This window comes from Arvicola amphibius, chromosome 12, assembly GCF_903992535.2.
Source record: "Arvicola amphibius chromosome 12, mArvAmp1.2, whole genome shotgun sequence".
In the NCBI taxonomy this organism is placed as follows: domain Eukaryota; kingdom Metazoa; phylum Chordata; class Mammalia; order Rodentia; family Cricetidae; genus Arvicola; species Arvicola amphibius.
Window position 1 is genome coordinate 165,686,637 of NC_052058.2, and position 109,669 is coordinate 165,796,305.

Consider the following 109,669-nt stretch of genomic DNA (forward strand, 5'->3'; position numbering starts at 1 on the left):
AAACTGTCACTCCAGTTTATAGGATAGGGTAGGGCTTCCCACTTTAATCCAATGGAGAGATCCCTCACAGACGTGCCCCCAGAGGCTTGTGTCCCAGGTGATTGTGGATCTAGTCAGGTTGACAATATTAACCATTACCGGTACCCAACTCTCATGATCTCCCTGTGGTGATGCTGTTGCCCCAGTCAGCTAAGTGGGCAGTCGTGTTCGCAGAGAACTCGACACACAGATCCATGTAGATAGCCCTGGACCAAGACGGTGTCACTGTCCCAGCCTGGGTGTCTAATATGTGGCATATAATTTGGTCTAGTTTAGGAAACACTGGGGAGTAGAGTGAGAAAATAAGACACACTATCTCAGGGCAGCGGGGGAATATCATGTTCCATCCCTTGTCCTTAGAAGCTCAGAATCGGGTAGAGAAACTGACTCACCACCAGCCCTAATCCATGGGCATGCATTTCAAGAGAGGGGCAAGAGCCGGGCGGTGGTGGCGCACGCCTTTAATCCCAGCACTCGGGAGGCAGAGGCAGGCGGATCTCTGTGAGTCCGAGGCCAGCCTGGTCTACAAGAGCTAGTTCCAGGACAGGCTCTAAAAAAGCTACAGAGAAACCCTGTCTCGAAAAAAAAAAAAAGAGAGAGAGAGAGAGAGAGAGAGGGGCAAGAGCCTTCACAGAGACAGTCCCCAGAGTAAGAGAGTGCTGTCCACTGGAAGAACTGGGGAGACGTTAGAGAGACCAGCCTGTACGCTGTTTTAAGCGATAGAACATTCATTCCCTTGTTGGGAAGGGGACACACACAGGGACGATGGGAACTGGAGACCAAGGTGGGAAACTCTCAAGAACCTACATGTGCAGTGTGCTCAGCTGAGAACACTGGCCCCGCTGAAGAGAGAGAGCTGCATGAAGGTAAGGTCACCCCTTCCTGCTGAGCCTCGGCCCTCCTGCTGCCACCGAGCACTGTGCCCGCTCATCACGCACAGAGGATATGTCGTGGAGAAGCATTATAAAACAAGGTGGCCTATTTAGAAAAGAATTTAAAGTGACTGATAACTGTCGGCCTGCGAGCACAGTGTCCATCTGGGATGAGAACACAGAGTGCCCGAATCATGTACACTGCAGAGCTCCTGCGAGTCTCTCCGGCTAGAAGCACAAGGTCCTCAGGAGCAATGGGACTCACAGAAGGCTACTGTTTCCTGCCAGCCTCCGGGCGTGGGTTCCAAGCTGGTCCATGGACTGACATCCTCCCAGACAAGCCATTACCAATCATACCACTGTCACTTTGTGGCTTCCCTAGCCACAAAAGGCCAGAGTGCCCCAGAGCAGAAGACTCGTCTCCTTCAGAGGGGCAGCCAGGGGGCAGATGTGGGTGTTTGAGACCTCAGTGCTGGTTACACCGCTCGGTGACCTTGAGAGGGCCTCTGGAGTCACCCAGGGAGGCTGTGTTCTGAAAGGCTTTTTTCTTTCTGACATTCTGTGTCTGACCCCCCTGGAGGCTGCTCCAACAGGGGCAGCCAGACAGCTCTACTCTGAGGACCTCATTCATTCATTTCTTTATGTGGAGGTCTCTTAAGGGCCACCAGACATCAGAGGGGCCATGTGGGCGGGGCCGTACATCCACAGAGTAGCTCCCAGCTATGAGGGGTGGGGGGACTGAGGCAAGGACATGCCTAAAGAATCTTCCAGGCAAGTGAACCAGACCAAAGACTGCCTTGGAGTTCAGGCAGGCATCTCAGAGAGGGTGACATTTGTTACTTAATTATTGTGTGACGGGCTAGACTCCGAGACACAGTAGCAAAGACTGAACTCTCACCTTCATCCTACAGGAAAGCCGGAATAAACCCAAGGTGGGGTGCATGATACCCCAGGAGGACCATAAGAACAACCGCTTGGAGGAACTGTTTGGAGACAGTACATCTCGCTTGTTCTTCAGTCTGAGAGAGGTGTGATATAGAGGCAGAGAAAGGAGACAGAAAGACGGGGCAGTTGGCACAGGTGGAAACAGAAGGGCTACAATAGCGGGCTAGGAGCGCAGGGCTTGATGGTGCTGCCAGCTCAAACCTGAAGAAGGTTCCTGGCACAACCGGAAGGTATAAGGCATCCTGGCACCAATATCACCAAGTTCAATACAGGCATCTTTAGTCTTCAGGCCGGCCCTGTGACACTCATCTCTTGGGCTATGTGTTCTAAGGACACTTGTTTTCCTATAGAACTCCATCATGATACGATCCCTCGTGATTGTGTCAAAAGCAGACTGGAAACTTCTCGTGGCTCTCCTTACACAAAACCCATTCCAGGCTCCCCTGGCTTAACCTTCAGTGTCATCTGGCTGCACACTGGACTCAGGAGGAGCCAAAGAAATATTTGGTTCTTTGGCTAAATCTGAATTTTCCATTAGCTGCCTCTCTGGAGTCTCCCACATTGACTCTTCCTCCTGTCTTCAGGATTCCCCCAGGAGCACACATTCCTATTAACCTTGCTAACTCCTTTTGACTTTGGCATGCCTGTCACCTGCTGGGGGAAGCCTAACTAATACAAGGCCAGAGATCCTCCCCCCCCCAAAGGTGTCCTTTCTATCAGGAATTCCCTCTCCTCCATCTCCTAAGCCCATGGCCCTTCTGGTTCCTCGCTCACTTCCCTGTCAAGCTGCAGCATCTTTGGCTTATTTATCAGTTATTATAATGATTTGTGAGACAGAGTCTCATTGAGCCCACACTGGTTTTGAATTCTCTAAGTAGCTGAGGATGACCTTGAACTGAATGAGCGTCACCACTGGAGGCTAAAGTCGCCTTTCAAAGCAGGTCTAGCCCAGGAATGTCACACAGAGACAGATGACGGGTAGACTCATAGACCAGCAACGGGAATCTGGGGAACATCACGTGGTCTCTTCAATCTTGGTACGCAGCAGTGACTTGGGACTCCATGCATAAGATTGGTGTGAGGCTTACAGACGAAGCTGTGATGTGCTGCCTCATGCTTCGGCTCCCCAGGCCAATTAGTGACATAGGCCCCGCCCGCGCGCACTCGTAAGATTCATTCATGTATCAAACCCCTTCCCGCCTGCTCAGTGCCCAGCACAGGACACTGAAGCCTCAAAGACAGGGTCGGGGCGGGGAAGCTGGTGAATTGTCCTCACACACCTACGCTTTTATTTTTGAAACTAATAACTACGCTCCTCCCTGAGTCGCCGGACGATGAGAATGGGGAAGTGTGGGAAACGGATCTGTTCTTTATTTTTAAAAACTTCTTTTGCACCGCTTCCTAAAATCTGAACCTTTCACTGCTCTCAAACTCAGCTCCGTGCAAGGAGCCCTAGCGGCTAGGGGGAGCCAGAGACCGGCAGTATCACGCCAAGCCCCGGGCTCTACCACCCAGGGACATCCCAGCTCCAACCTCGCCTCCTCCGTGCCTTGCTCTCCCGGGTCGCCGTCAACCCAGGCCCCTGCGCTTCTCCCTCCATCCTTGTCCCCCAGGCGGCCCGCTCCCAAGCTGCCCACCGCATTCATTGTCCTCCTCCAGCCGCACCAGTCCACGCTCAGCAGAGTTCCGCCCTCTTTCCAGGCTCCCATTGGCTCGCGCTGCCCATACGTCCCGCCTTTGCCCGCGGCCCAGCTAGGGGCGGGGGCTCTTCTGGCCCCACCCTCTGAGGGCGGAGCCAGGCTCGCGGGCGCTCGGGCGCTGTCTCGGCGGGGCTCGGCTCGGCTCGGCTCGGCTCGGTCTGCAGCTCGGGTGGGGGTGGGCGGCTAGTGTGACAGCGGCGGTGGCAGAGGCTGCGGCGCGGGGCTGAGCAAGCGGCGAGCGCGGAGCGGGTAAGAGGAGGAAGTGGAGCAGCGGCACGGAGCTCCAGAGTCCGCTGCCGGGCTAGGTCCGCCCAGATTTGCAGAGCGAGCCGTGTCGGGACCTGGGCAGACTTTGCCGTGCTCCGGCCGCTGGCGCCTCGCCTGCCCTGCCCTGCCCTGCCGGTCCGAGCTCGGCGGTCCGCGCCTGGATTTTGCCAGCTCGGTGGTCTGCAGCTGCTTGATCCGGAGCTCCGAGGCGGGACGCGCCCGACCCCATCATACCGACCCTTCTCCGACCCGTGTTCCCTCCGCCCCTGGGTCGGCTCAGGGTGGCCCGCTCCCGGACCTGAGTATAGAGGAGCCGGGACGCCCACCGGTCTCTGGTTCCGCGAGAACACAGACCTTCAGCTGCCTTGGACCGGACTGCCGGACTTGAAATTACACTGGCGCCGCCCGGGTCCAGCGCACCGTGAGGGGTCCCAAGCTGGCAGGACAGTCAGACTGAACCCCTGGTCTGGTGCTGCGAGCCGAAACTGCCACCTTCCTCCGCCCTGGGCTAAGGACTTGGGGGTGCCTGCACCAAAGAGAACACAGGGGCTTCTTTTGCTCCAATCTCCAGCGAGCCGAGGTTGCAGGTGAGAGCCCCGGATGCGCGGCGGGAGCGGTCCCGGGAGCCTAGAGGCAGGGCCCGGGTCAGTGGAGGGCGTGGGGACACCCGCAGAGAGTCAACTATTTACGAGAGGGCGCGCAGAAGATAGCAAAGTGAAACCTGCACTTATTGAGTGCCCATTGTGTGCAGGTCCGAGCCCCGCCCTTGCACAAATCGTTCCTTAGCGAAAGCTCTGTGCGACCCCTCCTTGAGATAAAAGCTATTGTGATTGCTATGGGCGCGGACGGAGGGGGAAACTGAGGCGTGACAGGGACTTTCGGTGCGGAGGATTAGGCTGGGGAGAACAGAGAAGATAAAGAGAGCTTAAAGAGCAAAGAGGGTGGAGAGAAGAAAGGAAATAGGTAGCTTGCAAGCCAGAGATTGTTAAGGTTGGGGCTACAGGGACATCTAAAATCCTAGCACTGATCTCGAAACTGAAGAGGTACTTCTCCTTACCAGCGACTCTTGGATTATAGACATGCCACTTCCCAGGGAAAGTGACCCAGCGTTGAGGGCGGAGGTGGGAAGCTTCCCAGTTCTGAAAGGTCTCTTCCGGGGATGCAGGTTGGAGGATCAACCGGCCTCCCAGAGTCAGGGTCTCCAAGTTACTGATCTTTTAGAGACTCCCCATGTTGGTTGCCAAGCCACAGCCATGTGGAAGTTGGAGTTGTAGGTCCCTCAGAACTCACCCGCCTTCCCTTCTTGACATTATTAATGGGGACACTGAAGACTTGGGGAGGGGGAAGCAGGGTTGCCCCAGGCCCTGAAGCCAGTGAGTGGTTGAACCAGAAGATGACCTGAAAAAGATTTCCAAACATCCATCAAGGGTCCTCTCTTCTTCCCAGCTCAGACCTTTGGGGTTTGTGGCTGGGTTTCCTCACCCCTGCTATGAGGTTGGGGTGACCGTGTATGAGGCTGCAGTGAGCGTGTGATTGGACTGAGGCTCAGATCAAGGCTTGGCCTCAGTCTCTGTTGCTACAGATGAACCTGCAAGGCCCTTCCCGCCCAGGAAAAACTTCTCCAGGTCTTATGGTTAGGACTGCCAGGTCTGGGGCCACAGCCCAGGTGTCTCGATTCCCAGGCAGAAGTTCCTCTCACTGCCTCTGGATCTGTGTAGGAGGGGGCTGTTGTGATAGAATATTTGGTACAGACTCTGTGGGCCCTGTTTTGGGTGGGGAGGGGGAGGCATATGGCCTTGGTCTGGGACTGTTTAACCTTTGTTGTGTTGGGCTCCCTGGAGTCTGGGGAAATTACCTTGGAAAGCCCCTGGGAGATGGAGCAGGGTCTTAAAGCCTGTTCCTGGGATTGGAGGGGTTCGGGGGGCCCAGAAGGCGAAGAAGGGGTTTGGGATTCCCCCTCCCCCACCTCTGCCTGAGGATCCAAATCCTCAGAATAATCCTTGCCATCTAAAGAGAGCTTCTCCTTTGATGAACTAATTTCACACCTGTGATCTCATCTCACCATGTGCTGTAAGGAACATGGTGCTGGGAATATCGGGTGAGGCGGAGCAGGGGTTTGCGGGGAGCCTCCTGATGTGGCACCCATGAAGTCTAAACACTGTTACCTTCCCGGATAAGGGGAGGATCCCGCAGACAAACTGTTGAGTGCTAAGGCATTTGTGGAACGTGCCCAGTATGGGCTTGTCATTTGGGGCTACCCTTGTGTGGGAAACTGAGGCCCAGAGAGGTAAAATCTTTGGCCAAGGCCTGGTGAGTTTGCTGCAGGAACTATTTGAGCATCAATTGTCTGCCAAGCGGGTGTAGAAATCACTTAGACTAAGTGGCAGACTGGAGGCTAAGTGACAGGTGGCCAGTCCTGACCATGGGGCAGTCTTGTCACCTCTGAGCCCTGTTTTTCTGTGAGAGTGGAATGGCTCTTCCACCAAGATTAACTGAGCAACTAAGCTGCAGATACACACAGCAAACCATCCGTTTCCTTCCCTGTGGAGAAAGGAAACTGGAGTTTTGACCAGGAAGTCTGGAAAATTCTCAAACTTGATGGTAGAACACAGGTGGCTGTTGCAGGCCAGGAGACTTTGATTGGCTTTGCCGGGCACTGGGCAAGGCCAGACTCCCTTTGCCACCTTTCCTGAGTTACAAGACCTAGAATCTGGATTCTAACAGTCCTCACACCCACTTCCTGTGGCTTCCTGTGGGGCAGGAGCTGGTGTCCATTCCCTTTGGCCCATTGTCTGGCCTCCCTAAGCGCAGGGCACAGTGAATAATTTATCATTCCCCTCACTGGGAGGCAGGCTAGGGAAATAGCTTTGCCGGGTTTCCGCCCCACCAGAGGCCAGAGGCTCCAGATTGCCTCAGTCTGGGTTATGCTGAGCATGCACGTGCAAGTGTGAGTGTGTGTGTGTGCATGCACACACACACATGTGCAGGAGGAAGAATGAGCAGGACGAAGCCAGAAGGACCTATCACCCTCCCAGCGCTCTGCTGCTGGGAGGAGCGCAGGTACCTATAGGTAACAGTCAGGATTAAGGTCGCTGAGCTAAGATCAAGCAGTAGAGCTAAGATTCCAGAGATGTGGGGGACGGATAGGAGAGAGTGGCCAGGGAGGTCCTCAGGGAACCCTGCTCGAGCCACCTGTTCAAGGTGAGACTGGAGGCCAAGGCATCTGACCATACACGGCCACTCTTTCTCCCCTCTGCAAAATTATCATAGTGAGACTCGCTTCTCAAGTTCATTATGGCCAACTGTAGGGTCACATGAGTAAAACAGGGGGCAGCAATGGTAGTCAGTGAAGAAGTGTTTCACTGTGAACACACAGAGCAGCCCCTAGGTGTCAGGGAATGCAATGGCACAGCAGGTGGAGGGGTGAGGAGAATTCTGGAGCGGTAATAACAGGTTAGTGATTCAGAACCAGTGCTGAGCAATCTGGTGGGAGAGGAGTGGAGGCCCTGCTTAGAGCCCCTCTGTGAAGTGGGGACCAGGCCTTGGGTGTGGCTTTGCTAGCCGTAGTGGCTAATGGGGCCTCAGGTTCCTTGCTCATCATTGTTTAACACACCACACGTGACCACCAAGCTACCCTTTTTCTTGTGGGATAGTCTGGGCCACATGCCTGCCCCTCTCTGCTCACTTCTATCTGCTTCAACCCAATTTGGGTCACAAACCCCACCCCCAGATGTTCCTGCACCATCCAACCCTCTGGGGTGCCGCCTGTAAGTGTTTAACATGTCATAGCATAATGATAAAAGTAATAATATTCTATAGTTTAGGAAACACATGCACATATAATTCTACCATGGCGATGTTAGTAATAGTAATACCCTTCACTACTTAGGATGGGCTGCACACTCTAGACACACACTTTATACAATATCCATCATGGTCACCCTGCAGAATGTCTGTTTTTTGCCCAGAGACTGGTGCTCAGAGAAGCGCTCTGTCTTGTCAAAATTCTCTCAGTGAAACATCAGGGAACAGGGAGTCAGGCCTGCATCTATTTCTATGGGAAATCTTTGATTCTCTCTGTCACTGCACGGAGACTTAGCCAACTTTTAGGAGCCGTTCTATGCCCTCAGCTCCATCCAGTACCTCGAAAGCGATCTTTGTATGTGATGAGCCTGCACTTAAGCCTTCTCTGCTAGGCCAGTGTCTGGCAGTGCTGGGCTGAACCCTGGTCCTGGGCTCTGTCCTGGCTGGTCGGGTATATTGCCAGCAGCGAGTCAGCCCCTCTGTGTCTTGCTTAGTGTCCCAGTACCCATGGTCTCCAGTCCTCTGCAGTGTCCTTCGTGACCCTGGCAGAAGGAAGAGGTCACAGTACAGGGCTCAAGGATGTGGGAGGACAGGCAGCTGTGATTTTAGCCTAGCTGATCTCTGGGCCAGGAGCACTATGGTCACTTGAAGGAGGGTGGTGGCCTGGGCTGCAGGCAGCATGGTCATTAGCCGTGATTGAGAGCTGGCGGGGTTAGGCCAGGTTGGCAGGACTAGAGGCCAGCTGGCCCGGCCACTGTGGGGTCATTGGCAGGGCAGCCGGCTTCTCCTTGCTTTGCTGCCTGTAGGGTGCCAGAGTTTTGTGGGCCATGGTTTGCCTACTGTTCTGTTGTGGTTAGGGGAGGATTGGTAGAGTCCTTCCAGGCCTGGAGATGCCTCTACCCAGAAGTCCTCGAGACTCCTCTCAAGCAGGTAGAGCCCAGCCTTCCCATGGCCCCCATTCACCCCACTAGCCTGGGGACAGGATAGATCTGTCTGCTGGCCAGCCTGCAGAACCCTCCCCTGAGTGCCCTGCAGGGTGTCTGTCACATGGTAGCTGTCCTAGGATAGGGGAGGCAAGTGGCCCCTGACACAAATCTTTCAGTTCTGGCATCTGTTTTCCTACCTATGAGCTGTTAGTGGTATGTGTGGGGCCTAGTGAGACGCAGACAGAGTACCTGGTGAGGTTTAGCACACAGGCAGGTCCTCCCGTGAATCCCCTTGCCTTGCTCTCTTTGCCCTCATGAATGAATGACGCCTTAAGAAGTTAACTAAGAGTCCAGGAACCGAATCCAGGGCACGGCAGGGAGGACATCCTGGAGGAGGCTTTTTGGGTGAGTTTGGATGGGAAATGCTGCTTCATGTGTGAGCATGAGCAGACAGTTGTTGGCCTGGGGGGGTGGTTCCTTGGACTGAGATTGGGGCAGGGAGTAAGACTGAGCTCTCTGGGGACCTGACATCTCAAACCCTGTGCAGCAGCAATGGTTCAGCTGAGACAAGCCTTTTGGGATCCCGCCAGCAGATACAGAACAAGTATAAATCTTTTTTTTTTTTTTAAACAGGGAGGTAGCATTACCCCACCCTTCGTCCACCCACAGGTGACACCAGTGGAGACTGTGGGCTGTGGGGAAAACACACTGACCACAGGTAAACACATGGATGCCAGAAGTCCAAGCTGAGAAGTGATTTCTTGAGGCTGGGCCAGTCCCACTCACATGGCTGAGGCAGGTCACCTCATCTGTAAAATGGGGCTCATTACATCACCTCCTTCCCAGGGCTGTTGTGAGGATGACATAGAACCTACACATAAATTGTTCAAAAGGCCCTGCACAGCCTGGGGTTTGGCTGAGAGGTGGAGCACTTTCTGAATATGTTCAAGGCCCTGGGTTCAGTCCCTGGCATCCTGCACACACACACACACACGCGCACACACGCACACACGCACACCCACACACACATGCACGCACGTACACACACACACACACACCACACACACACACACACAGCCCCAGATGTAGCAAGGACTCCGTGAATGGTAAACTGTTGTTATTCATGTCACCAGTGCCAAGCAGGTTGCCGAGAGGGAACAGGTGCTCAGGAAGGGTGTTGGAATGGATCCCAGGCAAAGGGCAGTTGCTCTGCGGTGTGAATGAACAGGCTGGTGAGGAGAAGAGGACACAGGAACAAGGACAGTACAGAATGACTAGGGAGATCAGGGCCAGGATGCCTAGCGGAGCATCAGGGAAGGCTTCCTGGAAGCGGTGCTTACGAGCTGGGCTCATGTCTTTCTTCCTAAGGGTGGCCAGGACCTCTAGCCTCCTTCCCTCCCTTGCCACCTCTCCATCCACAGTAGGAGGGCCAGAAGGCAGATGGGGAAGAAGTATAGGCAGCTCGCCCGCCCGCCCGCCCGCCTGAAAGGCCTGACCTTTCCCAGGCTGGGGGCCAAATGCACAGATCTGCTCAGAGCTCTTTTATCTTCTGGCTCACAAAGTCGCCAGTCACAGTGGGGTCCCTGGCTTTCCCTCTGTAGCTGTCCAGCTTGTGAATGAGTGGACTCTGCAAAAAGTGCTCTACCTGGGCATGGTGGCCCACATCTCTAATCCCAGCATGCAGAAGGCAAAGGCATGCAGATCCCTATGAGTTCAAGGCCAATCTGGTCTACACAGTCAGTTCTAGCACAGCTGGGGCTCTGGAGAGAGACCCTGTCTCAAGAAAGAAAAGAAGAAAGAAATAAGAAATAGTGCCCCCCACCCCCCATTTCACTGTCTCAGTCAAGAGACTCAGAGAAAGTTCTTTCCTACATAAAGGGAGTCAGGACCCCTTCCCTCCAAGAATCCTTAAAAAAATCTCACCCAGAGGCACCCTGGGGTCAGGGTGGGCACCCTTGTGCTTGTCTTCGCTAGGGTTGGCTGTGAAGGCTGAGTCCATGGGATTAGAGTATCAAATCCCTTTGTTCCCTAAAGAGGTTCCTGGGGTAGCTGTGGCTGCAGTAGCTCCTGGCCTTCTTCAACTCTGGGAAAGCCTGGGCTACTCCCGAGACAAGGGCTGGGCTCAGTTATCAGAGTTTCATAATGTTTCAGTACGGGGCATCTGAGACCTGCCTGTGGCTTCCAAGTGCAGCCCGAAGCATCCCACAGCCCTGCCCATTGGAGGAGCAGCTCCTGGCTACACTGCTGACCGGGGACTTCTCTGAGCAGAGACATGACAGGCGGGAAGAGCCTCGGTCTGACCGGCTTCACTCCTCTGGTGTCTGTTTCCAGCCTTGCTTTCCTCGTTCGGAGAATGGGGGTAGCAATAATCTCTGTCTAAGATGAGACCATGCATGGAATGTGCGTGCCTGACATGTCATGTGACCAGTGCATGGTGAAAGGTCGCAGGGAAAGCAACAGAGGCCTCACTGAACTCAGTCCTTGGATCCAACTGTCCCAGCCACCTGCTTGTACCAGGTTTCTGGGGTCGGGCTGGGTGGGGGAAGGGTGAGCCCTTAGACTTGGGGTTCTTCCCATTGTTTTTTTTTTTTTTTAAAGAAAAGTAACTTGTATTTATTTATCTCATGTGTATGGGTGTTTTGTCTGCTTTGTATGTCTGTGCATCAGAGGCCAAAGAGGGTGTCAGGTTCCCCTGGAACCGGAATTGCAGACAGTTGTGAGCTGCCACGTGGTTGCTGGGAATTGAACCCAGGTCCTCTAGAAGAGCAGGCAGTGCTCTTAACCACCGAGCCATCTCTGCAGCCCTCTTATTGCCCCTCTTTCCCGTAAGTGATAGTCAGCACTTCTTTTGCTTGGTTTTGTTTTAATGGTCAAAGCGTCAGACTCCCTGTAACAATGGAGCCTTGTGTGAATCTGCTTGTTTTCCAACCCGGATACCCGGCAGCCCCGCCCACAAGGCCCTGGTCCCACCTGGGAGAACTGGAGAATGTCAGAGGGGTGTTTTGTTTTCCAGTGAGGGGAGGGTGTCTGGGGGACATCGGAGGCCTCTGCAAGCCCCTCACCAGCAGTTGGCCCCGCTGAAGTCACCCCCTGTATTGCCAGCCAATTCAGTCCATGATATAGTGTAGGGTCCATATATATTGGGAGGGTGGAGCCGGTGGGGTTAGAGGCACAGACACTTGCACTTGGAGTCTCAGCTTTGTCACGTCCTGCAAGGTGACAACCGACAAGTCATTTCATCGTTGAGCAGAGTTTTCCTGTGTGAATGAGGCTGTTGGGGAGTCACGCTCAGCCTGCTAGTGTAGCAAGCTGGGGGGGAGGGGGGTGTCCCCATGCCAAAACACATGGGCTGATATAATCCTCTCAAAAACACGGTTCTGGGGCTACCTCCTCTCCACCTCTGCCTCCCCCAGCAAGTCAGGATGAACGTAGCCTCCGATGAGGAGGCCTTACCTTATCTCCCAGTGGGCAAAGTTCATGAAGACACTACTGGTAGGTGCATAGGGCCCGCTGCAAGCCAGCTCAAAGCCAGCCCTGTGGTGGCTGTGTTCAATGTTTCCTAGAGATGACAGCTGCCACCACTTGTCTCTGATGCTTTCTCAGGCCTTGCTACCCTGAGCTCAGGTCTCCTGAAGGCCAGTAAGGGGATACGGAACCCACAAGCTATGGTAGAAAGTCGTCATTGGTAATGGGGGATGTGGGGAGCATGTGGGACTACGTCTAAGCAGGGAACAGGCGGCATGGTGTGAAGGACAGATTCTGAACTTGGGAGGTGCCTGGCAAAGGGACAGTACAGGAGACGGGACTGAGCACTTGGCATGGAGATGCTAGGGGGTCCCAAAAGATGCTGATGGTGTCTGCAGAACATAACTGCACAGGCCTAGGACACAGAACCCTTGCAGTTAGCCCCTAAGGGCCCCCTGCTGCTGCTTCCCTCACAGCTCACACCTGGGCATCAGTGACAGGGGCAGTGTCTCAATGCTCAGAGCAGAGTCCTGTGGAGAGAGAGAACCTCCGCATGCCACCTGTAACATCCCACAGTCTGTCCTCATTTCAGTCGCTAAGCTTGTCTGAGCCTTAGCTGCACACCCGTGAGCCTGGCGACACTTACTGTCCACACTGTTCAAAGATACAATGACGTAATGGGTAAGACAGCATCTTACGTTTCACAGGACGTTCTGCAGCCACCCTCACCCTGCTCCTCTGTGCCATCCTTACTGCCTCTCCAGGAAGTTCTTTCCGGCTTCTCACTGAAGTCCGTTGTTCCATAGCTGGAATCCCTTTCATCTTCCCTGGGGACTGTGCAGGGGCGGACTGAGCCCCTCCTCCACCCTAAAGCTCCCAGCAGCGAGGTGGGGAACAGAGCAAAGGGGCAGCCAGTGTTCATCCTAGAGTGCAGCGTCCCAGCTGTCGCTAGCAGAGCCTTCTGCCCAGGGTAGAGGGTAGGTAGGTATGTGAACTGTCCTAAATACTCACACCCCAAACTGTGTGGTTCTAGGGCAGAGGAGAGAGCCCTGGCCTGAGCCAGAAGCCTGCATGCTGGTGGCCTGCTGTCCTGCCGTGGGGCTTAAGGCTACTAAACCTCTTTCACCCACAGGGTTCTAGAGGATTTCTGCATTCGGAGCCCAGGTCTCTCTAGCAAAGATGTGCAGTTAGCTTCATGGTCTTTTTCTTATTGTTGGGCCCCAGACAACCCGAGAGTGGAGTAGGCAAGGGCTCCGCTGGTGGCTTGTGATGGAGGATCTGAATAATTCATCATTCAGGCTGAGGCTCCCAGAGGTGGTGAGCTTACGGTCAGTTGGCGATCTGATGGGTGGAGTGATGTCTCCCTCCTCGGACCAGACAATGGTCTCTCCTACCTACCCAGATAACTGCTCGGGCGACTCTGACTTGCTTGAGCACTTTCCCCTCGGTAGAACCAACCACCCTACCATCTCTTCAGTTGCTGCAAGTGGGAAGCCAGAGAGAGGTTCAGCGAGGTTAGTAGAGATCCCACAACCTGTTAGGGGCTGGGTAGGGACCGTGGAGACTCCCCTCTGTCACCCAGACCAAGCAGGACCCTCCAGATGATGGACAGGGGCGGAAGGCAGGATAGGCAGGGCAAAGCCGACCCCATCTGGGAGAGCTGGCATCAGGCGGAACTCTGCTCTGTGGGCAATGGGCAAGGAGAGTAAGCTTCGGGAGTATGGATTACTCCCCCTGGGCGTTCTGGACCCTGCCGGTTCTGCAAGCCTTGGGAACTTACGCATTTTGGTATCACAGGGTACTCAAGATTCCTTCCTGTTGCCTTGGACACACACCAGTGTAGCCTTGCAAAGCATTACTATTGCAATGTCTCCGAGTTCCCCACAGTCTGCGAGGAATGTTTGTTAGGAAGGCAATGAGGGTAGGTTCTGGAAGCAGGCCTGCCCGGGACTCCCACCTTCTGGTGGATCTTCTCTCACACACAGCTAGAGACCCCGTGCTGGCTCTACGAGTTGAATGAGGGAGTGCTCAGCCTGTGCCTGATGCAATTTTGTGGTTTTTACCATCAGCCTCACTTTACAGATGAGAGGACGGAGAGTCGAAGCAAGGTGACCGTCTGAGGTCACTCCGTGATGTGGTTTGTTTATCCAGGCTTCCAGTCTGTGTGTATGTGGTGAGTGTGTGTGTGGGGGGGGTGGGTATTTGTTTTTCCAATGAAACCTCGCTTTTACCCTCAAGTGAACTGCTGCATCATTTACTCAGACACTTTCGTGTGTAGCGCTGGTGCCTGCGGTGGCCTCTTGTCCACAGTGCCAAGCAGCACTTGCCTGGAACGTAGTAGATATTTTTAAAATGCCTCGTGCATTGAGTATGCCAAATGGTTAGGTGCAGGAAGCTGTCTTCCAGGCAGTGGAGGAATGTGTCATGTGTCATGCCCAACGGCTTCCTCTCCTCATCATACCTGAAAAACCATTTGCATTGTTTGGGGCGGGAGCCTGGAGTGGGGAGATGCCAAAATCTTGGTGGAGACCTCCAATTGCCGATATCTCTGTGGGAGGTGGGAACCTCCAATTGCCGTGCACCGTGCACCCGTGTCTGCATTCGGTGCGCTGGCACCCAGTTCGCAAGCTTCAGGCAAGGGGCTGGAGGTCAAAATACACAAACACATACAGACAGAGACACGGGTCATCCTTGAATTCCCCAAGAATGCCCCCTTTATTGTGTTCAGGGGCAGATTATATAGAGATAGCCACGCCCCAGCCAAACCCACCAGAAACCACTCTCCTGCCATCAGGAACTCCTGAAGGTCTCGTGCTCAGAGCAGCTGTAGGCACTCAGATCAGGGAATTACAAGAAATTCAGGATCTGGGGTCTCACTGCTCCCAACAGGGAGATGGTTCTTTTCCTGCATGGATGGGCTTTACAGAACTTGCCTGCTTTGCTGAGTGCCTGCTCTGGCTATGCCTGCAGCCCTGACTATGTTCTGGCCCCAGTCTCCCCATCCCTCCATCCTGCTGTCCACAAACATCTTCCTGCATCCCAGCCCCCTTCCTTCTCCTCCAGTACTTGCCTGAGTGTCTTTTCTAATTGGCTGGTCTTATTTGCCTTCCTTCATTCCTATCCAGCCAGCTGCTGGTGCCCTGGGCCTGGCTGAGGACTCCATCCATCCTGGTGAAAGATTTCTGTAGTGGCTGTACTTGGCTAGCATGACCACACCCTTCTGGCAGAAGACAGGGAAGTCATGGTGCATAGAGTGAATGCTGGCACTGGATTTCTGCCTCTGCCTGCCTCACCACCCTGAATCTCCACGATAGTCTAGGGAGGAATCTGGACACCTCCTCTGCGGACAGTGCATACCTGGTACATCTCCAGGCCGCCCTTGACTGTCCCCTTCCTCTGTTCTGTTTGCAGGTTCTGTGGTCTCACCTTCTTTTCTGTCTGTCACCAAGAATTGGTGGTAGGGGCAGAGGTTGGACTATCTGCCTCTATTAAATGGTGAATCCACTGTGGCCTTTCCTGGAGACCAAACACACACACCACACACACACACACACACACACACACCACACAGACACACACACACACACCATACACACACATGCACAAACACACACACCACACACACACGCACAAACACACACACACCACATACACACCACACACACACCACACACACACCACACACACACACACACACACACACACACTGTCCTGCAAGGGACTTGAATTGATTCCCAACTGTGCTCTGGAGAGCCATAGCCCCTCATATATAACTTGGAACCTTCTAAGGGCTTTCCCTATGTTACAAGCAGGTAGCAGTGCACAGTTAGCCTTTCTCAAACTTGTGACATTTGTGTTGTGTTTTGTTTTTGAGACAGGGTCTCATTTAATCAGGGCGGCCTTGAACTCCAGGCTGTCCGTCCGTCCGTCCGTCCATCTGTCCGTCCTGTGTGCCCCTTCTAAGTGTGATTTTAGATGCGCCTTATCATGCCAGGCTCCCAAGTTTGTCTGGAGGCCTGGAACCTGGGACAAGCTGCCAGGCGAGTTGTCACCAGGCTGCCTTGCCCAGGAAGAAGTTCGTTTCTCAGCTTAGGACTGTTTATATTCCAGAGATATCTTGAGGACACCGGTGCAAGACAGGCTTGGCTATAATAGTAGAGCTTCAAGCTGTAGGACATGTGGAAGGTAGAGATGTGTTGATTCTTCGTGCACCAATCAGACCTGTCTCAGGCACCGACTGCAGGCCAGGCACACAGCCAGCCCTAGAAAATGCCAAGACACGTCTGACTAAGAATCTTCCATTTCATTTCCCAGCCCACTAGGGGTTTTTAAAGAAAGACACATATAAGCCTTAAAAGGAAAAAGCAAGTTTTTAATTGTTCCAGGTCGTGGCGGTGGGTGGGCGGGTGACACATTTATTCTGTGTGGCGGAGCTGCACCTAGACCCTGCTTGGCATCAGTTATGAGCTCCTGAGGACCAATCACCCTAGGCGGAGATTCTCAGCTGCTGTAGGAGTCAAATGGAGCGTGTGGGGCCTAAAAGAGGAGGGAGGGCGGAGAGCACAGGACGCTGCCTCCTGACCCGTTGGCCTGGACTTGGCATTGTAGTGAGATGCCACACGGGAGGTGGGGTGGGGCAGGGGTGGGGTTCAGCAGTCTCAGAGAAGAAAGAACTGGATCAGACGTCTACGTAGAGGTAGCAGTGTATGGGGATGCTTGCTCCTTGGACAATGGGAGCAGAGGAAACCACTGGAGAGGTTGCTGGGTAGATAAGGAATGTCAAAATACCAGCTGAGTGGACGCTTAGCTGACCAGGAGTGCCCTGGGGGCCGGGGCCAAGTTGTAGTCGTCCCAGTGTCCCCAGCGCTTGGCTAGTGCCCAGTTGGCATGGGTGGACCGGCTGGATTTTTAAGCAGGTTCTTCTCTGTGCGCCTCAGGTCCTCTTATTGTGGTTAGGCAAGGCTAAGAGGAGTTCTGGGCATGCCTGCTTTTCCTCTGGTCTTGAGGGCCTCCTGGTTACCCCAGCTGGGAGGAATCAGAGGCCCCTGGGTTGGGTTGGCCACCTTTTGCCAGTGAACTGCTCTTCTCTTTTTACCTTGCCTCAGCGGTCGGTAGCCCTGGTCACCTCACTGATGGCTCTGCTATGACCCCAGATCTCAAAGCAGAGCAGGGTGGAGCTGGAGAGGTGAGTTGAGCCAGGCTGAAATGAGGGTTGGTGCATGCAGCTGACAGTGTAGGAACTCTGGAAGACTCCACAGTCTGCCATCTTTAGTTCCGTCCTCTGCCAGATGAGGCTAATAGTAACTCCCATACAAGGCATTTGTGCTGATCTAGGGAGATAGCATGGATACATATTATAAACCGAATTAGAGGGACTGGGGGGGTATGGCTCAGTGGGTAGAGTGCTTGCCGAGAAATCCCTGGGCTCCATCCCCAACAGTGTATATAACCAGGTATGCTGGCACATGCCACTCTAACACCCACTCCCTTTCCCTACTGGTTTTAAGGAGGTATCATTAGGGCAACGGATATCATTTCATCAGAGCCCAGGGCATCCATTCCAGGCACCAGCAGCCTGGCACCGTAGGGTGCTTGGTCAGAGCAACTCTGGCCAGGGTGGGGTCTCAAGGGCTGGCTCTAGAAAGCATTCCCATCCTCCTCAATCCTGAGGGTCCCTCCTCTTGCCTTTATGCCTACAGCTCCCAGATGGTGTCCTGGCCCCATCAGAGCAGAATGGAGAACAGACAGCTGGCAAGGCTGCCCCAGAGACAGTCCAGATGTTTTCTACGCTTCGGTTGGTGGGTGGGAGAGGCCTAGGGGTGGCAGCAGCTGAAAGGATGTAATAGCGTAGCAATGTAACTTAAGCTGGTTACAGAGAAAAGACAGTCCCCGGCGCTCTCTCTCTCTCTCTCTCTCTCTCTCTCTCTCTCTCTCTCTCTCTCTCTCTCTCTCTCTCTCTCTCTCCTGTGTATAGAATCAGGGGCTTATGCATTCAAGACCTTGTGCATACTAGAATAGCACGCTAGCACTGAGTCACCCCACCACCACCTCCACTCTCTAACCCACCTCCTGTCTTTCAGAACAGGTGAGTAGCGGACTCAGTCTGGGGTTCCACACTTAGAACAGGTGATAGAGGACTCGGTCTGGGGTTCCACACTTGTGCCTGTGCCCCCTTGGATTTGCAGCTGACCTTTCTGACCTTGATTATAAAGGGTTGCTGAAGCGGCTTGACCTCACAGGCCGGGCCGAGGTCAAAGCAAGCAGGGTGCACTGGGAAGGAAGAGCCAATTCCAGGCCTCAGCAAAGAAAGAGAGAACTTTAGATACTTGATCCGTGGTCTCCCTCAGCGAAAAAAGAGACCATTTCCACAGGGCCCAGGAAGGAGCAGCAGCGGAAGTGTGCTAGCACCTGTCACTCCAAATCACCCAGCGCCTGGCACTTTCAGGGGAGCCAGGCAAACCTTCGGGCTCAGGTGACCTAAGGAGTGCATGCTGCATTGAAGGAAAAGCAGAAGCTACTTCTGAACTGGGAGGCCCTGGGGACACAGCCCCAAGTACAGCCCAGGGGCTCCAGCAGCTCAGACTGGCTTCCTGGTTCTGGTGACAGCCAGACCATGGAAGATGGGTGGTGTGAGCCTCGTTTGCGTCCTTTGATGGAGCATCTGGCTAATTAGCTGCTGCGTGTGCCTGACAAGTGTCCCCTACATGTTTCAGGGTCAGTCCTCAACAGACCACATGTGTGTTCAGCCAGGCTTGGGCATGAGGCTGTGGTCCTACTTACTGTCCCACCCCCGCTTCTCAGCTTGTCCCTCAGATGACCTTATGGTACAGTGTTGGGGACTCAGGGAACAGAAGACAGCCGTGTCCCGGGAGCCCCAGTTTGGGGTAGATGGAAAGGAAGGGCTCAGAGAAGGGTCAGTGGTGGGCAGCAGCCCGAAGGTGTGTCCACTGGCGACCCCTAACCCAGGGAGGATTCTGCTGGCCCTATGTGACCTTAGGTAGCCAATCTTCCTCTTTCTGCCCCCGTTTTTCCATCCAAAACAGAGTGTTTGAAGAGCTGGTACCAGAAGTTTTCAGCAAAAGCGAAGCAATGTGGAGAAACTATGGTCACTAAAGGCAGAGGATCCCTAAAGGCTCTCACCCGGTTTCTCCACTTTGAGGCTGTGACAGGTCACTGCTGGTGGTGATTGGGCTGTACTAGCTTAACAGGGGCGGGACAGTCACAGTGACCCTGTCCAGCAGTGTCTAGTGCTGGAGGGTGAAGGGACATCTAGGGCTCATGGACAGGTTGGGTGACTGGAGGGAGTGGCATCTATCAGCTATGCTGTAGTGCTTGAGGACTCAGAATCAGGGAGGTACCGACAGCCTCTGCTTTCGTGGCTGGGTGGGGAAAGGGCAGGTATGGCAGGAGGGCCTGTCTTTAGAGCCATCTGAGACCCTTGATCTTCTACAACCATAGATTTCTCCATCCCCGGATCTTGAAAATACTGACTTGACTCATGGGACCTTAGAGCCTTGGTTTGACGAAATCTTTACTTGGTACTGGCCTTAGCGGGTCATAGAATCCAAGCTACAACCAGCCAAGGTAGTCCGTCCCTCCTTGGGGTCCTGGGCCATCTTGAGGCCCTCCAGTGGCCTGGCTCAACTCAGGCTTCAGGGCTGCAGTGAGTGGCCATGTGGGCTTGCCAGGTTCTTCTGGGCAGTGCGGGCCAGGCACCGACCGGGTTCTGTTTAGCTAATAGAAGGCTCTGAGCATCAGCCTCCCGCCAGGCACCAGGGAGCTTATTAAGTAGCATCTGGGGCCCCCCGGGCTCTCCTGGGTGGATAGGCAGCTGACAAGAGTTTCCCAGCTTGGTCCCAGAGGATGACATTTTTTTTTCTTTTTCTGTGGAGTATGGCTTCTCCCAACTCCTCTCCCCTGGGCATCCAGTCTCATAGTGTCCCCGGGGGGATGTCTTCTGGGACCATTCAAATACACAAACAAACCAGCCTTTGGGTGGAACAAACTGATCAATAAGATGGCTCTTTGTCTGAAAGCAGAGAGCTGAGGGTAGTGGCTGTTACTGAGTGCCTACTGTGTGTGTGCCAGCGCCAGTGCCTACTGTGTGCCAGCGCCAGCCCTGGCCTCAGCATCGGGTGCCTGGCTTCATCTAACCTACCTGGTGGCCATAGCAAGGATGCTTGGTGTGGGTCCTGATGTGGCTTAGCAGAGTCATGGCTGGGAACCAGTGTCTTACCCACCCTGTGCTGCTGGAGGACAGGGTTGCTGAGAGTCAGGGAAGGAGCCAGAGGCAGTGTCTTCTAGACAGCTCCAGGGAGGGAAGAGCTTATTTATCCTTATGATTATAGGAAATCACGCTTTGCTATATGGTTGAGTCTTTCCTACTTTTGGCATCCTGTGTGGAACCGGAGAAACGCTGTCCTGGAGTTGGGGATTGTGGCCCTGTCATGCACATAGCAAGCAGGTCCGCACATGTAGGCCAGCTGAGTCTGAATTAAGTGAAACCCTTTTGGTTCTCAGAGTCTCTTCCACAAACCAGGCAGAGGCTGCTTGGGGCAGGGCCATGAGACCAAAGCACCAGCTCCTTGTTCTCCCCTCCAGCCTGGTCTACCTAATAAGTTTGGGACTAACCAGGACTATTACCATTAGACCCTGTCTCCAAACAAACAGACTTTATACCTGGTTGAGCCCTCCCAAAGCGTGATGGTACATACGCAGCCTAAGCACCTACAGAGTGATTCAGAGTTCCTGCTGGAGCACGCTCACGTGTTCCCTTAGAAGACACGGCCTCGGGGAGTTCCGAGTGTCCCCTCAGCCAACTTCCAGGCTCTCCCACCGTCGAACATAGATATACGGAATCTCAGTTCTGCACGGGAAGGCGAGAGTAACACCAAAGGGGATCGCTGGGGGATGGGCAGTGCTGCCGCAGATGTCTCTGGTAATCCAATCTGCCCCTGTCTGTGAGGGCTACGTGAGTCAAAACAGGAAATGCCTCGAACAATGCCTAGGCATCGCGTATAAGCTGGAGGAGCTATATATAGCCGAGCGTGATTGTGACCATATGCAATTTACTCATGATGCGCTGGCTGCAGGACCTGGCTGCCACTACTGAAGCCAGCCCTAGGGACAGAGGCGCACTGTCTGTGTGGCTGTTGAGGGATCTATAGGAGTTTGTCAAGTAGAGACTATAGACACGGGTTCGGCACGAGGGGAATCCGGAGCTATGTGGACACAGCTCCAGGTGGTGGGGCCTGGCTGGGAAAAGCATTGCACACGACATTTGTCCTTGATCTGTAGGTGCAGAGTAAGGTGTGAGGGCCTGCACTGCCACCGTGGGGAGGCTAGTGGTGTACTCTGGAGAATTTGGGAGGTGCTGGGGTTGCAGGGGGCAGGCAGCTGCTGCTCAAGCCGTGTTTCTTCCCGTCATCTACATCAGCTTTGAGTGTGACTTGTGTACCTGGGCTCTCTCCTCCTTCCAGTAGATCAGACCCCATGGCTTACTCTGTTCAGTTTGGCTCCACGGTAGGGGATGAGTCCTGCTTTAGCAGAAGGCCTGGTGGGGCCAAAGTCACCTGGTAGCCTGCTCTGTCCCCTGCATCCCTTGCCTTCCTTCTTCACTCTTTGGGGTTCAGGCAGATCAGGTGGCCCACCAGGACTGGCCGGATCCACTGCACCCCTGAACTGGTGGCTTCAGGGCAACCACGATCCAGGTTCCATTCTGTCCCCAGGATGTTCATGTCCCGTAGGCTTGTCTCTGTGTTCCAGGAGCCTATGTGCTGGTGCCAGTGTTTCTCCTGGGTGTGTGCATTCACACACATGCCTGCCTTGTGCATTTTTGCCTGTATGTGTGTGTTTGCGTGTGGCAGTGCATGCATATTAAGGGGCACACTCCATGTTCTCTGAGCACTTGCGAAAGCTCTAGAAAGCAGCAATAAAGTGAGGTGACTCATAAAGAGCTCCTGGAGGAGCAGAGGACGGCTTACGCCCTTGCCCTGGGGACCGTGGGTCAGTGCAGACACAGCTGACTGCCTTCAGAGCCAGCCTGAGTCTTTGACATGGTGCTTCATTTGGGTGATGCTGGAAACAGCTGAAGGCATCCTGAAGCAGTCTGTGGGGCAACCAGAGCTTCCTGCAGGAGGAACTGAGCCATGACTCTAAAGAACACAGCTGGGAAGGGGTGGGAACAGAGGTGCAGGGCCTTCTGCATTACAGGTTAAGGGATCCAAGGCAGAGGGAGTGGGAGGGTGAATCTCATCTCACTGAGAGTCAGGAGCTGGAGGCCCTTGAGAGGAGAGATGAGGGGGGCAGGCCCAAGGGAGAGGGATGGGCTCCTACTTGGCCACTGTGGTGCACAGTCGGGGAGGGGGTGGGGGTGCAAGACAGATGACCTGGGCAGGCTACTCAGATCCTAAGATAAGTCCTGGTGTGTTAAGGTCCCGGTGGCCGAGCTCACTGAGCAGCCATGCTGCACAGGGGAGAGAAATAAGGGCTGGGAGCAAGCGGTTCCTTCCGGGAAGCCTTTCCAGGAGGGCCAGGCCACTGTTAGCCAAGGACAAAGAGGTGTCCTGCCAGGAGGCTGCTGGTGAACTCGATGGGACAGAGGGAGGAAGTGGTAACAGGAGCGTGGACGACTCTTCCAGAAGTTTCTGGAAGGAGAAAGACGAGCAGGCTGGTTTTGGATGTGATTGCCTGGGACACTCAGGCCTGTGTATTCCTGGCTAGAAGGAGCCTGTCTGCAGGGGGTTCAGGTACCCTAAGGACTTGTTGTGTCTTCAGGAACAGGGTTGAGGGTGCCTGAGGAGACGCTCTTTCCATACGGGCAACCGTGGGACTTAGAAACCTATGAGGGATTGTAGGGGCAGCCTGTCCAAAGTGCTGCCCACCTCCCGGCCCCACTTGCCTTCCCGTCTATAGAACAGCACCCAGCAGGAGTCTCCTGGAGCAGGCACGGGTCAGGCATGGAGCTTGGGAATGTGTGAGTGTGGCCTGCTCAGTGCTTGAGGGATTGCCTCACGGACAGTTCAGGCAAGAAGGTCCTGGAGGGTCAGAATGCTGTTTTGCCTGTTTGCAAAGAGACCACGCCCAGACCCAGCCCTGATCCCAGGTCTCAATTACTGGGAAGTTCTTCCTTTGAGTCTAGCCTATGTCTTTCCTGCTGTGGGTTCCCTCCTGATGAACTTGTTCAACCCTGACCAAGCCTATCATCCGACCGACCGAGCAAGCGAGCGCTTTGAGGGGTGGCCAGTGTTTTTACAACTTGTTTTCATGGAGTTAGTTTGAAGTCTCCCTGCATTCCCAGAATGTCAGACCCGCCCTGGTTCACAAGGATTGACCAAAAAAAAAAAAAAAACCAGGGTCAGAGCCAGCTAGGAGTCTGAGGACTGAGTCATTTTCCCGGGACCGTCCACAGAGCCTTCCCTTTTCCTTCTAGTGGTAAGAACAAGGAAGGGTGAGCCCAGAGGACCAGGAGGCAACAGCTACGGCATGTGGGGACATCCAGATGATGGAAGCAGTGGGCCATTCGGGAAGACCTCCAATAGAGTTTGTGGTTTATTGCCTGGCCGATGGGGGTCTCTGTGCGTTCAGTTCCCCCATACCGGCAATGACACGGACCTCTGGGTGTCTGAGGTCACACGGCCCAGACGCAGGAGCCATGTGAGAATGGTTTTCAGGAATTAAACTGTTAAGGAAGAGAGGTGAGAGATGACCTCAGCCAACCCCGTGCAGGGGCTCCGGCTCGGTCCAGCAGGCTGTTGGGAGACGATGGCAGCTGTGCCCCAGTGGTCACACTCCAGGAGCAAAGATAGAGTTGGCAGAGGGCTGTCCATCTTGGAGAATGATGGTGCCCTGGGGTCCAGGAATTCTAGCAGTCCCAGGGAATTTGGGATCCCAAAGTCAGGTGCTTGCCATTTGGAGGATGTAGGGTTCCTGGAAGGTGGCGGAGCCTGGCAGTGGCTTTAGATTCGACAGGATTAGGAGATAAGGCCTAAGGAGTGCTGACTGCCCAGAACCCAGCGTGCGCGCGCGCACACACACACACACACACACACACACACACACACACACGCTCCGTGAGCGACAGCTTGTAGGCAGGGTGCAGAAAGAGATCCCAGGGACCACACAGTCAGCAGAGACATCACCACACCTGGTGTTCCTCCAGCCCGAGTGTCCTTGAACTCAGCTTCTAGGTGCCCCTGTGACCCCAGAGGACTGGCAACAGCATGTCTGCCGCTTGCCAGGCTGTGGCACTTCCTTCCGGCCCAGAGGGCATCAGTGAACGGAAGGACACTGGCGTAGGTCAGGGCCATGGAGGGAGGACCTTGGCTGGTCCATCTTCCATTGCACTTGGCTTTTCCTCCCTAGGGAATTCACGGCTCAGTCCGTCCACGCTGTTCTGACTGAGCTGGGTCTGGCTAGCTCTGGTTGGTCAGTGGTGTCCACCCTGACTCTCCTATCTTCTGACAGCACAGGCATTTTCACCACAGTTTTGGCTCCTGACTCAGGTCTCTGGGAGTCTAGTCCTGAAGACTTGGGCTTGGGTTCTGGTCCAGCCAGATTCTGTTGCCTGCTGTGTGACGTTGGCTATGTTCTCTTCCTTCTCTGAACTTCAATGCCTCAGGTTCCTAACCAAACTTGGACGGATGTTCCTCTAAAGTCCGCTGATTTTAGTATGGTACCCAGTAAATCACTGTTGGTCAGGGTGATGCCCGGAGACACGAGGTGACTGGCTTGTGATTACACAGCAGAAGGGTAGAGGTGGGAGGGCCAAGGCCTTCTTCTAGGTCTATGGCCAGTTCACTGCACTTCCTCAGCTCTGCTCCAGCCCAGTCATGGCCCCTCTTTGCTTGGGAAGTAAGGACAGATGGAACCGTGTGATCCCCTTGCTCTCACGCTCCCCAACACACGCGTGCATGCGCACGTGCGCACACATACACACACACACACACACACACACTCTGTCCCTGTCAGCTTAGGACCTGCTGTGTTAGAGACTTTATGGTCATCTGGGTCTGGTCCTGCTGTCTGTCACCCTGCCACTGAACTTCCTGTTCATTTTGAGGCAAAGCTGAGACCCGCGCTGAATCTTGGAAAACCCTCAGGCCCCAAGGGGATCAAGGTAGGACCTAGGGTGGTGGCCTAGACTCCTGGAAACAGTGTGAGGAGCTGAGCTGGGGCGGTGCGGTGTGGCCAGAAGTCTACTGATACCCGCACGGATTCGGCCCCATGCTAGGGACTGGGGGACAGCTTTGACACCCCCCCCGCCCCCCCCGCAGGAAGACGTCTCCCTCCCTGCCCTCAGCCTTCTCCACACAAAATCCATCTCCATTGTAATTGGAGCTCCTCTAGTCCGTGCTCTCGGTCCACGGGGCACCCAAGAAAGCTCTGGAAATGGGTGGTGGATCCCTTTTGCAGCGGAGCGAAACGGTGTGTGCCGGCATCTTGGCCTGTCTCTGGGGTATTAAACAGTCAGCTTGGCCTTTCCACCGTGGCGAGCCTGTCTTCCTTGTAGGAACGGAACTAACTACACATGAAAAGAGGCCGTTTCATTACTTAAAGTGACAAAATATTGAGTGTCTGTATTCCTTTATTTTCTCTCTCTCTCTCTCTGTGTGTGTGTGTGTGTGTGTGTGTGTATGTGTGTGTCTAGGTTGGAGGACAACCTTGGGGCTCGGCCCTCACCTTCCATCTTGCTTGAGACACAGTCTCTTTGTCGTTCAGTGTTGTACACACCAGCCTAGCTGGCCTGTGAGCCTCGGGGATTCTCGCCTCCACCCCCCACCTCCCCGCAGGAGTGTCGTGATTACAGGTACACGCTGCCGCTGCCGACGCCATGCCTGGCTTTATGCAGGTTCTGGGGATTCAAACTCAGGTCCTCACGATTGCCCAGCAAGCGCTTTACCCCCTGAGCCATCTCTCCGTCAGTGAGAGTGTTTACGCGTCGCTAACGCCTCTGTGTGTTGGGCGTTTTTGTTGAGGGCCTAGTGAGATTTACATTTCGTTTTCATTTGTCTCATAAAACATATTAGTTTTCACTTCAGCAAGATCTTCATAATATTTGTGTTCTGTTGGCAGCGGTGATCTAAAGGATTAAAAACAAGATGCAATTATCTCGCGAAGGGCGCGGGGGGGGGGGGGGGGTGTTGAGCCCTGGGGGTGTGGCTCAATGGCCTAGCGCTGGCCCTGCGTGCAGTGTGAAGGCTTTGTCGCTCTCCGCCCCCAGGGCCACATTCCCCGTGCACACTGTGTAAAGTTTGAATTTATTTCTGTCAAAAACGTAAACTAGAAATACAAGAAAATTTATTCTATCCTTGCAGACGTTGTCTTTATAAATTTATTAAAATTAAACAATATATATCCTAATTAGTATTGGTTTTTAAATTAAGATACTTAACCTGGCCAAGCCATGCAGGCTCAATGCCATGAGAGACTGAAGCACTAAGATCACATGGTCAATGAATGCCTGGGTGATCTAGCAAGCCCCTGCCTCAAAGTATAAAGGAAAAAATGATAAGGGATGGACGAGGGTATGTCTCAGTGGGAGATTGCTTGCCTAGCAAGCCCAAGACGCTAGGCTTAATGTCTAGCACCCCAGAAACTAATAAATAGACCAAGCATGGTGGTGCATACCTGTAACCCCTGGGACTCACATGTGGGAGACAGGAATTGACGCCCACAAGTGGTCCTCTGAGTGCTGCATTTACGCTGTCACACGCACAAAAGAAAATAAATATGCAAAGTAAATAAATATAGTTTTTTAAAAGCGCGAGGATCTCATTTCCTGTTGCATGAGCACAACAGGAATTGTTAACTATTGTAAGGGGTTCCTTGGGTACCGTTTGCATTTCCTGTGAACCCCACTAATAAAATGCAAAAGGAAGAAAACACCACACACACACACACACACACACACACACATGCCAGCAACACGTATTCCTCTCAGCAGATGTCGGGCAGGCATCTGGATAGGCACACCTTTTGTTCTTCAGGAACAGGAGACAGGTTTGCCCTGGGCCGGAGTGGTGTTGGCTAGGGCAGTAGAAGTGAAATCTCAGCAGGTGCTGGTGTTCCAGCAACTTCCTTTAGGCCATCAGCGTCTCCCCCTTCTTCGATCTTGCAGGAGGTTTCAGACTGAAGAGCCACTTCCTGTTTGGGGCCCAGACCTTCCTTCTAGTGACTCACTGACTCTCGCTATCCCTTGCTGTGAAGGCTGGTGGGACTGATGGTACCAGGCCTGGACCCCCACTAGGGGACGGGAGACTAAGCTAACAACTCAGCCAGAGACAGGAAATGAAGTCTCTTGGTTCACTTCAGGTGTGAGACTATTTGTTGTATCTTGGCTTGCCTGGTGGGCACAAGACCCAGTGGGAAGAGAAGAGATGGGGGTAGCCTCTGCATCTTCTTTTCTGGTAGCTGCTAGCCCAGGTGAGGTACCTCAGTGTGGGTCTGTCACACTTCCTCTTCCCCGTAGAACCGAGAGGCATGGTGGAAAGAGCTCCAGGCTGGGGCATGGACTTAGATAATAACAACTTTCGGGGACTGCATGGGTTCCCTGCCCCATCTCTGTGCCTCCATACCAAGTGTGGCCAATGTCTCCTGCCAACAGTGATGTTTGTGCAGCTCTGTATTGCAAAGTTTGTTTCAAAAAATCATGGGTTGTGGGGCTGGGGCTCAGTTGGTAGAGTGCTCATCTAGCATGTACGACGTCCTGAGTTCGACCCTCAGTACCACATAAACTGTGAGTGGTGGCACCCCTCTGTACCCCAGCACTGGGTGGCACCCCTCTGTCGCCCCAGCACTGGGTGGCACACCTCTGTACCCCAGCACTGGGTGGCACCCCTCTGTCATCTGAGCACTGAGTGGCACACCTCTGTACCCCAGCACTGGGTGGCACACCTCTGTGTAGAAGGGAGCGGTGGACTGTGTCCCGCCACCCTGCTAACTTTACCCAAAATAATTACATGGAAACTGTATTCTTTTAAAACACTGCCTGGCCCATTATCCGTAGCATCTTATTGGTTAATTCTCACATCTTCCTTTAACCCATATTTAGTAATCCGTGTAGCACCACGAGGTGTGGCTTACCAGGAGAGATCTTAACCTGCGTCCATCTCAGAGAGGAGAATCATGGTGACTGCATATCGCTACTGCCTGAAGCGGCTCCCCACTGCCTGCTACCCAGCATTCTGTTCTGTCTACTCCGCCTACCTAATTTTCTGTTCTCTTAAAGGGCCAAGGCAGTATCTTTATTAAAAAAATGAAAGTAACACATAGACACTCCTCCATCACCTCTGTACCCCAGCACTGGGTGGCACCCCCTCTGTACCCCAGCACTGGGGAGATGGAGGAGGATCAGAAGCACAAGGTAGTCTTGAGCTACACAGGGAGCTTGAGTTTAGCCTGGGTTTTTGTGAGACCCTGTCTCCGAACAATAAAATACAGTGGATCGCAAACAGTGCTAAGGGCTTTTGGCAGGTGGCTCGGGGGGGTACAGTGATTGTGTGTACAGATGTGAGGCTCCAGTGTGGATCCCCGTGTGAACCTATGGGCACAGAGGCCTGCCTGTGATTCTAGGGTTTAGAAAGCGGAGATGGCGGACACCTGGAGCAAGCTAGCCATCCAGGCTGGCCTACTGGCAAGTTCTAAGAGACTGTGCCTTAGAATGTGAATGAGGTTGGGGGTAACGGAAGAAGATTCACAGAGTCAACCTTAGGCCTCCATATGCACACATGTGCACATCACACGCCTGCACACATGTGTGCCCGTATACATGAACACCCATAAACACACATATGCTACATGTACCCATTTACATGAGAAAAAAAATTTAAAACTACACAATGGAAAAAGAATATTAAAAGAAAATGAAAAGGATATCTTCGTGATCCTTCACGATAATCCTAACCCCTCGAGAGACTAAGGCAGAAAGATTGCTTTAAGTGTGAGAACAGTCTGGGCCTCGGAGTTTAAAATTAAATCTTGACTCAGTAGAGTAAAAAAGAGGTTGCGGGGAGGTTTGGTGTTTAATTTAAACTCTGCCATTTTGCTGGACGTGCCCGTTTCCTAGGGCCCTCTGCTTTATTTTTTTTTAGAGATTTTTATTTCTAACGTGTGTGTGTGTGTGTGTGTGTGAGAGAGAGAGAGAGAGCGAGAGAGAGAGAGAGAGAGAAGGTAGGAGACAACTGAGAGAGTCAGTTCTCTCCTTTTACTTGGCAATAGGTGCCTTTACCCACCGAGCCATCTTTCCAGACCCCTAGACCCCTAGAGCCTCAGTGTCCAATCTAGTAAGACTCACGTGAGTACTTGACACGTGTGAGCTGATTACTTCCGCACATACACAGGCTAGTGAGCATCATCATTACGGCTTTATTCAGAAGCAGATTAAGTAAGAGAGTCAAGATCACAGTACACAAGCCGAGATTCCACGCTGGGCAGCTTACCCCAGTGCTGTATTCTCCTTGAGGTCCTCGTGACTGGTGATCCTTGGCTCGTTGGCGTGGGAATGCAGAACCCCAGACCCAAACTGGAGTCACTGAAGCCAACTGCAGCTCACGAGATTCCAGGATGGTTCCTGGCACTCTCAAATCTGAGTTGTCCTGCCCTGTTTATAATCCTCTATCTTAAGCCTGAGGATCCATGTGTGTGTGTGGGCTTGGACCCAGGGTCTTGTGTGCTATATCCCCAGCCTTCTTTTACCTTTTAAAATATTTGAGACATCTCACTAAGTTGTCCAGGCTGGCCTTGAGTCACTCTGTGAGCCCACAAGCCCTTGACCTCTTTTTGCCCTCTACCTTGGTCTCCTGACTCCTTTACAGGCCTGCACTAGCCTGTGTCAATAAGTGTGCTTTGTAAACTATAAAGTCTATCACATCCCAGGGATTGTGAGGAACCTCAGAAGAGCTACGGAGGCAGGGCTGGGGCAGGTAGGCAGGGATGGGGCCGAGGGTAGTGGAGGGAGGGTGGATGCTCCCAGGTCTGTTGAAGCTGCTTCTGGGCCCAACTCTGTCTGCCCACTCTGAAGTTGGTTGACTGTGTGCTGCTTCATGCTGGCTCTAAGATCTGACTGGGCTGGGGAGAGCTGTCAAATTGACAGAGGCTCACGCCTGAGCTATTCTGCCCTGTGTGATACAGCAGGCCCTGGCCCTACCAGGCTTGGTGTCTCTGAATAGGCAAGGTGACGATGTCCTCTGAAGTATGAAGTGCTGATTCAAGGCCCCTTCCTCTACCCTTCTCTTCTACAGCCCAGTCTCCTATGTCTCTTCATAGATCCTGGGGGGGGGGGGGGGACACTGTCCTCCTGGCCGTGGGAGCTGGTGGGGAGGCAATGCATGAGTCAGAATACAGGCACATAATTGTGGTGCCAGATCCACCTCCTGCCCACCGGCCCTCCCCTTCTTCCCCTGGCTTCCTTGGAAGAACAGCTGGTCTCACAGCTCCTTGAGGAAGCAGGTTCCCTGGCAGCAGAAAGGTCTCTCTGCCCCAGGATGACCGTACCTGGGGCCTGTTCTCATGGGCCCTGACTAGGGGCATAGGTGTTCATGGAGCAGACTCTCTGGGTTTGTCCTACAGGAATGGCAGTGGACCGTGTGTCCCAGGATCTGCCACCAACTTCTTAGCTTTTTTCTTAGGGACTAGGGGCTTCCTGGGGGCTACCCATCAGTGGGCCCACTTCTGGGCCAGAGTGGGCAGCTTCAGGGTGGGAAGCAGCTGACTCATTGAAGCTGGGTGTGGACGAAAGATGCTGAGTGGGAGATGAAGGCTCTCAGCGAGTTTGTCCCTTGTTTCCTCAGCTCTCTGATTGAAGTGACATCACCATCTTTGTGAACAGGACACCCCTGGAGCACAGCCAACAGCCACTGAACCTTCTTCCAGGTAAAGAAAGAGGAAAGGAAGTGGGGAGGGGGGGAGGAAGTAGAAACAGGCTGCAGAGAACAGCCCCCTGGTACCTGAAACAATGCCTGCTTCTCCCTTGGGAAAGAACTCCGCAGTCTGTGAAGAAAATCAGGAGGGACAGGGACAATTGTCCCATCTATGGGGAAGGAAAGCGCAGTACCAAGAAGAGGGACCTCTGTCTGCACGCCGGGTCTCATCTGATGTAGTAGCTCACTTAATCCTTGTAGCAGCCCATGAGGATGATGGTTTATAAGTCAGTTATAAATGTTATAATATCAGGAAACTGAAGCATAGTGACAGGAAGTCCCTGGCCCAGTTAACTAAATAGGAAACCTGGGTTTTGAATGTAAGCAATATAGGCTGTCTCCAGCCCCTGTGTATTTCTCTTAGCTCATAGTAGTTATTTCTTTGAACTCCACTTTGGGGCTTTTAATGGGCTTACAGCTTCAGGGAGGATTCATCTGAACAGAGAGCCGTGGTTTTTGGTCAAAGGAACAAATGGCACATGGCAGGACTGGAGGCCTGCACAACGGAACTGCCCCCAGCCCTGAGAGGGGTCTCAGCTCCCAGGGCTTTCTTCCTCAGCCGTCAATCAAGGCTCTAATCACCAGAAAGAACGCTGGACTTTTGAAGGAGGTGAAGACAGGTTTAGGCCTCATGTTCTGAGACACGCCCAGGCAGAGAGACTGCTTCTCTTTGCAGAATGCTGCGGGGTCTAGACAGCCGGTAATGATGGGTGAGAGGACGGAGGTGGAGGTGGGGTCCTGCGCACAGCCTCAGGTCACCTTCACCAGACCTGGGGCGGAAGCTGCAAACCTGTATCAGAGCCTAAAGAAAGAAGCTGCAAACCTGTATCAGAGCCTAAAGAAAGAAGCTGCAAACCTGTATCAGAGCCTAAAGAAAAGAAAGTTGTAGAAGTGTGCCTAATTGAGGCTTTTTTAAAAAAAGCAACTTAATTTTTCCCTATAAGTTGGGAAACAACTAATTATTATTCAAAGGCAGAATTCAGCTTGGACTTTGGGGTCCTGTAACTGTGTGGTTTGTTTATTTAGAGACAGGACCTTGTGGTGTAGCCCTGGCCGTATCTGGTTTTAAAAGCCCTGTTTGGTTCTTTCTCCCCTTGCTTTGCACATCTAACCAGTTTTTCTCACTGGCAAATCCGTGGGCATCCCCTTGGTGCCTAACCCAGTGCGTGATACCCAGGTTTCCCGATACAGCCACTCCTTGGCAGGGAGGGGTCTGGGTCTGTGGTGTCTTGTGTCTCTATCACTGGGTACAAAGTGGCAAATATTTGGGGCTTCAGACAAGGCTGGGACAGGATTCTGGATAGAAGTAGATGATACCCAGGTACTGAGCTCAGTGATGTCTCTCAAGGGCTCGGCTAGTCCATGTGAGCCCAAAGAGCAGAGTCAGTGGCTTGGGGACAGGATGACTCAGCCCAGGGCTTGCACAAGTCCCTGTGTTAATATGAATGGGAGTTGTGGGGGGAGGAGCAGGGTACAGGTATTGAAGCTGTCAGCCTTTGGAGCCTGGTGCAGGATGAAGGAAACAGGAGAAGTGTCCTTAGATATGAGGGGCTTGCTTCTCTTCATACTGGGCCTGATTGGAGAAGCTGTTTGGATAAGAACTCTGCTGGTTTACCTAAGTAAATAAATCATCACTCCCCTTTCCCTTACGGGACAAAAACTGGGCAGAGAGAGTTTGCAAGGCGTCAAGTCTCTGCCAGACCCAGCTTCCTTCTTCCCCATGCCACCTCAAGCGAATAGACCCCTTTCTCAGGGCCCTAGAGGGCATGAGAAAGCCTGCTGAGCCCTTTGGCTGAATAACTGGGCTGTTAGGCAGAGCCCTGGACATACACCTGAGAGTAGATGAGAAGGCGGTGAATCAGCCCCATGCTAGGCCCCCTGCTGGCCCTCTAGACTCAGCCAAAGGTCTTTGGGATCCTCACAGGTTCTAATTGTTCCAGGGAGAACCAGGCAGTGCTCGTGAGTGAGAGGAGCCATGACAGGGGCAGGAACTCCTCCCAGGACAGCCTTCCTGCAGTCCTGATGACTTGGAAGGGTTGCCCAAGCTTCCAGAGTGGTAGGATTGTCATTGGAGCTGGTCTAAGTAGCTGAGCAGAGCAGCTAGTTGCTGCACAGGGCCATCTGCATGGAGGAGAGGTCAGAGAGAGTGTCCTGAGGATCTATCTTTTGTGACTTCCTAGTCCTGAAATCTTAGAAGCTTGCTCTAAAATTCTATAGTTATGGTCATCTTGAGGGAAATGATTTTTATTAAAGACATGTATTTTTTCATTCATTTATTTTAAGATGGGTATTGCTTTGCAGTAAAGGGTAGCTTTGAACTCATGTTCCTCCTGTCCCAGCCTACTGAGTGCTAGGGATATGCTCAGCTGGGAGAGCCGATGTTGACATTGGCTTGGGGCATATGGGGCCTGAAGTCTATGGTTTTGTGAAGCAAAGCTCTGCTCCCTGGCAGGACTAGCCAGCCTTTGTTGACAGGATCTCCCTTGGTAGCCCTGGCTGGCCTGGAACTTGCTATGTAGACAAACTTGCTATGTAGTTCAGGTTAGCTACGAACTCACAGAGATCTACCTGTCTCTTTGGTGGCCTCCCAAGTGCTGGGATTAAAGGCATGTGCCACTGTACCTGGTGAGTGATTCTTTTTGAATTTGAGGTGATTCTTCTGTCCTGTGCTTGTAGCTTTGGCTTAGGACTGTGGTTTTCAACCTTCTTAATGCTGCAACCCTTTAATACAGTTCCTCATGTTGTAGTGACCCCCAACCATAAACTTATTTTTGTTGCTACTTCATAACTGTGATTTTGCTACTGTTATGATTGTAGTGTAAATATTTTCAGAGACAGAAGTTTGGTAAAGGGGTCTCAACCCACTGGTTGGGAACCACTGACCTAGATGGAGGGGGTCCCTATGGGTTTTGGGTCCCAAGAGAACCCAAGGCTTCTAGGCAGGTACTTGAACCTGTCAAAACCATGGCATTGAATGTACCCTAGACATGCAGGTTTATTGCCCAAGCCCCTGTCTGAGGGAGAAGGCACTGCAGACACATGGGCCTCCACCCAGTGCCAAGGCAAGGCTCAGAATCTGTCATTCTGAGTGTCTGAGGCCCTGGGCAGCTTCCTACTCCTCCTCTCATTGATGAAGTCTCTGAAATGAGGATCTTGGTAATTACCTGGGAAGTTGGCGTGACACCCCACCAGGATGACGTGTGCGTAACTTCTTTGTAAACTGTAAAGCACTGTGCCTGCATTTGTGATGGAGGTTGCCTTTGCTACATCGAGGTCATCTTCTTGAGGGAAAGGAAGGGCTGGCTGTACTGCTTCCAGATGAATCTCCCACTCAGTCACACCTAACCCCAGTAGAAGCTTCTAAAATATCAGTACAGAGCTCAAAGCCTGAGGGCAGGACAGGCTGAGGTAGGAGAAAGCTGACCTTATCCAGGTCAGGGGTAGGAGAGAACACCCCAGGAGCTGGGAAAACTGAATCACCTGGGGGAGCACACTCTGAGAAGACCAGGCCTTCCTGGGCCTGGAGGCAGCACAACTACAGGAAGACCTGAGCTTCCCTGGGCTCCAGTTCTTTCCCAGAAGAGCCAGCAATCTCCTGTGCCTGAAGAGTTGGGTAAACAAGAGAGCCTGGCATTACCATGCAGAAGATTCATAATGGCCCTAATTATGGCATGATTAATTCTTTGAGGGCTCTGGCTCGAAGCCTTCCCCCACTGAGTTGCTCTTTCCCCAAACAGAGAGCAGGTATGGTGGGGCGGGGCCTACTTGGGAGGCCTCCTTGTGCTTCCTTCTGCCAGCAGGTCTCTTCTCAGTCTCTTCTACCTCCACTGCCCAGGGACTTAGATTTCCTGCCTGCCCTAGGTCTACCTCTTTCCTCTTGATTCACCGAGCCTAGGGCTTTCTCTAAGATCCAAAGAGGTGACGCACATCACCCAAGAACGCAAGTAAGATGGTGACAGCCTGCTGCTGTCCATGCAAGTCATCTGGAGAAGTCTTGGGGACCTAGGGCCTCTGAGAGGCTCCGCCGACCGGGCCAAGAGCAGGGCAGGTAGGGATTGGCTAGCCTCGTGCTTCTCTGGTTGGGCTTTCCACAAGCCCGTGGGAGTGAGAACTTCCAGGGTCAGGTGATTCTTCATGGTTTGCCCAAGGAGCAGAGGGCCTCCTCTGCCATCATCAGCACTGTGGGATATCCTGCCCGCCCTGAGCCGCCACCTCTCTGCTTTGCCCTGGAGATGAAGAAAGAGCTGGTGGCGGAAGGGTGTCAGGAGTTGAGTGCTGAGGAAGTCCCTAGAGAGTGTCTGAGAAAGGACAGAGATGTGGCCACCCAGAAAACGGGGGTAGCCTGTTGTGGCCGAGCTTAACCTCAGACCACCATTGCTGGACTTGGCTGGGGTTGAGCCCCAGTGGGTGCAGCCAAGGAGAAGATATTTCCCAGTGTATCCTTCCTTCCATGGGGGCCTGGCAGACCACGGAGAAGGCAAGGCCCCACACCCAGTCCTGGCACCCTCAGGGGTTTCCGCTTTCAGTTCCTGGCCTGGGTGTCCCTGAGGCCAACTCAAACCCAGTGCCCTGGGAAGCATAGGCTGCTGGCTCTCGGTGATGGGGAAATAGACAGGACCAGACTGAGGACTGGCCCAGCCTGGGGGCTGCTGCAGAGGTAGCCTGGACGTTATTTAGCATCCCTGAGACTATCTGTGTGATCACTTGGGGGGTGTGTGTGGGTGTGTGTGTTCGCGCGCACGCGTGCATGTGCGTGTTTAATAGACTTTTAAATATCCACTTTAGCCCTTAGAGAAGTTGATTGAAGCTCTCAGCAGGGTGTAAGCTGAGCACATGTGCTGTAGGAATGGCAGGATAACACAGGTACCGTGTCATTGCTGCTAATCTCAACAACTGCTGTCCATCTTGCTGTCACTTGCCTGATGCATGGGATGGTTCGGCTCCGCGGGCGTGAGGATTAGTAGGTGTTGGGGGCGCATCCTGGGCATAGGAGGCCTGGTAGGTCTTACGGTGGGCACCGCAGAGATTGTTCCTGCTAGGCGGTGTTGTGGACGCCGTGACTGTAGGAACTTTCTAGGTGCTGTGTTTAGTGCTGCTCAAGAGGGTATTTTACATTCTCTGTTCCTGCGGTACCCTTGGGACAATTGATGGATGAGTGTCAATGCCTTGTTATGGACTAGAGTTGGGGCTTGCATGGCCGGAGCTCTGGTGTGTGACAACTGGTACATTACTGGGCCATGCGGAATAGTGAGGCTGCCCTCACTTCTGAGTTCCACCTGGTTCTCCCTCCCCCTGGAGCCCCAGGCAAGCACTGATCTTCTTTGTTGCCTCTATTTTTGCCTGTTCTAGAATCTCTAAAAGAGGCCTGCTGTCATCTACCACTATGCTTCCAAGTTTTTCCCCTTGTCTTTCTGTGGCTTGCTAGTTCTTTCTTGGACACAAAGTGTCCCCGTGAGATTCCCCAGTGCTGGGATTACAGGCCTCTGCGGCCACTCCCAGGCTGCTGATTTCTGTTTATTGTTAAATACTATTCTATGTATGGTGTGCCATAGTTTACCCATGTCTCTCAGGACAGGGTCTCCACTTGGTAGGGTTGTTTTCTGGAGGGTCCTTGGGCAGCACTGGAGATCTGGGGCCACAGTGTCACCCTTGTCCTAGTAAAGGGTTTGGGCTGCAAACCATAGAATGATTCCGGTGAGTTTGAGCATAAGAGCTCCTTGAAGGGGCAGGACAGTTCTCAGAACTGGAGTGTCCCAGAGACCCCAGCCTGGCAGGAATGGAGGGGCCCAGGCACAGCAAGAGCCCTGTTCCTTCTGTTACAGTGACCCTTTCAGAGCTGGACAAATAAAAAGCAAACAGTGTTATTATATAAGATACAATGTGTCTATTTCATTGTTATTGGATTGTTTGTTATATTGTTTGAAACAGGGCCTCACCATGGACTCTCTGGCAGGCCTAGAATTTGATATGTAGACCAGGCTAGCCTGGAACTCAACAGAGATATACCTGCCTTGGGTTCCCAAGTGTTGGGGTTAAAAATATGCACTAAGAATGCCCAGCCTTGTTTTATTCTTGCCTTGAACTCTATAGACCAGGGTGGCCTTCCTGCCTCAGTCTCCTGAGTGATGTAGTTATAGGCACATGCCACTAAGTGCACCTGACACAACTTGCTTGCTTTTTTTTTTTTTTTTTTTTTTTTTGAGACAGAGTTTTACTATGTAGCCCTGACTGCCCTGAAAACTCACTCTGTAGACCAGGCTCTGTAGACTCGTAGAGATCGTCCTGCCTCTGCCTCTGGAGAACTAGGATTAAAGGTGTGTGCACTACACCTGGCTACGACTTGCCTATTTAGAGAGCACAACACAGTGGTTTTTAGTAGAGTCACAGTCACAGAAGCATTACCACTAATTCTGTAACGTTTCATCCCTTCCAGAAGCAGCCCCAGACCCACTGTCGGGTGCCCCATCCCTCTCTCACACTCCCAGCCCTGAGATTATTCCTTCATCATTTTCTGTTTGCCCGGGCAGACCTTATAAATAGAATCACTTAGTAAGCCATCTATTTTAAGTGGCTCCCTGTATTTACAGTAGCATTTTCAAGATTTGTTTGTCAACCAAGCACCCACGTTCTACTCCTTTGTGTGTGTGTCCTTTCTTAGGTAGGGACCCCCTGTTTCTGAGACAGGGTCTCTCATTTGGCCAGCAACTCAGCATTTTAGGCTAGCTGCCATGGAGCCACAGGTTCTGCCTGTCTCCACCTCCCTAGAGTGCTTGTAAGTACACACAACCCTGTCTGGGTTTAGTGTGTGTGTGTGTGTGTGTGTGTGTGTGTGTGTGTGTGTATCTCAGTGCCCCTGTGGAGGTCAGAGGAAAACTTGTGGGAATCAGTTCTCTTCTACCATGTGAGTTCATTCTGGGGGTCAAACTCTTGGGTCATCAGGCTGAGTGGCAAGCCTTTGCCCACTGAGCCATCTCACCTCAGCTCTATGCCCAGCTTTCTTGTGTAGGTCCTGGGGATCGAACTCAGGTCCTCTTGCACACATGGCAGACATGTTACCCACCGAGCCATCACCCCATTGCTTTGTCCTGCAGATGTGAGCGCTCTCTGGTGCTCTTTTGTCTAGCCCCAATCCCGTGACATGTAATGTAAGGCTCAGAGATAATGACGTGCAAAGTCACATCACAAGTCTCCTGAGGGAGACCACATTAACACTCATGCCCTCACGTCTCACAGAAGAGACTGGGCATCACGGCCTGAGGCCTGGTTGTCTTGGCAGCTGGCAGTCATAGATGGGCAGAGGGGAGGGGACACACGTCAGGCACAACCAGGAGGTTAGGGTGGCAGAGGACTTTGGAGGTTGGTGTGCAAACCGAACCCCCATAGCGGACACTTTCTCCATGTGAGGCCAGGAGGCTGTAGAGCTCAGAGCCAAGTGACCAGGCAGAACACAGGACTCTGGGCTAGGGAGAGACCTCTCACGTCCCAGAGCTGGCAGAAGCTCTTGGCAGGGGATTTCTCTGGCAGTTGATGGTATGAGCAGTCTTAGGAGGTGACTTGAAGAAATCATTGCTGCTGAGAGGTGTGATTAGCTCTGCTGGGAGGGGAGGGTGGTGACAGGCTGGGGGACAGGAGGAAAGAACCTTGTCTGAGAGAGATGACCTCTGTGTCAGCTGCTCAGCGTCTGTCGGACCGGCGACTTGGTGAGTAGAACTGGTTCGGCAAGCTTCTGGAAGGTTCTCTCCTCGCTGCTCTGTGCTGGTCCCCGGGGTTATGGGGACAGTCTGTTGCCCCCTGGGGCAGACACACATGTCGCAGGCGCCCATGTCAGCAGTGCACATAACAAAATGGTCCAGGAAATGTGGCAGAACCCATAGGCTACAGTAGGTGCAAGAGACCTCTAACTGAGCCAGGGTTCAAGAGGGGCTCTCTGGAGACTACCAGGGTTAGGAGGAGTAGCTCAGATGGGGCAGAGGGCAGGCTGGATTGGCAGGGCAGGTCCTGGTCAGAGGCCTGGCTGGTACAAGTGTACCCTGGCTTTAGTGGGGTTCTGTGCAGAGGTGTGGGAAGAGAAGACCAGGCCAGGTGGTAGGAGGCATGGCTTGAAGAGGGCCCTTAGACGCAGGCAGTGTGACAGAGCTGGGCTCGCAGAGCCTGGGAGATTCCTCCCTGCAGAAAGGCAGGGGCCACTGGCTGCTGTCTTCCAAGGCAGACAAGGTAGTCTTGGTCACTGGCTTAGGTTACCTGGTTATTGAAATAGGGAGGGCTGAGATGGTCTCTGCTTGGGACACACAGAGGGAATCGAAGGAATTTTCCAGCTATGGACAGGAAAAACATTTACCGGAGGCTGGGAGAAGCCCAGAGGTAGAATCCCAGAGTCTTGGGTCTGGGGGTGGGGGTGGGGGGTGGAGAGAGGACACCACTTTGCTGCTGTCCTTTTGAATGGAGCTATCGTTTTTATTCTTAGCTGAAGTGACTAGGAGGCCAGCAGTCAATGGTCAGGGAGCCCTGGCCCTGCTCCTGGATTCACCAGGGGCCTCGGCCCTTGCAGGGAGACGGCCCTCCTCCACCCCAGTCTAGCAGTTCACAGAGCTTGCCCCATAATCTCCAAAGCAAAGCCTGTCACCCCCTGTTACACATCCAGAGACTGAAGCCCAGACCGGAGCCTGGAGTGCAATCGCCTTCTCCTGCTGGGAGGCAGGGGCGGATGTAATGAGATTGATAGCTGATGTGACAGCAGCGGAGACCTTAATGCAGGGGGTTGCCTGGGTGAGCTCTGGCTTCCTGGCTGTGACTTCCGTTTCTACCTTCTCTGGAAGACTGAGCATGTGGGAATGTATATGTGGGGGCCAGGACTGTACTTGTATTGGTAGCTGAACTTGGGTAAGAGTCTCCCAGGTGATACTGGTTTTGAAGGTATGAAGGGGTCATGGAGAACAGCTGAGGCTTGGCGCTGTGTGTCAGGACTGGAATCCCTGAAGAGAGGTCGTTAGTGAAGGTACAGCTTCAGTTGGAGTCAAAGCCCCGGGGTAGAAGGAACCATGAAGGAACAACGGCTTGGCACCATTTAGCAGGGTTCGAGTCCCTGAGGGGCATCCAGGAGAAGCTGTTGGGGTGAAGACGCAGCCAGGTTACAGGGGCAGGCACAGCATTTTGGAGATTCCGGGGCCATGTGATTCCTAACAGCAAGGGCAGCGGCAGTTGAGTGGAGTGAACTGAGCCTGGGAGACAAACTGTGGGTACTGTGGATAGCACACCTGGAAAAGTGCCGCTGCCAAGGCCCCGTGGAGCCCAGAGGATCGTGGGTGAAACCCGGACACTGACACTGAGTTATTCACACTGCTGGAGTTCGATTTGATTTCACTTGATTGTGACTGTGTCCTGATTATTTCCTCTTGGGGTAATTATCCCTTCCCTGACATCCTTCGACGAGGGACCGTGACCTGAGAGTTGTACGCCGGAGTAAACCCTTTCTTCCCTGAGTTGCTTTTGGTCATGGTGTTTTATCACAGCCACAGAAATCCCAAGGAAGACACCTGCCCTTGCAGGTGGACATCTGCAGAATTAACCTCAAACACTGCCTCCAGGAAGCAGCCTTGAGCCCTGGCTAAGTACCCGTTGGCACTCTCTTCTTCCGTCATGACCTGACTCATACCCCCAGCTTACGGGAGGAAGAGGCAGCCCTGCGGCAGAGGGTATCTGAACACATCCCCTCCCTCTGAAGAGCCGGACAGGAAGTATTTTAGGCTCTGCAGGTCACATGACCCCTTAGTGGTCACTTGCCCTATTGTTCTAGTTTAAGCAGCTACAAACGAGCGAGCCGAGGGGGCCAAACATAGCTATGGTTGATAAAGCTTTATTTATGGTTGCTGGGCTTTGGTTTTCATAGATTTTTTCTTTTTTCTTTTTTTTTTTTTTACTGATTTTATTGAGCTATACATTTTTCTCTGCTCCCTTCCCTTTCTCTCCCCTCCCCTTCAACCCTCTCCCATGGTCCCCATGCTCCCAATTTACTCGGGAGATCTTGTCCTTTTTCATAGGATTTTTATGGGTCACAAGATATGCTTGTTTTAAGTCCATTTCCCCCAGTGATTTAAAAATGTAGAAAACATTCTTAGGTTTCAAGCTGTACAAAAAACAAAGAAGTAGGCAACTGGTCAGATTTGGCAAGGCCGTGGCTATAGTTTGCCAAGCCATTGGCTAGAATGAGGTCCCTTGGAGCCAGACTGCCTGGCTATGAATTTTAGCTTTTCTGTATTACCTTTGTTAGAGGCGGAGTCTTTCTAAGCTTCAGACTTCTAGCATATAAAATGACTAAGACAAGGCTTTGAGAAAGTTAAAGGGTATGCCACGTTGGAAAATAGATTTGGTACTTATTCCGAATAAGTACCAAATGTCAAATATAAGAGTTATCACATAGCCCAGAAAATTTATCCCCAAGCGTATCCAAGAGAAGTGAAAATCCATGTCCACACCAAAACAAGCAAAAACTGGTAACAACCTAGAGTATCCTCAACCAACAAGTGGGGTACAAGAGGTAAAATAGCCATACCACCGAATATTATTTACCTATTTAAAAACTGGTAGCCAGGAGTGGTGGTACATGCCTATAATTCCAGCACTTGAGAGGCTAGTGACAAGTTCAAGGCTGGCCTAAGGTACTTATTGAATTCAAGGGCAACCCGGGTTACCTGGCCTTGTCTCAGAAAAGGAGATGAAGTCTGATGCTTGGTGGTGTGACGTGGTTAAACCTCGAAGAGATTTTGTTAATAAAAGCAGTATTATATAAAAGGCATGGCTTGCAAGCGGATAAGCTCTAGAACTTGTAAATCTATAGCCACTGAAGTGGCTTGGTAGCTGTCAAGCCTGAGGGGTGGCCTAGGGTGAATGAGGATGCTACTGCCCATGGGCTTTGGGTGGTGGCTGGGACAGCACGATTGCTCGGGTGTTAGGTAGCGGTGGTTAGGAAGCAAATACACTCTGAAAATGCACACACCAAACACCACGCCACACTCGTGCAAGGGTGACCTTTATGGATGTGAAGACACCCCTTCCTTCCCGTGGATGCTGGTGGTACTTCTGCAGGAAAGCACGGGGACCAGGGCCCCCTTGTCTCCAGATCTGGTGGGGGACTTATAGCCTTGCATCTCCGAGTCAACAGAGCAGGACGGGCTTCTCATCTGTATGTCGGAATCACCATGCTGGTGACATCCCCAGAGTGGGGCTGAAGATCCAGTGATGTCTGGTTCCCTGGTCACACTTGATCAACACCAACCTGGGAGGATGAGTCCTGGGGGAGTTGGGGGGTCTAAACTGACAACCAGCACTGGGTAGCGGCTCATCCCTCAGGGGACCCCCTATTGGCCTAAAGCCTCTACAGTTCCCACCATGCCGAATGCCCCTTGGGGCAGAAATGCTTGGGGATGCTGGAGTGGACCTCTGATGCCTTCATGTAGTGTGGTGCAGGCCAGGCATGGCGCTCTCTCTCTCTCTCTCTCTCTCTCCCTCCCTCCTTCCCTCCCTCCCTCCCTCCCTCCTTCTCTCTCTCTCTCTCTCTCTCTCTGAGGCTTGGTTTGTTCGACAGTTGAATGGATGGCCTTAGGATGGGGTGCCTGCCGCATTAGGTGACTGTGGCGATGGAGAGGAAGCATGGGTGTGTGGCCTTTTCCAGTGCTTGCTGCATTTCCAGCTCTCCGTGCCTGTCCGTGTTTCTGATCATGTATTCTATAGTATGTTTATTTTGAAAGTCTGCTATTGCCAGGCTCTGTTCCAGTAACGGGGGAGACAGCAGAGAATTAAAAAGACAAAACTCCTCGCCTTCGTGGAACTTACAGCGGGGTGGGCAGGCGGAGGGAATAAGCAGATACATTATATTTAAGAACATGACTGAGAAAACAGATCCGAGACTGTGGGAGGGAGCTTAGGGGGCAGGGGAGGGGCTACAGAGATGTGAAAGCCTTACTAACCGGGCAGGATGGTACATGCCTGCAACACTCGGGAGGCTGGGGCAGAAGGATCAAAGTTCAGGGTCAGCTCCAGTTATATACTGAGCTGAGAGAGATGAAGTGGGGAATGATAGGGAAAAAGAGGGAGGGATGGAGAGAGAAGAAAGAGAGGAGAGAGGAGAGAGAGAGAGAGAGAGAGAGAGAGAGAGAGAGAGAGAGAGAGAGAGAGAGAGGGGAGAATGAGCTAAAAACCTGAAAGAAAAAGATGGAGCCATGCAGATTTCCAAGGGAGGTGAAATCATCACGCTAGGTAAATGTGACAAACACTGAAGGCATCAGTGTGACCGGAGGGTAAGTAGTTGGGAGGATTATTCTTCCTCCAGGACCCCATAGAACTTCCAGAAGAGGGTAACCTCCCTGACCTAGGTTACGGTGACTTCTGCAGAACCAATGCCTCACCCTTCCTCTAACTCACAACTCTGCCCTTTTTCCTACAGTACCAGCCAGGAGCCTCCATGGGCGCTTGAGTGCCAGGCGCCAGGGCTGCGGGCACGAGCATGGTGAGACACCAGCCCCTGCAGTACTACGAGCCCCAGTTGTGCCTCTCATGCCTCACCGGCATCTATGGCTGCCGCTGGAAGCGCTACCAACGCTCACATGATGACACCACACCGGTAAGCTATCATGGGATGAAGTCAGAGGCATCCCGAAGCCCAGTGAGGGGGCCCTGGAGCTGAGGGAAATCAGGGCTCAGCTGTCTCTGTGTGGTTCTGGACAGGCCCTTAGCCCTTCCAGAGTTCAGTCAAATTTAGCCTCAGCAAAATTAGCCTATAAGGCCCCTGGCCTCCCTCAGGTGGGATAGTCGGGAAGGAGCTTGTTGCACGGATGTAGGTAGTGGGGAAAACCTGCTCCAGGGACCGTGAACAGGAAAGAGTTTGGGATGATCCTAGAGGGGTCACCCCAAGAAAAACAGAAGTTCTCAGTTCCCACAGATCTGAAAGGCCAGGTAGGGGTGTCAGGAGGATGAGGAGGTGAGTCTGGCCATCCTGGAGCCCGGGAGTCGATGGAGCCATGGCCTGGCACCAGGGTCCAGTCACCTGAGCTGCTGGCTTGCCAGGCCTGGCAGCAGGTGCTAAGGTGGATAAAGAGGCCTCAGTGCTGGCTTCCTGGGCAGACCGAGCAGCCCTCCTGTCCCTGGGGCGCTGTCAGCCTGTGGATCTGGTTTCTTCTCTGAAGGAACCCGATTCCTGTGTGGTGTTTATCTAAAAGCTTTGCTGCCTGGAGAACAGCTTTTTCGCCTCCCTCTTGCTTGTCTGAACAAAGAAGCTAGCCTCCAAATTCACCAGCTGGCCGCAAACAGTCTGGAGGGTCAAGGGTGCAGCAGCTGAGGTGGGAGGGATGGGGAGGTCAGGCTGCTTGCCTACCTGCCTGCCATCCTCTGTGCTAGAGAGGGGCGGAATGCGAGACTGTGTCCAGAGCCTAGGACCCCCATGAGGAGCATGGGTCAGTAAAATGGACCAAAACACTTCCTGTAGGAAGGAGGAATCATGGCTGAACAGAGCAAGGGAAAGGAAGAGGAAGGGGCATGACCAAGGCCACACAGTAGCCCTGGCAGTGTTAGATGGAGCCCAGCCCCCGCTGTGCCCTCAGCCTGAGCTGAGAATGGGATGGCCATTCTCTCTTGGGTAGACACAGACCAGAGTTGACAGACTTAAGGGTCGTCAACGGCGCCTCTTCCCCTCGCTGCTAGCGCCTGTGAGCTGTGTACCTGGGAGGGAGAGGCGATAACATATCCGCTCACGCGCCAACATATGAGACAGGGATAAGTGACCAGCATGGTGCCACCTGTAAGAAGACATTAGGACAAGTCACTCTGATGCCTGAGCTACTACATCACTGAGGCGGGAAGAGACCAGATTAATGACACCAGCATTCTGGGCCATCCGCTTTGTTCCATAGCTGTCTGTCCCACTCGGGCCTAGGCAGGCAGCAGGCCTCTTCCACCCACCCTCCCTATGACAGGTACCCTGTATGCTCTGTGAGTCAGTGCTGCGCTGACAGGCTCTACTCTTCGCTGCTCCTAATGACCCGTCGTGGGTCACGGAGAGTCAGAAGCCAGGGACTGGAGCAAGATCACCCAAGTGGTAATAGGCAGCCGAGGTAGTGGAAGGACAGCCAAGCTTCCAATGGAAAGGCCACTGCTTAAGCAGCCTTCGTAAGCCGTGAGTCAAGAGGTGAAGGGACTTGATTGTGACCCAAAGAGGGGTGGAGAAAGTGTGCGCCTGGGGAGTCTAAGCCGTGGGGACACCAGCGTCTGGGGCTCTGGGTTTGGAACCGAGGCCGAAGGAGCGGCAGAGCCTCCATTCTGTTTCTGCAGATGGCTGAGCTCACCTCAGGGGACCCCAAAGTCAGCTGAGGATGAGCCTCTGAGGCTCACAGCCCGCTTCCTCTCCTACTTGTGTAAATATTCCTTCTCTTTTCTGTCCCCTCCTGCCACAGATGGCCAGAATGGTGATAGAGCTGTGCTGGGCTCCCTTGCCAGCCGGGCGCAGTGAAGGGAACAGAGGGTCTGCGGTCTCAAAAGATGGCTGAAGAACAGTTGGTAGGGTGCTTGCTTAGCGTGCGGGAAGTCCTGGGTTTGCTTCCCAGCACTGGCTAAACCGGGTGTGAGGGCACAGGCGTGTGGAAGGAAGCAGGAGGGTCAAGGGCATTCTTAGTCACTTAGGGAGTTCCAAGCCAGCCTGAGACCCTGTCTCAAAACAAAACAAAAGCAGCTGATGTAAAATAGGGGCTACTGGACAAGAAGAAGCCACTGCTGGCTCTGGGGAGCAGGGAGGAGAGGCCTCTGCGAGGGGGTCCTCCCACACCTGTATCTCAACCTGTGGCGTGGAAGGCCCTGAGCGGATGAGTCCCGGAGCTAGGAAATAAGGCAGGTAGTCGCGGTCAGAGTTAATTAACATATTGAACACCTGCTGCGTGCAGGGAAGGAACAATTGACTGCCCGTAAAGGCGAGAACGAACATCGCTGCTGGCCACATCTAATTGTGCACCCATTTTACAGAGGGAGAAAATCCGGGAACAGAGCAGTTGTCCCCGAGGTCATGACAGGCCCGCAGCCGCGGTGTCTGGAGGCTGCAGGCTGTAGAAAGATTGCACTGATGTCTGGATAATGAGAGCTCAGGGAGAATGGGCCAGGAACAGATGCAACTTCCTAGTTGCTTGAGCAGGGTCTGGAGCGAGGGAGGGTTGTTCTCTGATGCCAAGCTGGGATCGCCAGTGGCAGCCTGCTCAGGCCAGACTGACCCCCAAGGGAGCGCTGGGGATGAGCAGAGTCCCAGAGCTTGGAAAGGAACCCCCCTCCATGAAGGCCACCCTTCTGCCCACTCTCAAGCCTTTGTTCACAGTTCACAGCAAATGGAAGAAGGAAGCTGGGAGCTGGAGATGGAATTGCCTCTCCTGCTGCTGGCCGAGGGTGTGGAGCAGTCGGCCGAGGGTGCCTCACCCGACGGCAAGGAAGGGAAGAGGAGCTTTTTATAACTGGGGATAATTAATTGGCTGTTGTTTGTGACTCATTACTTTAATACTGCCAATTAAGGACTCAGTGAGACAGAGACTGTTCTCAAGCTGGCCCTGGCCCTCCTCCCTCTGCCACCCCTCCCCCAAGCCCCTGGGTCCCCTGAAGGCAGCAGTGTCAAAACCAGCACCCCGCCGAGAGGGATTTAGGTCAGAGGCTTAGAGGAACTTCCAAAGCTAGACACCAAGAAGCCAGAGTATGGTAATCAGCTGCCTTGCAAGTCTGTGCTACGCTTGCCTTTTAAAAGCTATTTTGACCTTAATTGATTCCTCCTGGCTTGTGGATGGAGCGCCAAGAAGGAGTGATTTATTCAAGCTGAGGGGTCCTGGGCACAGTGTGAACCCCTGCTCATATCCCAGCTCCCCTCTTCCACCTCCAGTGAGCTAAACGGGACTGTACTTATGGATGCAATCAACAAACCTATTCTGGCACATGCGCACACATCACAGTTGTGGCTGACCCGGTTCTCTCCTGCCCTGAAAGGGAGCCCAGGCTGGCGAGAGCCGGGGGACTGTTATGAATAGACACCCAGATCACCCAGGGAAATCAAAGCCAGGTTCAGGGGTTCCTGGGAGTGGGTGGTAAACCAGGTGTCTGTTGCTCCTGACTGGTGTTTGGGAGAGAAAAAAAAAATCATTGAGCTTCATCTAGGAAAGGGAAACAATGCTACCTGGGAGGCCTGAGCCTGCAGCAGTTCTGAGCAGCCCGGACTTTAGCCTGGGGTCAAGCTGTGTGAAGGCCCCAGGGGTTACATTGTGCAGAATCCTCTGAGAGCCCTTGAGAGGAAGGTCAGGGGGCCAGAAGAGAGTTTGGGGAAGTGATGTGCCTCGTGTACGTGTGAGTGTGTGTGTGTGTACGTGCAGGAATGTGGGCAAGGGGAGAGATTCCACACACACCTAGGAGGTCCAATCACAGGCTGACCTAGGCGGAGCCTTGGAAAGAGTCCCTGTCATCCCATAGCTCTTAGTCTGGGAAGCTGGAGGCCACCCTAAGAGATGCAGCCTGTCTGTGAAGGCATGGGTGAGCCTTTGGCAGGGCAGGCAGGCAGGCAAGTCAGTATCCCCAGCACTAGTGGCCTCCCTCTTGGGGTGGAACTAGGTGATGGCTCCTTTTGCCTTGTTGGTCTGTCCCTCCATTGCCCTTCCACACCGGCCGTGCTAGCCTTGCCGTCACAGCTTCTCCGTGTTCCCTGTAATCTGGCCTTTCAGCACAGAGGCTTTGCCTGCCTGTCCCAGTGCCCACTACCCCCTCCCTTTCTCTTAACTAGATATCTTTCCACCAAACCAAGCCATTACTTCCTTCCCTGTCATGTGGGCTCTCACAGCAGTTTGGGCCGGTGCTAGCCATAAGGACTGGGATTTCCTGACCCTTGCAGTGGACGCAAAGCCTGGCTCAGGCTTGGCAATGCGTGCTAAGAGAAATGCAGAACGGACAATGGCTTGGATAGTGGCTGGTGACTGCCTGGAGGGTATGCCTGTCATCTTGCTGACTCATGGGGAGATAGCACCCCCCCCCCTGAGTTCTTGAGTGTTGGGGTTCTGGAGAAGGAAGACACACATGTATGATAAGGGGCTTGCTGCTGGATTCCAGGCCTGCCTGTTGGGCTTCTGGCTGTGGCTGACTCAGCCCTTGGGTTCTCCCAGACCCCCCCCCCCCCTTGAAGGCTGAGATTGGCTTTGTCTACAGGTGGACCAGAAAAGGGGAATTTCCCAGCTTCCTGTCCTGACAGTCTTGTGGTTTGAGTCTTGGTTGGGGTGTAGGTGAAGAGAGACTTCAGGGTTGCCTTGGTGATGAAGTCTCTTTAAGCAGATGCCAGGATATAGTTGGATTCAATCAGATGCAGCTGGACCCTCCTGGCCAGACAGCTGCTTCTCTAACTCTGCCCTTTCTTCTGACGCTGCTAGGGCCCTCAGGTGGGCCCTGGGCCTCTCAGCCTCAGTCTCTTGCCAGTTAAATGGGTTATTAGATGTGTGCTTGTCTAATTATTATTAAACGGGTACCCGTGTGCCTCCTGTCCCATGTAAAAAGAGACCCTTCCCTAACCTTGAGAAGAATGCATCCTCCCTACAGATGTCCCACAAATGGCTCTCTCCTTTTGATGGCTACAGGGAGAATCTAAAGGATGAGGGATAATGCCCTGGGCTTTACTTTTCTACTTCTGTAGTGCGGTGGTGTAAGAAGAAAATGGGAAAGGGTCTCCTGGCATCCTTCATCTCCTCTGGAAAGGATACAAGCAACACCTAGGTCCTAGCAGGTGGAGGCCCGGACCGTCCCTTAGGGAGGGTGTGTGAACTGTTCGGCCTGAGGGGTGATCAGTGGCCCGTCCTCAGGGTCCTCCAGATCTGCTTGCCTGAAGGGTGGGCAGGAGGAAAGAGAAGTTGAATGCTGGGCCTGATGCTATCCTCCCACCTAATGGGCTGCTCCGAGGGCGCCCTGGCAGAAGCGAGGACAGACAGAGGCCTAACTGCCCAGCCTTCTGTAGCCTAGAGAAATAAATCCAGACTCTTAGGCTGCCAGGAACTGGCTGGTGATGGGATTGTAATAATCCCCTCCCAGCTCGGCCCTAATGCTGCCTTCTATCTCAGCCCTACCTAGCTGCCCCTCCCCCCAAATCTCCTGGGCACCAGCCAGCATAATCCTGCCAGGGCATGCCCGGCTCTGCTTCCCAGGAACTCCTGCCCTCTTCCCAGCCCACATTTCCTCCATCCCTCATTTGAAACTTGGTGAGTTGGGCATGGGGCAGAGGTGTCCCTGGATGCTGGGAATCGCATGACTCGGGGACTCCCAAGCAGAGCTGGACCATATGAGACATGGGGCAGCTAGGCCGAACAGGTCAGCTGAGGCAGAGTCGCACACAGAAAAAAGGCTTGCTTCTGTCCAGACAGGGTGGAAATCTAGAAACAAATGTGCAGACAACCAGAGAATTTGCTGTGTCGTAGACTGAGGTGGGTGTCCTTGCAAATGTCCTGTAGTATGGGGACGTTCATGCAGCGGCTTGGGAGATCTTGCCCCTTACTTCACACCAGCATGAATTCCAGATGGATTGAAATGTGGTTTTCCCTATTTGTAAACTTTTCTTCTATTGGGAAAGCATAGAGGAAGTTGTTGAGAAAATCAGACTGTCTGGGAAGATGCTTGAGGCTTTGTTGGACCCTAGAGGTAGGCTCTGGAGGCTTTCTTGGTGTTTTGCTATCCAGAAGGATGGGCGGGGCTCAAGGCTGAGCACTCCCTGCTATAACTATGACTTAAGTGTAGTGTCTGCTCTCAGCCGCTCTCCTCAAGCACCAAGGCGGAACCGAAGAAAGCAAAAGGGGGTAGGCCCGAAGATGTGAAAACTTAAACTGGGGGTCTGAGGTGGAGCTCAGCTGGTGGGGTGCCGCGTTTGCTGAAGTTGACGTTCAGTGCTTCCTAACTGTGTAATTCTAGCTCCTGGGGGGGTAGAGCCAAGAGGATCAGAGGTTCAGAATCATCCCTAGCTTAAAAAAAAAAACAAGGGTGTGTGTGTGGTGTGGACGAGATGACCCAGAAAATGCAGGCACTTGTCACCCAAGCCTGGTGGCCCTGAGTTCAGGCCATGAAACCCAAAGTGGAAAGAGAGATCCGATTTGCCAACATTATCCTCTGACTTCCACAAATGCACGTGGTGTCTGCATGTGCGTGAGTACAGACACACACCTAGATAAAAATTATTTTAATTTAAAAAATTGGCCGTAAGAAGAGAAGCCATTTCCCTGAACAAGACCTGTCTGCTCTGTCTGCCTCTGCTCCTTCCTGTCCAGATGGAGGCTTCTCCTCCAGGAAGCCCTCTGTGCCTGTTCTTCACCTGTTGCTTGCAGTGAGCTCTTGGGCAAAGCCTTGACCCTCTGAGTTTGTTTCTTCTGTGGCTAGACAGGAATAATTCCTTGTCCCGTGCCTTATTTCCTTGAGACAGTTGAGGACCACAGAGGCACCCAGACCTGGTTGCAAGGTCTGGCTGGCCAGTGGTGTTTGTTCTTTGTGACCCCAGGCCGATCACTTTCCCTGTCTGGGCCTTGGTTTCCTGAGACCATCCCACCTGCTTTGCAGAGCTGTGGGAGTGAGATGTATCCTATCCTCATGTCATGAAGAGCATACCACAAAGAGCTCCTCCAGGCTTCTGTCTCCCAAAGCTAGGGCTGCAGCCTGTGTGAGGGGCAGGGGTTGAGCAGCAGCTTGCCAGGGTTGTGTCGGGGGTAGCCTCCTGACCAAGCTCCTGGGACCCACAACACATGACCTCCCAAGCCAGGTCTGATTTCTTGTTCTGGCTGCCTAGGGCTGCCCATCCTGGGCCTGCTGCAGGTGATCTAGCTTGCTGTCCTCAGCAGCCGGAGGAAGAGTCGGTGTAGGGCAGGCAGGGGGAGGGCGAAGACTTGATCACTGTCTTCACGTAATTAAAGGGCTGTCAGACGCGAACGGTAATTATAGGAACCGTGGTAGATCTGGCGACTTACAGCTTACACGTGTGTAATCGCTGGGGCCTGGCAGCTTTTCCTGTGAGGTGGTGGTGGTGACATCATTTCTAGGAACAAGGGAGGAAGCTGAGGGTTGAGGTGCTAAGTGCTTGGCCCACAGCCCCACAGACAGTGGGTAGAAGGGCTGGAATTAAAGCCCAGATGTGCCACATACACACACTGGTCTTTTGGCCCCACTATTGTTTGAGCCCTTTGGTTGGATTGATCTGTGTGGCTTCTATCAAAGGGGGTGGTTTTAGCTCCACTGGAGGGAGTCAGAGAGGAGGAGAGAGAAGGGGACCAAGGGGACAGCTCCTGGCCAGTGCCAGCTTGCAGGTATGTTTATTGGAGCTCTGTATGACATACCATACCTGTCCTCATTCTAAGAACAGGAAGCTGGGATGCTTGGAGACATCGATCTCCAAGGCTACTCAGCGATGACCATCCCAGTATTCAAACCCAACAAGGCCGAGCATCTGAGCCTCCCTGCTGGTTATGCTGAGGGTCTAAGAGGGACGAACTTTGGGGGCTCTCCCTGGGGCTACTTGGGCTGCAGCAGGCTGAAATGGGTACACAGGAGGCAGGAGCTGAGCAGGACATCTCAGGCTCTAATATCTATGATTCTGAGTCATCGATGCTGCCAGGATGGGACTGGCAGCCCCTACTGTCAGATCACAGAGTTCAGAAGCGGGCTCTTTCCTGTCTGGGTACCCACAGTCAGTGACGGGTAAGCGGGGCTCTGTCCTGTCTGGGTACCCACAGCCAGTGACGGGTAACTGTGTGCACCCTAGCGGCACCTAGTATGCACCCAGGAGCTGCTCGTCAGTGGAAGCCAGCAACAGCAGAGTCGCCCCACCCCACCCTGTGTGCTCCCCATGATTCCTGTGTCTAGTCAAGTATGGAGTCTGTCAGAGCCTGGATGCTAATGAGCTCTTTCTGTTAGCAGGGTCCTGGAGTGCAGAAGGCTCTGGCTGGGGGTGGACAATGGTAAGGACAGGATACAGGAAAGGATGGCCACAGGCTCATCAACAGGAGGCAGGGAAGAGAAACCACCATCTTGGGTGAAATCAGCCCATTGTGGCCCTACGGCCGCAAAGGGGCTCAGCTCCTGGAGGACCAGGGCAGGAGTGGGAGGAGATGAGGCAGGACCATAGGGCTGGAACCTTGGGGATTCTCTGTCGGGTATCACCCCTCAGCCTCCATCCCCTGGAGCAGGATTACAGAATGCTTCCTGGCCAGGCCAGGGCCCACTCCCAACCCAGACCCCTTCTCTCCAGGTGGCACAGGCCTCCCACTACCTACTACCTGTGTGAACACAGGAACTGCCATTCCACAAAGGGGCCAGTCCCCAGCTGCGTGGGAGGCTGGTCTGTCCCTCGAACCTATCCTCTTTACTGCTCACAGTCTCGCATTCATCCTTTCTTGGTTCCTCAGACTGTGTTCCAACATGCTGGTAGGCCCTGGGGACCCAGGTCACACCATGCCCCATTACTCCCCAAGGAACATGTGACCTGGTGAGCTCCCTTTATTATTTACCTAACTGTGAACCACTGGAAGCGGTACTACTGACTGGACAGCACCCTTCCAAGGTAAGGCTTAGGGTTCCCATCCTATAGGTGAGTCCTCCAGGCTCTGAGAACCCCTGCCCAAGCTGCAGAGCTGCAGCCCCAAGACACCCTTCCTGTCTCTGCAGCTGGGTGCAGTTGCTGCAGAGCTGCAATCCTGAGACATCCTTCCTGTCTCTGCAGCTGGGTGCAGTTGCTGCAGCCCCGAGACACCGTTCCCATCTCTGCAGCTGGGTACAGTTGCTGCAGAGCTGCAGTCCTGAGACAGCCTTCCCGTCTCTGCAGCTGGGTGCAGTTGCTGCAGAGCTGCAGCCCCGAGACATCCTTCCCATCTCTGCAGCTGTGTGTAGTTGCAGGGCAGGTTGCTGGGTGCCAAGAGCCAACACAGGATGTGCGGGGGTGGGAGGCCATTGAGGGTTACGGGACACAAAGGCATTTAGGAGGAGCCAGAGTTTAGGCCTGGGGGTACAGCCTGCAGAAAGGGAAGGGTTAACAGACATTCTGTCTGGGGTTGCCATACAGAGACCCAGAGGGACAGGACAGATTTGGGGGAGCATCTCAGAACTCCCCTACTTGGTGACCTCTCTGACTTCTACCTGCCCACATTGACCCCCTTGACTGCTGTCTGCCAGATGATGGTGACTGTCATAAAGCTGCACGTGTGTGGTGACTGCCTCGGGTGGTAGGGCACAATGGCTCACCCATAGGTGACGTAGTCAGAAAGGTCCTTCCCTCTCTGAGCTACCATGTGCTGCAGCACATTCCTGCAACCCTCTCTGGTACAATGCAGAGAGACAGAGGGCCAGGGCCTCAGGTTTCACTGGCATGGCACTGGCGTCAGAGGTGAGTGAAGCAGTGGGCTCTCTGTCCACCCTAGGAGCCCAGCCCAGCCCCACTCACTAATGGGCAGAGCATACCCAGGCCTTTCTCCTTGGTGATTCTCCCTGACAAGGCCCATTAGTGGCCCCGAGAATCTCTGTATCAGTGGGACTGATTGGAGGCCACTTCCTCTGCTGCTCCGAGAATCTCTGTATCAGTGGGACTGATTGGAGGCCACTTCCTCTGCTGCTCCTCGCTTTCCTTCCCCACCCTATCTCTTCCAACCCCTGCCATTCAGTTTCTTCCTCTGATTGTTCCTGGTATACAACCATACACCTCTCTCCCTCCTGCATTGGGGCCTCTTCCTCCCCATCTGTCAGTTGTCTGTGGCCTAATGACCCCCAGCTTCTAAGGGACTTTAATCACTAGGTTCCCCAGCCCTAGCTTCTGAAAAACGAGGTTCCTAGTTCCTGGTTTCTAAGGCCCAGCCCCCTCCGGTCATGCCTACCTAGTGACTCTAACTTTGACAGTCCCCAGCTGCTGAGAGCCTGTGACCCCTCTTTTGTGCCCTGCCCTGCCTCTCCACACTGTAAGGGTATGTCCAAGTGAGCCCAAGACCCCTGCCTGTCCTCCTTCTCCACCCTGGGCCACCTACAATTTTGGCCTCCTGCCCTCTTATCGATGCCGTCTGGAGGTTTGTGTCATGCTTGTGGCAAGTCCGCTGCCCTCTCTATACCCAGGCTGTTTGCCTAGGACAGGTCCCAGTAGGTCCAGACTCCCCCCTCACCGGAGACTTCCTCTGCCCCAGTGGGCCGGCTGTGGGTGCGCCCTGGAGTCTGTGGAGCTGCAGCCAGTGAGAGTTCACGCTAGACGACGTGATGGGAAGGTGGGTGTGCCATACTGAGTGGGGGCCCAGTGTCAGAGGTGACCTGGGACCTGCCAGCTGGACTCCAGGAAATTAGACATTCATGAGCAAGTAGGAGCTGGAGGCAACAGGCAAGACTGCCAGAGGGGCTGGACCTAGGGCTGGTGGGCGGGGGGGCGGGGTAGAAAAGGTGCAGGCTCTGGGGAGGAGGGCCAGTGACACTCTCTGCTCCTTTACCCTCCCAGCCATCTTAGTGTCCCCGAGGTCCTGTCCCCACAGGTAGAGCCCTGCCTCCCCCCACCTCTCCTCCTGAACCTGGCATAGCCCAGGCGTGGGAGAAATGTCACCTTCACATCCATGTTTACACACAGAGCAGGGTTAGGCCCAGCAGCCTGGCTCTCCACATGACTCTGAGTGGTGACAACCGCTCACCCAAACATGGGTCACCAACTTGAGTGACTCACCCTGGTATGCGGGTGTCCGTGCGTGCCCAGCCGTGGCTTTTCCGGGTTGAGAACCTCTCCTGCGTGGTGGCAGGGGGCCATTCATATCAAGCTTGTGCTGTCAATGCTGCTATTGTATTTAGTCTACAGAGGAGAAGCAACCACAGAGAGGTTGTGTGACCTCTAGAGGCACACAGCTTGTCAGTGGTGTTGGGGATTTTAGATCCCCAGGCTGTCTGGCTCCAAACACAACGTTTAGTTACTGAGGTGGGATTGGAGGGATTCTCGGAAGCTAGGGGATGTCTTTTCTCCTCCTGATACCCTCTTCCCTAGTCATCGGTACTAATGGGTCCCATGCTACCTAGGGGCACAGGGTATAGAGTTTAGAGAAGAGGGAGCATTGATGCTGTGGAGCCCAGTGGGTTTGAGGGACTAAAGCTGAGTCCAGGAAGGCTTCCCAGGAGGGGGGTGACATGTGACCCAATTCCATGGGTCCTCCGTGGGAAAATGGGAACTGAGGTGACAAGCCCAAGCCCCTTTGTCCTTCCCAGTCGAGGGGATGAAGCTGGGGGTCAGGGGTCACACACAGAAGGAAGGGTGTCCTTGCTTGGCAGAACAGTGAGGGGCCAGGAGGAAGTTAGTTGATTGGAACTCCTGATCCTTTTGCCAGGCTGGCCATCCCGTGTTTGAGAGGATGGGAGACAACTGGGACTTTGGGGGACCCAGCACTCCAGGGTGAATGATCTGAGTCCATCTCATTTGCATCTCATTTGCATCTCGTGGCTGTTGACCTCTGCAGCTTCTCAGGGCACAGCAAGAAGATCTGCCCCAGTTTGTGCTGGGCTCAACAGAGGGGTGGAAGCTGGGAAAACCTAGGGCTTGGCCAGCCGGTGCATTTGCAAGCCTCTGAGCCCAGGCTCCCAGGAGCTGCCTGACTGGGTCTGTGTTTACGCACACCAGCAGACATCCAAGAAGGTGTGGTCTTTCCTGGCTCAGCCCCAGGCCCCCAGCACCATGAGGAGAAGGCAGTTGCTACATTACTTCTGGTTAGGGAACTCGCTGGTCCTAACCTTCGGCTGACTAGCTGTGTGACACTGGCAAACTGGTTGATCTCTCTGGGCATCGGTGTTTCTGGTCAGTGGCATGGGGTAGAGGTGGTAAGCCAGGTCTGCAGTATGAACATAGAAGAATGAAACAGGTCGGTGCAAGGGGCCGGGGGTGTCGCTGGTTGATGGCGCTTGCCTAGCGTGCACAAGATACCCAGAGTTTGATACCCAGCACTGCCTTAAAAACTACTTGGCTGGCAGGAAATCTGACTCCGTGGTAAAGATTGCACATTACTCTTGCAGAGGACCTGAGTTCGATTCCCAGCATCTCAGAAGTGCCTGTGACTCCAGCTCCAGGAGGATCCACAGCCTCCGTCGTCCACAGCTGTACACACGCGCACAGGCGCGTGCATGCACGCACACACAAATATAGATCATAAAATAAATCTTAAAAACAGCTGAGCTTGGGGGCACATATCTGTAATCCCAGCAGGTGGGAGGTGGGAGCCAAGAGGACCAGGCATTCGAGGCCATGATTAGCTATGTAAGGAGTTTGAGGCTGGGCTGGGCTGTAGGAGACTGTGAGAGGCTTTCTTTGTTTTTAGGGACCAGCAGCAGAACAGGAGACCCACACACACTGGGCTGGCCCTGGATGCAGCAGAAAGGTCTTAGGCTGCCTCTTCCTAGTGGATCCCTAACCCTGCTCCTGGCTGTCCCACTCTTGTTACTGGGTTCTCTGACCCTGGACAAGTCATGTCTTCTTTGAGCCTCAGTTCCTCATCAATTCCTGGCAGTTGAGGCTTCAGGAAGGGAGGGCAGGGAGAGCCGCTCGCTCTAATGCTGTTTTCTGTTTCCCTCTTGCAGTGGGAACGGCTGTGGTTCCTGCTCCTGGTCTGCACCTTCAGCCTCACCCTCACCTGGCTCTACTTCTGGTGGGAGGTTCACAATGACTACGATGAGTTCAACTGGTAAGTGTAGTTATCCCGAGACCCAGCTCGGCCCTGGGAGTCCTGCAACCAGCTCTCCTGTGGCCTCCAGCAAGGCCCACTCTGGAAGCCCTGGTCTTGCCTGTCTGCAGGCCTCCAGGGAAGGTCCTGTCACAGACTGGGAAAACAGAGCTTTGTGCCCCTGGGACTTCAGGAAGGCTTCCTGGAGGAGGAGACGTGGGAACTAGCCTGAGAGAGCTCTTGGACCCCCTCCCCAAGTTTACAAGGAGACTCAGTGATGCTGTCTAGCCCCAGGCTGTGAATATAGGAAGAGAAGGCAGAGCAGTATCAGCCTGAGGTGGAGGGCTGCTAGCTTCCTTTGTAGACAAGAGCACAAAGAGAGATGAAGCCCTGGGTGGAAGAGGAGGTCCCTAGCCTCAGTCTCCCTGGTTCCTGTGGCTGAACTGGCACGGCTGGCAGATGCCACTGTCTAATACAGCTCTGCCTTCTTTAGGGGCACTTCAGGTCCAAGGACAGGGCTCCCCCCTCACCTCCTCCATTGCCAGCTTTTTGTTGACCAAAAAAGGCATGGGCAGGGAAAGCCCTGGGTGCTTCTGAGAACTCTTCCGCTGACAGACTTGGATACCGAGGCACAAGTTCAAGTATCCAGTGTGGAGAGTTGGGGCTAGGGAGCAAGCCTCTGATATGCTCTGAGTTTCGTTCTTCCTCTTTGAGGTAGGGTAACTCCAGTCTCATCAGGTTCTTAGGAGGAGAAGATAGGGGGATGGGTGTGGACGGGCACAGAGCTGCTTCCGGGGAGGCTAAGTGTTGTGGATGCATGAGAACGTTGCTTGCTGGCCTTCAATGGCAATCCCTAGACAGCAGCAAATGCCCTGTATGTACGGACAAAGTGAGGTCAGAGGAGGGACCCCTGGTCATACAGCCAGTCCCTGTCAAGAACACATGTCAAGTACAGTCTGAGGAAATTGGGCTCAGAGAGGGTAGAACAGCCTCTGTGAGGTCACACAGCAAGCTGATGACAGATCAGTGGTGGCCGTTTGACCCGCAGTAGCTCTCTGTCATTGGGAAGACTCGGCAGATGCCAACCCTGTCTGGGAGGCAGCCACAGAGGCCTGCCTGTGAGCTGCAGTTCCTTTGCCTGCCAACTGTTTCTTGGGAGGCCGGAGCTTCGCTTGACTTTCTGGGATTCTTTCCTGCACCAAGGTTCAGCACTGGTTGGGCGTAGGCAAGGAGAGCCACCTAGGGCCAGGAGTGTCCATCCTTTTGACATTGAGACACAGTGCCGTCATCGACAGAATTCACGCCAGAGAACTACGCGGTAGGATTGTTGCAAGCAATGTTTTACGGAAACTGAGTTTGTCCTGTGATGCATGCGGCCCACAGGCTGCAGGTTGGACACACCTGGTAGGCTAGTGTGTGTTTATCCCGGAGGCTTTCCTGCCAACGTGACCACACTTGAAAGGCCAGAGAGACCAGAAAACCTTTCAGGAGTACCTCCAGGGCCAATTCCTCGCCTTCTTTGGGCCTCGGTTTCCCAAGTTGTACAATAAGATGAACAGAGACTGTGATCTGTCCCCCCCCCCCCCCCCCGGGGTAGGAGGCTTGGAGCAGGGCCCTGGGAAGGCTTAGGGAGGCTGATTCCCTGTAGAGTCTTCCTGATGTCCCCGCCTCCTCCGGGCAGACTACCGCTATGTGTCCTGACACTAGCTCACTCTTTAATACCCCAAGCGAATTACTTTATCCTCTGAGCCTCTCTTTCCCTACACACACAAGGAGGTTGAGAGTGAGTCATCATTCTGGCGAGAAGCTAAGCTGCATCCTTCAGGACCCTTTAGAAGTTCACTCCTTCTACCCTGTCATTCTGTTTATAGCAACCCAACCTAGGGAGACAGAAATGCAAAAAGATGTGTCCGTTTTCTCGTTTTCATGTGAGTTTATAAAGTGAATCACTGCAGGCCATGACGTCCCACTAATGGGAAGCTGGCTATCCATGGCATACGAGTCCAAGAAGTCACATGCTGCTTTAAAAAAAAAAAATCACATTTTCTCAGCGTTTTTCCTGGTCTCAGTGGATGTTCTTGTTAGGGAGAGTTTGTTACGTCCTTGTCGCACGCCTCCCTCCCTTCATTCCCCGGAGCCCTGTGAAGGGTTTTCTCTTACCCATCCTACAGGTGAGTGGATGAGAGAGTTGCATCTTATCCGTTCTTAGGCTCCACATCTTCACTGCCATTTGAGTGCCTCTTAGAATCTATGATGCCTGTCACCTCCAGAGTCTTATGAGCCGGCGAGAGGCATTGTGGGGATTAGATCCCAGAGTGTGATCGTCCCTCAGAGCTGTGCTGACCACGCTCCTGAGGGCGGCAGGGGTGGGGTGTTCATCTCAGATCTGCTGTTCACACATGTTCACACAGGTGCGGGGGCCAGTGGGCAGGAAGTCTAATGGCTTTCAGAACAGCGATTCTGGGCTCTTCTGCCTCTTGCTTTCTGAGTGCCCTCCAGAAGTAATCATAGCTGGAGATAAGGGAAAGCCCTAATAGCCATATGGGATGGGAAGGGCTCGCGTGTGGCTCCCCAGCTGCAGCTGCGTGAGAACTGAGATGATCCTAGCTTCTTGACTGGGCAGTGGCCCGGCGGAGGTCTGACCTCTGCCCCTCTCTCCCCACCAGGTACCTCTACAACCACATGGGCTACTGGAGCGACTGGTCCGTGCCCATCCTCGTAACCACAGCTGCGGCCTTCACGTACATCGCAGGCCTTCTGGTATGTGTGGAGGGGCTCCCTTGGGCTCATGTGACTCTACTCCTAGAGGAAGGCGTGACCTGTGCTGGTCTATGGGGTGAGGATACAGCCTCTGCCCAGACCCCTGGAGCGCTGCTTGAGTCTGAGGCCTGAGTCCTCCAAGGGAGAGTGTCTCATCTTATGAGGCTCCTTCAGCTGTCTCTCTGGAAGCCCCTTCTCACCCCCATCCCCAGGCCAACAAGAACCATTCTGACTTTTGGCACCTGCCACAGATTCCTTTCAGAAACTGCTTGGGCTGCCTACCCTGCAATGTCCTCCACACTGAGAGACTTAGGCTGACCACATTCTGCACTGGGGGCTCCTTGGGGACAGGGCTCAGGTCTGCTTCTAAATCCTAAGGCCTAGATCTCCCAAACAGTTGATGCATTAAGTTGGGCAGTTTTTGTGTCAAACCCAGGGACCTTTTTCAGGGGGAATTCCTAGAGGAGGCCTGGAGTAATCTGGAAGGAGGCCAGGCCTGGACAGGGCTGGGCTAAGGCATTCCTGGTGCCTGTGGGGAGGGTGTGCTGCCTGCCTAGGGTCAGACCAAGGGCAAGATGGTGGAGCAGGGCATCAGGAGAGCTGGCAAACATTCTAGTCACACTTGGCTTGACCCCTGGGCCCCTCCCCAGGTCCTGGCACTCTGTCACATCGCTGTGGGGCAGCAGATGAACCTATACTGGCTACACAAGGTAAGCAGAAGCTGCCCTACTGGGGAAGGAGAAGAGGCCTGGATGCAGAGACTGGCCTGGGCTGTCCCTCCCCTGGGTCACCCCTGTGACTGTTCTTTCTATTCCACTGTGCCCTTACCATGCCAGGCACCCTCCAGCCCAGTTCGTATTCACCCCTTTGACCCTTGCAGCCCTCTGCCACATTCCACTTTGTCGGAACAAAAAACAGAGAGGTTAGCCAACATGCCTAAGGTCTCACAGCATGAGTGCAAGGCTCATGTCAGCCCTGAGCCATGTACTCGCCAGCACCAGCTCTGCTTGGCTCCCACCTTCCCTGCTGGCTTCAGTGAGTTTTAGTGGTGGTGCCTAGGATGACCCAGACTGTCCCTGTCTGGTCCTGATGGTGTTCGGCTGCTGCTATGGGCTTGTCACCTCAGCGTCTGCTGCGGGAGACGTCGTTCCCATCCCGTAGTACACCCACCTTTCTCTGGCCCTCATTTGCTCACGTTCTCTTCGAGCCCATTTCCTGTGCAGCTTGTGTCCCAAGCGAGGGTCTTCCCCCAGCCCTGGCAGCGTCATCTCTCTCCCAGATGCACCTTAGAACATATGTGTTATCAGTTATCATTTGTGTAATCTGGTGCTCCTTGAAGACTAAATGGGCACTGATTGCTTCCCTGCTGCCCCCAGTGTTGGGTCCAGACTCTCATTCACACACACACACACACACACACACACACACGTGCGCGCGCGCATACACACAGTGCACACAAATGTACATATACATGCTCATGCACGTCCACACATGCACACACATGCACATAAACACACATGCACACATACGCACATGCACACACACATGCACACATATACACGCGCACACAGTGCACACAAATGTACATATACACATACATGCTCATGCACGTCCACACATGCACACACATGCACATATACACACATGCACACATACGCACATGCACATGCACACACGCACGCACACACATGCACACATATACACGCGCGCACAGTGTACACAAATGTACATATACACATACATGCTCATGCACGTCCACACATGCACACATTCACACACACATGTACACATACACACACGCACACACATACATACATGCACATGCACACATACACATGCACACATACACGCACACACATACATGCACATACACACATGCATACACATGCGCACACACATACACACACATGCGCACACTTCACACATGCACATACATGCATGCACGCACATACACATGCACATACACACATACACGCACACATATGCACACACATATGCTGAGTGTAGGTTGTTAATGCCTGCTCTGCTTAAACAGAGCCATAGGACTGGGTCACTAGAGTCATCCTTCTAGGAGCCCCACCGTGTAGAGGGAGAAGTAGGTCATCTCTTTCCCAGAGCAGGGCTAGGAGTAAACACACCATCTAAGAAGGGATAGAAACGCCTGGAAACAAAAAGGACCCTTGAGATGGACCCAGCTAATCGGGGGACAGAAAGAGGGAGGCAGGGCACCCATGAACATGGGTTGGGTATGTGGACCAGGAGATGTCTATGAGCAGTGGGGGGCACCTTGGAAACCAGGCCTTGGTGGCCAAGGTCTTGCAGGGATGAAGAGAACAACGGAACAGTCCCCGCTGGTAACTCTCCTGAGGACAGCTCTAGGACTTCCTCAGCGCCCTCCCCGCCCCCGCCAGCACCCGCCCCTGCACCCCTGCCAGAGGTCCTTTCTTCTCTTAACTACATAGCTAACACTTGAAAGAGGGTACCAGCTGGCACCTGGGGATGGGGCATGCACTCTTGTGGTCACCTCCTGGGGCTCTGCCTGGCTCCCAGCAGGTCAAGTCACACATGCTTGATCCTAAGGGAGAAGCCTGCAGTTCTATAGAGCTAGTCAGATCTGGAGGTTCCGTGCAGGGTCCCTCCGCTAACCTGTGTCCTGCTCTGGGCCCTTTCTCTTCCCACCATCCTGTCCTGTGAGATCTTGAGGCAGAACGAGCTGTCAGACAGCGCTGATCCAGGCTGGACTGGTTTCCCAGGCTCTGGATATTTCCCAGGGCCTGGAAATTCTACATACATATTTAAGGAATCCTTATTATTTCTGTCTGCTAGCTTTATCTTAACTCATTTTTTATGTGACCAATAATTCAGACATGAAAAAAAATCATGCCCAATGAAAATTTTCCTACATACACTCCCTTTTTATTTTAATTATCCTCCCTGGTGTGCATGTGTGTGTGCGTGTGTGTGCGTGTGTGTGTGTGCATGTGTGTGTATGTGTGTGTGTGTTTGTGTGCGTGTGTGCATGCGTGCATGTGTGCGTCTGTGTTGTGCAAAGCACATATGTGGAGGTCAAAGGTCACCTTTTCGAAGTTGGTTCTTCTCTCCCACCATGTGGGTCCTGGGGATCAAATCCAGGTCATCATCCTAGCAACAGGCACCTTTACCTGCTGAGCCATCTCATTGATGTCTCTTTTTCTTTAAATGGATTTTTATTTTATGAGCACAGGTGTTTTGCCTGCGTTTATATACCACATGTATGCAGTGCTTGCAGAGGCCAGAAGAGGGCGACGGAGTCCCTGGAACTGAAATTGCAGACTGTTGTGAGCTGCCCTGTGGGTGTTGGGAACTAAGCACTGGTCCTCGGCTAGGGTAGTGGGTGCTCCTAAGTGCTGCACGATCTCTGCAGTGCCCTCCCGTTCTCTCCTACAACACACAGTTCACCTCACCCTTGCCCCCTCTTTAGAAAGTGCGGAGCCCTTCTTGGGTGCAGGAAGGCCACGCCCATTGATTCCTGACACTTGTTCTTGTTCCTCATTCTCTAGGGATCTCTACGGCTCCCGTTAGCGCCCAGTGGTTTTCAATCCTTTTCCAGGGCTGTGATCCGGGAGAAAATGATATCATGTATTTTCCTTTTTATCTTTTCTTTTGTTGTTGTTTTGAGACTGAATCTCACTAGGTATCCTCTTAGAACTCTCTATGTAGACCAGGCTGGCCTCGAACTCACAGAGATCCGCCTGCCTCTGCCTCCCGAGTGCTGGGATTAAAGGCGTGCGCCACCACTGCCTGGCTACTTTCAGAATCTTGATCTTGCCAAATGCCCCCTTTGCCACACGGAACCAACCCATGCTCTCCAGGCAGCACATGGATGGGACAGCAGGATCCCCTCACCCGCAGCTGTGGGCTGATTCCTTGACCGTTGTCTGTTTGCAAGATTGCAGGCTGTGTTTCCCCTCTGCTCAGTGAGACTCGGTGTTTCACAGACCTGGGTCACTGGGGTTTTATCTGCTTGTTAATTTTTACAGAGCTCTTTGTAGATCTGGGGAGTTGACCCTTTGACTGATGAAGTACAAATAATTTAGATTTTTCCCAGTTTGTCATTCATCTTTTGACTTTGTTTATTGTATTTGTGCCTTGGGATTTCTTTTTATAATTCTTAAAAAAAAAAAAAGACTTGAATCTGGCTGGGTGAGGAGGTACACACCTTTAATCCAAGAATTTGGAAGACAGAGGCAGGTGGATCTCTGGGTGTTTGAGGCCAGCCTGGTCTATAGAGCAAGTACCAGGACAGTCAGGACTGTTACACAGAGAAATCTGTCTCCAAAAACAACAACAAAAAATAAAACAACAAAAAAAAATCAGCCAGCCTGGTCTACAGAGTGAGTTCTAGGACAGGCTCCAGAGCTACACAGAGAAACCCTGTCTCGAAAAACCAAAATCAACCAACCAAACAAACAAAAAAACAAAAAACCAACAACAATAGCAAAAACTTGACTCTGTCATCTCTTTTTATGCCCCTTGGATGTTGGGTCAGACTTAGAAGGGTCCTTCCCATTCCAAGATGTTATAAGAATCTTTCTATGATATCACTGGGTAATTATATAGCGTTGCTTTTTTTGACATTTAAATGTTCGTTAATCTTTTGGAAGTTATTTTGGGGCCTAGTGTGATCTTGCCAAGCTCGCTGGAGATGCTTCCCAGTATCCCCAGCCGTCTCCCCTGCACAACGCTCCCCCTCCAATCTGAGATGCCGTTAGATTCCTTTAATGCATTCAGAACTTTCTGAACTTGGCTCTCATTTATTTCTCTGGTTTTATGCCAAGGTCATATTGCTTTGAAGATGACAGTTTTATGGGACATTTTAATCCTGGTCTGTGTTTAGAGTCCCTGGTTCCCCTGAGTCCCCAGGAGGGGAGGGTAGAAGGACTTAGGAATGGGCAGGGAGGCATCTGACCCAGTGAGTCCTGTGGCCCAGAACTCAGGCCTGTGAGGGATCCCAGGAGAAGTTTAGGGGGCCTGGGGGTGAGGGAAGTCAAGATACAGGGGGAGCTGCTTTGTGGCAAGCCGAAGGGCCCTCTGTGAGATGACCTTCATGCCCAGTCACCACCCAGGACTGTCTCAGAGGCCTCTTCTGACGGGTGTTGTCACAACTTCCATTTCCGTAGCTGTGATGGTGTACCCTGAGCACTGGCCTGCCCCTGCTCTGTGGTGCTAATTCCTCAACCCCAGGGGGCTGTGCTGTAGTCCAAGGCTGGTGCCCAGGAGACTCTGCCTGGCCACGGGTGTGGCTGAGCCAGGCTGGTGCCTGCTGGGCCCCATGGACACCCGGGCAGCACTGACTGTGCAGACTGTTCTCCAGCAGCTGCTGCATGTGACATTTCTTCCTTGCAGCTAGCTAGCTTCTGTCCTTCCAGCTGTTCTCTAGAAACTTCCTGTATGCCAGACGACATGTCTGTCGTCATAGTGCCAAGCAGCGTTTCTCGGGTGCTTACTGTATGTGACGGGCACTTTCCTGGGTGCTTCGTTTGTTCCTCTCTGTTACCCCGTATCGGTGACAATTACTCAGAGTGGTGGCACTCACATCGAATACTCATTTCCTCTTTGTGGTAGCTACTGTACAAAGTACTTGGCTTGCATGTCCTCATTTATGTCCCCAACCTCTCCTGGGGAGGCACTCACCCCTGTCCCCATCCAGCTCAGAGAAGTTCCTTGAAATTGTTACCCTCCTTCAATGCCACAGACCCAGGAGTGTGACTCAGATGTAGGGACCCCAGGCACCTGCCAAGAGGTCAATCAACAGGGCTGGATTCTTACTCTTCTTGGGTCTCAGCACACAGGCAAGACTCGCATTGAATGAGTGGATGCGTGAATGAATGAGTGAGTGAGTGAGTGAATGAGTGAATGAATGAATGGGTTTCCCTGTTGCCATCATAGCCAAAAACAGCAGAAATGCCAAGGCTGAGTTCAGGTCTACTCCAGGCCCCCAGGTACTCCTGGGCAAGGTTTGGGAGGGGTCCCGATGTGAGCCTGTGTTAGCCCTGTGACCGAAGAACACCATGGGGAGGAAATTCTCTCTCTGAACGTCCAACGATGCTGCCAAGCATGATGGGTAATGTAGCAGCAGCTGTAAAAACAGTGATGAAATTTTAATTGTATCAGGATTATGGGGAATCAGTTTTATTGCAAGAACTTCCGCTGGCGGCCTCCTCTTGTAATAAGATGTCTTCAGAACGCGCTCTTCCGAGGCTCCTGCCGTCTCCCGTGGCCACAGACAGGAGCAGGGGGACCGTGAAGAGTTCCAGGGCTCCAGAGAGGACAGAAGCAAGGAACCCTAGTTTAGTCTTGCTTAGTGTGGGGTTTCGGGAGCTGTCTGTCACCACAGATCTCTATCCCTGGAGGTACCTCGATGTGCTCATGACAGCTGTGCACCCCACTTCCTGTGGAACATATTAGAAGCCGGCTGGGGATGTAGCACGGTTGGTAGTGTGTACCTACCTAGCACATGCACAAGACCCTGGGTTCAGTCTCCAGCATAGCATAAACGTGGTGGTGCAAACCTGCAATCCTAGCCTAGGGAAGTGGCAGCAGGAGGATCAGGAGTTCAAGATCTTGTGTCAAGAAGAACACAGCCAGATGCAGGAGACTCGGGCAGCCGGTGTAGCAGACAACACCATGAGCAGAGCCCCGCCTTAGCATCTGCTCTTGCTGGGGTGCCCCCTCGTCTGATCCCAGCCCCCTCCCTGCCCAGCTCTTCTCTCGTTACCCCTGCTGCCTTCAGCCCATCCTAGGCTCTCTCCTTCCCTCCTCTTCCTTGCTCCGTGTGAACTTCTTTTGGTTTCTGTTGTTGGTTTTGGTTTTGGTTTTTTTGAGACAGGGTTTCTCTGTGTAGCCCTGACTGTCCTAGAATGCACTCCTGTAGACCAGGCTGACCTTGAACTCAGAGATCCGCCTGCCTCTGCTTCCCGAGCGCTAGGATTAAAGGCGTGCGCCACCACCGCCACCACCGCCACCACCGGCCTTCTGTTTTCTTTGTCTTCCTCTCCTCCTCTCCTCTCCCAAACACAAGTTCCCTCACTCCTGCCGTGACCCTCCCATCTGGTACCTCCCTTTTCCAGATGGTGCTGGTAGTCATCCTGGCCTCCACGGTGGTGGCCATGTCAGCCGTGGCCCAGCTGTGGGAAGACGAATGGGAGGTGCTGCTGATCTCTCTGCAGGTGAGTGAGGCAGGCTGGGGGCAGGGGCGTTGCTTCCCTTGCAACGGGCAGCACCTTCTCCACTCTTGTTTCTCCACACCAAGGCTCAGCGAGGAGCAGGGAGGGATTTCCCCATTGCAGAATTCCCAGAGTCCTCCCTCAGCCGACAAATGGAGACAGGATTGCCTGTCTTGTAGGGAGAGATAGTCAGCAGCATGCTGGTGGCCTGAGAGTCTGGACCTGTCTTTGAGTCCCCGGTCCCTCCTGCCTCTCCTCACACACAGGGCACGGCGCCGTTCCTGCACATAGGGGCCCTGATGGCCATCACTGCACTCTCCTGGATCGTAGCAGGACAGTTCGCCCGTGCGGATCGGTCCTGTGAGTATCCCCTGAAGAGGGTCCTCCCATCCTGACCTTCACAAATACCAAGGCCTGCTTAGGCTATCCCTACTGGGACTCTACCTGGGTGGCCTGGGCATGAGGTGAAGCCAGCTTTGTGCTCATTGCGGGGGCCAGCTCTAGATGGTTCATAGATGCTCCACCAGGTCCCCATGTCTGTGTGGACGTGTGTATATACGTCGTAGGTGGGGTTCGCTTCCTCTCAAGAGCTTCAAGTTCTGCATTCCAATCTGGCCAACTAGGCCTAGTTGGGGCTGGTAAGGGCTGCGTAGGTGACTCACCGGAAGTCCTCTGGCCAACGAGGCCTGGTTGGGGCTGGTGAGGGTTGCACAGGTGACTCACCAGAAGTCCCCACCGCCTGTGTCTACAGCCTCTCAGGTCACCGTCCTTTGTACCTTCTTTGCTGTGGTCTTCACCCTCTACCTGATCCCCCTCACCATCTCCTCTCCCTGCATCATGGAGAAAAAGGACCTGGGCCCCAAGCCTGCCCTCATCGGCCATCGGGGCGCCCCCATGGTGAGTGCCCCCAGAGGGTGGGACTGGGCAGCAGCCATTGCAGGGGAGGACCCTGTGGGGAATGAATGCAATGTCTGAGATCGCAGAGCAATAGGGTTGCATGACGTCCCCTCAAGAGTGTGTGGGAAGGGCTAAGGAGAAGGCTTGAGACCCTGGTGGGCATGGATCCTGAAGAGAGCCCAAAAGGCTTCTGGTAGAAAAGTCAAATGCGCCAGCCTGGTCTACAAGAGCTAGTTTCCAGGACAGGCTCCAAAGCTCCAGAGAAACCCCCATCTCAAAAAAAAAAAAAAAAAAAAAGAAAGAAAAAGGAAAGAAAAGTCAAATGCTTATCAGAAGCCCTAGAGACACCAGAGGGTCTTAGCCTCCCGCCCTACACTGCCAGCCCTTGGCCTGTGGAGCCCAGAAGAGTTGTAAGCAAGTGACCTTGTGGCTAAGGCCAGGTCTGAGGCAGGAGATCCCAGTTCTAAACCACTTAAGGGAAGACAGTTGACTCAGGAGGGAGGAAGGGACAAAGTCCAGATCAGTGCCAGGATGCACCCCTGAGGTGCCAAGCGCCGCGTAGGAGAACTGAGCTAGGTTTCTGGGGCTTGGTACAGCCCCTGGGCAGCTGCAATAGAGGCATGGCTTCACCATCTCAGCAGGACTCCAGGCAGTTGGGCTCAATAGGTGAGTTCTAGGTTCAAGGAAGAGACCCCAACTCAGCGTACAATAAGATGGAGGGGGAAAGAAGAAGATACCAGCATCAACCTCTGGCCACTACAAGCTCCTGCGTACACATGTACCACACACACACACACACACACACACACACACCACAAAACGTGTCTGCTGGGTCTGCAACCCCCCCTGAAAGCCCTCCCGTGGTTCAGGCATTATTTTCTAGAAACACTCACAGCCTGTGCTTCTGAGCTGGACCCTGCCACTGAACCCCATGCTGGCACTGAGCCTGGTACCTCCTAGGGACAGCCAATGGAATCTGACCGGAGGTTCAGATAACTATAACACCCCCATCAAATTAACAATTCTTAAAATACTTATTTTCATTTTTATGTGAATGGTTGTTTTGCCTGAAAAAGGGTGTCAGATCCCCTAGGACTGGATGGAATTGTGTGTTGTGGGGGTCACCAGCCCCTTTGAGCCCCAGTTTGGGCTATTGCTACTGTGAAGAGAAGTTAAAACCCAACCTTCCCAGGTGGGTCCAGCCCCTGCAGGACAGGGGAAAGGGAAGTGAGGCAGTCTCAGTAAAAAGAAAAAAAAATTTAAGATGTACACCAAGTGGAAAAATACTATGCTGTACCGTGTGACGGTGACTCTATTACCGCCTTCCGTGCATTGTAACACCCTGCTGTTCCTGCCTCTCTGCTTTCCTGGGTTTTTTCCTGCTGTAGTGAAGCAAACCCTAGATATCAGACTGGATCATTTGTGGATGCTTTAGGGTTTATCTCCAACACAGAAGGACTTTCTGTTTTGGTTTGATCTACTTGTTTGAGACAAGCTGGGTTTAAACTACTACCAATCTTCCTGCCTCTGCCTCCCGAGTGCTGGGATTACAGGCGTGAGCCACCCTGCCCGGAACATAAGGACTTAAAGACAAACAGCAGGCTGGGGCGGGATGGCTCTGAAGTTTGGAAAAGCACTTGTCACGAAAGCCTGGCATCTGAGTTCAACCCCTGGAACTCACATAAAGATAGAAGAAGAGGGCTCACTCCATAAAGCTGTCCTGTGACTTCTACATGTACACACTGGCGTGCGCACGCACACACATGTATACACACACACACACACGTACACATTTACATAATGATAACACCCCCACCAAATTAGCAATTTTTAAATTTTTAAATAATTTTAAAGTACTTATTTTCATTTTTATGTGTATGGTTGTTTTTGCATAATGGTAACTATAACACCCCACCAAATTAACAATTTTTAAAATATTTCCATTTTTATGTTGTATGGTTGTTTTGTCTGAAAAGGGTGTCGGATCCCCTGGGACTGAGCGGAATTGTGTGTGAGCTGCCACGTGGGTGCTGGGAATCAAACCAGGTCTTCTGGAAGAGCAGCCAGTGCTCTTAATTTCATAGCCATCTCTCCAGCCCCGGATTAACAATTATTTGACATGACCTAATATTATAGTTTAGTTTTTCCTTTATTGTCTCCCAAAATATCTTTTTGTAGTAGAGATTTCTTCAAATCAGGCTCTAGATGACATCACGCAGGCCATGTGCTTGACACACGTCCCCTCTGTGCCTCTTCGTCTGTGACACTCCCTTCTCCTTTCTGCTATTTATCTGTTGACAAAGCTGTCACTAGGCAGCCTCCCGAGCTGTGCATTTGGCTGCTTGCATCCTGTGGTGGCTCATTTTGTCTGTTGTTTCATTTTGGAGACGGGCTCTCAGGGTGCATCCCAGAATAGCCTGGAACTCACAAACCTCACCCTCCTGAGTGCTGAGGTTACTGGTGTGTGCCACCATGCCTGGTTGGGGGGGGTCTTCATTTTGTGCTTGCTTTTATTTTTATTTTATTATAATGGTGCATATTTGCAGGTCAGGGTCTTATCCTCACGTGTGTGGATAATACTTTATTCTCACATCAAAGTCACCTCGCACACGGTGCCACTGTGTTAGGAACGTTCACAACTCATCTTCTCCTCCGCCTGTTTCAAACTACACAGGAAGTTATCAGCCAGTGCCCTCCCCTCCATGTCACGGTCCAGGCTCACGAAGTGTGTGTTCATGTGTGCTTCTCAAACGATTGCCGGTCTTTAGAGTTGACCGGTCTAAATTCAATCTCTGGTCTGGTGCTGACCCCTAGTGGTAGGAAGAGGCATGGCGATTTATTCTGCATGGACTCGAAAAAGACTTGAAATCTCACTCCCCAGCTAAATGCCCTCAGAGAAGAGTGAGCCTACATCCCCAATAGGCAGAAGATGGGGTGGGTCCTTGCGGGGGGAGAATTGCAGATTGTAAGGCAGAAGGTTGCAAGGCAGGACCATGCAGTACGATGGCCGGAACTGATCTGGGTGATCAGGGTTGCAGATTATTAAGTTGGGCATCAAGCATGTCTGGGTTTTAGTCTATGTATCAGTGTATAGATGGAGAAAATATTATCATGCCTGGATGAATGAAGAAACTCCTCACACCACAGAAACCCCATCTCTTCTCCTTCCCCCATCTCTGGATCTCTACCAGGACTGGGCTCTGAGATTAATCCAGTAGGAACTAGGAACTCCGTCTCTGTCTGTCCAAGACTGCCACAGGCCACAGGCCTGTGCAAAAGGCCATTTGCTGTCAGAGTCTTGCTCAATGCCTGTGATGCAGCAAGGGTAACGTAGTCAGAGTTACTGCTTGCTAATCCCGCTGTGTCCGGCTTTTACATGGTCCGTGCTCAGCACACTGCTGCCTGTGTCCCCAGGTCCCCTGGAAGGCACACATGTCCTAACAAATGCAAAAAAAACCTGAGTCTCAGAGCAGCTGTGTGGGTACCAGGGTTCCCACTCCTACAGCAAATGAGCCAGGTGGGAAACAGACCTCCCAGCAGGCTGCCAGCAGGTCCACTGGCTGGGGAGGGGTCATTAGGGACCCTTTCTCCACCCTCACCACCATTTCCTCTCCAGCTGGCTCCAGAACACACACTGATGTCCTTCCGGAAGGCCCTGGAGCAGAAGCTGTATGGGCTGCAAGCTGACGTCACCATCAGGTTGGCATGGCACAGAAGGACGGTGGCAACCCCTCCTTCCCTTCCCACAGCATCTGCATTTGGGTCTCTGGGTAAAACCCTCCTGTCCCGGCCTTAGCGATGGGAGGGCAGAGGCTTGGGTGATCCATGCCAGTCAGGCAACAAATGAGTTTGATGCCAGACTCTAGAATATAAAGAACAAACTCCTATCCGGGTCAGGTTTAGGTGTGGGGACCTGGAGCCCCTGCCACAGACACGTTAGAAAAAGATTTAGACCTATGTTTCTCTGCCAGGCAGAGTGCAAACACTTGGCTAGGAGACGCGAGGTACAGAGAATACAAGGACAGTAATGCTGGCTACGAGACCGTACAGAAGCCGGGCGGTGGTGACCCACACCTTTAATCCCAGCACTCGGGAGGCAGAGGCAGGTGGATTTCTGTGAGTTCGAGGCCAGCCTGGTCTGTAGATCTGTAGATCGAGTTCCAGGACAGCCAGAGCTAAATGGAGAAACCCTGTCTCAAAAAACAAAGCAAAAAGAGCCCATACAGAAGTGATGTACACATTTCCATCTATAGATACAACATATGTGTTTGTTCAAATGACGGGGAAACCCACACCAACCTGTCTCCTTACCCCTGAGGAGAGAAGGTAGGGCCACCAAATACTATTCCACAGGGTGTAAATAAACAGTTGCACCGTGTATGTGAGGTCACCACTCCCAGTGTGGACAGCATAGATTGTACGCATCATACCTCTCTGGCAGGACTGATAAAATGTCTTCAGGAGCGGGAAGCATGGTGCCCTGGATTGTCCCACACTATGGCACTCTGTGAACTGTGTCCAGCCCTAGTGGGATGATGAGGATGAGGGAAGTAATAAACTTTGTCAAGGGGACCTGTGCTGGCACTGTCATCGATACAGCATTTGGAGGGCTTGGTTTAAGGCCAGGCCCCACCACTTAGTGGCCACAGACCTTGAGATAAGTGTTTCCTGCTTAGCCTCCATTTCCCCCATTATCAAGAGAGGCAGTACTTACCTTCTAACATTGCTAAAAGGAACAGACCCACTCTTCCCCAGCCCTCCCCTCAACTGTCTTCCCCACTCGACCTTCACAGAGAGTCAAAGGACTGGTCCCTTGAACCTTTTGAGGTTCCCACTGGTCCAGTACTGTCCCCACGTAAGTGAGGAGTCTGTAGCTGACGTGGGAACAGGATAGCTGTGTCCTTTGAGGGTACGGAGAAGGGAGGGCTGCGATTAGGGGCAGGTGGTCACCCTGCATGGGTGGTGACAGTGACCCTCTCCTGCAGCCTGGATGGTGTGCCCTTTCTCCTGCATGACACCACCCTGAGGCGGACCACCAACGTGGAGCAGGTGTTTCCAGAGCTGGCCCGGAGGCCTGCTGCCATGCTCAACTGGACTGTCCTGCAGAGGCTCAACGCTGGCCAGTGGTTCCTCAAGGTCTGCCTGTACCTGGGCCTTGCCTAGGCGTGGGAAACATGGAAGGCTCCTAAAGGAGGAGGCAGGTGGCCATCAGCTCAGATGACCCTAGCCAGGCTAGACCCTAGCAATCCCCTCTGGGCTCTTGCATCCAGACCCCGTGACTATCTCTGCTTGTTAAGGGGTTTCTGGTCTGTTGGCTTCCCCTCTCAAGGATACTGATCCTTAATTGTTGAAGCCGTGTCTCTAGGGCTAGGGGTGTAACTCAGTTGGTGGAGTGCTTGCCTAGCATGGACCAAGCCCTGGGTTCAGTCCCCAGCAACACCTCATAAACTTGGTAGGGTAGCATCTCCCCAGCACTAGAAATGGAGGCGAAAATGATCAGGAGTTCAAGGTCATCCTTGGCTACGTAATGGACTCAAGACCACAGTGGACTGACTCCAAGCCGAGGGTTCTCTTGGGAAGCAGGTGGGAGCCATTGAGAAGAAGGTTAGGCATTCCTAAAACCCCCGACTGGGCCACAGCCCAGAATACCAACAGGGACTGGCTGTCCTGGTTCTCCATGCTCTATCGCCAGGATGGTGTTTGAAAGCTCCAAAGGGCTGGTGACAGCCGTGTATGTCCCTGTCTCTGCCAGACTGACCCCTTCTGGACAGCCAGCTCCCTATCACCCTCAGACCACAGGGAGATACAGAACCAGTCCATCTGCAGCCTGGCAGAGCTCCTGGAACTCGCCAAGGGTAATGCCACACTGCTGCTCAACCTTCGAGACCCGCCCCGTGACCACCCGTACCGTGGCAGCTTCCTCAACATCACGCTGGAGGCCGTGCTACATTCAGGATTCCCACAGCATCAGGTGAAGCCCTGTCCGTGACCCTGGCTTAGCCCCCACACCACGATAGACCTACCTGCCCGTCTCCAAACTTCAGCTTCCCTGTTTGTAAAACAGGGCTATGTGCACCTTATTTTCCTGACTGGTCCGTTCTGGGGACAGGAAAGAGTCCCAACAAGTGCTTTCAATCACTCAGAGGAGAGTGGGTTCCCTGTTACGTCCATGGAATTTGTCCCGAGTCACTGAGGCGTGACACTTTGGGATCCTGAAGTCCCTCTGTGACGCATAGTTCTCTAGATGCTGTTGACTGTGGTCAGGGTGGAGGGTGGGGTTGCCCATCTTGTCTTGACCAGGGAAGCTGATTGAATTGTTCACTGTGGGCTCCATTACTGTAGACAGGACTCTCTTTGACCCTTGAGGGATCTAGGAGGACTAGGACACTCACCCCAAGTCTGGAACTGAGAGGCCTGACTACCCTGTCTCCGATCGGCAGGTCATGTGGCTGCCTAACAGGCAGAGGCCTCTAGTACGGAAGATGGCTCCCGGCTTCCAGCAGACATCCGGATCTAAAGAAGCCATCGCCAGTTTACGGAGAGGTCACATCCAGAAACTGAACCTTCGCTACACTCAGGTGTCCCACCAGGAGCTCAGGTGCCTGCCCTGTGTCACCCCAGGGAGGGACTGTGTATCTCCCAGTTTGATCCTCCACCTGACACATGTGGGCACAGGGCAGAACACATCATCCTCCTGGGTGACCGTGAGGGGGACAGCCTGTTAGGGGTGCTCCCCCAGCTCAGGCAGCTGACCAGCCTCTGCCCCCTGCCCAGGGACTATGCATCCTGGAACCTGAGTGTGAACCTCTACACCGTCAATGCACCGTGGCTCTTCTCCCTGCTGTGGTGCGCCGGGGTTCCATCTGTTACTTCTGACAACACCCATACCCTTTCTCGGGTGCCTTCTCCACTCTGGATCATGGTGAGTTGGAGATTGTGGGGCCTGAGGGCACGTGGGGCTATCTGTCACTGCAAGGGTTCTCCCCCTGGGATGGTGGCATCCATGGTATGTCGGGGTGAGAGGGCAGCTATAGGCTAAGGCAGAATGGAATTGTCACAACCTCTGAGGTCTGCACTGAAGGCTGGGGACCCTGGGCCTGAACCATGGGAAGATCACATTGCCCAGTGACCAATACTCAAGAAGTTGACGTCTCCCTGAGTCATGGGCTGCTTGTTAGATTTGGTTTTAAAGGGAAGTTGTTCTACAAAGAGGCTGTGGTCAGGCTGGGTCTACTCAAAGGACCATGAGAAGTATGTGGGGTCAGTCATGGAGCTCCTGGGGACAGTTGAGCTCCCATCCCTGGCCTGGAGGTAACCCCAGGAGTGAGCAGAAGCTCCCCCACTGTGTCCCTGAGGACGCAAAGACAGGGAGAGAGGGAGCTTCATAGCTAAGAGTGTTGGCGGCTGTAGTGTTGGCGAGTCAGAGCTAGGTTACAGGTGGTAAAAAGAGGTGTGGGCAAGGCCTGAAGAGGGCCTCAGTCACGGACAGGAAGCTATGGAGGCCTGGCCGTGGGCTTTAGACTGATTGACTCATCATGACCCCTGCCAAGCCTGAAAGAGCCCACTTTCCAGCTCTTACCTGTCCATGGTCCATTAATACCTGCAACACTCTTCTAAGGTGACATGAAATAGCACGCAGGCAGGCAGGTGGCGGAAGTGTGCGTGTTGGAGATTTCAGGCCCCGTGGAGTTGATGGACTGCAAAAAGTGCCCCTCAGCCAGGCGGTGGTGACACACGCCTTTAATCCCAGCACTCGGGAGGCAGAGGCAGGTGGATCTCTATGAGTTCGAGGCCAGCCTGGTCTACAAGAGCTAGTTCCAGGACAGGCTCTAAAAAAGCTGCAGAGAAACCCTGACTCGAAAAAGAAAAAAAAAAAGAAAGAAAGAAAAGAAAAGAGAAGTGCCCCTCATCTGTCTGAGGCTGAGGGTGCTGAGGCTACACACAGGGGCCTTTGTTTTCCCCAGGCCCTGTGATCAATGTCCTCCTGCCCCACACAGGCGCCCCTTACCTATTTGTAAGGTCATAGATCCACTGCCAGGCACATGACGCCGTACCTGCAAATAAAGGAACCATTGTTTTTATAATCATTCGGCTCTTGCTTTGAGCTCCTGTAAGCTTACACACACTTGAGACTCAACACACCTCTTCTACCCTGAATACACACACACACACACACACACACACACATACACACACACACATACATACACACACACATACATACACACACATACATACATACACACACGCACATACACACACATACATACACATACATACACATACACACACACACATACACACACACACACACACACACACACACACACACACACACACACGCTGAACAACATGCCCAAAGTCCACACTTACAAAATAAAATATTGAGGAGCCTCAAGCTCCTCCCCTGCCCTTCATCACTAGTTTAATATAAGAGGTCCCACGGTCTGTGGATGAGCTCTGACCGAGAGCTGGTCTTGGGTCCTCTCTCCACAGCCCCCAGACGAGTACTGCCTCATGTGGGTCACTGCCGACCTGATCTCCTTCAGCCTCATTGTTGGCATCTTTGTGCTCCAGAAGTGAGTAGACCCCAACATGTCTACCCAGCCTATCCTCAGTGGGGCCCAGGCCCTGCCCTCAGCACGAGCTGCACGGCCTCTAGAATGAACACCCAGCTCTCCGGGGCTCAGAGCCAAACCTTTCCCCGATCCGCTGTGTGTTATCTGGTGGACACTGCTCTCTCCGTGGCCGGTCTGCCCGCTGTCGGCCAGGACATGGGTTCACTCCTAGGAGGACCGAGTGCTGGAACCTCCCATACCCCTTAAGACAGCCGGAATGCGATGGCCATGGGTGGAATGGGCGGTTGGGGAGGGGACGATGTTGGGCCAGCCTGGGGCCCTAGGCAACCAGGCATCCAGGGACTGGGGTTGGCTCTTGACTGACGTTCTTTCTCTGTCCCACCTGCTCTGATGGCGCATGTCCCTCCTCTCTCCCCTCCCCCTCTCTGCTGCACTCTGGCAATCTCGCAGCTATCACTTGATCAGGTAATTCTGATGTGTTCCCCTCCTGCTCCTCTTCCCCCCATTTCTGGCCACTCCCTTTCCAGGTCTGTCTGAAAAGCTGCTGTTCACTAAGCACTGGCCCTTTTCCGTGCCCCCTCCCGCCTCCTTTCTGCTCTCTCCTTTCCGGTTCCTTTTCCCCTTTGAGATGAGCCTGGCTACGTAGTCTAAGCCCTAAGTTGTCCTCCGACTGGTGTTCCTCCTGCCTCAGCCTCCTGCGTGCTGGGATTTATTCTTCCTGTGCTGTACTTTTTGGTCCCTGCTGCAGTTTTTGTGGGTGGGGACCAGCGTTTCCTTGGTAGGTGCTGACCCAGCTTCCCTCAGCACCCGAGTGTCTCCCCTGGGGAGAGAGGGTCCTCACATCCCCAAGTCCAGCACTCAGGGGGTTCTTCGCCACCTGCCCCGTGCAAAGCCCCATTTCTGTTTCTGTCTGGTCCCATTGGCTTCTGCCTCTTGGACTTTCTTTCCAGCGGGTCACCCCGTTTCTCTACATCACCTTCTCTTTTTCACTGTCTATGACCCACACCCTCACTCCTTTTCCCCAGGGAGAACCCCCCCCCCCAAGTTGCTTTCCTGTCCTGGATGTGCCTGGCTGTAGAGACCCTGGCCTGATCCTCTCCCCCAGTGGGTTCAAACATTAGTTTCTAAGATGAGACCTAGGTGTTAGGGGTGATCAGGTGTCTTAGGATCTGTGCTGGGTCAGATAGCTCTGCTGAACAGCTTCTAGGCTGGGATGCAGAAGCTGGAACCTGGCTATGGGACTGAACCCTTGAAAAGAAGTTTAGCTCATACCTCTTCTTTCCACCTGCTGAGTCCACATGCATTGGCTGGTGTGGTACTGGGCCCACCAGAGTTATTGTTTCCTGAGTGTCAGGGATAACCAGAGCGAGAAGAGGGAACCTGGGAGGTGAAGCAGGGGGAAGGAAGATCATTTCTCTGTGGGCCTCATTCTTTCATTCATTGATTCAACAAACACTCATCCAACACGACAACCTACCAGGCGTTGAGGCTAGCACTGGGGGCCCAACAAGGAGTCTGAGGAACAAGTACTGCCCACAAGGATTGGCAAAGCAGCCGGCCCAGCCAAGGCACAGTGCCCTTCCCTTCCTGCCTCTTGCTCCCCAACCCCCATCTGCCCAGTACTGACACCCTGTCTGTCCATTTCTGCTGTGCTAGCCCTGTCTAGAAACCCACAGTGAGTTTCATATGGACTCTTCACTGCCTCCAACCACCCGTCAGGGCTCCGTCTCCTGGGGAGTCGAGGGTACTTATTTCTAGTTGGATAATTCCACACCAAGTTCCTCTGACATCCTTGTCTGGGGACCTGTGAGGACCAATCCTAAACAAAACCTCTCTACAGTGTCCTCTTTGGCCCCTTCTGGCTTTTCTCAGCCCATTACATTGGTGGGTTTACAGGAAGCCTCTGCTGGGGTTACCTGAGGCTGGTGTGTTTATAAAAGTGGGTCATCAGTCACATCTGCTGAGCCTGCCCCCCACCTTCGCGACTGTCCCAACTAAAGAAAGCCGGGGCGTAACTAATAAAACTGCCTGTCTGGGCCAAGATTGCTGATAAACTAGAGGAGAAAGAAAGGCAGGAAAGCCCTGGCTGGGCATCAGTTGACTGCCCCTCTCTGGGCCTCAGTTTCCCCATTTGTGCTGTGGGTCTCTCGGGCCACATCAGGAGAAGCTATGGAAGTGGGCAGGGTGTCTGCTCCAGGGAGGCTGGGGAGGGACCTGATGCCCATGGGGCCGTCTCCGCAGGTGGCGCCTGGGTGGCATCCGGAGTTATAACCCAGAGCAGATCATGCTGAGTGCTGCCGTACGCCGGACCAGCCGGGACGTCAGCATCATGAAAGAGAAGCTCATCTTCTCAGGTGACAGCCTGCACGGGCCCTGGATTAGACGGTTCACATGTAACACAGAAGGACAGGTGGACATAACCTCTCCTCAAGCTCACACCCATGCATCTACTGAGGGACGGAAACACGTGTGTCTTCATGTCAGACAACCCCAGATCCAGGGGCTCAGTGTCAGCCCTTGGTTAATAAACCAAGGTGATGGGCTGGGGTGGGGTGTCTGTTTGAAGGTCCTACATTTCTCCTTAGTTCACATGTGACATCGATAAGTGACAGCCGTGCTCTGTCCCCTGCTGCCAGTCCCTGCTGCTCTTCCCAGTCTGACGAAGGCAGCTGTAAAGACGTGCAAAACTGGGTGTCACTGTACCTCTTGTGTGAAGAGCCAAAGCAGGAAGTGTGCCCTCCCTGGGGTATCAAGGAAGTTTTGGGGTGGTGACGTAACTCGGATGTAAGGGTGGCTGGAGGAGCCTGTGGAATGATCAGAGACGAGAAAGGGTGAGCTGAGTTACCTGAGGCCCTGTCTCAAAGCAAAGCAAAAGCAGCTAGTGTAGAACAGGGACTACATATAGTCTACTGCACTTGGAGAGGCCCCTGCCCTTGCAGACTGTGATAGGGGATGGATGAACCAGGCTGGCTTGAAACAGGAGACCCCAGTCCAGCCTGGGGAATGGAGGAGGTGTCTATTATATTGACATACCACAGATGGGGAGACAGATTTTAGGAAAAAGAGGGATCACTGGGAAGGGAAGTCACTGAACAGAGAGAAGCCTGTGTGTGCAAATGCCTGTGTATGTAAATGCCTGTGTGTGTGAGTGTGGGGTGTGTGTGTGTGTGTGTGTGTGTGTGCAAATGCCTAAAAGTTAGCACTGGGTAACAAAGCACCTAGGGTGCCGTGGTTTGGTTTCCTGTAGCAGGATGTTCCAGGGGGCAGAGTCAGGGCCCAGGAGGGACCCAGGGGGCCCCTGAATGCAGGCTCAGTGCCCACGGTTCAGTGCTAACTGGATCCAGTGATTACATCTGCCTTTTCGTGCCTCCCTCCCCTCCTTTCTCCCTGTCCTCAGAACCCATCTTCCCCACTCACCCACTCACATACTGTCTCCTCTGGTCCAACAGAGATCAGTGATGGTGTGGAGGTCTCTGATGAGCTCTCCGTGTGCTCAGACAGCAGTTATGACACCTATGCCAACAGCACAGCCCCTCCCGTGGGCCTTCGCAGCGGTGGCAGCCGTGCCAAGACCCTCACAGACCAGGGTGGCCACTAGCTGAAGACCTGTCTGCCTGACGTGTACCTAAGGTAGCATCTAGAAGAGAGGCACTGACAGAAACTGCCCCTGCCGTGGGAGCTGGTTCCGCAGCCTGCTTGAATGCCCCAAGCTCCTTTGTCAGTTCCAGCCTCTCCTTGGGAGATGACCTCTCCACGGAGGCCCAGGTGGGCCAGGACTCTAGCCTCTCAGATGCCCCTGCAGGCCTGGGGCTTTTCATCCGGGAAGTGTGGGCCTAGTCTCCTGGTCCATCTCACAGCCTGGAAGGTTGCCCCGTGGAAGTAGAGGGTGTGGCTGCGTCCCTGGGCCCACTCCTGTCTATCTGTCCGTGCTGTGAGATGAGAGACTCTGTTCTCATCCTGCCTTGAGGATGTGGGCTGGGCCTCACCCCTGCCTGGCAGCTCTACTCTCTGCACCCATCTCAAAGCACAAGGAAGTTCATCTCAGGAGGAAAACCAGTGGCTATGGTGGAGACATGTTCCTCCCAACCAGCTTCCCTCCACCGCTGGCCTCTGAGTCCCCGAGAAGTAGCTAGAGATGTCCAGAATCACAGGTTCAGGGTTGTTCTGCCTCACACCCAATTGTCCAACAGGCCCTCTGGGTGAGAAGAAGCCTTGAAGACCAGATGATCAACAGACTGATATGACCTCAGGTTCCCACAGCAGTGGCTGCAGGGCAATGGGCCACCCGGGCAAAGTGCCGTCAAGCATGGACGTCTGGCCAGAAATGCCTACAGTAGAGGGAACCTGTGGGCCAGGACAATTAAAGCTGCCGTCTAATGTGTGTTGTCTCTGAATTGTCAGTGGGGACACATCGTGTGGATTTGGGGTTGGGTGCTGGCCCCTGGGTTTGAGGAAGAGCTATATCACAGATGAAAATGAAAATGACTGAATATCTGAGCTCTTCCCTTGGTCAGTCATGATGCCGGGGCTTCAGCATCCCTGGATTGCAAAACCAATGAATGCCCCCCGGTGGGGGACAGTATAGCAAAGAGATCATCCAAGGTCACATAGCTTTGAACAAGCAAAGACAGGGCTACTCTGAGAATATCCACACTCATTCTTAAGATGTCTTGCCAGGGTGTGGTAGCACGTGCCTTTAAAAATTTTAAGAAATATTTATTTGTATGTACGTATGTGTATGGGTACTCTCAGAGTCCAGAAGAGTGTATTGGATCTCCTGGGTGATGGGAACCAAACTTGGGTCCCCTGGAGGAGCAGCCAGTGCTCTTAACTATATTGATCCATCTCTCCAGCCCCCAAGACGTCTTTCTGAAAAAACAAACTCCAGTGGACTGGAGAGATGGCTCAGTAGTTAAGAGTACTGGCTAATCCTCCAGAGGACCAGGTTTCAATACCCAACACCCACATGGTGGCTTCTAGCTGTCTGTGACTGGCTTCTACTATACATAGTACAGACATACATACAGGTGAAACACCAATATACATAAAATAATGTATTTTTTTTGAGACAGGGTTTCTCTGCAGCTTTAGAGCCTGTCCTGGAGCTAGCTCTTGTAGACCAGGCTGGTCTCGAACTCACAGAGATCCGTCTGCCTCTGCCTCCCGAGTGCTGGGATTAAAGGCATGTGCCACCACCGCCCGTCAAAATAATGTATTTTTTGAGGCAGGGTCTCTCTACGTAGCCCTGGCTGTCCTGGAATTCACTATGTAGACCAGGCTAGCCTTGAATCGATATCTCCCTTCCTCTGACTCACTAGTGCTGGGGTTAAAAGTGTGTGCTACCATACCTGGCTCAAAAACAAAAAAACTCCAACTCTGCTGAGAGTGAGAAAATGGGAGGACATGACCTCATGTCTAGCCTGGGATGACAGGCCCTCACGTCCAGTCTGGGAGGACATGACCTCATGTCCAGCCTGGGAGAGCAGGAACTCACGTCCAGCCTGGGACGTTTAATTTTCTTTGTGGCTAGTTCTTACATATTAATTTAACCCATCTCTAGTACTCCACGGCTTTGGCTTACCAGGTAAAGTTCTGGCATCTGTCTCTGCAGGGCTACATGGCTTCTCTCTGACTCCGCCTTCTCTTTCCCCACCTAGCTCTACTTCCCTATCACAGGCCAAGGCAGTTTCTTTATTCATTAATCAATAAAAGCAACACATATACAGAAGAACTTCCTACATTTCGAGACAGGGTTTCTCTGTAGCTTTGGAGCCTGTCCTGGAACTAGCTCGCTTTTGTAGACCAGGCTGGTCTCAAAGTCACAGAGATCCGCCTGCCTCTGCCTCCCGAGTGCTGGGATTAAAGGCGCGCACCACCACCTTGCTTAGATTTTATTTTGTATATGTGAATGTGTGTACTGTGTGGGCCGCCGTGAGCTATCGCATATGTGTGAGTAGGTTCTCCCCTTCATCTCTCTGGCCCCATGAGAAGCCTTAGAGAGGACAGTTTATACTAACACTAAACCACGATATCGTCCATCTTCAACCATCTCTAGGCCTACCTGAGCCTGGCAGGATCAGGCTCTGACAGACACAGTGGCCACCACACACACAAAGGGCAGAGCAGCAGGGTCACCTTTGCCCTCCTGCTAGTGAGAAGAGTCACCAGTACTGTCAGAGCTGTCGTCCGGTGCCTGTGGGTGTTCCGACAGAACAGCACAGGCTTTTACCAAGGCCACCTCCTCCCCAGATTGCTGTGCTCCACGGATTCCAGGCCCGGCATGTCCTTCACAGAAGCAGCACGTGGTCGTGCCAACCTCCAATCCACTTCCCCTGGCTGCAGGAAGCCTGGTGGACCTAGGCTATTCTGTTCCCTTCTATCCAGTTTCATCTGCTCAGTGCTGCTAACATGTCCTTCCCACTGTGCCCTCTCCAAGAGGCCCACAGGCCTCCAGTCACACACCACGGTCACAGGACCACATACATGCAACACACAGAGCCGAGAGAGATCCTTGCCACATACACATGAGCATAGGTCCACACATATGATGATAATCTCACACACACAAGCCTCTGACATGCAAATGAACAGCCACAGACACATGGGATATGCAAAAGCCCACAGTGACAGCTGTGCTGGGCAGGGATCATACATGTAGTGGTCACAAAGAGGCAGGAGGGAAACCTGGATCCATAGCTGTGACAGCCACATTCCTGGTGGCATCCAAAGCCATGTAGTCACATGTCCACACAGCCCAAGCACCTCAGGACTTCACCGTCACCGTGTTCGGTGCATGTACACACATATGGGTTCTAGAACACCTACATGCTGACAACCACCCCATCTACCTGAAGCAGACACCCCATATGCATACCATACAAACCCAGCACCCGTCACCCCCAATCCTCGAAACACCACTGCCCAGCATCGCACACACAATCAACTCCATGCTCTTCCACACAGCTCCCTCCCAAGACTGGCCCAAGAGCGGAACAAAAGCCCAGTGCCCATTCCTACCGGCTCCCTCTCCTCCCCTCCCCCCCCCCCCCCCCCCCCCCCCCGGCGTCCAGTCCCTTTGTCCTCCCGCAGCTGAGCCCAAGTGGGAGTCTAGGCAAAGCCAGAGTAAAATCGGGAGCTCAGGCTGCTAGCAGGCAAGCAGGCGAGGCAGCAAGCGACAGGCACGGGCTGGAGCTGCTAGAATCTGCAAGAACTGCAGTGGCGGAAGAGGGCGTGGCCAGGTAAGTACCAAGTACCTGGGACAGGGTTTCGGAAGCCTGGCTAAAGGGCTGTCTTGCTGTGGGAAGTGTCCATCCAAAGCGTGGGGGGCGGGGTTAGCAGGAGAGTGGAGTACCGAGCCGGTTTCCACTGACTGTATCTCAGTCAGCCCATGAACTTGCTTAGATTCTGAGATGAGAGAATGCTGATGGAGCCCCACGTGTGTCATTGGGCCCCCGGAAGGTGGGACTTCACGTTGGAAACGGAGTCTCCCATCACCGTGTGCCCGTAGTTCCCTGAACCTAGGGCAATAGGTGGCGGTAAGTATTGACAAAGTTCTTAGGAGGTGAACTTAAGGACCACCACAATACCGGGGCTGTGGGGGGAGGGGGGGACTGTTCTCCTGAGACCTGCCTTCTCGAGTCTCCGCCTAGAGGGTAGCTGCGTCCTAAGCTAGCTAAGGACAGCCCTGCTGTACTCCATGACCTGTCTCACTGGATCCCGGCTTGTTCCTTGAGGACACGCCCCCCATCCTAGCAAGTCTTGCGGAGCGGCTAGAATTAGCAGCCTGGTGCACGGTGAGCTTGGGCTGGTCGTCTCTACCCGGGCAACAGTCCTTGTCCATCAGGAGCTTATTTCCCGTGACGCTGAGGCGGTGGGTCCACTACTCAGCATGATCCCGCAGACGCTGCAAAAGCCAGGCTGATCTGCCCTGGAGCAGTGGATGGGAGAATGGAGAGAGAGACACACACGCTGAGCTGAGCCTGGGAGTAATTTCCCACGAGAAGGAGAGCACCGCCTGTCTTCAGGCCATGTCAAGTGTTAGCTGCCAGTTCTTAAGGACCAAGTCCTTACCAGGGTGAACACCGCAATCTGTGGCATGTTTTCATAAACACCCCTTCTCCAACTCCCCCTCCCCCCCACACACACAGCTAACCTCTGAAGGGCAGGTTCCTTGTATGTGACCGTTTCCCCACAGCAAACTCTTAAGAGGGTGCGGGTAAGGACAGGCTTTTCCCAGAGCTGTGAAGGGCCACTCACACACACCCCATGCTCTCCTCCTTCTGCACGAGGAAGTGCTGATCGAGGCTTACAACCCCAGCACGTTCATACATCCCGCCCCACAGTTACCATTCTCTGGCTAGGCCTTAGGATGTTTCCGAAGAGATGGCGCTGGTGGCTTGCTCAGGCCAGATAACACCAGAAGAAAGGAAGATGAGAACCCCATGTGTCTGGGGTCTGGATCTTTCCACTGGAAACACCTCTCATTCCCCTGCTTTTGTTCAACTAATCTACTCATCTCGGGAATCCCTTTCTTAAATGTTTTTACTGTCCTTTCTGAGCTCCTCCAATTCCCTGGAGTCCTCTCCAAGGACCCCTGTCCAAGCTCTGAGCTTCAGAAAGGTAGAGGTTAAGACTGTTGGCACACACACACACACACACAAAAAAAAAAAAAACCTGCTATAAATCTCTAGTTTAATCTAGTTTAATTGATACACACACTTGGCCTTGTGTACGGAACACACACACACACACACACACACACACACACACAGGTGTCTAGGGTAGCTTGACTCCCTTTACTAGAGACTACAGCTCGTGTAACCGGACCCTTCTTATAGACATTTTGTCCAAGTTCCAGGAACCTCCCTGAGATCCCCCTTTAGACGTTGAGAGTAGTCTTCCTGTTGTTGTTGAGAGCCACGTGACACTACTCAACCCCAGGTGGAATCCCTAAACCCTGCGTAGTCCAGACTTGTAAAACTCGTTCCACCCTCCCCCTCCCTTTTTTTGAGTCTCCTCAAATTATCCTATTTGAGTCTGCCATCTGTTTCCCGCAGAGCCTGGCAGGAAAAACCTTAGCCAAGTCTGAACAGAAAACTGGAGAGGAGGACTGGACACAGAAGGCAGGGGTTGGCTAAACGCCATCAGAAGTCTAGATGGACCAGGGTGGGGTGAGGGTGGGGACAGTAGGTGCATGCCCAGAAGTGCGTGGTGAGTGACCAGCGAAGGAAGGCCTATATGTGCAGGATGTCCCCGAGCAGGCCCATCCCCAATGGGGTATGTGTTTTCTCCCCCACAGGATGCGGGAGACCCCGGGGCGCGAGGAGTCGAAGCCGGGCATGGAGGCCCCGTGCGCGGCACCGTGCCACGCGCAGCGCATCCTGCAGACACTCAACGCGTACCGGCGGAGCGGCACCCTCACCGACGTGGTGCTGCGCGCTGGCGGCCGCGACTTCCCGTGCCACCGCGCCGCGCTCAGCGCTGCCAGCGCCCACTTCCGCGGCCTCTTCGCGACCGGCCGTCCCGAGCGTGCAGCGGCCGTGGTCCCGGTAGGACCCGAGGCGCCCGGGGCGGCGGCGGCGCTGGCCGTTGTGCTCGACTACGTGTACGGCGCGGGCGTGCGGCTACGCGCCGAGGAGGAGGCGACCGCGGTGCTGGCGCTGGCGGAGCGGCTGGGTGTGGCGGGGCTGCGCGAGGAGTGCGCTCGCTTCCTCGAGGGTCGCCTGAGGGCCGCCAACAGCCTGGCGCTGCGCCGCGTGGCCGCCGCCTTCTCGCTCGCCTCTCTGGCCGAGCGCTGCGGCCGCGTGCTGCGACAGGCCTTCGTGGAGGTGACCCGCCACGCCGACTTCCTGGAGCTGGCGCCCGACGAGGTGGCGGCGCTGCTGGCCGACCCCGCGCTGCGCGTGGCGCGCGAGGAGGCCGTGTTCGAGGCGGCCATGCGCTGGGTGCGCCACGACGCGCCCGCTCGCCGCGGGCACCTGCGTCTCCTGCTGGAGCACGTGCGCTTGCCGCTGCTGGCGCCCGCCTACTTTCTGGAGAAGGTGGAGGCCGACGAGCTGCTGCAGGCCTGCGGCGACTGCCGCCCGCTGCTGCTCGAGGCCCGCGCCTGCTTCATCCTGGGCCGGGAGGCAGGCGCACTGCGGGCCCGGCCGCGGAGGTATGGCCTCCCGCTTGCTAGCCTTGCGCCCCAGCGAGGCTGGCCTCGTACCTTCCCCAGCTTTGGTTCCTTTACTGCCCCCTCTTGAAATGTCACCGTTTCCTGGTACCTGGCGGTCTGCCTTGAAGAGTTAGGCTTGTGAGGGCAGGATGCATTCCAATTCCCGTACCCAATCCGCCATTCTGAGAAACGGGATCTGCTCTCTAGGGACCCACTGGCTAGTAAGACAAGCACACAAAGGCACGAGAAACATCCACTCCACCAGTGCAATGCCAGGCCCGGAGACTATAGGTGGGATAGTCCACCTTGGCCCTTCATACCTGAGTGACAGAAGACAGTGGTAAAGCTGTCTCTTACTTTGAGCACGAGTCCAAGGACACAAAATGGGTTAGGAAAGCACTTAGCTAGAGGGTACGGAAAACAGTGAGGCCAGAAACCCAAAGGGTCAATGGCGGAAAGTTTTGCAGGACGTCTGAGTAATCTTGCTCATGGCAATTCCCCATTAGGAGGGGCTGGGGGAAGAACACAGTACCTTAACTGTTAGGGATGGAGGATTCTTATCAGACCAAACTGAGCACGACTTAGCCCATAATCTACGAGCCCCTCATTTTTTGCCTCTGTAAAAGTGGCAATAATCCTAACAACCATCTGAAGGATTAAACGAAGGAAGGGGAAAGGCTTTGGGGAAAGTCTTTTTTCTGTAACTTAGAGGCCAGTAGACTAAGGTAAGAGTAACTCCCTTCTTATCCATAACCAGAGGTAAGGCTGAAAGTGATGGATTCCAGGGGCAGCTGCCAGGGCAGACAGAAGAGTAGCGGCATTGCATTGTGTGGTCCAAACAGTGAGAAAGAAACGGGGCTTGGAGTTGGACAGCCAGAAGAAAAGCAAACCCAAGGGCTAGAGATATAGCTTAGAGGCAACGCGTACTAGAGTTCTGATTCGGTAATCGCCAGCACCGTGCGGGAGGTGGAGGTGACTTGGAAAAGGGCCGCAGAGTGCGTGTACAGGTGTCGGGTTTCTCTTCACCCCAGATTCATGGACCTAGCCGAAATGATCGTGGTCATTGGAGGGTGTGACAGAAAGGGGCTTCTGAAGCTGCCTTTCGCCGATGCTTACCACCCAGAGAGTCAGCGCTGGACCCCGCTGCCCAGCCTGCCTGGGTACACACGTTCTGAATTTGCCTCCTGTGCGCTTCGAAATGACATTTACGTTTCTGGTGAGGGCACAACTGAAGTAGGAGCCTCCTGTCCCCCACTCCCCACATACACTCCTTATTTTCTCCTCCCCAGTCGGAAGGTGGGGGCCGGCTTTCCCATAATCCTCCTACAGTTGGTGGCTAAAACCGTGTGGTCCAGCACAGCTAGTCACCTGTGGGAAGTGTTGATGCTAGGCTTGGGACAGGAAGGCCTTAAACTGTGACTTTGCTCTGACAAGGCCACCTGGTCATTCCTGGTCCCTAACCTCATCCTCACTTCCTGTGTGGAAACTGTATAATAACCCCAGCACCTTGGAGAGATGAGGATGGCAAGGAAGTTACCCTGCTCCCCCCATCACACATTCTTTTTTTTTTCTTTTTCTTTTTGTTTTTTTCTTTCCTTTTTATCCTCCCATCACACATTCTTAAAGATTGTCTTGAGGATACCCCTCCCCGTTTGGTTCCCGGAGCACTAGTATCGCACCACAGGGCACCTGGTGAATGGCACCCTCCCCTCCCTGAATCTCTCTGATATCCTCTCCTTCCTTTCAGAGCACACCATCTGGGTGACAGGCCTAATCTGACCCCAGCCCAGTGAGAAAGCCTTCCTATGCTCTTACGCCTTCCCTTGGATTTAGGGGTGTTTCTGGCTCTTTGGGGACACTGGGAGTTAGTAAGAGAGCTAGGGGAAGACAACTGCTTCTTTCCCCATAGGAGGTCACATCAACAGCAGAGATGTCTGGATGTTTAGCTCCCATCTGCACACCTGGATCAAGGTTGCCTCCATGCACAAGGGCAGGTGGAGGCACAAGATGGTGGCCCTGCAAGGACAGGTAGGCACGCTCTGGCTGCTGCCCTGGGATCCTGGACGTAGATGATCCGGGGGAAGGAGGGATCCGAGGCTTCAGATTAGGAAGGACTTGCTCAAGATCATGTGATAGCCGGGCGGCGGTGGCGCATGCCTTTAATCCCAGCACTCGGGAGGCAGAGGCAGGCGGATCTCTGTGAGTTCGAGACCAGCCTGGTCTACAAGAGCTAGTTCCAGGACAGGCTCCAAAGCTACAGAGAACCCTGTCTCGAAAAACCAAAAAAAAAAAAAAGATCATGTGATAATGCTAACAGTCATCACAGCAGCTGGGCTTGGTGGCTCACACCTGTGATCTCAGCGCACGGGAGGCTGAGGCAAGAAGGTCATGAGTTGGATGCCAGCCCAGGCACCGTAGCAAGACCCTGTCTCAGCATCACCTCCCCTTCCTGATAAATAGCCATCACAGTGCGAATACAGTTCAGTGGCAAACGGTTTGGGTCGTGAGACCAAACAGACCAGATACTGAGTCTTGACGCTGCCTCTTACAAACAAAATACAGCCTGTTGTCTTTGTAAACTTCATTCTGCATCCAGAAACACACAGGAATCGGGTGCGTGGGTGGTTACCCTTAGTTACCACTCGAGTTATTACTAAAGCATCATCTGTAGCTGGAGTATTCCTCATTCGTCAGACACTTGTCTCCTGTCCCCGGCACTGAACAGGGAAGGGGGTTCCTGAACTAGGGAGAGAGGAACGTGGCCAGGCAGAGGCTGCGCTGAGATGCCCCTGGCGGGCTAACAGATTGGAGCGGTGGAGTGTTGTAGTCGCCTGTAGTTCTGAATCCCGGGTCTCTGGCTTTTGTCTTCGCCCTCAGCTCTTTGCAGTGGGTGGTTTCGATGGCCTGCGGCGCCTGCGCAGCGTTGAGCGCTACGACCCTTTCTCCAACACCTGGGAAGCCATGGCGCCCCTGCCGGAGGCCGTGAGCTCTGCAGCGGTGGCGCCCTGCGCTGGTCAGCTCTACGTGATTGGGGGCGCTGGGCAGGACGGTGTCAACACTGACAAGGTGGGCTCAGGCCTTGGGGGTAGGATTAGAGGCTGCAGGGAAACGGAGTGGCCTAGTGTGTGCAGGATAGATCTGGGATTGGCGTGAGACAATCTAATTTTCTGAATCCAGTCAGCTCTCCTCCGGTAATCATTCCCCAAATTTCAATTAAGGAAATGAGATGAACTCAGCCAGGCGCATGCCTTCAATCACAGCACTCAGGAGGCAAAGGCAGACAGATCCCCGAGTTCCAGGCCTGCCTAGTCTACAGAGCGACCGCCAGGACTACAGAGAAAACGGCTTGAAAAAACCGGGCGGTGGTGGTGCATGCCTTAAATTCCAGCACTCCAGAGGCAGAAATAGGTGGATTTTTGTGAGTTCGAGGCCAGCTTGATTCTTAGAGTGAGTTCCAGGACAGGCTCCAAAGCTACAGAGAAAAACCCTGTCTCGAAGAATCCAAGAGAGAGGGAGCGAGGGAGAGAGAAACTCAGAGGATACTCACTGAGACACCTGAACTCTTCTGATTGGGACCATCCATGTGGGTTTCATAGATTTTAAAAACTGAAAGACTGAGCCAGGCAGTGATGGTGCACGCCTTTAATCCCAGCACTAGGGAGGCAGAGGCAGGCGGATCTCTGAGTTTTGAGGACAGCCTGGTCTACAGAGTGAGTTCCAGGACAGCAAAGGCTGTTACACAGAGAAACCCTATCTTTACCCCCCCAAAAATAAAAAATAAAAATTAATTTTTTGAAAGATTGAGGCTGGAGGGATGGTTCAAAGGTTAGGAGTACTTGCCACTCATGCAAAGGACCAGTGTTTAGTTCCCAGCACCCATGCCAAGTGCTCACAACTGCCTTTCACTTTAATTACAGATCCAACATGTTCTTCTGGCCTCCGCAGCCACCCACAGGCATAGAGAGACACACATAAATAAAAATGACCTTATAAAAATTAGATGACAGAGGTACCATTGGTTAAAATGCTTTTCCTCCATTAAAAAAAAAAGCATCCATTATAAGCTGGGGTTATAGGATGCAGCAAGCTCTGGGTTTGATCCCCAGCACTGCGTAAACCAATCATAGTGGGATAAAAATTAGGGTAATCTGCCAGGTATTCCTAGAGACATGGGTGGAGAGCAGTTCTGCAGGTGAGGCTCGTTCACCACCGCTGTCCCTCCTGCAGGTGCAATGCTTTGACCCCAAGGAGGACCAGTGGAGTCTGCGGTCACCAGCACCCTTCCTGCAGCGGTGTCTGGATGCCGTCTCCCTGGAGGACACCATTTATGTGGTGGGCGGCCTCATGAGTAAGATTTTCACCTACGACCCTGGCACCGACGTCTGGGGAGAGGCAGCCGAGCTGCCAGGCCCTGTGGTAAGTGGGGGCTCCTGCACTGGCAGATCCAGGGGTGCAGACCCATTCCCCACTCCCGAGGCTCTGGAGCTTACGTACGACTCCGCGACTCCGCGCTAGAGAGCATCCCACAGTCCCCTTGCTTGTCCTCCCAGTGACAAATCACCTCTCATGAGAGGCTGGCCCAGGGCCATTGGTTGGGCTGTAGTCAGTCAGTATCTAGAATCCAAGTGCTATGATGTGTGTGTGTGGGGGGGGGGGTCTACCAAAAACGTACCAACTAGCAGGGAGTAGGCAAGGGACTTGCTAAGTTTCTTGCTCCAGTGACATCAGCGACCAGAGGTGCAAATCCTGGGTGTCCATAGACCCTTGTTTTCCCCCACCTGCTGCCCCAAGACTCCAGAGAAACTATAGAGATATATAATGGTCTCTGTCAGTTCTGGCCCTGGGTGATTTCAAGGCCTAGGTTCCTGGCTTTGAATAAGACTGCAGGATGGTGTTACTGTTTGCATGCATACGATCTTCTAGCCATGGTTGTTAGATCAAGTGAAGGATATCCCACGTACAATGTCAGTGACGAAGGTGGTTGCTCTTTGAACTGTTGCAGATGAGACCTAAGACACAGAGCAGGTGACTTGTCCAGGCCACTTATTTAATAAGGGTCAGGTTCACCCAATTATTTTGTCTCCATCCAGATTGCCTTGTCAGTCCGTAGGGCAAGGTTCTGCTATGTGGCATGGCCAGCTAGAACCAAGAGAGTCCCTGGCCGCATCCCAGTTAACTGTCTGTCTGTTTGTCCACTCAGGAGAGCTGTGGTGTGACGGTGTGTGACGGGAAGGTCCACATCCTTGGTGGGCGGGACGAACATGGGGAGAGCACCAATAGTGTCTTCGCCTTTGATCCTGGCAGTGGGCAGGTGGAAGCCCAGCCATCACTGCAACGCTGCACCAGCTCGCACGGCTGCGTCACCATTGTCCAGAGCCTGAGCCGATGACTGGGACAGCCTGAACCAGGAAACTGGGCACGGCAGTTGGCTCTTCCTGGAACTTCCTGTGAATAGTCCTTATTGCCCTTTTTCTTGTAGAAATAAAACGTTTTTCAGAAGTTGGGTGTGTTCCAGCCTGTGCCTATCAGTTCCTTCCTGCTTTTGCAGCTTGCCAGGACTCCTCTGCCACTGTAGGCCACCAGACAGCCATACTTACTTAGACTTCTGTATGAAGAGGAACTGCTGTTCTGGACACTGGGAAGTACATTTGGCACCAGGACAAAGGTGCCAGCAGATTCTGTCTGGCGAGGCTCTACTTTTTAAGTTCCCCTCCACCTCTCCAAATGACACTAATCCAGATGATTTATTCATCTACCCGATGGACCCTATTTCTTTCTGAATTTTACCCACTTACTATAGTGAGTGCATGTTGTATGTACACATGTGCATGAAGTACACGCAGAGGCCAGAGGACAACTGTGGATTCTGTTCTCTTATCTTTACCTGAGTTCTGGGTATCCCAACTCAGGTCATCGGGCAGCATGGCAAGCACTTTGCCAGCTGGGCCATTGTCACCTGTCCTCATTCAATGCTGACACTGAGGGCGAGGTCTCAGTGTAGCAGTTACGGAGGAATGTCTGCATCCAGCTGCTAGCACACCCATTACCTCTCCTTTCATTAATGTAGACATGTATTCTACTTTTTATTTTACTGTGTCATGGTACCCGTCTGGTGGTCAGATGACCAAACTGTGAAAGTTGGTTCTCTCCTCCTAACATGTGGGTTCCAGGGACCTAACTCCAACCAGCAGGCTTAGCTGCAGCAGGAGCCTTTATACACCGAGCCATCTCTCCAGGCCCAGCATTTTTGTTTCAGGGTGAAAGGCACCACAGCGACAGGCCAGGGTGTACCTGGTGAGACACAACTCTGAGGCCACTATACACATGGTGTGGCCCACAGCTCCAGAGCAGTGACAAACTGCTGGATGGGGGAAAGGGGAAAACACACCAGAGATCCGAGACTGTTTCCAGGGATGCTGCAGACCCAGGTACTGGCTGGCCCCATCTGCAGGCCCTCGTTTGCACTCAGATTGCCTTTTGAAGAGGAGCCTGTCTCCCATCCTCAAAGCCCCAGGGCCATCCATGTCTGGAGCTGGGGCTGGCCCATCACAGCCAGACACAAAGGCTCTGATCCCAGCTGAGCTCCAGTACCACAGATTAAGGGACTGGCCATCTGGACACAGCTGATAATGGCAGCAGGGGGAGGAGGACAGACTAGCACCACTGAGACTGTCCCCACCGCAAGGGGACATGCAGGACAAAGCAAGGGTACCTACCACATGTATACCCAGGAACAATAGGAGCCCATGCAGGGTCAACTCTTCTAAAGGATATGGTGTCTCCCCTGGCTGGACACTTCCTGAGGGCCAAGCAGTGACCAACCCCAAGCTTCCCACTCAGATTCCCCTAAGGACCCTCTTTAAATTGTATCCAGTGTGTGACTGCTGTTCTGTGCACGCACCCTCTGCTGGGACAGAGACAAGCAACCGCCACAGCACCCTTCCACTGGAAAACACCAGGTGGAACTCCTGTCACTCATCAGATCAGATGAATGCAGGGGCATACAACAGCGCTTCAGTCCGGAGGGACGCTAGTGAGTCACAGTAGCACCACTGAGCTCAAACCCAGAGACCCACAGGAGACAACTGACCCCAGTTGTCCTCTGCAAATGCTGACTGGAGGGCAAAATGCAGGCATTTTTACTAGAGATTGAACCCAGGACCTTAACCATGCCAGGAAAGTGCCAAATTTCTAAAGCCATGTATTAAGTCATTGCAATTGATGTTTACAGACCTGTGGATGAAAATGTTTCAATTGTGGAACAAAGAAATTCAGCAGTACATGTAAGTGGCTAGAGAATATTACAGACTTAAAAACTGGAATCAGTGCTTTTCAAGATTTAACTAGAGAGCACTTGAGTTATTTATTGCACTTGTGGACACATTATTAGTTCTACACTATAGAGTGAGTACCAGGCAAGCTTCAACTATGTCACAAAAAGATACCAAAGAAAACAGTGAGGATGATGGGTTGTTCATTGTTCCCAGTGTATCTTTCTCTTGTAGGCTGGGGGTAGGGTGGGCAGAAGACACGTTTTCAGAGCTACCCAGGGCTCTGCAGTTTTGTTTGTAATTAGGACACCTTGGGAGTGGCTAATGTCACTTCCAACTTAGTCTGATGTTAACTCACAAACTGGAAGTGAAGACTTGAGGTGAACCTCAGAGGAATAAATACACTCCCTTACACAGCAAAGGCTAGGCTTGCTGTTAACCAGCTAACAATAGAATTTGCCCAATACAAAGATATTGCTAGAGGACCCAAGGGGTTATAATCTCACTTCACACACTACAGCTTTGATAAAAAAACATTTTTAGCATCAAAATCTAATAGCCCTAAGGAAGAAACAGTACTGGAAACCACCAAGCAGGCAGGGAGGCAGAGGCAGGCTGAGTTCAAGGCCTGTCCAGTCTACAGAGGGTTCCAGGACAGCCAGGGATACAGGGAAACCATCAGGCAGAAGTAGGTGGTCTGAGTTGCAGACCAGTCAGGAACGTGACCCTGCCTCAAAACCAAAACCCACAGGGTCATGCTTCTGCTCAACAGCACCACCTAGAACAAGTACCTGAAAGGCTTCAGCTACCAGCAACTGGGAGCTTCCTGTGAGTTCCATCTATGAGATCTGGTGCCCTCTTCTAGTGTGTAGGCACCAACACTGCACATCTGCACCCAACATGTATGGAATTAAGTTAGTTAATAGCTGCTGGCCTTTTGGACTAGTCAGGCTGCACCCCAGGCCCTTGACACCTTCATCCCAAGTCTTCTCTCAGAGTATAGAATTTCCAAGCTAACTTTAATTCCTTACAAAAAATACATCAATAGTAAATGCTTTTAAGACATTATGATAAATATGCTGCCAATATTTTCTGCATTAACCATATTTTCCAAAACATAATGGCTAAGTACAAGACTTAGAAATGTGGATTCATTCTAAAGACAGCTTTATACTACTTCAAACTTCTCAAGTTCAAAGGCATGAGAAATTCTTTTTATTTTAGGAAAGCTGAGATTAAGACACCACTGCATGATAAAACATGGGCCAATCTACTTTGTACTTGCAGGGTAAGTGTCACAGGCCTTCACAGAAAGCAATTACCCACCAAGCCATCTTGCTGGCCCACCCACGATTTCTTACACGCCAGGGGGAAGGTATCACACATGTAGCCCTCCAGGCTGGGGACATAGCTCAACAATACAGCACACGCTTACTGTCTGCAAGGACCTGGGTTCCATCATGAGCACCAAAACCTAACTGCTCTCCAACCCTGAACTGTGCAACACAGGGTCCTCCACCAGCCGTCATAGACCCAAGACTCCTCCAGTCAGCTCTGCTCAAGCCCTCCAGCTTAAACCAACAGGATAAGCAACACTTCTCAGGCCAACATAGCTCAGTCACAGTTGAACACTGGACACAATCCAGTCAGGCCTTATGGTTTTGTGCAAGATTTTATTAAACATCTGTACAGGACAACATCCAGCCTCCAGATGCAGTTGCCAAGACCCTGAAACCAAATAAAACAATGTAAGAAAAAACTCATTCGAGTGCTTTCATTTATTACAAAGTGTACGCTCCCATGCAGGGTTTGACTTAAACATACCCAGCACAAGACTGCTAAAGGGTGGATTGAGTAACAAGAGTATCTGGAAACTCTTGAGCAAAGGCAGTGAAGGTAAACACTCATCCTGACAGGTTTGTGGGGTTGTCCACCACATTCCAACTCTTCCTCCCACAGTAAGTTCTGACAGTGTGTAAGTGATTACACACACCGAAACATCAGAAGTAACAGACAAAACAAAGCCCCAAACAGGTCCCAGGGAGGTCCCGCAGACATACCCGTTACGCTGTAGGCACTGGCTGGGGCATGGCAGGCGGCTCCGGCTTCCCGCCCTTCTGCTCTGAGATGGGGGTGGTGGGCAAGATTTCGTCCTTTGGCTCCACAATGCTCACGTGATCGGGCAGAGGCTTCTTGGGGCCGATCTTGCCACTGGGGTCCCAGGGCAGCATGATCTTCACTTTGATGCCCAGCACACCTACAAGGCACCAGGGCTAAAACTGAGCTGGGATTTTACCAGCTGCAAGGAGACGGTGACACCTACTGCCACGCGGCCCTTCTCAGACAAATGCCTCTAAATCAATCAGTGCGCAGGACACTTCTGCCAGAGGAACCATGCACAGCACCACAGAACATGGCACTGACAAGGCCCAAGAGCAGGGCGTGACCTTTCTGACTCGTCATCGTGTCATCACCGAAGGGCACAACGAGACAGGGACAACGCAATTCTTCGTAGCTCCTTCCACGGCCGTCTGCTAGTCTACCCCAGGCATTCCGAGCCACCCAGCTCTCCGTAGCTCAGCTACAGCGCTTAGGCCCCGGCTCCCTCCCCAGCACAGCTGCTCACCCTGTCTGAGGAGCACATGGCGCACTGCGGTGTCAACGTAGTAGTTGACAGGGTCTCCGCTGTGGATCATCAGACCATCCACGAACTTCATGGACTTGGCCCTCTGCCCTCGGAGCTTCCCAGACACCACGACCTCGCAGCCCTTGGCCCCACTCTCCATGATGAACCGAAGCACACCATAGCAGGCCCTTAGGAAGAAACCATTGGTTAGCACCAAAGACACAACCTGTCTGTCCCTCCCACCAAGTTTAAAAGATTTGGCTATCCCTTTAGTAACTCTCCAATGGTAGCTCGGGGAAACCACCAGACTTCAGCCAAAACAAGTTTGCTGCCCAGATGCTTTCCCGCCTGTCTTGTGTTAGAATCGGCTCTGAATGAACTCTGTATACCGTGCCCAGCTCCTTCTCCAGGCCATCATCCGGGCTAGCCAAGCGCAAGCACAGGAATTTCTTCACATCTTTATCTACTATTTCTATGTGTACATGTGTGACGGAGGCCAGAGGACAACTATGGAGTCATGTTTCCACTATATGGGTTCAGGGGAATTGAACAGGGTTGTCAGGCTTGCCTTTGTCTTGGCGACAAGCACCTTTGTCTGCTGTTAGAGATACTTTTTGGAGACTAGGTCTCACTACATAGTCCTGTTTGGAATTTCTGCCACATTTGGCAGAAACAGGTTATTTTGGTGGAAAAAAAGGCTTGCTAAGTGGCTCCAGGGACCACCCTAGCTGAGAGGCATAGGAAGAGCCTCTAACATTAGCCGCCTTGATTCTCAGAGAACCAGAAAACTTTTATGCCTTTCAAACACTAAGATTAAAAAGCAAAAAGATTAGGTGTGGTGGCTTACTTAATTCCAGCACTAGGGAGGAAGGCGGATCTGAATTGAAGCCAGTCTGAATTCTAGACAGTCAAGCCCATGCAGACAAACCACCTCAAAAAGAACCCTGCCCCACCAGGCAAGGTAGTGAAGGCCTTTTAATTTTGGTGGGCCATCTCAGAATTAAAGGCCAGCTAGAGTCACAGTTGAGACCCTATGTCTCAAAACATAAACTTGGTCTTCTCATAACGAAGGCAGGGCAGAACAGATTTTTGTAAGACGAAGTCAAACCAGCTCAGGCAGGGTCCATACCCTCACATCACTTAGTGCCACACAACTTATAGAACTGTTATCTTTATAATCCTCACAAATGTAAATGTATTAGATACGCACTGACTTCTAACTTGTTTTGAAACATGTGATGTCCCAGAAGCTGTATCTACTAACTATGGATACCCACACAGGAACATCGACAGGATGCTTCACCGCCCACCTATCAAGGGTGCTTTCTAAACCTCACAAAGAACCAACAGATATACCCTCCCCTATATGATTTTTTTTCTTGTTACATTCTCAATGTACCCAAATATCCCCATTATAGTATTGACCATTCTTTAAGGGCTCATGCTATTAACCCAGACTGGCCTGTAACTAAGCAACCCACCTCCTGGTCTCTCAAGTGTTGGGATTATAGGCAAGTGCCACCCACTAGGTCTTGTTGGCCCAATTTTTCAGGGGGGCGGGGCTCCTTATTGTCACACCAGCAGAGACTAGATGATCCTGTCACTGAAGAGTTATCTGCTACCAAAGTGTCAGGCACACACTGATGCACAGCAGGGCACGACCTCCAAGTCCTGGACACTCACCTTCGCACAGCAAGCCCTCCGAGGAGTTTGTAACGTAGAGACTCAGCCTGAGCAATGGCACACAGACCTCTTGTGGCCACCTTTTCTGCATAAAGCTTTAAAAGAAGCAAGGGATGTATTTACTACTTAGCAGTTTTCATTAAAGCCATTCTAATACCCCTTAAATACCTCATTGCCCTTCTCGGGTTCCCCACAACCACACTAGGGAGAGCGATGGGATAGATAGCCAATCCACCCATGTATTGTTTTTATATACAAATGGGAGTGAAAAGCACTTCAGCCACCAGAATACTCCCACAAATTTAGTAATATCATTTGTAGTTTAAGACAGCACTGACTGGCTCTGCCCTTGCCACCACCCTGCCTTCTGGGTGCCAGGATAAAAAAAGGTATGCCCCCTGCCATGCATGGCAATCACACTACTTGAAGTATCAATCCATGTAGAATATTCATCGGCCACGCCAAAGGCTTCCAGAAGTACCATTCTACATTTAGAAACAACATCTAAATCCAGTCAACAACAGCCCTGGATATAAGCAGGAGACCTCACCTCCACACTGCCCTCGGGGAAGCCGAACCTCTTCTGGACCACTGCAGTCAGCTCTCTGATCCGGCGACCCTTCTCACCAAGAACATTCTGTGTTCTGCAAAGAAGAAAAGTTATATAATTCACTCAACGCCTCATGAGCCATCTATCACTCTGCAAGAACACATGGTAAATGCAAAGGATTAAGGTAAAGTCTTCTCAAATGAGTTTTTTTTTTTAAAGCAACTGAGCCAGGCGGTGGTGGCATACACCTTTAATCGCAGCACTCGGGAGGCAGAGGCAGGCAGATGTCTGAGTTCGAGGCCAGCCTGGTCTACAAGAGCTAGTTCCAGGACAGGCTCTAGAAACTACAGGGAAACCCTGTCTTTAAAAAACAAAACAAAAAAAAGCCGGGCGGTGGTGGCGCACGCCTTTAATCCCAGCACTCGGGAGGCAGAGGCAGGCGGATCTCTGTGAGTTCGAGACCAGCCTGGTCTACAAGAGCTAGCTCCAGGACAGGCTCTAAAGCTGCAGAGAAACCCTGTCTCGAAAAACCAAAAAAAAAAAAAAAAGAAAAAAAAAAGAAAAAAAGGCAACTACATTCACCAAGGCCAGGTTCACAGTTTGAACGTCCCAAATTTACACACCCATCTTAGTACACACAGTGATTACAGGTGACAGCTGAAGTAAACTCCATTTTTTTTTACCTGGTGGCTAAAATAATGATTTCTGTTCTGGTTGGTGTGACTCGGACTTCAACCCCGGAGTAGCCATCTTCAGCCAGTTCCCGAGTGAGAAACTCATTCAGTTCGGCTTTGAAAATGCCATCGGCCACAAACTAAACCAAAGAAATTACGTCCAGAGTTAAGACAAGGTGCAAGTTTCCCTTAGAGCCAGCGCTACCCCAGTGGCCCTGCAGGAAGGCAGACAACCCTTCTCAGACAAATGCCTCTAGGTCATCTTGAGGAAGTTTCTTTGACCGGTGCTTTCAGCTGAGCCACAGAACGCGGCACAGTGAGGCCTCCTGGACAAAAGACAACACCTCCTCTTCAGACTCGTCATCACCTCTTCATCGAAGGGTTTGAGGACACACGCAGAACAAGAACCTATTCTCGAACGGCACCTCTGCAGCTCACTGAGCACAGCGAGGACAGTGTGTGTAACTAGGTCTACCTGGAGAAAGACGGCAGATCCTAACTCAACACAGCATGGTGGATAACAGCTTTACGGTCTTGCGTGCATGAGCACAACGACAGGCCATCTATTCCTAAACCCGATGGCCTTCACACTTCTTCCCCACGGAAGGACCAAGTCTGGGGCGCTGCAGGTCCCCGGAGGGAGCGCGGCGCCAACAGTCAGCAGCCTTCCAACTTAGGCAGCTTTCAAGACGACGGAGAAGGTACTGCTAAACTTAACTGCCCTTACCATACATACTGCATGAGTTCACGCCCTCAAACTAATCCCGGCGACCAAGAAACGCTCCATGCAGGCGCCCGGTGCTGCCCTCGGCCCAGATCCTCCCCAGCCACACTGCGCTAGCCCGGAGCCGGCCCGACACCCCATCCACGTCCATCCGCGGCCCGCAGAGACGCCAGACGGCAGCACCCGCCCCCCGGGATCCGTCGCGGGGACGCGAGTCTCACTGTGGCAGCCGCAGCAGGCGCCGCGAGGCCCCGCGCCGGGCCCCGATGCTCACCTTCCTCTTCTTAGAAATCTGCACCGCCATCTTGCCGCCGCGCGCCCCCGAGCGGAAAGGAAGTGGCTCGCGGGCGGAAGTGGGTATAAAGGGCGCGGAGCGACGACGGCGCGACGGCGACGCTCGCCAGTGCTCATGGGAAATGAAGTCTCGCAGTCGTAAAGGCGAAAAAAGAGGGGGGGGGGGAGAAAGGAAGGGTAACCTAGCAACCCGTAGTGTAGGCGGAACAGGAAATGCAAATCTAATTCTGGTCTGAAAAAAAAATATCAGTGTTCTCTAGCGCGGAGCATACCTGTGATTCCATCACTATAGAGGTGGAGGCTGGAGGGTCGGAGCAGAAATCCAAGGTCATTCTCGACTAAACGTAGCGAGTTCGACGCTACCTTGGGCTGGTACATGAGACCCCGACTCAAAAATAAACAAAAACTTTGAAGAGAGCAACCGTGAGGCAAGAGATGCAAACCACAGGTATAAACACACACTAGCAGAGTTTACCCAGCATGGAACCTTGTTGCTTACACCTTCAAGACCACACTAATGAAAACTTTCATTGAAATTCATTTAGGGAACCAGCCTGCTGGCTCAGTAGGTAAAGGCGTCTGATTTCGACCCCCCATCACCCAGAGGTCAAGAGAGAGAGCTGACTTCATAGGGTTATCCTGGGACCTTTCCACGCATTCCCACCTCACCTCTGGTGCACACAAAAATACCAACGAATAACATTTACAACAAATTCACGTAGCCACCCTCATCTCTGCTCTGAAAATCCGTTTTCTCTGTTCTAAATGATAATAATAGATTCTAATCATCCCTCCCCTGAAAATCCATTTTCTCTATTCTAAATGATAATAATAGATTCTAATATCCTAATATCGTTCATTCTAAGATCTGTTCTGTCTACCCTTCTCTCTCTCCCTCTCAGACTGGATTTCAGTTGTAGTTGAGAATGACCTTGATTGATTCTCCTACATCCACCTCCCAAATGTTGGGCTTGGGAGTATACCACAATGCCTAGACTAGACTATATTATTAATTTACTAGTACCTCAGCTACATAAAGTCTACTCAAATTAATATAACAAACTGTCAAATTATATAACAAAAATCAGAGCAGTGGCTCGTGTGCTCAAATTGTTTTTTAAGTGATTTTTTTTTCCAGCTAGGCAAAGTGTTTCACATCTGTAATCTCAGCACTTTGGACAATGAAGCAGGAGGATTATGTGTTGGAGAACAGCCTGGGTTACAGAGCGAGTGAGCACAACACCCATACACACAGAATACACACAGACACATACGCAGATCTTTTAAAGACGTTAAAATCCTAGCCAGGCAACGAAGGTGAACACCTTTAATCCCAGCACTCGGGAGGCAGAGGCAGACGAATCTCTGTGAGTTTGAGGCCAGCCCCATCTACAAACAGAGTTCCAGGACAGCCAGGGCTACACAGAGAAACCTTGTCTCAAAAAAGCAAGCCAAAAAAACAAAAACAAAAACAAACCCCACTAACATCCCATGATGTTTATTACAAAGGTAAACCTTGACCCTCAAGATGGGCTTCACAGTGGCATTTCTGGTAGTGAACACTTGCACCAAAACCTCAGAAGCTTTTTAACTTCCAGCGGGGTGGGCTACCAGCAGGGGCTGTCAATGTTATAAACCAGCAGGGCTTTGGGAAGGACTACTGGATAATATAAATCTATAACTGTGATGTTCACACCAGCAATCACTCCTTGCCCAGACGCAAACCCTGCTGCTGTAACTTGTACTGCAGTGTTCATGGCTCAGTCATGGAGAAGACTCCAGTTCGCCCTATGTTAATCCCACCAAATGAAAGTAAAGCCACCACCTGAATTCCTGGAGCTGTGTTGAGCAAGTTTTATTTTCTGTCAGACGGGGCTGTCTCCCTAAAGAGGGGTTTGAGAGAACAGCATTGGACACAAGAGAAAGTGGGATTTATATAGCTCAAAAATTGCAAGATAGGGGTTTTCCAGGGGTGAGAGGGATTTGCAGAGGCATTTTGGTTACCTAGGAACTTGGCAGAACATCTCATCTTGTTAGGGTGTGGAACATGTCAAATTCCAGAAAATGGATCAAGATGTGGCCAAACTCAGGTGGATTTTTGTTTTGGTTTTGTTTTTTTGGTTTTGCAAAACAGGGTTTCTCTGTGTAGCCCTAGCTGTCCTGAAACTAGTTTTGTAGACCAGGCTGGCCTCGAAATCACAGAAATGTGCCTGCCTCTGCCTCCCAGGTTCTGGGATTAAAGGCGTGCACCAACACCACTGGGCCAAATCCAAGTTTTACAGAAAACAGGAATGAACTTATTTTGACCTTGTATAAAAAGGGCTTCTAATCTTAAAATAGAGTCAGGCTGGTCCACCTCATGAAGCCTTCTTCCAGTTAGCAGTCCACCATGGCTATGGCTGTCTCCTTGTGACCAAAGACCTGTACTGGCTGCGGCAGACTCTTTGACCTTAGGGATGTGGGCTTGAACAAGAGCTCCTCACTTTGAGGTGCTGCCACCAGACCAAAAAAAAAAAAAAATCAACAAAATCTTTTTAGAAAATAGTGTTCTGTCTGGCTGTGGAGGCACACACCTTTAAGGACATCACAAGAAGACTACCCACAGAGACTAAACCAACCATCAGAGAACCTACCTGCCCTAGGTCCTCGGCATATATGTTATGGTTGCGTAGCTTGGTGTCCTTGTAGGGCTCCTAACAGTGTGAGTGGGGGGGTGTCTCTGACTCTTTTGCTTGCTTTTGGAACCCTTTTCCTTCTCCTGGGTTGCCTCATCCAACCTTAATATGTGATTGTTGAAATTATTGAAATAGCCTTATTGTAATTTGATATGACATATTTGGTGGATATCCCTGTGAGACCTGTCCTTTTCAGAAGGGAAGTGGAGGAGGAGTGGGGGAGAGGGGAGGTGGGAAGGAGGTCCTGGGAGGACGGGAGGAGGGAGGAGAAACAGTCAGTCAGGACATAATAGGGATATAATATACGAGAGAAGAATAAACAAAAGTAAAAAAAAGAAACTCTCCTCCTACTCAAAGCCACCCCCGTCTCTGTGTTCTGGTTCACACCCGTTGTTTCTCAGAGACCTTGCTCTAGCATCTTATTCTCTCCCATTCTGGTGGTGATGATCTGCCCTCATTCTGGTTCCCACCATCATGGCTCCCTCGTGGCTCCCATGATCAACATGCCACCTCTTTGTAGGTTGTGCTACTTCTAATGTTTCAGTAGAGTTCTTTTTTGTTTTGTTTTGTTTTGTTTGTTTGTTTTTTCAAGACAAGGTTTCTCTGTAGCTTTGGTGCCTGTCCCGGAACTAGCTCTTGTAGACCAGGCTGGCCTTGAACTCGGAGAGCCACCTGCCTCAGCCTCCCTGGTGCTGGGATTAAAGGCGTGTGCCACCACCGCCCAGCTTGTTTCCGTAGTTTTCTGCGTGCCCTCACCGTGCCACTATAACTTTCACGTGGGTGGCCGGAGCAGAGCTAAGTGTCTGCAAGCGTTTTGTCCCCAATCAGTTCTCTGCAAGACTCCTGAGTAAGCAAATTACTTTCTCTGAGGTTCAACCAAAGAACCAGGGACGCTTGCCTAACCTGGAGGAAGACCTGATTCATGGATGGATCTGTCCCCTGAGAGCACCTAATACCCATGACCAGACGCCATGACGTCATACATTGTCATTGATTACATTAAAATTGATCAGCGACTCACTCAGAGCCTCAGGCTGAGTCTCGGCACATGAATAAAAGAACACCATGGAGGGGCTGGAGAGATGGCTCAGCGGTTAAGAGCACTGACTGCTCTTCCAGAGGTCCTGAGTTCAATTCCCAGCAACCACATGGTGGCTCACAACCATCTGTAATGAGATCTGGTGCCCTCTTCTGGCCTGCAGGCGTACACGCAGACAGAATGTTGTATACATAATAAATATTTTTTTTAAAAAAAGAACACAATGGAGAGGCTGCAGAGATAGCTCAGTGGTTAAGAGCACTGACTGCTCTTCCAGAGGTCCTGAGTTCAATTCCCAGCAACCACATGGTGGCTCACAGCCATCTGTAATGAGACCTGGCGCCCCCTTCTGGCTTGCGGGCACACATGGAAGGAATGCTGTACACATAATAATAATAATAAAAAAAAACACCATGGAATAAAATTTAAAAGATGTTGCTTTACTGGTCTTGTATCATTGCTGAAAGCCTAACACTTCTGAGTCCGTTACAGTAAAAATAAGCTCCAGGGTGAGGGAGGGGGGAGAAGAAGAACACCTTCCACTGTCAATTGGTGCAAGGGCACCTTGAGAATTTCCACAACAATCTAACCCTTAGATGTCTTTAGGACCAACTAAACAAGTGCATTCTGTTTTACTTTTTCATGATCCTTTTAGCCTCCAGTGCTGAAATTATTGGCAGGCACCACAAGCCTGGCTATAAGGAGCCTTGCAAACTGATCCTGTGGGGCTGGCAAGATGGCTCAGCTAGTAAAGGCACCTGCAACCAATTCCTGACAGCCTGAGTTCAATCCCTGGGACCTACATAAATGTGGGGGGAAAAAGTTGACTCAACAAAATTGTCCTCCGACAAGTAAACACTACCCTTACCCTCCCCCCCCCCCCGCAACAGCAACAACAACCAACAATAATAATAAAGGTAAAAATACCAATCTTGGCTGCTGGTGGTGGTGAATGCCTTTATTTTATTTATTTATTTATTTTCACTTTTTGAGACAGAATTTCTCTGTAGCTTTGGAGCCTGTCCTGGAACTAGCTCTGTAGGCTGGCCTTGAACTCTCAGAGATTCACCCACCTCTGCCTCCTGAGTGCTGGGATTAAAGGCGTGTGCCACCACTGCCCAGCTTGGTGAATATGTTTACTTAAATCCCAGCAGTCAGGAGGCAGATAGGCGAATCTGAGTTTGAGGTCAGACTAGTCTACAGAGTGAGTTCCAGGATGGCTAGGGCTACACAGAGAAACCTTGTCTCAGAAAAACCAATATATATACACATATCCCTAATGTATATATACATACATACACATATACGTGTGAGTGTACATGTGTGTGCATGTATATGTACATACATACACATATATACATATGTGTACACACTAGTATATGTGCATATATTGCATGTATATGTATATATGCATGCACGCACACATGTATATGCATATGTGGGTATGTATGTGTGTATATAGCTTTATATAATACATGCATTATGTATAAATTATCTTGTTTATGCCATATGGGAAAGTGAGTTTTTCCACTCAGTTGAATTTCTGGGATCTCATTTTGTTCTAGACAATCAGCTGTAGAAGAACCAAGGAAGCTGACTAAGCTTCACTGAGCCCTGGAGTCAGGGAGTTGAGGCTGCCAATGGTCTCCTTCCCCACACCCACGTCTCGCCTCTTTCATGAATGAAGTTTAGCTGGCCCAGTGAATGAATAAAGGTGAATTCAGGTGTCAGCCCCTTGGCCTTGTTCAGTTTTCCAGAAGTAAACTGGCAGGAAGCCAGGGCACACAGTGAATTTAAATCCTTGGATTTGAATGGATTTGGTTTAATGGATATGGATTTAAACCTTGCCTGGGGCCATCTCAATTGCCTTCCAAAGGGTTGGGTGGCACGTGCCTATAATCCCAGCACTCTAGGAGTGGAGACCAGAGGACCAGGACCTCAAATCAAGGTCTTTCTGGGTGAGTTAATCCAGCCTCAATTCACCGAGACCTTGACTATAAACGAACAAACAAGCAAATAAACATTGCAGAAGAGGTGAGGGTTTATAGGACCGAAGATGACAGACGGCTTCAAGGAAGCTGGGCTTTTCAGGCCCAGCAGGGCAGTGCACACACAAGGAGGGCCATCACATGTGGGAAACCTGCACAAACTCAAGCCAGCAAAATCCCCACCAGCATGAAGTGCGGAGCAGAACCACGAATAGGCGAGTCACGAAACAGGGCAGGTCTAATACCCAAGAGAATCTGAGCAACACAGACTGAATGGGGTTGAGAGAGAAAGAGAGAGATGAGAGAGAAAGTTGGGTGTTGGCGGACAGGGTGATATGGTCAAAATACATTGTATGAAACTTTCAAAGTGTTAATAAACATATTTATTTTAAGAAGGACGTTGGGGGAAGTTCTAGTTTCTTTCACTTACCCAAATCCTTAACAAGCATCTATCTGGTGTGGCCAAGTGCTTGGAGTCACAGGCTTGATGTAGGCAGCCCACACTCACTTCTGGATCCAGTACTGTGATATCAATTATCTCTGCCTCAGCATCACTCCGAAAATCAGAAGAAAACGCTGATGATACGTCAGGCCCTGGCATCACCGCGAGATTACAATACAAGCAAACTGCTTAGCACATGGGATATTTATAGTCATAGTTCAGGGCATTACGGTATTATTATTCCTCCTGGAGGTAAGTATCGGGGTCACTGGTTAATCTGACTTAGCCTCTGCTTCCCAGGACTGGAGCTGGGGAGACAGGTTAAACTTCCCAAGTGACATTACAGAGACAGTATGATTGATTCTAAGGTTGCATCTAAGAAGTTGTTACGGGGGTTGGAGGAACAGTTCACTCCCCAGCGATCATATCAGGTGGTTCACAACTACCTGTAACTCCAACTTGAGAGGACTCAGTGCCCTCTTCTGGCCTTGGAGAGTCACACACACACACACACACACACACACACACACACACACACACGCAGACACGCATGCACACACAATTTAAAAATAAACCTTCGACGGCCATGTTTGTCAGTTTTAATCATATATATGCCCAATGATGCATAGGCACAAGATGGTAATGGGGATCCTTCCTAAATGTTCACTTAGAAGACACAGATTGCCTTTTGGGCATGCACCCTGTGCTGGCTAATTTTATGTCAACTTGGTACAGTCATCAGAGAGGAGGGAGCCACAGTTGAGAAAATGCCTCTGTAAGATGAGGCTGTAGGCAAGCCTGTAGGACTTAGTGATTGATGTGTGAGAACTCAGCCTGTTGTGGGTGGTGCCCACCTATGATCTATTGGTCCTGAGTGCTATCAGAAAGCAGACAAAGAAAACCATAAGGAGCAGGCCAGTAAACAGCACTCCTCCATGGCCTCTGCATCAACTCCTGCCTCCGGGTTCCTACCCTATTCCCCTCAGTGATGGACCATTACCTGGAAGTGTAAAGGAAATAAACTCTTTCCTTTCCAAGTTACTTTTGGACACAGTGTTTCATCAGAGCAACAGAAACTCTAACTAAGGCACACCCCAAACCAGTTCAGAGCAGACTGGAATCCTTTATACCTAAGAGATAACTAGAGGGTGATTAAGTAGAATCTAAGTTTGATGATATTTAAGGGGAAAAGCAACTTAATTTCATTCTTCTGAGTGTGTGTGGGAGGGTGCAGTTTGATGCAGGTGGGGGCGGTCCTAGGTTGCTAACATGTTGCTAGGTGCATTGTCTGGAGAGGGATGTGTGAGCAGGACATGCAAAATCAGGGTCTCAGGTTGCCAAGGACATTGTTGGAAGATGTCTGTATGTAGCTCAAGCCAAGTGGAGTGTCAGTTTGCTAATACTTTCTATGCTTGCTTCTCTCACTTGGAGCGTCACCCAACACTAAGACGTGGCTCCTCTCCGCTCTTCACAGAAGTGTGAGACACCAGTAGCATCAACTCCCACCCTTGGGCATTCAGTGTCCCCTACAGGCAAAATGACCATCACCAACATATGCAGCAGGAACCACCCTAATCAAATATTTCTTTATAAGAGTTGCTGTGGTCATGGTGTTTCTTCACAGTAATAAAAACCTTAACTAAGACAGAAGTTGTACCTGCAATCAGCAATTCCAATCTTGGGGAGACAGCATATAACTCTGATCTTCAAGAACTAGAAGTTCCTATTTTCCCAAGAAAAAGATTTGAGGGCTACATAAATTACTATTATTATTATTATTTTATTTGGATATAAAGTCTCACTAGTCAGACGTGGCTGGCTTGGAACTCTCTATGTAGACCAGACTGGCTTGGGATTAAAGTTTTGCCACCAGGCCCAGTGAGAACGTTTAGCTTTTGTACTCAAGCTACATACAACTTTTCACCGTAAGTTTATTTTTTATTTTTTTATATACCCAATTTTTATTTTATGTGCATTGGTGTTTTGCCTGCATGTCTGTGTGAGGACACCAGATACCCTGGAACTGGAGTTACAGATAGTTGTGCGCTGCCATGTGGGTGCTGGGAATTGAACCTGGATCCTGTAGAAGAGCAGCCAGGGCTCTTAACCATTGAGCCATCTTGCCAGCCCCTTCACCATAAGTTTAAATACATTTGCAAGGACTATAATTATCATCATTATCACAATGTCAACACTTTAAAATAGAGCAGTTGATTACTCATTTTAAAATTTTCCTATACCCACAGGATTAGGAATGTTGTTGAAATTTGATAGTCACCACAAATCACTTAAAAATATATATCCATGCCAGGCGGTGGTGGCGCATGCCTTTAATCCCAGCACTCGGGAGGCAGAGGCAGGCGGATCTCTGTGAGTTCGAGACCAGCCTGGTCTACAAGAGCTAGTTCCAGGACAGGCTCCAAAGCCACAGAGAAACCCTGTCTCGAAAAACCAAATATATATATATATATATATATATATATATATATATATATATATCCATTTTCTTTATACAGCTGCTCGCTCTATGCCACCTCATCTATGTTTTCAGACAACCCTGAGAATATCTTCATGTACTTTGAGAAACTTGGAGATCCTTGCAGAGTTGATCCATGACCTCCCTGATCTGCTCCTTTTACCCTGATTGGTTGAATTCACCCAGGTTTGGCAAATTTCCAGGAAGATCCTGGCCACCTGGGTATTTTCCCAGCCTAGTCATGGTTTGAAACATCATTATTTCTACTCTTTGTTCACTGACATGAAGCTGTAAAGTCCTAGCATGTAACAAAGAATACCCTCAAATGATGCCTTTGCAAGTAACAATTAGTACCACACATTAATGGCTACAGTTATTGGGAGTTTGCAATGTACTGGGCCCTGGGCTACTAAATATATGGTAAAGAATATATATATACCTAAGAGCTGTGGATATCACTCAGTGGTGGAGCATTGACCTGAGGCTGGAGGTTCAATCCCCAGTACTGCCAAAAAAGACTTACATTATATAATTCTCATATAACACCCTCATTTTCCTCATGGTGAGACTAAATTTGCTACCATACTATGAACATAAACTGCCAGTAGCAGACAGCTAGCTACCTTCCAGGACCCAAATCCTAGCCCCATTAATTCAGGTACTTTTTTAACATCCAGGCATTTAGAAGGGTCAGTAGCATCCTTTTCCAGATGTAAGTAATAAGTTGCCACCAACCAGAAACCACACTAGAGAAGTTTAAAATGCATCTTAATTATGTCAGCAATAAGCAAGAAAGATCTTGAGCAGGGACCAAGAAATGACCTAGATTTCTTCTGTAAACTGCTCTGTTTTGTGTTGTTTTGACTTCAAACTCACTGTGTAGCAGAGGATGACCTTGAATTCACCCTCGGATTTCCACTTAGAAAGGGCTGGGATTGAAGGCGAAACCACCGTCCCCACACTCCGAATTAAATAAATTAAAGGATAGGAAATAGCTAGGATACTTGGTTTGGGAACTAAAAGTG

General features: G+C 52.3%; 3 protein-coding genes and 2 non-coding genes across 5 annotated transcripts; 2 read left to right on the forward strand and 3 right to left on the reverse strand.

Moving 5' to 3' along the window:
• Positions 1-3,709: 3,709 nt before the first annotated feature.
• On the forward strand, positions 3,710-80,410 carry Gdpd5 (glycerophosphodiester phosphodiesterase domain containing 5). Its single transcript, XM_038313729.1, has 17 exons — positions 3,710-4,410; positions 30,807-30,888; positions 43,375-43,551; positions 56,523-56,626; positions 59,272-59,365; positions 60,016-60,075; positions 66,475-66,573; positions 66,837-66,930; positions 67,322-67,467; positions 71,084-71,166; positions 72,453-72,603; positions 73,220-73,438; positions 73,908-74,065; positions 74,242-74,389; positions 75,964-76,046; positions 78,288-78,400; positions 79,496-80,410. Exons 3-17 carry the CDS (start codon positions 43,435-43,437, stop codon positions 79,642-79,644), a joined length of 1,818 nt encoding a protein of 605 aa, XP_038169657.1. The 5' UTR covers positions 3,710-4,410; positions 30,807-30,888; positions 43,375-43,434; the 3' UTR covers positions 79,645-80,410.
• A 4,935-nt stretch (positions 80,411-85,345) lies between these two features.
• Positions 85,346-91,591, forward strand: Klhl35 (kelch like family member 35). The gene is made up of 6 exons (XM_038313355.1): positions 85,346-86,202; positions 87,234-87,418; positions 88,112-88,230; positions 89,080-89,268; positions 90,430-90,618; positions 91,403-91,591. Exons 1-6 carry the CDS (start codon positions 85,346-85,348, stop codon positions 91,589-91,591), a joined length of 1,728 nt encoding a protein of 575 aa, XP_038169283.1.
• A 3,535-nt stretch (positions 91,592-95,126) lies between these two features.
• Rps3 (ribosomal protein S3) lies at positions 95,127-100,124 on the reverse strand. The gene is made up of 7 exons (XM_038313626.1): positions 100,005-100,124; positions 99,016-99,146; positions 98,333-98,426; positions 97,783-97,877; positions 96,100-96,287; positions 95,534-95,730; positions 95,127-95,201 (listed from the first exon to the last, which is right to left on the reverse strand). The coding sequence occupies exons 1-6, from the start codon at positions 100,032-100,034 to the stop codon at positions 95,537-95,539; spliced, it is 732 nt and encodes a 243-aa protein (XP_038169554.1). The 5' UTR covers positions 100,035-100,124; the 3' UTR covers positions 95,127-95,201; positions 95,534-95,536.
• LOC119803173 lies at positions 95,808-95,952 on the reverse strand. The gene has a single exon (XR_005283580.1). It is a non-coding gene; the product is annotated as a small nucleolar RNA SNORD15 (small nucleolar RNA).
• On the reverse strand, positions 99,241-99,386 carry LOC119803174. Its single transcript, XR_005283581.1, has one exon. It is a non-coding gene; the product is annotated as a small nucleolar RNA SNORD15 (small nucleolar RNA).
• Positions 100,125-109,669: the final 9,545 nt, after the last annotated feature.

Coding starts and splice junctions, on each gene's coding strand:
- Rps3 (XM_038313626.1), bottom strand. CDS start 100,034: ATGGCGGTGCAGATTTCTAAGAAGAGGAAG. Junction 99,147..100,004: donor AGATTTCTAAGAAGAGGAAG/GTGAGCATCGGG, acceptor TCTTTGGTTTAG/TTTGTGGCCGATGGCATTTT. Junction 98,427..99,015: donor ATCATTATTTTAGCCACCAG/GTAAAAAAAAAT, acceptor TCTTCTTTGCAG/AACACAGAATGTTCTTGGTG.
- Klhl35 (XM_038313355.1), top strand. CDS start 85,346: ATGCGGGAGACCCCGGGGCGCGAGGAGTCGAAGCCGGGCATGGAGGCC. Junction 87,419..88,111: donor AAATGACATTTACGTTTCTG/GTGAGGGCACAA, acceptor CTTTCCCCATAG/GAGGTCACATCAACAGCAGA. Junction 90,619..91,402: donor CCGAGCTGCCAGGCCCTGTG/GTAAGTGGGGGC, acceptor TTGTCCACTCAG/GAGAGCTGTGGTGTGACGGT.
- Gdpd5 (XM_038313729.1), top strand. CDS start 43,435: ATGGTGAGACACCAGCCCCTGCAGTACTACGAGCCCCAGTTGTGCCTC. Junction 66,574..66,836: donor TGCTGCTGATCTCTCTGCAG/GTGAGTGAGGCA, acceptor CCTCACACACAG/GGCACGGCGCCGTTCCTGCA. Junction 74,066..74,241: donor GTGTCCCACCAGGAGCTCAG/GTGCCTGCCCTG, acceptor CCCCCTGCCCAG/GGACTATGCATCCTGGAACC.